Here is a 144,179-nt window from a genome sequence, read left to right as displayed (position 1 = left end):
ATTGAAAGGTTTAATTTCTAAACATTTGCTTTATTTTTTCCCCACTTCAACCCGTGAGAGACAGCTGTCTTGAAAACTCAAGTTGCTTTGTAAACACAGCTTTTTCCCGGGATGGGTGCTTCCAACGCATTATAAATATAGGAAGAGGGGGTGCTGTGGGAGAAGAATAATAGTCAACCCCTTTTAGATACAAATCTAGACTAATTTTCTATACTTTTTTACAATAATGATTTTTTATATCCACCTGCTGTCTCTTGTATTTTATTTTTCAATTTGTTTCTAATTCAGGAGGGAAAGGAGTGCTATATATATTGACACCCTTAATCCCTAAGATAGGTTTGACATTCTGAGAACCTCTCAGTTGAATATAATTAAATGCTAAATATGGTACCAACTTTCAAATACCTTACAACTTATCTGAAAAGGGGACATCAAATCAGAGCAAATTTATATGTTATCATATTATTTTATATAATTATTAATGTCTTCTAAAATTACCTATAACAAGAAGACAGTCATAAAATAATAATACACTCTACTGAGGATATGACAGATTGTTCCTTGATGGAGATTCTTAAATGTTTGGGCCTTCAATTAGGCCTCTGTAACGTTAACATAACATTGGATCTTTCCTAATAAGTTTTAGTTTCTGGATCATGAAATGTACCAGTTATATATAAGTGGAGGCTATGTAAATAGAAGAGTTCATTTTGTCAATATATAATGCCTTGAGGCTTTCTATATATGAAGTTCAGTTTATTAAAATGTGTCAGTGAAAGCATAGATAACAATATTATTTAAGATCATATCAACTGGTCATAAGTCAGGATGATACTTTCAACACAATTAAAAGCACTATTTTAAATAACTCAGTCAAACTTCTATAAAGTTTTTCACTTCAAACTGATATGATATAGAGATTATTGTATAATCACCTTGAGAGAAAAATATGTAGTTTCCATTAATCTTATAATCTTCATTTAAAAACAACATCAGTTATCTTGAATTTGAGGTAAAAATTAAAACAGGAAAAATAATTTGGCCATATGAATCTATTAACATATGAAGGCACAAAACCCAGGAGAATCAGCTTAACAATAAAGCAAAAAAAATTTTTTTAAAGTCTAAATGTAGGCTATTGTTCAAGGACAGAAAGCAGACTTCTTCCATAAAAATGCAAAAGATTAATGGATTTGTGGATAGGAATGATTTCTTAGAGAGTCATCTCCTAATCTCTCTGACATATGGACACAGACTTGTATGATTTTTAAAGGCATAACATGATTTAGAGTAGAATATTATATATGGCACATTGTGACTTGAAAATGATGTTTCCAGTATGAATGTCATACTAGCACATAGAAAGTACTTCCCAGAGAAGGAAAAAATTATGCAGTAAGTTCCATCTTATCTAGATGGCAAAAGAGGTCATGTCAGTCATGAAGAACAATTCCAAACTATTGCAGCTGAGCAAAATTCCACTATAAATCATCTCAATATAACATCTCAATATACATAGATTCAATTTTACCAAGTCATCAAATCATGACTTCATTTTGATAGGGATATATAACATAACTGTAGATCTGGTTTCATTACTAACTAGTTGTGCAACTGAAAATCGACACTTCCCTTTTTTGAGGATTATTCTCTCCATCTATAAAATATGAGGATTAGAATAGATGATCTCTAAAGGCCCCTAGAGAGTGAATATTCTATGTCTGTTTCCCTAAAAACACAGAGAATGTAACAAGAATACTATTCTTGCTACTAAGTGTCAGGACTCTTTAATGAGATTGTTACATTTTAAATGATGAATAAAATAATTTCAGGTTCAGCTAAGCTAGATGCATCAAGTCCCTAGAAATGTGTGAATACTTCACTTGCTCAAGGAAGAGAAGTGTCACCCATCCTTGCTTTACTTATTATAAAGACAATGTTTCTTGATATTTGGGAGCCTTCTAATTCAGTTCTATATGAATGACTTGTTCTCATCACACACACACATTACATACTAAAAATATAGATATATAGTAAAGAGCCACTAACATTCCCAATAGTAATAATTCAACAACAGATAGTCTCAAAATATTAAATGTTTTAAATTAGAAAAGTAAGCTTTATGTTCATGAAATAGTCTACTGCAGGGTTTTCTAGCCTCAGCACTATTTATATTTTGGACTGGATAATTATTTGGCATGAGGGCTGTTCCATGCAATGTAGGATATTTAGCAACATACTGGGTTCTAGATGCTAGTATCAACTTATCCCAACAAACTGCAAGAACCAACTGTGTCTCCTGGGAGAAAAGTGGTCCCTGATTGAGAACCACTGTTCTCAATATGGAGAGGTATACTATCAATATACCAATATATGGAGGTATACTATCTGGAAAGATCTAGTAGTTTTTGAAAAAGTTCTGATCTCAATGCTCCAGGATAAATTGTTTCATTTAGGTTTGAACATGTATTACTACATTTAGTGTGGGCTTCTAGAAGTGTAAAAGTTAAGAAACAAAGACTATTTAGCCTAGTTTTTCCTAAAATAAAATTATAGTGAAGCTACATAAAAATACAAATAAGGTTCACAACAGCCAAGATACTGACAATCTAAACATACTCTGAGCGATGAATGGATAGAGAAAATGTGGTATATCTACGCAAAGGAATATTATTCAGCTGCAAAATAGGAAAATCCTGAGACAACAGAAGAACTACAATCCTGCAGCCTGTGGAACAAAATCCACATTCACAGAAAAATAGACAAAATGAAAACACAGAGGACTATGTACCAGATGAAGGAACAAGATAAAAACCCCAGAAAAACAACTAAATGAAGTGTAGACAGGCAACCTTCCAGAAAAAGAATTCAGAATAATGCTAGTGAATATGATACAGGACCTTGGGGAGGCAAAAATCGAGGAGATGCAAGAAATGTTTAACAAAGACCTAAAAGAATTAAAGAACAATACAATAATTGAAATGAAAAATACATTAGAAGGAATCAATAGCAGAATAACTGAGGCAGAAGAACGAATAAGTGACCTGGAAGACAGAATGGTGGAATTCACTGCTGCAGAACAGAATAAAGAAAAAACAATGAAAAGAAATGAAAACAGCCTAAGAGACCTCTGGGACAACATTAACCACAACAACATTCACAGAATAAGGGTCCCAGAAGGAGAGGAGAGAGAGAAGGGACTCGAGAAAATATCTGAAGAGATTATAGTCGAAAACTTCCCTAACATGAGAAAGGAGATATCCACCCAAGTCCAGGAAGCACAGAAAGTCCCAGGCAGGATAAACCCAAGAAGAAACACACCAAGATACATAGTAATCAAATTGACAAAAATTAAAGACAAAGAAAAATTATCAAAAGCAACAGGGAAAAATGACAAGTAACATACAAGGGAAATCCCATAAGGTTAACAGCTGATTTCTCAACAGAAACTCAACAAGTCAGAAGGGAGTGGCAGGATATACACAAAGTGGTGAAAGAGAAAAACCTACAACCAAGATTTCTCTACCCAGCAAGGTTCTCATTCAGATTTGACAGAGAAATCTAAAGCTTTAGAGGCAAACAAAAGCTAAGAGAATTCAGCACCACCGAACAAGCTCTACAACAAAAGCTAAAGGAACTTCTCTAGGCAGGAAACACAAGAGAAGAAAAGGATTACAAAAAGAAACCCAAAACAATTAAGAAGATAGTAATAGGAACATACATATTGATAATTAACTTAAATGTGAATGGGTTAACTGCTCCAACCACAAGACACAAGCTCACTGAATGGGTACAAAAATAAGAGCCATATATAGGCTATCTACAAGAGACCCACTTGAGACCTAGGGACACATACAGACTCAAAGTAAGGGGATAGAAAAAGATATTCCATGCAAGAGGAAATTAAAAAAAACCTGGAGTAGCAATATTCATATCAGATAAAACAGATTTTAAAATAAAGAATGTTACAAGAGACAAGGACACTACATAACAATCAAGGGATCGATCCAAGAAGAAGATATAACAATTATAAATATATATGCACCCAACATAGGAGCACCACAGTACATAAGGCAAATGCTAACATCTATAAAAGAGGAAATCGACAGAAACACAATAATAATGGGGGATTTAACATCTCACTTACACCAATGGACAGATCATCCAGACAGAAAATTAATAAGGAAACACAAGCTTTAAAAGACACAATAGACAAGATAGATTTAATTGATATTCATAGGACATTCCATTTAAAAACAGCAGATTACACTTTCTTCTCAAATGCACATGGATCTTTCTCCAGGATAGATCATATCTAGGGTCACAAATCAAGCCTCCGTAAATTTAAGAAAACTGAAATAATATCAAGCATCTCTTCCGACCAAGATGTTATAAGATTAGAAATAAATTACAGGGGAAAAATTGTAAAAAAAACCACAAACACATGGAGGATAAACGATACATTACTAAATAACCAAGAGATCACTGAAGAAATCAAAAAAAAAAAAAAAACAAGAGACAAATGACAATGAAAACACGATGATTCAAAACCTATGGGATGCAGCAAAAGCAGTTCTAAGAGGGAAGTTTACAGCAATACAATTCTACCTTAAGAAACAAGAAACATCTCAAATAAACAAACTAACCTTACACCTAAAGCAATTAGAGAAAGAAGAACAAACAAAACACAAAGTTAGCAGAAGGAAAGAAATCATAAAGATCAGAGCAGAAATAAATGAAAGAGAAACAAAGAAAACAATAGCAAAGATCAATAAAACTAAAAGCTGGTTCTTTAAGAAGATAAATTGATAAACCTTTAGCCAGACTAATCAAGAAAAAGAGGGAGAGGACTCAAATCAATAAAATTAGAAATGAAAAAGGAGAAGTTACAATGGACACTGCAGCTATACAAAACATTCTAAGGGACTACTACAAGCAACTCCATGCCAATAAAATGGACAGCCTGGCAGAAATGAACAAATTCTTAAAAAGGCATAAACTTCCAAGACTGAACCATAAAGAAATAGAAAATATGAACAGACAAGTCACAAGTAATGAAATTGAAACTGTGATTAAATATCTTCTAACAAACAAAAGTCCAGGACCAGATGGCTTCACAGGTGAATTCTATCAAACATTTAGAGAAGAGTTGACACCCATCTTTCTCAAACTCTTTCAAAAAACTGCAGAGGAAGGAACACGCCCAAACTCCTTCTACAAGGCCACCATCACCCTGATACCAAAACCAGACAAGATACTGCAAAAAAAGAAAATTACAGACCAATATCACTAATGCATATAGATGCAAAAATCCTCAACAAAATATTAGCAAACAGAATCTAACAACACATTAAAAGGATCATACAACATGATCAAGTGGGATTTATCCCAGGGAGGCAAGGATTCCTCAATATATGCAAATTAATCAATGTCATACACCATATTAACAAATTGAAGGAGAAAAAACATATGATCATCTCAATACATGCAGAAACAACTTTTGATAAAATACAACACACATTTATGATAAAAACTCTCCAGAAAGTGGGCGTAGAGGGAACCAACCTCAACATAATAAAGGCCATATATGACAAACCCACAGCAAACATCATTCTCAATGGTGAAAAACTGAAAGCATTTCCTCTAAGATCAGGAACAAGATAAGGATGTCCATTCTTGCCACTATTATTCAACATAGTTTTGGAAATCCTAGCCATGGCAATCAGAGAAGAAAAAGAAATAAAAGGAATACACATTGGAAAAGAAGTAAAACTGTCACTGTTGGCAGATGACATGATACTATACACAGAGAATCCTAAATATGCCACCAGAAAACTACTAGAGCTAATCAATGAATTTGACAAAGTAAGATACAAAATTAATGCACAGAAATCTCTTGCATTCTTATACACTAACAACAAAAGTTCAGAAAGAGAAATTAAGGAAACAATCCCATTCACCACTGCAACAAAAAGAATAAAATACCAAGGTGTAAACCTACCTAAGGAGGTAAAAGACGTGTATTCCCAAAACAAAGACACTGATGAAAGAAATCAAAGATGACACAAACAGATGGAGAGATATACCATGTTCTAGGATTGGAAACATCAATATTGTGAAAATGACTATACTACACAAAGCAACTTACAGATTCAATGCAATCGCTATCAAAATATCAGTGGCATTTTTTTTCAGAACTAGAAAAAAAAATCTTAAAATTTGTATGGAGACACAGAAGACCCCAAATAGCCAAAGCAATCTTGAGGGGAAAAAACAGAGCTGGAGGAATCAGAGTCCCTGGCTTCAGACTATACTACAAAGTTACAGTAATCAAGACAATATGGTCCTGACACAAAAACAGAAATATAGATCAATGGAACAGGATAGAAAACCCAGAGATAAACCCACACACCTATGGTCAAGTAATCTATGACAAAGGAGGCAAGGATATACAATGGAGAAAAGACAGCCTACTCAATAAGTGGTGCTGGGAAAATGGGATGGCTACATATAAAAGAATGAAATTAGAACATTCCCTAACACCATACACAAAAATAAATTCAAGATGGGTTAAAGACCTAAATGTAAGGCCAGACTCTATAAAACTCTTTAGAGGAAAACATAGGAAGAACACTCTTTGACATAAATCACAGCAAGATCTTTTTTGACCCCCTTCCTAGAGTGATGGAAATAAAAACAAACATAAACAAATGGGACCTCATGAAATTTAAAAGCTTTTGCACAGCAAAGGAAACTATAAACAAGATGAAAAGACAACCCTCAGAATGGGACAAAATATTTGCAAACAAATCATTGGACAAAGGATTAATCTCCAAAATATATAAACAGCTCATGCAGGTCAATATTAAAAAAAAACAATCCAATCAAAAAATGGGCAGAAGACCTAAATAGACATTTTTCCAAAGAAGACATACAGATGGCCAAGAGGCACATGAAAATCTGCTCAACATCAATAATTACTAGAGAAATGCATATCAAAACTACAATGAGGCATCACCTCACAGCAGTCAGAATGGCCATCATCAGGAAATCTACAAACAATAAATGCTGGAGAGGGTGTGGAGGAAAGGGAATCCTCTTGCCCTGTTGGTGCAAATGTAAATTGATTCAGCCACTATGGAGAACAGTATGGAGGTTCCTTAAAAAACTAAAAGTAGAATTACCATAACACCCAGCAATCCCACTACTGGGCGTATACCCAGGGAAAACCATAATTCAAAAAGGCACATGCACGCAGTGTTCATTGCAGCACTATTTACAATAGCCAGACCATGAAAGCAACCTAAATGCCCATTGACAGACGAATGGCATGGATAAAGAAGATGTGGTACGTATATACAATGGAATATTACTCAGCCATAGAAAAGAATGAAATTGGGTCATTTGTAGGGACGTGGATGGACCTAGAGACTGTCATACAAAGTGAAGTAAGTCAGAAAGAGAAAAACAAATATTGTATATTAACACATATATGTAGAATCTAGAAAAATGGTACAGATGAACTGGTTTGCAAGGCAGAAATAAAGAGACAGATGTAGAAAACAAACATATGGACACCAAGGGGGGAAAGGGAGGGGTGGGATGAATTGGGAGATTGGGATTGACATATATACACTAATATGTATAAAATAGATAACTAATAAGAACCTGCTGTATATAAATAAATAAATAAATAAATAAAATTCAAATAGAAAAAGAAAATATCACCTCACCCCATGACTCATCAGGCCTGAGATTGTAGTGAAGATCAGAAGAATAAAAATCATATGATATCATTTACATTTGGAATCTAATAAAAAAATGATACAAATGAACTTATTTACACAACAGAAACAGACTCACAGACTTTGAAATCAAACTTATGGTTACCAAAGGAGAAACATGGGGTGAGGGAGGGGTAAATTAGGAGACTGGGATTAACACATACCCACTACCATATATAAAATAGATAGCTAATAAGGACCTAGTGTACAGCACAGGGAATTCCACTCAATATTCTGTAATAACCTATATGGGAAAAGAATCTGAAAAAGAATGGATATATGTACATGTATAACTGATTCACTTTTCTGTACACCTGAAATTAACACATTGTAAGTCAACTATACTCCAATAAAAATTTGAGAAACAAAAACAAAAAACCAAAGGCTAGAACTAAGCCCAGCACAGGTGCTGGGGAGCACAGTGGGTCCATCGAGATAAAGGTACAAACAAAAAGAAAAGGAAAATCCTGTCATTTGTGACAATATGGATGAAACTGGAGGGCATTATGGTAAGTAAAATAAGCCAAACACGGAAAGACAAATACTGTGTGGCATCACATACGTGAACAACAACAACAACAAAAAGCCAAGTAACCAAAACTGAGAATAGAATGATTACCAGGGTGTAGGGAGAGGGAAAAATGGGGAGATGCAGGTTAAATGGCACAATCCTTCAGTTATAAGAAGTATAAGTTGTGAGGATCTAGTATACAGCATGGTGACTACAGTTAATAATATGGTATTGTAGGGGCTTCCTTGGTGGCACAGTGTTTGAGAGTCCACCTGCCGATGCAGGGAACACAGGTTCGTGCCCCGGTCCGGGAAGATCCCACATGCCATGGAGAGGCTAGGCCCGTGAGCCATGGCCACTGAGCCTGCGCATCCAGAGCCTGTGCTCCGCAACGGGAGAGGCCACAACAGTGAGAGACCCGTGTACCGCAAAAAAAAAAAAAAAAAAAAAAGGTATTGTATACTTGAGAGCTACTGAGAATAAACCTTAAGTATTCTCACCACAAAAAGAGAGATTTAACTGTCTGAACTGATGGACATGTTAATTATCTTGGACTTGGTAATCACGCCATAATGTATACGTATGTCAAATCATCCCATTGTACACTTCAAATATATAAAATTACATTTGTCAATTATTCTCAATAAAGTTGGGGGAAAAACACAAAAGAGGCTTCTGCTGAGAAAACAGTTCTACAAATGTGCTTTCTTTAGCAAAGAATCTCCTCATTACTGGACAAACGCCCTTAAGTTCCTGTGTGCTCTATGACTAAGGAGCGCTGATTGAATTCTGTGTCCTGTTCCATGACCTCTATCCTCAAAACATTGTGTAATGCTAGCAAAATAAAAAATTACCCTTTTTATTAGTGGTCTTGAGCCAACAAGTTTGTTGGTTCCTAATGAAAATTCTTTATCTACCAAGAGTTTTGTTTTATTTTTCCCTCTTTGTTGATCTGTGACGATCCCATTATTTTTCATTTGCATATATTGATAATTATTTCATATATTTAATATTTTAAGAGTAAGCATGATTCAAGCCACCATGTATCTATGCTCTGGGGTGTTCTATTGAGGCAAAATCACAACTTGTATTAAAGCTAGAGAGAATTATGCATGGCCACAGAGAGAATGTTATTCACTTAGAGCATGGCCACATAGTGACTTCAATCAGGTTTACTTTTCAAGTGTTAAATGGACTGAATGACTCTAAAGGTTTTTGGACACTTTCCAAAATTGGAGTAGTGCAGTTTTTGTTGTAAATTCAAGTTCTGTGGTTAAATTTGAAGAATGTTTAATATGAAGTAAATAAGTTGGATTCCAAAAAAAAAATAAAAATGCATTCAGGAAAATGAGGTTGTAATTTATTGATATGCTAATTAGTAAAATGATGCAAATCCGAAGGTGGCCATAGAGTTTTTTCCTTCTAAGCATAAAAAGAAAATCTAATGTTACATAAGCTGCAGTCAGTTATAGTAGGGTGAGACTCAATCTCATAGACCTATTTTCCTTAACAGCAATGATCCTTCTTTCATCACTATTTACTTATTACTAGTCTACAAAAAGTCTCCAAATAATATATTTTGTTATCAAATGCATAAAACTTCTAGTGCATAAACTTACTTGCCATATTCAGTCTTATAAGAAAAATCATCAAAATGTAAAGAATATATGTGTGTGTGTGTGTATACACACACACACACACACACACATTTTTTTTTTTTGAGGAAAGATATCCCATGAGGAGAAGCAGCCATATTAGTTCACCTAATACTGACAGTGAACACTTATGTTTGCAGAGATATAAATTTTATGAGTTGAAGGTGACCTTAAAAATAATCTACTTAATTTTTAAATAGGAATGAAAAAGCCCAAGATCACGTGGTCAGTTACCAAAAGAGTGAGGACTGGAATACAGCCCTCCCTTCTCGTAGACCAATTTTTTCCTTTTCTTTTCTTTTCTCTCTTTTTTTTTTTTTTTTTTTTTTTACAGAACTATCTCTGAGCTTACAAAGCTATATTCCTTTGAGCCACTGGGATTTTCATGCAAACAGCCTGCTTCTCAGCAACACAGGCATATTTCCTTAGTGTTACAGATAGATATATGGGCCATTTAAAATCTGTGCTAGTAATAACAGTGAGATGTAAATGCTCTATGTGTTTGGCTGGTTTAATTCTCTAATATAGCATCCGTTAGCAAGTAAAAAACTTGCTAATAAAAGTGGTGAAGAGTGAAGGGTTTGTTTTTTGTTTTTGTTTTGTAGAGCTCTATCAGTATCTAATCATTCGCAAATGCGGGATTATATTTTGTGTATCCACCATGTTGATAGATTAAGTAAGTTCACACTGTGTAAAAAATGATCCTATCAGAGCAAATGCACACATGCTTTCATGATCTTACCTTTGTCTTTTTCTTGGCAACCCAGAACCAGATTCTTTATGACTTGCATCAGAGCTATTTGGGGTAAAATCATTTTTTCCTATGGATATCACCTTGTTGTTGTTTTTAGGTTTTATAGATTATTTTTACAGAATTAAATTACCACTCTCTATACTTAATGTAAAGTATACAACAGAGGGTTTTTTATTGTTGTTGTTGTTATTGTTATTTAAACCATGAGTTGACTAATTCTGGTAATTTGACTAAGGTTCTCTTTCAAGACAGTGACATAGGGAGGTCCTAAACTCACATCCTCTCATGAATACACTGAGTCTACAGTTACATATAAAACAATTTCCTCTTAAAATAACCTAAAGCCTGGCTGTGTGAGGACTACTGAGCAAACAAGAAGAAAACCATATCAAAGTGGGTAGGAGCCCTGATTTTTGTGACTGCTGCCCAGGGGACATGGCAAGATCCTCTGGACCATGAGGTTATGGTTGTAGTCCCACCTGACTATAAATACTGACATACTTTTTAAAGCTACTGCCTGAGAATATGGTTTCCAAACCTGATTCTATGTGCTGAGATGTCTTTTAGGGATACTGACAGGCTTGGCACTTCCTCAACTATTGAAAACTATTAAAAATATAACAGGCTGAGTGGACAAGCACAAAGGTTTGAAAGACAATAAGGAGCTGTAGCAGGGTTGAATGACAAGTTTCATCTTCTACACAAGGCCAATCCTTTAAGACTGGGAGAGGTGATTGTATTATCTGCTGTATAGAAACCAACACAGAGAATCAAGCAAAATGAAGAAACAGAGGAATATGTTCCAATTCGAAGAACAAGATAAAGCCGCAGGAAAAAAACCTTCATGAAATGGAGATAAGTAATTCATGTGATAAAGAGTTCAAAGTCATGGTCATAAAAATGCTCACCAAACTGGGGAGAAGAATGGATGAACACAGTGAGAGTGTCAACAAAGAGATGGAAAATGTAAGTGCCAAATAGAAGAAAAAGAAATGACAAAAAGTGAAGATAGCATAAGAGACTTAGGGGACATCAAACAAATTAACATTTGCATTATAGGGCTCCCAGAAGGAGAAGAGGGAAGAAGCAAATATCTTATTTGAATACATAATGGCTAAAGCCTTCCCTAATCTGGGACAGGAAACAGACATCCAGACCAGGAAGACCAGAGAGCCCCCAAAAAGAGTAACTCAAAGAGAGACACATCAAGACATGTTAATAATTAAAGTGTAAAAACTTAAAGACAAGAAGAGAATATTAAAATCAGCAAGAGAAAAACAAGTTGTAATGTACAAGGGAATCCCCATAAAACTATCAACAGATTTTTCAAGAAAAACTTTGCAGGTCAAAAGGGAGTGGCATGATATGTTCAACGTGGAGGGGGGGAACTCCAGCCAAGAACACTCTACTGGCAAATTTATCATTCTGAATTAAAGGAGACATAAAATTTTCTCCAGATAAGCAAAAGCTAAAGGAGTTCATCACAGCTAAACCAGACTTACAAAAAAATGTTGAAGGAACTTCTTTAAACTGAAAAGAAAGGATTCTAATTAGTAAGGAGAAAATATATGAAAGAGTAAGTCTCACTGGAAAGTTAAATATATAGTAAAAGGAATGGAATATTTCTTATAAGGTTAAAGGCAAAGGTAATAAAAATAACTGATTACAATAATTAGTAAAGGGATACACACAATAAGATGTGAAATGTGACATCAAAAACATAAAATATGGAGGGTAGAGTAAAAATGTTGAACCTTAGGCTGGGATCAAACTTAAGTTGTTATCAGTTTAAAATAGACTGATAGAGATGTAAGTTTCTATTTATAAGCCTCCTAGTAACCACAAAGCAAAAACCTATGTTAAATATACACAAGATCAGAGAAAGGAATCTAAGCATATCACTAAAGAAAGTCATCAAACCACAAAAAGGAAAAGAAAAAAGAGGACAGGAACAACATAAACAATAACAAAACAATTGACTAAATGACAAGTACATACCTATTAATAATTACTTTAAATGTAACTAAGTTCCCCAAAAGACACAGAGTGGCTGAAAGGATTTAAAGAAAAAACAAAACAAACAAACAAAAAAACACATCTATATGCTGTCTAAAATAGACTCACTTCAGACTTTAGATATACATACGGACTAAAAGTGAAAAGATGGAAGAAAAGATACTCTATGAAAATGGAAACCAGGAGAAAACAGGAGTAGCTATACTTAGACAAAATCGACTTTAAAACAAAGACTATAATAAGAGACAAATATGGGTGTTACATAATGATAAAGAAGTCAATCCAACAAGAAAATATAACAATTGAAAATGTATTTGCACCCAACATAGGAGCATCTAAATATATAAAGCAAATATTAACAAACTGAATTTAACAATACATTTGATGAATTTATTCCAGGGATGCAAGAATGATTCAATATCTGTAAATCAGTCAATGTGATACACATTAAGAAAATAAAGGATAAAAATTATATGATTATCTCAATAGGTGCATAAAAAGCATTTGACAAAATTCAACATCCATTTATGAAAAAAACTCTCAACAACATTTTTATAGAAGGAACATACCTCAACATAAAAAAGGCCATATATAACAAGCCCACAGCTAATAACAACTCAATAGTGAACAGCTGGAGGCCTTTAAGAAAAGAAACAGGGATGATCACTTGTGCCAATTTTGTTAAACATCATTTTGGAAGTCCTGGCCAGAACAATTAGGCAAGAAAAAGAAATAAAAGGTATCCAAATTGGAAAAGAAGTAAAACTGCCACTATTTGTAGATGATGTGATATTTATATAAAAACCCCAAAGACTTCATTTAAAAAACTGCTAGAATAAGCAAATTCAGTAAAGTTACAGGATATAAAATCCATACACAAAATTTTAGCATTTCTATAACCAATAACTTATCAGAAAGAAAAATAAGACAATCTCACTTATAATTACATGAAAAAGAATAAAACACCTAGAAATAAATTTAACCAAGTAGGCAAAAAACCTATACATTGAAAACTATAAGACATTGATGAAAGAAATTGAAGACAACATAAATAAATGGAGACATATGATATTCTCATGTATTGGAAGAATCAATATTGTAAAAATATTCATACTACCAAAAGCAATCTACAGATTTAATGTAATCCCTGTTAAAATTCCAATGGCATTTTTTCAAAGAAATAGAATAATCCTAAAATTTGTATGAAACCACAGAAAAAAAAACTGAATAGCCAAACCAATACTGAGAAAGAAAAAGTTGGAGGCATCACATCTCCTGATTTCACAGTATTCTATAAAGCTATAGTAATTAAAACAGTATGGTATTGGCATAAAAACAGACACATAGATCAATGAGACAGAATAGAGAACCAGAAATAAAACCACTCATATATTGTCAATTAGTTTATGACAAAGGTGTGAAAAGCATACAATGGGAAAAAACAGTTTCTAATAAATGGTGTCAGGAAAACTGGACAACCACATGCAAAAGAATGAAACTTGACCACTCCTTATATCATACACCAAAATTAACTCAAAATGTAAAGAGTATTAAAGAATATAATTGCCATACATCTAAATTAAGCTTATAAAAAGTAAACTGTAATGTCACTCTGTAGATTTAACTTTTATTCTTCTCAATGTCCAACCACATAATGAGCTGAAATCAGAATTGGCAATTTATCTCAACCACCATTTACATAAAATACCAAGAGTATTTTACAACTTATTTTCCATTAGCATTTCAGATACACATTTAAAAATTATTCTAAAAATAAGGCAAAATAAATGTTTTAATTTTTTTGGTTTTAGTACTGAAAAAATTAGTTTGAAGATCACTTCTATGTCCACATAATTTAAGGTATGTAAAACAGATGTTTACTCAATTATTTAGAACCATATTGAAAAACATAGAAAATATATGTTTAAATGTTGAAGTTGTCTAGTATATGGAGAATAATTCACTTTTTCTCATTCAATACTTTTAGTAGAGGGTAACAGTATTATAAAGGGATACTGGCTCTAAAGTCTACTATTTACTTTTATCTTCTCACATCTATTTTATGGTTCTTGATAATGGTCAACTTAAGTTCTCTGTGCTTCAGTTTCTCTGTCTTTCTCTATATCTCTATACATAGGAGTATAATTTAAGTTCAATTACACACTACATATAAAGCATTTTGAATAGGTAATCTAGGCATTCAATAAGCATTAACCTTTATTATTATGTACTTCCCACTTGATGCAAATTATAAAACTATTAATACATCTTCAAACATGGATAGTGAAATGATAAAATGTGTTACATAAGGAAGGATCATGCATAGTGTTGTGAATTTCATGTGTAAAATATTTATATTTTGTATATTTCAATAAAACTCTGATAGTAGTAGTTTTCCCCTACAAAAAGTAAAAATACTAAAAATAAAAATCAATGATTCTAGTTTGGCTTTTAAGTTGTTTATAAAATACAAAAATAAATCTTAAGATCACTTCCATAAATAGGTATGATATCTCCACCCACTTCTAATTAATATACACTAATAATTGTTGGCATCTCTTGCACTGTTTCTGCTTACTTGACATTTTGTACATACTTTCTAATTTAATCCTCATAATGACCTTGTGATTTAGGTTTTACTACTATAATTTATCATGTGAAACAACAGAATCCACAGGTTCTAGGAGATCTGTGATTCCAAATCAAGTCCTGTGACTCCTAACATATTACTGCCTGAGTAAAATAAAAGACCTGAGCTTCTAGAAATTCTCTCATTTGAATGCAAATGTTTGCTTGAAGACTTGATTTTTGGAAAGAAGACAGAAAATGATAAATCCTAATAAAAAAAAATGATAATTATCCAAAATCTTTCTGCCACATACAAGCAAAGTAAAATTAGCCCGGGGTGAATTACTGACTTTTTTTTCACCTATTTTTAACTCACTACTCCATTTCTAAGTCTCAAAATTATTCTAATATCAAAGGAAAATGTGTGTGTGTGGGGGGGTTAGTACAATGAAATCTTCGGAAGTAGCTGAGGCATGTGACAGGCACAGTGTTAGGGATGATATTATAACCAAGTATTACGAAACGAAAACCTTGGGGGTGGGAGGGGGAATGGGGGGATGGAGGTGGGGACTTAAAAAAATGAGGAAATTTGCCCAAAGGCATTTCAAGTTGAGTCGTCTAACTCCAAAACACGTACTTGGAAGTAAGAATTTGTTCCTTTCATTAAACTAATTCAAGGATTTTCCTTTCTACAGAATATTTTTTGCCTAGTCCAATTTTGCTTAATTTAGTGTTAGCTACTTAGATGGTAAGCTTCAAGAAGGCATAGGATTTTTAAAAATTAACTTTCTGGCCCTGTATATATACATCCTTATTTTAAAACAAAAATGACCAATGAGACAAATTGTGGTTATTCTTTGTAATTCACAGTCACATCCCTTCATTAAACATTAGCAGAGTAGACACGTTAACTTCTGAGTTAAACTCTGGTATCCTCAATGAACACAAATATGTATTAACTATTTTTTACACTATCTGCCTAGTTACTGTATTTTATGTCATGAAATTTAACTTCAAAATATTAATACATCGGGATAGTAAATATATTCAACCATGATAGTTTATAAGTTTTAATGAAAAAATAAATTATAAATTATTGCTTTTCTCAGTGCAATCCTTCAAAAATATCAAAGATACCTCAAAAGATGAAGGGTTACTTTTAAAGAAGCTAAAATATTATCAATGAAACAGATTCTTAGTAAGAACAGCTTACAAAAAGAAACTGAGGATTAAAATTGTCCTTATTATAAAGGATTTGCAGTAGGAAGTTGGGTTATTTCTAAACTCAGTACAATACAGATACAGTGAGACATGACCTATAGGCAATAGCAAAAATGACTATGGATAAGGGTTAACTTTGTTGCAGTAATTTACAACTACAAGATCAATATTTCAAGGATGGCATTGAATTCTATTTAACCTACTTCTTGCTTCTGAAAAGATCTAAATATATGAGAGTTTAAAAATAGAGGATATCATTATATATGGGTTTACAACTATTTCCCCCATTATACTTTTTAAAAATAATACTTTAAGAAAAAATTATCATTTCCTTTTCTCCCCCTTAACTTAAAGTGAGTCTCCATTATATTTTTGGTTCATTTATTGAGCAGGTGTCAAGAAAAATCAAAAAAGGGTTAGATTAATAACCTGCATTACTAGCTTAATATATATTTGCAGAATAAATGAATGAGTGAACAAACTGGTACTAAAGCTTTAAGATAATAATTTTAAATGGAGGTGTTATTATTTTCAAGGTTAAATCTGAGCTGCAAATTTGTGAATAATTTCAATATTGAAAATATTTATTCCTATAACATCAATATAACTTACTTTCCCACTTTCCCACATCTTTTTTTTTTTTAAGAGAAGAAAAACTCAAGTTAGAGTTAATAAGCCAGAAATAGCGAAGCACCCTCTGTATGCTCCTGGAAAGAGGAACCATCTCTCTTTTTATTTTGTAACGTTTTTTCCTTTACCTGGCTGTCTACGTAAGATGACTTAGCATCTACTTAAACTTGGGAGAAAGTTCAGCAATTTTTAGTTTAGAAAAGTAAGAGGGAGAAAAAAATTCTTACATAAAATCATCTTTGTTCTCCCCAAAATGATTTTTATTGTTTTACATAAATGAACTTTTAAATGCCACACAGATTTTCTTTTACCTAGAATCAGTAGGCCTCATCCTTCTTGAAGAGAAATCCTCTTCATTTGGAAAGTTTGTGGTAATATTAAGGTTTTAATAGTACTGACTAAAACTTATTGCCTTTAAAAATCCTTCAAATGGAGTCCCAGAACTAATCAGAGATAAAGTCATAGAAATAGGATCCATATGTGTGAAATAATATAAATTATAATAAAATTGCAAGAGACTATTGATAAAAAGTAGCATATAAAAAGAACATAAAAGAAGCACTAATAATGACATGATAGACCAATAGATTAACTGCAGACTTATCAACCACAATGGAAGCCAGAAGACTGAATGAAAAGAAAAAAATGGCCATCAACCTAAATTTGCTTGTACAGGCAAACCATATATTAATAATGAGTAAAATAGTTATATTTTCTAACAAACTAGAGTTAATTTTTTCCACAAATAATTCCTCCCCAGAGAAATATCTAAGAGATATATTTCAGGAAGGAAAAAGAAATATCCCAGAAGGATGGTCTAAGATGCAAGAAAGAATAGTGGGGAAAAAGAAAAAAAAAAAAAAGTGGTTTGGGGAAGATGGTGTAAAAATACAGAAAAATGCCAGGTGAACATGAAGACACCATCTGCAAGACAAGGAGAGGGGCCTAGAACATATCTTTCCTTGATAGCTCTCAAAAGAATCCAACTCTAATGACACTTTGATTTTTGTGTTTCTTGCTTCCAAAACTGTGAGACAACAAATTTTTGTTGTTTAAGCCCCGAAAATGCTGTAAACTTATTAAAATCTAATTAAAATTTAAATCCCACATGCTTCAACTAAAGACCCCACATGCCACAATTAAAGATTCCACATGCCACAACTAAAAAGATCCCACGTTCCACAACAAAGATCCAGCGTGCTTCAATGAACACCCAGCACAGCCAAATAAATAAATAAATATTTTTTGAAAAAGTTATCTTTGTAATATCAAATATGTTTGGCTACAAAGAAGAAAGTAAAGTCATGAACAGAATGATCTAAAAAACAGATTAGAGTTGAAAAAGTGAGAGTCCTTAGGTGTTTGAATCATTCAGAGGCCAAACATCAATATTAAAGGATTCATGGAAAGTGACAGCCAAAAGCCAAAACCTCCCAATTTTACAAGGTAAAAGTCAATGAAAAATAGGGGAAAAAATAAATATTTACAATTGTTATGAAGAAGAAAGGAGGAAAAAGGATCTTAAAAAGTGGGACAACCGTAAAACACTAAGTAAGATGAATAAGTCAAAATATATCAGTCATCAAAAGGGCTAAACTTTTCAGTTAAACAAAAGCAGAGAAAGTCCAAATGGAAAATCAAATAACATCCCACAATATGCTATTTACAAGAAACATACACAAAACATAAACAGCCCAAAAGTTTCCTATATATATAAATAGGAAAGTGAGGGTCACTAAAAAATGATCAATGTTCAAGTAAACAAAATTATATAGCAATTGTATATTTGTTTATAATAAAATTGTATCCTGAGATTAGTTAGAGCTACATGTGTTACACAATTTAAAAGAGCAATGGTTGAAGTAGTTTTTTTTTTTCCCTTTTATACATTTAAACTTCCAGTGCTGGTATTAGAAATTTGCCTTCAAACTCCTCAAGGACCAGGCTTCATCTACCTCATCTCTCAGTCACACTTAGATATAGTCCTCATGATCCTGGTCCAAGAAGGTGATATTTGTGTCCTATGCTATAGGCTAGAAAAGGGCAAAAGTTCTCTGCCAACTATAGGGAAAAATTGACAACCACTATTATAGTGAGAGATTTCAACATTCCTCTCTCAAAATCTATGAAGACCAAAAAAAGTATTTTTATCTCTGTAAATAAATATATATTTATAAATTTGAGCAAAAGACTTACCAAGTTAGATTAAAAGACATATATATCACCCTGAAACCAACAATTGAGGAATGTTCATTCTTAAGAACATAGAGTGCACCTACAGAAAATTGGTCACATACTAGGATATAAATAAGATACCCAAAAATTTTTTTAAAGTCAGTGTCAATTGTATCATAAATAAAATGCAAATAAACTATAGTGATACATTTCTTAAATAATATATGCATATGCTTATAAATTAATCTCTTTTAGCTATCTAATGTAACAAATAAGAATCATTATAGAAATTGATATGCTAAGAAATGATTGTGTGTGTATACGTAGATATAGTTATATCTCAGACTGATGAAAAATTGAAAGCAGTTTATCTGCTTTTGGAAAAAAAAGGACACTTTCTTAGAAAATCTATGTTACCAGATCTGAATTAGAAAAAAATTAAGCTCAAACATTCCTTAAACAAATAAATAAACTAATTGAATCTGTTTTTTAAAAATGTTCAAATCAAAAAACACCTAGAAACAAATGACCATGGAAACACGATGACCCAAAACCTATGTGATGCAGCAAAACCAGTTCTAAGAGGGAAGTTTACAGCAATACAATCCTACCTCAAGAAACCAGAAAAATCTCAAATAAACAACCTAAACTTGCAACTAAAGCAATTAGAGAAAGAACAACAACAACAAAAAAAAAACCCAAATTTAGCAGAAGGAAAGAAATCAGATCAGAAACAAATGAAAAAAAAAATGAAAGAAATGATAGCAAAGATCAATAAAACTAAAGGGTGGTTCTTTGAGAAGATAAACAAAATTGATAAACCATTAGCCAGACTCATCAAGAAAATAAGGGACAGGACTCAAATCAATAGAATTAGAAATAAAAAAGGAAAAGTAACAACTGACACTGCAGAAATAAAAAAATCATGAGAGATTACTACAAGCAACTCTATGCCAATAAAATGGACCACAGGGAAGAAATGGACAAATTCATAGAAATGCACAACCTGCCAAGACTGAATCAGGAGGAAATAGAAAATATGAAGAGACAAATCAGTAGTACTGAAATTGAAACTGTGATTAAAAATCTTCCAACAATCAAAAAAGCCCAGTACCAGATGGCTTCACAGGTGAATTCTATCAAATATTAAGAGAAGAGCCAACACCTATGCTTCTCAAACTCTTCCAAAATATAGCAGAAAGAGAAACACTCCCAAATTCTTTCTACAAGGTCACCATCACCTTGATTCCAAAACCAGACAGGGATGTCACAAAGAAAGGAAACTACAGGCCAATATCACTAATGAACATAGATGCAAAAATTCTCAACAAAATACTAGCAAACAGAATCCAACAGCATATTAAAACGATCATACACCATGATCAAGTGGGGTTTATTCCAGGAATGCAAGGATTCTTCAATATACACAAATCAATCAACGTGATACACCATATTAACAAATTGAAGGAGAAAAACCATATGATCATCTCAATAGATGCAGAGAAAGCTTTAGACAAAATTCAACACCCACTTATGATAAAAACACTGCAGAAAGTAGGCATAGAGGGAACTTTCCTCAACATAAAAAAGGCCATATATGACAAACACACAGCCAAAATCATCCTCAATGGTGAAAAACTGAAAGCATTTCCATTAAGATCAGGAACAAGACAAGGTTGCCCACTCTCACCACTCTTATTCAACATAGTTTTGGAAGTTTTAGCCACAGCAATCAGAGAAGAAAAGGAAATAAAAGGAATCCAAATCGGAAAAGAAGAAGTAAAGCTGTCATTGTTTGCAGATGATATGATACTATACATAGAGAATCCTAAAGATGCTACCAGAAAACTACTGGAGCTACTCAATGAATTTGGTAAAGAAGCAGGATACAAAATTAATGCACAGAAATCTCTGGCATTCCTATACACTAATGATGAAAAATCTGAAAGTGAAATCAAGAAAACACTCCCATTTACCACTGCAACAAAATGAATAAAATATCTAGGAATAAACCTACCTAAGGAGACAAAAGACCTGTATGCAGAAAATTATAAGACACTGATGAAAGAAATTAAAGATGATACAAATAGATGAAGAGTTATACCATGTTCTTGGATTGGAAGAATCAACATTGTGAAAATGACTCTATTACCTAAAGCAATCTAGAGATTCATTGCAATCCCTATCTTACTACCACTGGCATTTTTCACAGAACTAGAACAAGAAAATTCACAATTTGTAAGGAAACACAAAAGACCCCGAATAGCCAAAACAATCTTGAGAAAGAAAAACGGAACTGGAGGAATCAGGCTCCCTGACTTCAGACTATACTACAAAGATACAGTAATCAAGACAGTATGGTACTGGCACAGAAACAGAAAGATAGATCAATGGAACAGGATAGAAAGCCCAGAGATAAACCCACGCACATATGGCCAACTTATCTTTGATAAAGGAGGCAGGAATGTACAGTGGAGAAAGGACAGCCTCTTCAATAAGTGGTGCTGGGAAAACTGGACAGGCACATGTAAAAGTATGAGATTAGATCACTCCCTAATACCATACACAAAAATAAGATCAAAATGGATTAACAACTTAAATGAAAGGGCAGAAACTATCAAACTCTTAGAGGAAAACATAGGCAGAACACTCTATGACATAAATCACAGCAAGATCCTTTTGGACCCACCTCCTAGAGGAATGGAAATAAAAACAAAAGTAAGCAAATGGGACCTAATGAAACTTCAAAGCTTTTGTACAGCAAAGGAAACCATAAACAAGACCAAAAGACAACCCTCATAATGGGAGAATATAATTGCAAATAAAGGAACTGACAAAGGATTAATCTCCAAAATTCATAAGCAGCTCATGCAGCTCAATAGCAAAAAAACAAACAACCCGACTCAAAAATGGGCAGAAAACCTAAACAGACATTTCTCGAAAGAAGATATACATACTGCCAACAAACACATGAAAGAATGCTCAACATCATTAATCATTAGAGAAATGCAAATCAAAACTACAATGAGATATCATCTCACACCAGTCAGAATGGCCATCATCAAAAAAATCTAGAAACAATAAATGTTTGAAAGGGTGTGGAGAAAAGGGAACACTCTTGCACTATTGGTGGGAATGTGAATTGGTACAGCCACTATGGAGAACAGTATGGAGGTTCCTTAAAAATCTACAAATAGAACTCCCATATGACCCAGCAATCCCACTACTGGGCATATAACCTGAGAAAACCATAATTCAAAAAGAGACATGTACCAAAATGTTCATTGCAGCTCTATTTACAATAGCCAGGAGATGGAAACAACTTAAGTGTCCTTCATCGGATGAATGGATAAAGAAGATGTGGCACCTATATACAATGGAATATTACTCAGCCATAAAAAGAAACGAAATTGAGCTATTTGTAATGAGGTGGATAGACCTAGAGTCTGTCATACAGAGTGAAGTAAGTCAGAAAGAGAAAGACAAATACCGTATGCTAACACATATATATGGAATTTAAGGAAAAAGAAGTCATGAAGAACCTAGGGGTAAAACAGGAATAAAGACACAGACCTACTTGAGAATGTACTTGAGGATATGGGGAGGGGGAATGGTAAGCTGTGACAAAGCGAGAGAGAGGCATGGCCATATATACACTACCAAACGTGAGGTAAATAGCTAGTGGGAAACAGCCGCATACCACAGGGAGTTCAGCTCGGTGCTTTGTGACCACCTAGATGGGTGGGATAGGGAGGGTGGGATGGAGGGAGATGTAAGAGGGAAGAGATATGGGAACATATGTTTATGTATAACTGATTCACTTTGTTATAAAGCAGAAACTAACACACCATTGTAAAGCAATTATAAAAAAATCCATTAATTGAAGAACATGAAATATATGACAGAAAAGTCATGGAAGTTATTAATAAGTAATTGAGGAAAGAAGAGGTTGTTTAATTAGTGTTACTTGGAGAATTAGTTATTCATATAGAAAAAAGAAAATGAAATTAGTTACTGAGATCCATGGTAGTCAACTCCAAATAGATTAAAGACTTAAGGAAAACAAAAAGTACAAAACCTTTAAAAGAAAAAATGAAAGAATCTCTTATTGGCCTTGGCATAGAAATACTATTCAAACATAAGAAGAGTTTACTTAGAACATTAACCAAACTAGAAAAGCAAATGAAGGATGCTCTCTCATTACTAATTATGAATATGCAAAATTAGACTCTAATGAGAAACTTTTATATTCATGAGACTAGCAATGTCTGACAATACCAAAAGTGGTGGGAATATAGAACATAGGGAACTATGTATACTGCTAGCAGAAAAAAATGGTGTAATTATATTGGAAACAAATTTGGCATTATCTTATAAAATTTGGCATTATTTTATATAAAATTATATGTGCAAATACTAAAAACCAGCAACTCCACTTCTAGACTAGGCAAACTCCTGCAAATGTGCCCTAGAAAACAAGAATATTCAAAACAACATTGTATTAACAAGAAATGGATACTACCCCCAAAGTATAGGAAAATATACAAATAAATCATAATGTGTTTATGTAGCATAATATTATAAAATAATGGCAACAAATGAAAAGAACTTCATAGGAATAACATGGATAAAATTTAGAAACGTAATGTTGAATGATAAATAAAAATATCAAAAAATTCTTAAAGTATTAAAACTTTTAAAAGCTCAAAGTAAATAAAATTAATAATGCATTATGTAAGAATGCATACATATAGTAATTACATACATATAGCACGTGAACAAAATTCCGAATTTTATAAAATTCAAAAGATTAATTTTTCACTACAATGAGTCATGACAATGGAATGGGGAAGAGTAATAAGGTAGCAGTAGTGGTTGTGGTTTCATTGATATCTGTTTTTATTATGCTTTATAACTTACAAATTTGTTACATACATTTATATGCATCAAATAATACATGATTGTTCCAAGATTTCCAAAAGCAAAAAAAAAAACCCACTGGTATCAATTACAGCTGTTTTTTGTTTTTTTTTTAAATCACAGAGCTCTATTACTGAGGTATATTCAGAAAACAATGGCTAGGAAAATTATATTGTGCCATCAGTAATAGGTGATAGTTCATTTATTTTGTAGGGATTAAAGTTTTTATTAGTTAAGATTAATAAAATGCGCACATACATGGAGAGAAAGAGAGACAGCCAGACAGGCTGAGAGTGCTTTGTGATTAAATTTCTGCTTCAAATTATAATCCTCACATTAATATCCTATGTCACTTGGTCAAAGTCACTGGTTCTGGCTATTGAGTTAGAAGCAAGAAAAATACTCCTTTCCAAACAAAAATTTCCTAAGTGTCAGCAAAATGTCCAAATCATCTATTTCACATTATTGTGCCTTTAAAAAAAATTTCCCTTCAAATCAAGGGCACTTCTTTTTCCAGATTTAAGGAGCAGATGAAATATATTCTAATAGATTCATATCATAAATCTCTAGTGTCTAAGTAGATCTGAAGAAACATCTATCTGTCCTGACCAGTAACTCCAGAGGCTATTATATTCCCATTCAAAAAAAAAAAAAAATGTCATCTCTGTAGAACCCATCTCAGTCTTTAGCTTGTCAGTTCAAGAGCATTAGAATGCCTCTTTAGTTTTGCTCATTAAGATGTATATCTCTTATGCCCCATGATAACCATTAATATTAAAAAAGTACAGGGAAAATCATAAGGCAAGTACTTAAACTAAAGAATACAGCTATGCCATACATTTGGAGCTTCCTAATGACTACTGGACCCTATATCTGTGTGGCAACTGAGGGTTATATCACAACATAATGCCATTTTGAGGATCAAGTAAGCAGCGTCAATCTAACTGCTAGTTGCAGGATGACTTTGTAGTCTTAGAGGATTGCAAGATGTAGATGATTGCTTCTTAGAGGAATAACTGTTGACAGGACTGGTGAAACAACTCACAAACGAACTGAGAAAGTGCCCAGCTGTTCATGCAGACCTGTAAATGCTCCACACCACGACCTTAAGAAGGATTACAGCAATTTCCCCATGTCCTATTATTTGCCTCTGACCAAAAATGACAGAGATGCACAGCATCACTAAGCATAGTCTAGATGTACATTTCACACATCCTGATCCTTTAACATCATTGAGTTAAGAAATGTCATCCTACAGAGTTAAATCTTGAAGTTCTCTATATATACCTTGAACACATATCAATTTCCTTTGTTACAAAATTAGTGACTAAAAACAACTCTAATAATGTTTAAAAATGAAAGAAGAACTTGCCAAGAGTTCAGCATTGTACTTCTGTTTAGCCTTCTATTCCCAAGGCTAATAGCATGCACAAGGACGTTGATTAGGACTCACAAAATAACAATTAAAAAAAAATCAGTCTGGCCATATGTATGAATTTATGTAAATATAAGCATATAATAGGCATGCCTTGAGTTGCTTTAATCATGGAAAAAACATTTACATAGTAATCTAAAAATAATATACTGTTTAAAAAGAACATAATTTGTTCTTCTGCAGGTAGTACTCTCCCTGGTAACAATAGTGATAGCATTTACAAAAGGGAAAATATGATGCAATTGAGAAAAAGAATACATACACAAGAATGGGTCATTTACTATTTAACAGAGAAATCCCTTTCTATTATGTCTTTGATAAATCTACCACTATAAACTGTTCATCATATTTGCTCAAATACCACACCATATACTTTAGTAGTTGAAAACTTGGCAGTTAAATAACACAATCAGTATATGAGCAAACTTTTAATTTCCTCCTTCTCCTATGTATTGTGCCATCTGTCTCACTTATTTTTAATTTGCTGTTGATCTCTTTGTTAGCCATTAATGGGTTACTTTATTCATCCATGTGTATCATTCATCGTCTTCTACTTTTATTATTATTATCATTATCATTGTTGTTGTTAAGAGCACTTAACATGATATCTATTCTCTTAACACATTAAGTGCACAGTACAGTGTGTTAACTATGGACACAATGTTGTACAGCAGATCTCTAGAACACATTCATCTTGTATATTAAAACTTTAATACCTATCAAACAACAACTCTCTATTTCTCTTCTACTTCCCACTTTGCCTTCACTGTTTCCCAAATCACTCAGGTGTCCCTGTGTTTTACCACTTTCTTTGTTCTTTTCTCCATTTTATCTACCTGACCTCTTAGAAAACGCATTGAATTTTTTCTTCCTTTTATTCTCAAATTCCAGATAAAGGAATTTAAATTCTACATGTAAATAATGTGTGAATAGTTAACTCTCACACTTTAAGAAGAAAATCATTATCTACTAAATAGATTTTATTTTATGCACATTAGATAAACACATCACAGTATCAATATTTTAGGAGGACCTCTCTGCTAAGGAGGAAAGATTATGCTATCTAATACATTTCTTGTCATCCAGCCTGTTAAATTAAGGTTTTTTATCTAAATTAAGTCTCTGGTTGTGGTCCTTGCTGATTTTTAACATCTGAGTCCCTCCCATTAATTCACTCTTTTAAACAAAATGAAACAACGATTTTTAATAACCAGTAAGACCCACAGGCCAATATCACTGATGAACATAGATGCGAAAATCCTCAACAAAATACCAGCAAACAGAATCCAAGAGCATATTAAAAGGAACATACACCATGATCAAGTGGGGTTTATTCCAGGAATGCAAGGATTCTTCAATATATGCAAATCAATCAACATAATACACCATATTAACAAATTGAAGAAGAAAAACCATATGGTCATCTCAATAGATGCAGAGAAATCTATCCACAAAATTCAACACCCATTTATGATAAAAACCCTCCAGAAAGTAGGCATTGAGGGAACTTTCCTCAACATAATAAAGATCATATATGACAAACCCACAGCCAACATCATCCACAATGGTGAAAAACTGAAAGCATTTCCACTAAGATCACGAACAAGACAAGGTTGCCCACTCTCACTACTCTTATTCAACATAGTTTTGGAAGTTTTAGCCACAGAAATCACAGAAGAAAAGGAAATAAAAGCAATCCAAATAGGAAAAGAAGAAGTAAAGATATCACTGTTTGCAGATGACATGATACTATACATAGAGAATCCTAAAGGTGCTACCAGAAAACTACTAGAGCTAATCAATGAATTTGGTAAAGTAGAAGGATACAAAATTAATGCACAGAAATCTCTGGCATTCCTATACACTAATGATGAAAAATCTGAAAATGAAATCAAGAAAACACTCCCATTTACCACTGAAACAAAATGAATAAAATATCTAGGAATAAACCTACCTAAGGAGACAAAAGACCTGTATGCAGAAAATTACAAGAAACTGATGAAAGAAATTAAAGATGATACAAATAGATGAAGAGGTATACCATGTTCTTGGATTGGAAGAATCAACATTGTGAAAATGACTCTACTACCCAAAGAAATCTACAGATTCAATGCAATCCCTATCAAACTACCACTGGCATTTTTCACAGAACTAGAACAAAATATTCACAATTTGTATGGAAACACAAAAGAAAAATGGAGCTAGAAGAATCAGGATCCCTGACTTCAGACTATAATAAAAAGCTACAGTAAACAAGACAGTATGGTACTGGCACAAAAACAGAAATATAGATCAATGGAACAGGATAGAAAGCCCAGAGATAAACCCACGCACATATGGTCACCTTATCTTTGATAAAGGAGGCAGGAATGTACAGTGGAGAAAGGACAGCCTCTTCAATAAGTGATGCTGGGAAAACTGGACAGGTACATGTAAAAGTATGAGATTAAATTACTCCCTAACACCATACACAAAAATAGGTTCAAAATCGATTAAAACCCTAAATGTAAGGCCAGAAACTATCAAACTCTTAGAGGAAAACATAGGCAGAACATTCTATGACATAAATCACAGAAAGATCCTTTTGGGCCCACCTCCTAGAGAAATGGAAATAAAAACAAAAATAAACAAATGGGACCTAATGAAAAGTCAAAGCTTTTGCACAGCAAAGGAAACCATAAACAAGACCAAAAGGCAACCCTCAGAATGGGAGAAGATATTTACAAATGAAGCAACTGACAAAGGATTAATCTCCAAAATTTATAAGCAGCTCGTGCAGCTCAATAATGAAAAAACAAAGAACCCAATCCAAAAATGGTCAGAAGACCTAAATACACATTTCCCCAAAGGAGATATACAGACTGCCAACAAACACAGGAAAGAATGCTCAACATCATTAATCATTAGAGAAATGCAAATCAAAACTACAATGAGATATCATCTCACACCAGTCAGAATGGACATCATCAAAAAAATCTAGAAACAATAAATGCTTGAGACGGTGTGGAGTAAAGGGATCACTCTTGCACTGCTGTTGGGAACGTCAATTGGTACAGCCACTATGGAGAGCAGTATGGAGGTTCCTTAAAAAAATACAAATAGAACTACCATATGACCCAGCAATCCCACTACTGGGCATATACCCTGAGAAAACCATAATTCAAAAACAGTCATGTACCAAAATGTTCATTGCAGCTCTATTTACAATAGCCTGTAGATGGAAACAACCTAAGTGTCCATCATACGGTGAATGGATAAAGAAGATGTGGCACACATACACAATAGAATATTGCTCAGCCATAAAAAGAAACGAAATTGAGCTATTTGTAATGAGGTAGGTAGACTTAGAGTCTGTCATGTAGAGTGATGTAAGTCAGAAAGAGAAAGACAAATACCATATGCTAACACATACATATGGAACTTAAGGGTAAAAAAAATGTCATGAAGAACATAGGGGTAAGACAGGAATAAAGACACAGACCTACTAGAGAATGGACTTGAGGATATGGGGAGGGGGAAGAGTAAGCTGTGACAAAGCGAGAGAGTGTCATGGACATATATGCACTACCAAACGTAAAATAGATAGGTAGTGGGAATCAGCCGCATAGAACAGGGAGATCAGCTCATGCTTCGTGACCACCTAGAGGGGTGGGATAGGGAGGGTGGGAGGGAGGGAGACGCAAGAGGGAAGAGATATGGCAACATATGTATATGTATAACTGATTCACTTTGTTATAAAGCAGAAACTAACACACCATTGTAAAGCAATTATACTCCAATAAAGATTAAAATTAAATAAATAAATAAATAAATAAATAACCAGTGAGACCCTAATAAAAGTTAGCATTTGGATGAAGAAGACCTCGTTCCCAGCAGAATGAGGTAATTGAACAAGATTTGCCACACCTGCTTCTCATCAGGAGGAATTTAAATGCTCTGCTTTTATTTTGTCTTCATTCATTTTTTTTCAAATATGATTATTTTTTTATTTTTATTTTATTTTCTGCACCATACGGCATGCAGGATCTTAGTTCCCGACCAGGGATACACATGCCCCCTGCAGTGGAAGCCTGGAGCCCTAACCACTGGATAGCTAGGGGAGACCTTTTAGTCTTGATTTTTAACCAGAGTTTAAAATGACAGTGGAGCCCAGTTCTGCCTTATTGGTTTGTGGATGACGGTTTTGGTAAATATAATTAAAACTCATCCTAAATTTGTTTTAAAATTCACTTTTTCAGTAGGTTTTATGTGAGAATACATATTCAGTTATATTTATGTAAGTCCATTTGAAAAAATTTTAAAAAGCATATAGCTTAAAATTATGGAACATTAGAGAACTTAATATAGAAATTATTTTTACTTATTTTCAAAAAGACCTATAATCCTTATTACTACATAATCCTTTGGGTAAAAAATTAACATGTACCACAAATACCCTTCTGCTCCACTTGCCATTTTGAGAAAAAGATTGAATCACACACCTTTGAAAATAAAAGGCCTTAGTAAAGATAGAAAACATTATTTCCTTAAAAATATTTCTTAAGAGGTAACCTAAAATATTACATTTAGGAAGTTTCCTCTTTTCAATATCTTATTTTGATATGATTTTCTAAGAAAATAGGGTATTAAGACGAAGTAACTTATTTGGAACATGATTTATAACGAAAATATATTGGTCCCCATGTACTTATATATATGGATTATGTTCTAACATCACTTAGAAATCCATGTTCATCAACATTTATTAAATATTTCTCAATGGATTTTAACTTTATGATATATTTATTTATTAATAGTGACAAGACAGACTTTGCTTAATCATTCTCAAGTATTCAATTGGTAAATTGAATATACTACACATTTACAAAAACAACGCATTTACCAGAAATGCTTTCCTCTATAACTTTGTATGTTTGGGGTTACTGTATATGCTTCTAGCAAACATAAAGGGACAAATTATAGTAACTTATCTTGCAGTATTCTTATGTCTGTTATAATAACAATCATCTTTAAAATATACAACTAAATACATTTAAGTATGTATATGTTATAATTTAACATGCGATAAATTTTCTATAATTACTAGGTACATATAATGGAAATAAGACTATCATAAACAAACTGTGATCATCTTTCTTCTTGTGAAAACTTAGTTGTTCATGATAGCACTAATTTATTATGCAAAATTAAAATTAAGTAGACAAAACACTTTTATTATTGAATGTAGGAAAATACATCCCCTTAGGTTGTCAAATTATACTCAGACTGAATTTTGTGGCCAGAGACGCAGCCTTTTAAATCTTGTACCTGCTACTTACATGTAATGTAATTTTAAGTTAAAGTGAGAATTTCAACATCTTTGAAATCATTCAAAGTATGTAGTATAGATTATTATGAAAATTATGTGAAAAAAAATCTACATAAAGGACCCAGAAAGTATCCGGCCAACAATGATATTGCCACAAATATTAGTGAAATTTCTTCCCTTCTTTATCATAACTGCAAGTAATCAATGGTGTAGATAGATATTTTCCCCTATACTTAAAAAATGTGGTAAATATGCATAACATAAAATTTACCAATTTAACAATTTTTCAGTGTACAATTCAGTAGCATTAAGTACATTCACATTTTCGTGCAACCATCATCACTATAAATCTGCATAAGTTTTCATCATCCCTATCTGAAACTGTATCCATTAAACAATAACTTCCTATTCTTCTGCCTCCTGTCACTTGTTACCACCACTATTCTATGGCTCTGTGGATTATTCTATTTATCTTATATAAGTAGAATCATACAACAGTTATTCTTTTATGTCTGGCCTATTTCAGTCAGCATAATGTTTTGAAGGTTCATCCATACTATAGCATATAACAGAATTTCATTCTTCACAAAGGCTGAATTATATTCCATTGTATGTATATGCCACATTTTGTTTATCCATTCAACCTTCAATGGACATTTGGGTTATTTTCACCTTTTGAGTATTGTGGAAAATGCTGCTATGAACATGGTGTTCAAAGATTTGTTTGACAACTTGCACTCAACTTTTTCGAACTCTTGGGGGTATATACCTAGACGTGGAATTGCTTGGTCATATGGTCATTCTGTTTAATTTTTTTTGAAGAAATATCATACCATTTTCCTCAGAAACTTCATCACTTTAAATTTCCACCAGCAATGCACAAGTGTTCCTATTTCTCCATATCCTTTCAAACAGTATTGTTTTCTGGGGTTTGTTTTAATAGTAGCCATTATAATGAATATGAAGTGGTATCTCATTTTGGTTGAGATTTAGCATTCTGATAATGCTGATAATGATTAGTGATGTTCATCTTTTCTTGTGCATATTGGTTATTTGTAAATCTTCCTTGGAGAAATGTCTGTTCAAGTCCTTTGCCCATTTTTTAAATTTAGATTATTTCTGTTTGTTGAGTTTTAGAAGTTTTTTAAAAAATATTTTCTGGATATTAATCCTTCATCAGACACACTATTTGCAAATATTTCCTCCCATTTTTTGGGTTGCCTTTTCACTCTGTTGATGCCCTTTGATGCAAAAGTTTTTCATTTTGATGAAGTTCATTGAATCCCTTTTTTTCTTTTGTTGCCATTGCTTTTAATGTCACATCCAATAAATCACTACCATATTTAATGAATCTTTTGCCCTGTGTTTTCTTTATATGTTTAGGTCTTTGACCTGTTTTGAGTTAATTTTTATATATGGCGTGAGGTGAGAGTCCAACACTATTCTTTTACATAGGTATATCCAGTTTTCCCAGCATCATTTGTTGAAAGACTTCCCTTTCCCCATTGAATGGTCTTGGCTAATCTGTTGGAGATCATTTGATCATATTCATAAGTTTATTTCTCAGCTCTCCATTCTATCCCATCCTCTATATGTTTACCTTTATCACAGTACCACATTCTTCTGAGTATTGCAGAGTCTAAGTAAGTTTTAAAATCTGATCATATGAGACCTCCAACTTTGTTCTTCTTTTTCAAAATTACCTTCATATATATCTAATAAATAATTCTATAAAGAAACGATTATTCATTCAAATATAAAGAGTATGATTTTAAATTTTTAGCTGATTTTTACCCTTCAATATATTTTTTCATAGACATGAAAACACATGCATTTTTTAAGGTTGCATGTTCCTTGAATAGCTAAATATGTAAATTAAGACAAAACACATTTATAGCCAAATATGTAAATTAATACATATTAAACACATATTTAATAGCTAAATATGTAAATTAATACATATTAAATACATATTTAAAAGCTAAATATGTAAATTAATACATATTTTCCTTTATAAGAGAAAATGAAAAATTAAACATTTAAAATATTTCCATAAAGTTCACTTAGAAATACTCAACTATATGAATTCAGTGAAATTTCTTTCATCATTACATTCATGTCTTAATTTGTTTCTAACTCAGGATAAATCCAGAATGCTGAAGAATATGTTAATTTTAGCTATATGGTCTTTTAATACACTTTGCAATTGCGTTTAAACTCAAATCTTAGAACAGAGGACAGTTTATGAGAGCACTTTCTTCTTCAGAGCAAAAGGGAGCAAAATTGTATTTAAAGAGCATACAGAACATAATCAGGTTATGAAACTATCTGAGAGGCTAAATGAAAATAAACCACATCATTATAAGGAAAGGATACGTTTACTAAATATAAAGTATGGATATTAACTTGAAGAAAATGTCAGAAATAGAGGTTACATTAAAAGGCTCAAATAGATTTTTTTTTTGTTCATTTTATTTTATTTATTTTTTTGGACTGCACTGTGCAGAATGTGGGATCTCAATTCCCCAATCAGGGATAGAACACGTGCCCCCGGAAGTGGAAGAACAGAGTCTTAACCACTGGACTGCCAGGGAAGTCCCATAATAGTTTTTTAGATAAATTTAATATTTTTAAATGCTGGTGACAAGAATAAAGGTGTTACAAGGGACATTTGAAATGTTATTCAAGACAGTGAATAGAATCTACTGTCACAACAAATGCTGAAATTATGTAGAGCAGTACTTTAGCTGCTATTTTTATTTTCTTTCTGTGTTCTTGACATATTCCCATAAACTTGTTCTCAAAATAGGGGATATTCAGGTACTTCCTGGTCATCACTACAAAGGCGACCCAGCTATGAGATTAATTATATTTTCAGATCATGCAAGAATCCATTCTTGTGAAGAGTATCAAGCTCCATCATTTAAATATTATCTTCAAAAGTGAAATTCATTGCTATTGGAGGTGCTTTTAGAATAAGGGAGAGGGTAAACTTAAAGTCTTGAGTAGCAGAATATCAGCCTTGTTGTATATTTGTTAGTTGCTTATTATAAACATATATATATATATATCTGATATAAATGGTTATGATATCTTCTATAAAATGTTTTATTTCTATAATATATATCATAAAATAATTTATTTCAGGTCTGCAAGACTAAGATTATTAAATAACAAGGTTACACACATTTTCTTATAATGTAACTCTGAAGTTAGCCACCCTACACCCAATGTCCTTACAAACATTTGCAAATTCCAAGGATCATATATATTTCTTCTATTCACCTATGGTCTGATTCCCACCTTTGGCTAGACTTTCATTTTTCACTTTCTCTTTTGTAGCTGCTTTAGTCTTTTCCCTATCTTTGCACGACACATTTTAGATGTCTGTGAAACATTTCATACTCTATTCATTAGACATGTATCTATTTAGGTTCAAAAAGATATTTGATTCATATATTACACAAGTAGTATTCTATTTAGATCTCTCTATATAGAGGGAGAGAGAGACTAAAACAAAGGCTAAAATAATGCTTTTTCTCCATTTTTCTTCCTCTTAAAAAGCTCCCAGAATATGGTAAACCTATAATAAGAAAAATAAGATATTTATCCTAAATAAATGTAATAGTATGAGGTGCCAGATTCCTCTATTTTAGAATTTACCAATCTAGTTAATAAAACCTTGACCATGCCTTCTAATTTATTAAATATTTTAATACTTTAGTAAATATTTATTGAATATTAAAAAATAAATAGTAAAAATATGTTTCTCTATGGGCTGTACAATCAGATTTCCTTAGCATTAATTTATTTTTTCCAGGACCTTACAAAATCCTAATGGTATTGGTTCATCTTGGTGGCTACTATGACTATTCTCAGAGGGAGTATATCCAAAACTTAATTCTCATAAATGTGTCATGATTTATATGCATAATTGTCTACATACATGCTGTTGCCCTCACTGGAATGTACTACCTCACTGTCCTTTCTTAGTTTCCATTTGTCCTTTGGATTTTACCTGAAATGTCTCCCCTGATATTACCCTAGCTGTAATTGTCTTTTGTCATCATTAGATGGTGATCACAGGTTGTAGAGATTGTGTCTTTTATTTCTTTACCCCGATACTTAGTTTAGTACCTGGTAAACAGTAGACACTCAATAAAGTTGGAGAATAAAGTAATTTTTCAAATCTTATACATTTCCCTTTTTCTTGTCTTTGATTTATTTACATAGTAATTAATTTACTGAGCTCAATGCTGAAGCTGATTCAAAATTTTACCTAAATATAGTTCTTGCTACTTATAAACTGCAAATAGATATTAAAAGGAAAAGAAAAATCAGGTGGAAGATTTGGCTAGGAGGAAGATGATGGCTTTCCTTAGTATTTGGCATGGTCAATGTTATGTGCTGATCTTCAGCACAGAGATAGAAAACTTGCTTCTTGAGTTTCCTACAAAGTCAGATTTTTGAGGCAGTACTATATTATTTCTTTCTCTTTTTTAAAAAAACTGAACCTCATTCATGGAATTTAGCTTTCAATGTTTCAGCTGTAAGTATTTTAAATTGAACATTTGAGGGTTTTCAAGAAATAAATGTATACATCTACAGTTTGTCCCCATACTTTTCATGTATTTGGTTTGGCTATGACCATAGCCACATCCTCAGAATAATCTTTCTCGACATTCTGAAAACCCTATGTAGCTAAGATAAACTATACATTTCAACACCTCTATCACATAATGCCTATGAAAACACATGCATTTAATAAATAATGTTACAATTAATAAGACTAGATTCCATGCCCCACAGCTCTATGTGAACAAATAAGGCATTAATTTCCCTAGGAGAAAGCTAAACTCCCAAGACATATTTCAAAGCCTCTTTCAATTATCATAGTTTGTGGGATTCCTTTAGTTATGAGTGAATAATAATGTCTTTCCATGTTCAATGCCATCTTTGGATGTTTTTAGTTCCACCATACCACCTTTCAAAAATGTTTGGGGAATATCTAATCAATGAAATGTGTAAAATTTAAAAACTCTAAACTTTACTATAAACTTTATGTTTCATTTATGAAAGATTAGTCTTCATACATATTTACGGGTTTTTTTGCATGAGACTCATATATTTTGAAATATTTCTTTACTGAGCAAATATCTACTGATCATTAATTACCATCTGTGATTTAAAAATGCTTCCTGTTCTTAGTGATACTACTTGTAATATCTAGAGGTATCATAAATCCTAATGCATCTCTATTATGCCAGGCTCATAGAACACACAATATTCAGCTCCTTTACTGCACGAATTATGATCTATTTACCTTAAAATAAAAGTCTCCTTGTCATAAGACCTGTTGAATTTCAGCTTGCATTGGGTGGTATCTGCAAACCCAGTTGGGGCTTGAATTATTATCCTGATATGCCAGGCTATGAAATAAACCTCATTACTCAATTTTTCTTCTATAGAGATCTTTAAAAAAAATTCAAATGTACTTCAAATGATCATTCTCTTCTCATTTATTCCTCTGTGTGAAGTGTTTAGAGCTCTTGGAATCATAGGTTCTCAAACTATAGTGTGCATTAAAATCTCTGTAGGTTCCATACCTAGAGATTCCAAATCAGTAGGCCAATAATGAGACCCCAGATATGACACTGTCAGCAAATTCACTGGATGATTCTGGTGCTGCTAACCTTGGATCACACTCTGAGACTCTCTATTTTAGAGTATGAAACTCTAGGTTCAGAATTCATGGAAAACAGAGAAATTTCTGAGAGACAATACTTTCACCCCCCACCCCCCCCACTGTGTTTCAGTGTTTCGTAACATTTTGTATGAAGACAATCCATGATAAATTGATTGTGATCCTTAATTTGAATTAGTAAAAATGGTGATATTCCAGATAAGTGTTATGTGAAAGGATAACTGGCAAAACTAAGTGGGTTACACATTTTAATAATGAAAATGCTTCTAAGTGATGAAGAAGGAAGAGGAAGAGGATTATTAGATGCAAATGTAGCTGTAGAAATTACCATTAGGGACAATTACATCAAATAGATCTTAAAATTAAGCAAAAGAAAAAAGGGGAAATAAAATGTCAGTATAACTAAAAAAACTTTTTGAGTCAATAGTGAATATGGGTATATGAATATTAACTCAAATACTCTGCAAATTGTGATTAAAAATTAATTTTATAATGAAAAAATAGAAAATTATTTTAAACCCTGAATCCTACCAGGAGCTTATCTTGAGCAAGACTATAAAAGCTATTTGTTGTGATCAATTGTATTGTTTTCAAATCTAAACTGAGCAAATGCATTCATTGAAAAGGTAGATGCTGGTAAATTGTCTTTTGACAAGATGATGATATATTCTTAATGGCTACAGTTTAGATGATCAGACCAGAGCAATACACAGTGGCAGTCCTATGACAGGGATGAAAGACATCATGGCATCCTGATCAATCACTTTTGTTCTCACAGAGTCAAGTACAATGTGGACACGGACCACAATGATAATTAATACATCTGTGTTCCTCTTGGTATTTTGATATGCTTTAATGCCACATTATTTCTGCTAATGTACTTGATTCCTGCTGTAGATTATAACATTCCAATAGGAAAAGATCTTGGTTGTTTAAATTTTGAAATGTTCCTGCTATATTCTACCATCTTGAGCTATTTTATATTACTGCTTTAATCCATCCCTGAGGTGAGGTTGGTAGACTGCTACCCAGATAGGTGCTAGATAATTTAATTTGAAATGTGGATTCCATGAACACGTGAGCTGACTTCAAAACTGGGTATCACCAACAGATATACATGCTCTGTCCTTAGCAAATTGTGATGTGATATTTGGATAGTAGCACCTAGATCATTTTTTTTTCCATAGCAAAATCTTCTCACTTGCTTCTTTTATTTTTTAATTTTTAAAGCATTTTATTTTTTAGAGCAGTTTTAAGTTTACAATAAATGAGAAGATGGTACAGAGATTACCCTTATACCCCCAGTCCCATATATACATAGCCTCTCATTATCAACATCAGTCACCAGAATGGTACATTTTTAACGAGGGATGAACCTACATTGTTACATCATAATCACCAAAAGTCCATAGTTTACCTTAGGATTTACTCCTTGTGTTGTACCTTTTATAGTTTGGACAAATGTATAATGACACATATCCAACATTATAAAGTCATACAAAGTATTTTCACTGCCCTGAAAATCTTCTGTGCTTCTTTTGACTATTCTCAGCTCTCAATATGATATGGGGACACACACTTGATGACTAATACTTGAAAATGGCCAATATAAGGCCAATTTAATTTTATATCTAATTTATAAAATTTTCTAGTTCCTTTTTGTGTTTATCCTCCAAATCTTGCCACTTTTTGGTTACCAAATAATATACAATAGATCACATATAGGAAAACAGAGAGAGCTACAAGTTTTCAGTATTATCGTGTTTGTTTGTTTGTTTTTTTATCTTGTTCTTTGATTCAAACAATTCTAAAACTCATGTTTATATAGGTGGGCAATATTTGTCATATTTATTGTATAATTATGCTCAAACTTTCATTCAATAATTTCAACAAATATTTATTGAGTGCATACTGGATGCCAGGCATAGTTTCTGGATTCTGAATAAATAGCAACATACAAGACCAGTCATAACACTGATGTATGAGGCTTGTATTTTAATGAAGGAAGAGAGATAACAAATATACAAATGTGTAGTTTGTCAGGGGGAGAAAAATGACAAGGCAAAAGAATAACACATCGTGGATGGTAGAGAATGAGGTGATGTGACTCCTCATTGTTGTATAGAGCAGGCAGGAGAATCCCCTCTGAGAAGGTGGTTTCTGAGCAGATGCACATCTTACTCTACTAAGTATGGGTCAGTGTTCTCATTGTACCCTGAGGGGTACTCTTTCCTAGGATAGTCCCTTCACACTGTGTACCAGTGCTCTTTTGGTTTAAAACAAAGAAAAAATAAAAATAGAAATAAAGCTTAAAAAAACACTAAAAACTCCTTCCACATGGATGAGTTATGAAGCCTTCCTATCTGACCAAAAGAATCTCAGCCCAGCTGAACAGGTATTGTGAAATTGGGACTCACTTTATCAAATGGCCATCACTAGGGTCCAATTTTTCTCATAGGTACAATTTAACCAGCAGTTGGAAGTTTCAGTGAATATGCATTGCTTTCCAAGCTACTGGCTTTATTAAGTTAAACCAGATACAGCTCTGCCATACCAGGGCTTAAAATTACAACTCTGAATCTCTCAAGTACATTAACACCCCAGGCTCTCAGGTCTGTACTGGCCCTAGTACCTCAGTAAGTCATATACCTTCTCAACTTCCACTTTACTGCCACAGCTAAGAAGTCCCTTTAAGTACCTGAAGATTTCTCTTTTTCTCTCTCTTTTCATCTATGTCTTTTCATTGACAATAATATATCTTTACTGTTATGTATTTGAAGCTTAAGGTATGAAGCTTGGTAGAGGTGGGAGTATGTCCAGAATTTACTCAGTCCCCTAACAGAAGTCCTCTCAATTAGAAGTTGAAGAGTCTATAGTGTTTTCTGTGTGTTAAACTTCAATCTTAAAACCATTCATAAGAAGAACTACACGTATTTTATTTGATGTATTTTAACAACTTATTCTACCCATTTAATTTATGGTGACAAACACTACTTTATTATTTGGAAATTACCTGACTACCCATTAAGTAAGACAGTAGCCAAGTTTGTACTGTTGCAGAGAATGAGAAAAGTAAGCCTGAAGGATCAAAGTTTGGACAAGTTAGTGTTCATCTTTAGGCTTCTGCTTTCCCGGTTAACTCTAGGAGACTTGACTGGAGTGATATAAAACACTTTTATTGTCCATCAAGGTCACAATGGACCACTGAAAAAATGCACTTCAAATGGCTGAGAAAAACAAAGTCACAGTGTTTGGCTTCAGACAAAGACCTCAAAAGATTTAAGTTATGCTTCAAGTTATGCAACCCCCAACTACAAACAGTTATACATGATGGTTATAGAATCCTCTTCCACTAAAGATCTTATGAAACCTGCGGAAATGCTTTCTCAAGAGATAGACACACATCGATTTATAAGACGTTCTTTCTTTCACTGATTAGGTAGCAAGAAAAGTTGTCTTCTATAGGAAATAAACAGACTTTTACTTCTAAGGATAAATGCTACATTTAAAATCCCATATCAAATTGGGTATGTATCCAGAAAAGATAAAAACTCTAATTTGAAAAGATACATGCACACCAATGTTAATAGCAGCATTCTTTACCATAGCCAAGACATGGAAGCAACCTAAATGTCCATCAACAAGTGAATGGATAAAGAAGTGTGATACATATAGAAAAGGGGAGGGAGAGGGATAAATTAGGAGTATGGGATTACAGATACATGCTACTATATATAAAATAGATAAACAACAAGGATTTACTGTATAGCACAGGGAACTATATTCAATATCTTTTAATAACTTATAATGGAAGAGAATCTGAAGCTGTACACCTAAAACTAACACAATATTGTAAATCAACTATAGTTAAAATAAAATAAATTCTATATCAAATTGTCAATTAGTATGAACCAAGAATGTGGACTACGTTCAAACTGAGTTATTAAATCCATAAAAATTTCACACTACATATTTGTTTCACATTTTCCAAATGAAATAGAAATCCGTTCAATGTCATATCATCAATTTTATTGATATTTCATTAAAATGTGTTACAATTCTATAAAGCCTTGAAATAGATCTTATTGTACTGTGCTAATTTTTTAACCATATATCACAGTGAGTATGCATTTGTTTTGTGTTTTTGTAATTTTTTTTTAAAACCTACGAGAAAAATTTCAGTAGAGTAGTTTATCTTATTTTTCCTCCCTAAAATTACTGTCTGGTTTGCAAAGGAAATCTCTCATTAGGAAACTTAGTACAACTATGAATAATATAAAAGAAGTTATCAGGAAGGAAGTTATCACTCCATGGAAGTGAATGAAGCATAAGTGGGTGAGATGGTGAAATCTCATCCTCACTCTCCGAGTTAGAATTCCAGTTAATGATTCCTACGTGTTTAAGTTTCAGGTCAGAAAAAACCTCAAAAATATATGTGGCCTGATTCATATTCTGAGAGATCCAAGCTACTTACCAATTTCAGATGCTCAATCGCCTAATCATCTTGGATATGGATATTGAGTTTAAAACAGCAAGCTCCAGAACTGTATACGAAAGATTAAAAAAAAAGAAAAAGATGTAAGCTGAAAGAATTACAATTTATATTGTATTATTTTGAGAAAATAATTTTAACCTACCAGAAATTATAGTTCTATAAAGTAAGTATAAACCAAGGTATTTGATTTATCTGAAATAGTCAGATAAGCAAAAACAGAGTATAAATAAGTTATTACTGTATTGGACCTCATTTTGCCCACCAGAGTATGGGGCGGACATGAAACGGATCCCTTCAGAATGAGCTCAGACAATAAGGATGTTCGCGTTCCTTGTAAAAGCCCATCAGAAAATCCCCTCTATATTAGAGGCTCTTAGCAATCAAGTAGGTACAATGATCTACTCTGTGAATGAAAAATCAGTACCCTTGCTATCCAGCCCAGTGCATGGATGATCTTCAGACATTTTATGGACTCATAAAAATGCCCAAGGTGGCAGAAATAGAGGCTGTCACTGGATTTCTACTCACAAAGACTGACTTGACTACTCTGATCTAGATTGTATGATTCCAGCAATGAAAATAAACAAACTAACTCCAAATAAATCAAACTTTTGGTTCCCATTTGACATGATGTATTCAAGAAACCAACCTGGAAGCAAGTTATTATACAGAGCCCCTTTTATATTAAAAGTTACAGTTGGTTTTCTTCCCTTGAATAAACTTTTTTGTGGAAATGGATGTGCCTCCCCTCCATTCAAATAACTGCCAGCACTTCTACAAATAGATTTGTCACATGCATCAAATACTATCCATCATACACAATCTTACATAGTACTGACTCACTCATAGAGATTATTTAACAGCAAAAGTAGGGCAACAGGCTGATGCCTTTGGGATTCTCTAACACTATCTACTTTACCACCCAGAAACTGTTTTACTGAATAATGCAATGACGTACTGATTTGTATGATGTGATTAGAATCAGATGCCAATTAATGTTGCAGTTTCTCCTATAGGTAAAACGCATGAGTCCTAGAACCAATGGTTGGAGTTGTCAGTGACTTCATGTTTCTACCCAAGTATATACCTTCACAATATTTTTAATTTTTTCACCAACAGGTCAGGTTCTATGGACATCCCGATTTTTTCACCCAAGCGATACTTTCTACTAGGGGACCCAACAATAGTTCCACTAGTTTGGAATCTAAGAGTTGGTGACTGAGGGTTGTTCATGCCACTAAACATAAGAAAAAAGAATGTTTCAGTATTTGATAGACTATTTCATGGTAATAAAACAGTAATAAAGGACAATAATAAAACCATTATAAAATAGGAGCCCAGAAAAGTACAGTTGGAGTTCAGGTGATTGAGACACTTTCTTTTCTGAACTATGTCCAAAATTATGATTACATTACTGCAAAACAAAACAGGAAAGATCGTCAAGGCTTTAAACCACTCAGGAAAGGAAGTTTGGTTCACTCCACCAGTGAAAGATTAGCAACAATACTATAGATCTGATCCAGAGAGCTGCTTTCTCTGCAACAATTAGTAAGGCAGGAAATCAAGAAACAGCATTTGGGATGGTTATCTTTGGAGACATAGGTGCCTTCACTTCAGTTTAGAATATCAGAAACCCCTACCATCTCTGCAACTGTAATTCCTCTAGCCATGTCTGTTGCTTAATGTGCGTGGGTAATTAATCAATGAATACACAAGCCTCAGCCTTGCAGGCTGACACCTTAAAATACAGTATCTCCATTGACTGGGGTAGGCACCATATACAGAAGAAGCAGAAGAAAGTCATTCTGCACCTCAACTAAAATTCCAAATCTTACACTTGGCAATTCACACAAATGTAGGAATTGGTGAAAATTAAAACAGGTCCAAAAACTTGGTCATAAGATTATCTGGGAAATGAAGTTTGTTGGTCGCTTGCTTGCTTCATCCAGCCTCTGGAGGAGTCTTACCCCAGAGGGTGGTTGAATGGATGTGTTGACCCATGATCTGTACTATATGAAGAAAATCAACTACAACTTGGGTTTTATTTGCATACCAGAAAAGAATCTACTCTCACTTCATATCCCAAATACATGTTTAATCATATATCTTGATAGTCTTAACTTTCCACTGATCTTTCTCCTACTAATACATATAAAGTGTGTTAGAGGTAGATAAAATTACCTTTATGTTCATAGTTTATAGACTATCACATCATATTATGATATTTCACAGGAGAGAGGGGGCATCACTCAAGGCCATGTACTTTTCATTGGTATTCAGGCTATCACCCTGTAGAAATAGGGTAAAGCATGTGTGTGTGTGCACACGCACATGCATGCACACACAACGTACAATTATGTAAACTGGGGACGTTTTAAAATTGTATCTATGAAAAAAAGTATTTCTGTGTGTGACTGTCTCTTTATATTTTAAACACACAAGGGATGAATATAATAGATACTTTCCAGCCATTGTCTCTCATCCCTTTTCTTTAAAAATCAGTATCCCTCTTTTCCTTTGTGGAACAATTCTCACATTCCCTGTGTTCTTCATGGAAATGTCTATCAAAGATCTATCACTCTGTATGCTCCTCCCCTAATCCCTTGCAGAGTGTACCTGACCAGGTAGACCACTCACACTCTCCCTTCCAGAAATTAGAATCCCAGAATAACAAGTGAACAAAAGGCAGATGAAACACTGAAAAGAGGCTGTTTTAAAACTCCTGGAAAACATCAGGGAGATTCACGGATCCCATGATGCCTAAGCTTGTTTTCTCAGATTTTTCTTTATTTCTGTGAGATTCCCAATATTATTCCAATATATCTGTCTTAGTCTGTTGGGGTTGTTATAATAGAATTCCATGGGCAGGGTGGCTTAAATGACAGAAACTTATTTCTCACAGATATTGGTGTGTCCTCGGATGGTAGAGAGAGAGATCATCTCTTTGTGTCTCTTCTAATAAGATGCTAATCCCATTCATAAGTGCTCCACCCTCATTCCCTAATTACCTCCTAAAAAGCCCCACCTCCAAATGCAATCATATTTGGGATTAGGGTTTCAACATACGAATTTGGGGGGACACAGATATTCAGTCCATAGCACTATTCATTTTCTTCAGTTATCTTATTGATTCATACACTAATGAAATCTTATTGATCAATTAATATTGGTTATAAACAGACATATGTCTTGAGCAATAGGTTAATAGTTTCACATGCTTTCTCATATTTAATGTTTACTATAATGAGTGAAGTAAATGCCATTATAACTTTAAAGATTAGGAAATGAAGATTTTAGAGAATCAAAGTAACTTGAGTAAAGTATCAGACAAGAAACTAGCAGACACAGGACCCAAGGCTACAGTTCTCTGACTTTAAAGTTATGCTCTTAAATAAAAACATTGCTGTATGGAGAGAGGAGAAGAGAAGAGAGGAAAGAGGAATTTATTATTGTTAGTTAAAAAACTATTAACAATTCTGTAGAACAAATGTTGCACCTTTATGCCTGATATTTTTCTACCCAGAATCTAGGAGAATATAAAATACTGGACCAGAACTAGTATTGAGTCTTTAGTAATATAGATAAAAAAAGACAATGTAAAAAGAAAATTTATCCTTCTAGTTTGAATATCTGCAGTTTTTGGCTGATAGGAAAAGATGAGACTGACATGTTAAATGATTTTCTTAGTAGACACACTGGTATTCAGAAAAAGTAAACACACACACACACACACACACACATATACACCCATGTAAAATATATCTTATGACACACTAAGGTTTTCTATTGAGGTTTTGACTCCTTAGCAGCAACTTGTGCTCTGAGTAAAAGCTGCAGGAACAGGAATGTATTGATTCCCAAGTGATGATATGAGAATTCCATTCCATGTATAACATGTCCTAAGGATGTTACCGACCCTCATCTGGATACAACTCTTCTAAACAAATATCTATTCCATCTATTCCATTGAGCAACATTAACACGCTGTGACCTATAGTGACCAGATAAGGCAAGTTTTGAGTATTAAACAGTCATTCCCCAAGCCATCTACACATCACTATCAGAGATGAGTTTGTCATTCCCCAGACCTACTGAAATAGAATGCAGGATACGGGTGGCCTGACATTTGTATTTTGAAAAATGACATGAGCTTCTGATGGGCAATTGTTCTTGATATGTAATACATAATATGGCCAAGTGAAGAGTCAGATTTGCTATTGATCCTGGCCGTGCTCCGAGAAAACTATGTGGCCCCAAGAAAATTATTAAAATTATGTAGGCTTTTACTTCTACATCGGTGAATTTAGATATTCACATTTTAAAGAGTATATTTTAAAAGGTACATTTTACATTTATAAAAATTATTGAATTATAATAAGCCTGCTATGGCACTAGTATATAAAAAGTGATTTGTTTAAGTTGCCATAGAGATAACATAATCTAGGTTTACTCTGAATGCAAGATTTCTTGATTTTTGTTTTTTAATGTACCTAAATATTTCCTTCATAATTCATAGGAGTAAATTTCTCTGTCTTCATAAATGTGATAAAAATAATTGATTCTAAAATGTACCGTCTACATGTCATCATCGAGTTTAAGGGAGAAACTATGAGTTAGGTGCCAAAATATTAATGTAGACATGTTATGGCCTTATGTTTGTCATTTAGAAGTTACAGATATCATAGAATTGGACCTTATCTGAACCTTAGTTTTGTTTCTTTTCTTTACTATGGCAAAGCACAAATGCCAAAATCATCATTTGGGAAACACAGCAGTTGTCAGGAAAAGTAGATGGTTGCACTGTCTTCCTTTTCTCATACTGACAAACTTATTTTTGAAATGCTGATGGAAAATTCAAATTGAAGTTTGCCAAAAAGAATTCAAACTGTATTTTCACAAAAGTCTCTGTTCCTCACAGGAGAAAATAATTTTTGTTATGAAAGTCATAATTAGGGATAAATTCTTTAATTGAATATATGGTCAATTTTGTAGTTAAACTTTTATGTGAAAACGAAAATGGCATTTTTTATAGTATTCTAGATGTAGGAAGTTAGAGGCTTATACACAATAACATTAAATATTAAATATATATATTATGTATTTAAAAAGAGAATATGTTCTCATGTGGTTTTATTTGAATTTATTTTGATACGCCTATGATGTTTACCTAGACAGAATGTCAACTTATTTGCAGAAACTTAAAATCTATGTGGAAAATATAATATCTGTTAATTATTTTTCTATTGAAGACAAATAATAAGTGAGTAGATTTCTAATAATTAAATTAAGAAGCTCGCTGGAAGGTTAGATAATTGTTTATCTATGCCCATATTTCACAACTAAAAATGCAAATTACTCACAGCGACTGTAAGTAAAATGCCATCTTCAAATATTCACATGGAATTGGAAAAATTGAAGGATGTTAAGAGAGTTTGTAAAACCTGCTTATTTTACAAGTAAGTAACTTCTTCAAAGGGACACATTTACATCATATTAAAACTGAGTTCGGAGTCTTATTTCCAGGTTTATTTCAATTTAGTGTCAGTTCCTGGATGATTTCCATTACTCGGTCTATTATTAAAAAATAAAAAAGAGGAAACAAATGTTGGGAAACAAAGACCAATAAATTCAACCAAAGAAAAGAATTCAGATGAAAATATACATCCAAGGCTGAATTTGCTTCCACCATATGGAGCTTAACTAAAATGGCCAGACTTTCTCCTGAAGGAGGGATGCAGAACATTTATAGGAATCATGCCAATAACCTTGTCACCAACAACACATTAATCTCTGCTTTGCTCAATTTTTCTTTACATGTAAAATTTTCGTCCAAACTTTTCCATTCTCTCTTCAATTCACTTCAGTCTGGCTTTAACCCCCATTTCACAGAAATTTCTTTCATTAACAATGATTATGACTTTAAAGTGAATGGTCAATTTCTTCTCACTTTATCTGACTTCCTAACTTTGAATATACCTTGCTGTTACTTGCTTCTTGAAATATTATTTCCCCTAGCTTCTATTTATGATTTTCCTCTAATGTTTCCAGCCTCTCTTCAGTCTCCTTTGTTGACTACTATCCCTCCTCCAGAACTATAATAATAGAGTGCATCAAATTTTGGCCCTAATCTATTTTTGCATTCCCAACACTCTTTAGGACATCTCACCCATTCCATGACCTAAGTTCCATTCCCTACACAAAACACACAAACATTTATTGTTATTTCAAACCACTTTTCTGTGTATGAGAAACAATAGCTGACCATTATTTGTTGTATATGTGAAGATGTCTCGAAGGCCCTTTGAATCTCACATGCCCTAAAGTAAACTTATGATCTTCCTCAGAAATGAATTGCAAAATGATGTTCAAGTTGGCATTTCTTTAGTATTACTTAAAAGAAATTGCACCCAACACAAAGAGAATTCCTATAAGCCCCATAGAGGATGTATTTCAGACAATACCTCTCTCTATAAAGTTCCCTTTAACATATCTCTATGACAGGCCACCACCAATCTTATAGTGGCCTCTCAAACTGCCTCGTCCTCTGCAAAAAAGAAATCATGCTCTGAGTTGTAAGTATAATATCACCAAAGCCAATATTCTTACAGTTCATTCATTCATTCACTCATTATTTATGCATTTAGCAAATCCTGAACTTATAGCAATGAAATAGAGAAGACAAGGTCCCTATAAGTTCATGGAACTGACAGCCTAATAGGAGGAAAACAAGTAATAAATATGTAAATAAATAAGATGATTTCAGATAGCAATTAAATATTAGAAAATTAAACAGGAAAATGTGTACAGGTTATCTTGGAGTTGGGTACTACTTTAGCTTGAATAAAAAGACAGCTCTTTAAGGAGACAATGATTTTGGTGAGACTAGAAAGATGGAAAGATCCAGGAGAACAAAGAGAAAAGAGCAAAACAATCTAGGCAAGGATGTAGAAGTTCTGATCGCCAGGGGGGCAGAAGAGGTCTGAGTGAGTGTGCATGTCTGAGGACAGAAGGACAAGGGTGGACAGAAGAAAATAATCAAGGGAGAGTTTGTGGGGTGGGGGAAACAATAAAAAAGATGAAGTGGTGGGTAAGAGAAGCAATGCCCCTTTCATGTAAGGTCCCTGCCTGTGGAAAAAATATATATATATATTTAATTTTAAATATAACGGGAAACTGGGAGTGAGGGGTTTAAGAGGATCAATAATATGATTTGGTTTACATACCCAAATGCTTTTTCTCACTAGTCAGAGAGAGAGAGAGTCAGTTCTTCTCTGATGGCAAAAGCTCTGAGACATAAAACTTAAAAGTAGTTAGAGACCATGTCCCCACCTTGTAGAGAGAGTCATCATAATACAAATCAAGCTAACAATCAGAGAGAAGTAAAAATAGAATACAGAAAAAGTTCTGCATTATTTATCTATTGATACATGACAATAGATAAGTTACCTGAAGTAGTAGAAACTTAGAACAGCACACACATTTTGTTATCTCTTAGTGGTTGTGGGTCTTGAATCTTATACAACTTATCCTGGACCTCTACTTCAGGGTCTCTCACAGGCTATAACAAGATGCCCACTGAACTTTCGTCATGTCAAATCTCAACTGGGTAAAGATTTGCTTCCAAGATCATGTGACTGATGGCAGGATTCCATTCCTCGAAGGTTGTGAAGAAACTGACAGGCTCAGTTACTCACTAACTATTGGCCATAGGCTGCCTTCAGTTCCTTGCCACATGGGCTTCCCCAGCAAGGCAGCTTGCTTCATAAAAACACACATGCTGAGAAGTCAACAGAGAGTCTACTAGAAGGACAGAAGTCATCGTCTTTGAAAACCTGTTCATGGAAGTGGCATTCCATAATTTTTGCCTTATTCTATCTTTTAGAAACAAACTATTAGATCCAGCCCATACTCAAAGAGAGATTACACAGGGCAGGAATACTAAGATGCAGGAATCATTGGAAGTGATATTAAATGATTCTCTAGCATAGTCTATCCTCTGGCCTCCAACGATTTATGTCCCTCTAAAATACTCTCTCAAGGTCGTCGGAAGTCTCATCCCATTATATCATCAGCTCAGAATCTTCATCACTAAAATCAGTTCTAGTGATGATTGTTCAGGACTTCTCTGTTACCTGTGACTCTCCAGGTTAACCCTGTGCCACCTATTGATGCCACGTGGAGCAAAAGAATCACCTAACCAAGACTTTCCAGATTCCTTAACCACTTATTTGCAGGATTTAATAAAATGGTTATTATTGTAAACAACTGGATTTTTGCTATATAGCAATTGAGAACCAGAAAAATTTACTGGGAATCCCAGTCCTTAGAACAACATAGTGCAGGACCACAAAATATACCCTGCAATAGGAGCATGTCAAACGTCTTGAAGCAAAGCATCCTTATATTTCATGATCAGATGTTCAGAACACATTCCTTTGGGAGAATAGATGCTGAAGGCCAAACAGCTACAGTACAGCACATTAGGTAGGTGTTAGCACCAACCTTGATGCTTACAGAAGGCTTTCTATATTCCTCTATGGGGCACACAGCCATTCAGAGGCTGCAGATAAGGGGGTTACTCTGACAACTACTAAAGAGTAGCAGGACATGCCACCCCAAAATATGCTGCTTTGGTATATTGATTTCTTTGAGCTGTAGGCACCTGATAAACAACAAATGCAGAGAGAAGCTTTCTCTAAATTCCCCTTATCTGCCAAAAGATATATCCTCCAAAAGGAACTCAGTTGTCATAAATCCCCTCTCTGGGAATTTCATTGACCAGGGAAGATATACTCTTATGACAAGAGAGAAAACTTTACTACACCCAGACAAACTTTGTCACAAACTGTCGTATCTTCCAGCTTTTCTTCTACAGCCCCATTCATCTTTCCTAAAAATCATTGATTCTACCTTTAAAAAGTATTTTCCTATTAATATGGCATTTAGTCTAAATTCTAAACCACCTCGAAGAGTTACTCATTTTTCCCTGGTATCTTTCATGTATACATGTGGTATACATGTTAAACTTCTGTTTATTTCTCTTTTACTAATCTTTTTTTAATAGGGGTCTCAGCCATGAACTCAGAAGGGTAGCAGGAACATTACTTTCCTTCCCCTACACCACACATATGATATGCATTATTTCTGCATACATCAAGATGTGATGGAAGACACAGTGTTTCTCAGGTCCCCATTCCTCCCCAACCTTATCAGGAAGAGCTGGGAACAAGAAAGTAACATCAAGCAGTTCCTATCCCACTTCACTGTGTAGAAGAGATATCAACTGTCTGGAGGTTGGTGAATTTGTTCAACATGGGTCTCAGTAGGCACATGGCTGGACTCCCAAGTCTTTAAACCAATGAACAGTTAACTTCTGCTTATGAGGCTTTACCTTAGCAAAAGCTGGCTGATTTTTAAAGAAAGCTTTGAACAGCCTGTTGAATAGAATTGTATTCAGTTAAGAAAAAGAAGACCCATCTTTGATGGTCAGGGGATAGGAGGAATAGGACCATCAGCCTGGCACTAGGGGAATGTAGAAATCAGTCTTCATGGTTGTGGCAGAGACTTTCATGGCAGGGTTTTGACACACAGTGTAAAGTATTTACCACAAGCTTTCTGTATGCTAGAAGGCTTATCCTGGAACTGCCCGCATTATCTATACTAACTTCTGTTGTTATACAGGCTCATGACTTTAAATATCTTCCTACTGATGGCACTCAAATGTCACTCTGGTCTCTACCTATCACCCAGATACCACGTTCGTATTTCTACCTGCTCACATCTCCTCCTGGATATCTAATTAACATCTCAAACTTGACATATTGGAAATCAACCATTTGTTTTCTTTCCCTCAACCTACGTCTCCTCCGATCGTCTAAAATCCCACATACGATTCTTCCATTCACCCATTGCTCAGATTAAAAGAAAAACTTGGAGTCACCTTTGCCCCCTCTCTTTCCCTCATATCACACTGTGATCCATCAGCTAAGTATACCTTTAAATTTACCCTAAATCTATGCATTTGACTCCATCTCCATGGCAACCCTTCTGACTCATGACACCACACTCTTTCAAGTGGATATTGCAGTAACCTCCTGACTGGTCGTCCTGATTCTATTTTTACACTCCTAAGCTCTAAAGCTATTGTGATCCTGTAAATGTAAGTAGGATTACGTTAAATTTGTGAATTCCAAAAAGGGTCTTTCTATTCCTAATAAACCAGCTTAAGGACTTGTCACCTGGAGATGTCATCTTTGCCCTCCCTTCCTACTTGAGCCCCATTTCTGGTATCCACTAGCAGCCAAACCACTTCAGTAAGTCTTATCATCACCACAATGACAGCAAGTGTCGTTTGAAAGCAGGTGTGTTACCAAAGAAGCCTTCTAGCCATTCCTAGCATTATCAATAGTTGAAGGGCTGGAGTATCTCTGAAAATGGCCTCCTTCTCAACCCTGTGATAATATGTCTGTTACCTCCAGAAGTAGATTTGTTTCTGCCTATACTGATTACTTCTCTTATCTCCAAAGAGAAAAGTGAAGACTTCCTTAAATACCAGTAGAAATAAACAATCACAGGAATGGTACAATATGTTGTACTGAGTAATTGGACCCCAATATGTCCTATTAGATTTATTATTTGCTCATGGAGGCAGTATTAACTTATGAATGAGATAAACCATGTCCTTGGTCATAGCTTTCATTTGGTTCCTACATATTTCCCTTTATTGTAATTCCCACCCCCCCAAACCCATGGGCATGTTGCACCTGGGCTTGAGGTTTCTTAAAAAAGGCTTTTAGTAATAAAAGAAGGTGAGTGTAGTTCAATAAATTGTTATGGGAATTGGTGTTATATTTTATTAACAATATACTTGGACTGGGAATGTTCGCCCACTTTGAAGAGATATATGAAAGGTAATGTGATGAAGTGACTTCCTATCGTTGAGTTTACAAAGCTCCTTTTGTTTGTAACTTATTGTTACTTTCAGTCTTTATGTTTCAAAGGTTTTAGATTGCTCCTTAGAGTTTGAAATTTATCTGTCCAGAACATCACAATGTCATAAAAAAGGGGAAAATATCCCCAAGTTCAAACTTCTGTTTTCTATAATAAAGGTATAAAAATCCCACAGAACTCATTCTTCATGGTAGAATTGTGTGACCCATACGCTGAGACTCAGGACAAAGAACTGCGTACATCTCCTCTCCTTCAGTTCCCAGCAGTTTTCATTTTCAAGCAACCACTACAAAGTTCTTTTTCTAGTTACTAAGATGAATACAAAAAGATTTAATGCTCCAGGGCATTTCTGTGTAAAAAAAAGAAAAAAAAATCCTATCACCTGAATAACTAATGCAAGCCCTAATGTGATATTCAACTTTATGATTCCAGTTTAGACAGAGAGAAAACAGATGAATTACACTTGAATACATACCAAAATATATTTGACGCTTCAACTTATAATGTAATCTTTCAAATGAAAACAAAAAAGGTAGACCTTTCATATGCCAGAGGTACCAAGCTTTTGACAATATCTGCATTTATCAGTGACAAAATGACACTAACAGAAAATAGACCACAAAATGCAAAGATATCAACTGCTCTCACATGAGAAAGCTACAGCTCCTGAGTTTTGACCTGCATTTTTTATATAATTATGTTAGTTGTAATCACAAAAAAAATTATAAACTTGTGGAGTTTGGGAATCTAAAGTATTTGAAAACATCTGAATCACATATTCCATGTGGGAATTTGACTAATGCAAAGGTGCTTTACAGAATCATGATTATCAGAAAACTCCCTTTGGGGAAGAATACCCCTTTTTTTTTTTTTTGGATCTGAAGTGTATTTATTGGGCTTCCCATTAAACCTTTATTTAATTTATTTATTTATTTACATCTTTATTGGAGTACAATTGTTTTACAATGGTGTGTTAGTTTCTGCTTTATAACAAAGTGAATCAGTTATACATATACATATGGAGAATACCCATATTTTGAAAGAATTAGCATATGCAGTCCTTTGAAAACAAAATAATTGAAACTCTCTTTAACAGATTATATTTAAAAAACAAGCAGTAATTACTTTTATTATTCTTATATACTTCCAAGATGTTAAAATCCAATAATCCTTAAAGATGAGGAAAAAATCTGAATCCATGTATGTAAAAAAGCCAATATATATAGTCATTTTATTTTAAGCTTTTCATCACAAAATTAGATCATGCTTTTTCAATTGCAAAAGGTAAAATTATCCATAGATACATGTTTTCACTTCCCTGTCTTTGTCAATGACAACAGCAGTGTAATGGAAAGACTACTAATTGGAAAAACTGGATTCAAATTCTGCTTTGCAACTCTCTGCTCCAATTATGGTAGGCAATCCAGTTAGCTTGCTTGGGTCCTAGTTGCAGTGCAAAAAATTTCTTTCTGTCCCCATGGAAGGGTAATTAAACTTGTTTCTTTGGATCTCAGTAGTTATAATAGGACTAACAAGTACAAGCATCAAATTCAAGTTAAAATTTCTACAAGTTAGAGGTACACAAAGATGGTACAGGACGCAGGAGGGATACATATTCAAACTTAAACTTATACTGGTTAATCACATGGCAAGAATCTGGGAGAGGAGACCCAAGCCTTGAAAGGGACACAGGACTAGAATTTCTACTAACCCTGAGATTTTATAATTTTCTGGCTTCCATATTTCTAATCTTCCTCAAATACTGCTTTCATCAGGGCACTTCCTTTTGAAAAGCCTCATTAGTTTAAACCATATTGTATCCAGTTCCTCTGAATAACTGTCATGGTCTATGATCTCTATTTAAATATATTTATCCCTCAAAATATCTTCTACTCTAGCCAGAATAGTCTTCACCTTGTGCCACAAATACACCATGGCCATGCCTACCTCCATTTATTTTTTTAACTCAGAATGCCATCTTAATTTTCCTTTTCTGTTTAGGTTAATGTCTTCACTATCATAGGCTAATTCCTCAATATCTGGTCTAATGTTTTAAACACCACCTATCACCCCATTAATGCAGGACTTTTCTTGTCCTAAGGTTGTGGGAATGGCTGAGCACACAACAACCAACTCTGGACAAATGAGATCAAGGGCAGTTTATTAGTCACAAATACTCACAGCCTGGAGGGGAGGAGGACCCTACATGCCATTCAGGGTCCCACAGGGGTTGCACTTAGGAACAGAGTAAACAACAAGAGTTTTGTAGTATCAAGAGAGTGAGTGCCACCAGTATCAAAGGAAGGATACGATTGGCTTGTTTGAATAATTCCATGGGCTAGCAGGGAACTGAAACCTGCTACTCAGGTAGAAGCAAGAAATTTATCTGGTCCCTTTAATGAGAAGGGTTGTTTGGTTAGAGAACCATATTTGTGCAGGAGTATCCTGGGGAGGGGAACTTGCAGAAAGGCCATTTGAGGCCCTCCAGATTTCAAAGCAGCACATGATACTGGACTTTTAATTTTAGGTCTTACACCACAATTATATCTTATCTTCCCCATAAAACCTTCTGATCAAATTAGATAAAGTACACAGATAGGATTTTCAAATGATTACACTCATCTGTTATTTTCTCCTCTCTACTATAGCTTTTATTTATGTCCAACTGAATAGCTAGAATGTAAAATATTAACTGATATATGCATTCTTATTACTAATTTGCTATTTTTGTCTCAGTGTCTAGATTTCACACCCCCTAAGGGTACTGAATTTATAAAAACCAAACTTTTACTTCACTTGCTCTACTGAACAACACTGAATACATAGTAATCATTTGACCGATTTAATCATTCTGTAATGGGGCAGGAGGAAGTGAACACATAATTTGTAAAATACCCACTGAATTCTAATAACTTTGTTCATTCACCTTCACTTAACAGAATAGATGCATTTCAGGAAAACTAATTATGATATGTATTCCCTTTCCTATATAATTTCCATTATAAAATTGGAGATTTCTTTCTGTGTAAAACTAGGCCTTAATAGACTGTGTTAAACATCTCTAATGTGGAAGTGATTAAACTAATAGTCACATGAAATGCTGGGAAAGGGAAGAATTATTAAACAAGAAGTTTATGGACATTTAAAAAATAAAATTAAAACAATTGGAAATCAGAAAGGATTTATTAAGAAAGAATTACACAAAAATTGACTTAGGTTTTAACAGTCTTACTGATATCATTGATTTGGAAATTACCACATAGTATATTTTAATTTTGTTGATATATTTGACATGACTTAATATTCTTGAGGATTAGAAATAAATTTTAACTGGTGGAGGAGTACATAGAGCATATCGATTAATGTCAACATGACTAGAATTTTCTTCTAGTTTGATGAAAGATTCTGTCTTTGGTGTTGTACTGTACAAAAAATTTAATGACTAGGATAGGACACAGGAAGTAGGCTTATCAAATTTTGAATGGCATACAGTTGAGAGTGATGATAAATGAAAGAATCAGATGTAAAAATTATCTCAACAAGCTAGAATGTTCAGTCCAAAAAACAAGATTAAGTTTAATAGGAATATTGAAAATCAAGTCTTACATTTAGTTTAAAAATTGGTTGGGAAAGTTACAGGACAGGTGTATCTGGAAATACAGTTGGCCACGTGGTTAATAATGAACTGGCAGTGCTATAAAGTTAAAGTGATCAATGGCTGGTGAAGCACAGGGTCTAGATCGATGGGGTGCACCACTGCACACCACTGCTCTGCCCACACCCAGTGCCCTCATCTGTTGTGAATGTACAGAGAAGAACATGCCAGATACATGAGATGACCAAGTAAAAGATCCAATGGCTATAAGGTGAGGGAAGATAGAAGAGAGAATAGGCACAGTATAATTTTTAAGTAAAATACTAGGCTGTGATTTGCAAATAAAAGTTTAAGGTTTCTGTGCTTTGATTTTATACTTAATTCTATATTGAAGAATGAAGACATCATTACAAGAGATTGTAGTGGAATAATATACTTATATACTTGGATATACATCTAAAGTGACTCTGACAAAAATGACTACCAACCCAAAGTTGATCCATATTCACTAACCAATTTTCAAGCCCACGTCTCAGATCACCAGACTAAGAAAACGAAAGTATATACCTGAAGTCAAAATCCACTCAGAGGTCACCCACAAACACAGCTTCCCGTAGATATCTAACAAAAGGGTAACAAAAAGAAGCTGCAGGAAAAGATGAGAGATAGGATAACAATAGCACATTTCAAAGCTGTGTACTTCAAAGGGAGAAAAGTTGAAAGGGAGAAAAGAAAGCAAAGAAAGAGGTTGATAGGGATAGGAGGGGATCAGAAGCAAAAAGAACTTATTACAATGACTTTAAATTCACTACTTCTCTTTTTTCTTTTCTTTAAAGCTCACCCTAATTTATAATGCAACTTTGGCAAAGGAGATTTTCCAATTTGCATATTTACTTTAAGATATTCCAGTGTCAGGCAAATTGGATTTTTATTTATATTTAGCAAACTAATCATTTGCCTTGAGAAACAGAATGTTCTGAGACTTCTTTTTAAACAATTAAAGAGGCTGATATTCTCTCAGAATTTCCTGAGCTATTGGAAAACTGAAAATTGACAGAAAAATGAGTTTGTTATGCAAAAGAGCCTGACAGGTGGGCAAAGTATTTAAGGGGAATTGCAGTGACTTTCAATTATCTATCCTTAGACACTTATCTGTTCCTCATGGTGTCCTACCTAATGAATAACTCTTCTGCAGACAGTGAGAAAACCAGGATTATTAATTGCCACCAGGCTAAAATTAACAACAATCATGAGCAGTGTTAGGGGAAGAACCTGGTATAACATAGTTCATCTATCAAAAAAAGGAAGCTGAATATTCACCTTGATGATATGTACTGTACAATAGATGGTAAGGATCATTTTAGCATTATGCAACCTCATCAAATTCTATTGCTACTAAGAGCAAGTATTAATAAAAGTAAAGTAACTGTAAAACTATTTTCACTGGATTAATGTTTCTTGAACATGCTTTGATATTTATATTACCCAATCCTCAAAACTACCTTGAAAGCAAATATAATTCTGTTTACCCATACCTCAACATTAACCTCTGCAATGTGTTCAAGAAACTTAAGTTGATGTCACAAATCAAACTGATATTTAATGTTTAAACTGTATACACCTTCTTCTCCCAAGATCATAGTTCATAGTCTAGCAAGTGCTACCATTGTTTCTCATATGAGCTTGCAATTATGAAGCAAACATATGCAAATAAATGTCAACATATGGTGACAGAGTATATGGTGATAGAGTATATAGTATGACGTTTATCCATATTTAATATCACTTATTTTATTGTAAGTCATTCTATGCAAGTAATTTAATAATTAGGGTAGTAATAGAAAATTGCAAGGAAAGGACAAAAAAAGTGAAAAGTAGTAATTGAGTAAACAGAGACATTTTAACATAATTAATTTTCAAATAATTGTATAGGTTTCTGTGTTTCAGCTGCTGGATTCCTGCAACCAAACACTGACTAGTTCAAAGTCTTGCATACTGCCTCTTTCTAATCTCATTTCTTAATCACAACTTAAAAATAAGGAAATGGGAAAAAAAACAAGGCAGCAATTGCCCAAATAGCCTTTTAATTATAGTTTTCTGCTTAACTTTTGTTTTAGGGCTCCAACTTCCAAATAATCTAATGGTTCGGGGAACTGGGAAGTGACAATGAAAGTTCTCCATTCCAAATCTCTTCTTTCATTTCAAGGTCTATAAGATTAAAAGCTTGGCTGCAGATTACTGTTGTATGTAGAGACTTGAGTCTATGCCAAGGCAACTTAGAATGTAGTACATGCTGGAATGTTTGAAATGATTTAAAGTGCACCCTAAAGCATCACTGAGCAGTAAGCAGGGCAAACATACCTAGATATGTCCTGCTAGACCACTTCCATCTTAGAGTTTTCTAGAAGGAATTTTTCTTTAAGCGATTTCTAGGCCAACCATTGAACAATATCACAAAATTGGTCCAGAGTCAAGTGGTTCATACATAAGGAAGGAACTCATGATTTGCATCATATTCTCTTTAGTGTTGGAATTATCAAATATTAAATTGTTTTCTCTTCTATCAAAAGATCTCAGAGGAGAAATATTCTATCAGCTAAACCCATTCCTAAGAACAAGTAGATTGATAAATGTAGGGACTTGTGATTATATTTTGTTTTTGTTTTTTACTGTGTTTATCTTTTGAAAGACTAACTTTTCTAGTTCTTCAGGTTGAATTTGAAGCTAGGTAAATATTGCAATATTGAAAACCTTTATATAATGAAAATCAAAAATGTAAAAGACTGATTTTTTTTTTCATCCTGCAACCATGTTTCTTGATCATGTCTCTTCGTATTACCTATTGAATAACTTTGGAAAGCTGTTATGGTAAAAAAAAAAAAAATACAAAGAGTGAAATTAAATGGCTCTTTTCCAAGCCTTCTTTGGCCTTGTAGGGCAAATAAACAAGCTATTAAGTGCCATGACAGCCTCCAACTTAAGCCTTCTCTATGAGCTGCAGAGTTAAGAACTACATGAAAAGGATAAGAAATTAGAAGTCCTTAGATTATTAGCCTCCAAGATGAAGTTATCATACTTCCTTAAACCATGCAGTATTTATATCATTGTATATTGATATTGACTATCTCCTAAGATAGGGGAGATGTTTATTTCCTTATGGGAGGAATATAGGAGTTTTCATTGTTGTTTATTTTTGGTTTTGTTTCTCATATTGTCCAGGGGATTTAAATAAAGCTACTTTGGAAATTATAAAGAGTTGGCTAAGTGGCATGATGCTTTAACAAAAATCTGTGTGGCTTTTTAAAATTTAATTATCTCTTCAAGCATCTAGATACTATTCAGTTGCTGCCCTGGGTGTCATCCATATCCATACTTGCTAGAAGTTGAAAGAGACAGTACCTGTGATGCTCTTCTGCATTTTAGTGTTCCAGATTTTACTCATTATTGATTCTTGCAAGTACCAATATGCCCAAATCAAAAACTTTACCCCAAAACACAAATAAAATTTCCCAGAGCTTGTGTTTTTGTTTTGCACATTCCACTATCTAAGATAACTTGTCTATTCCATCACAATGGAGAAATGTTTTCCTTCCTACTTGGCATTAGATATGTACATTTTACTTTGTAATATATTTATCATCAATCCATTTTTAGGAGCTGAGTCTATTACTAACATAAAACAGTGGAATGTTATCTCAATGATAGAAAACAGAGAATGTCAGAGCCACGAAGACAGTAACTTGGGTAGACAGAAAGGCTAACACTTAAATGCAATTTCTGATTTTTTGGAAAGGAATTATTGGACCTTCTTTAGTCCTCTTCACTTATTCTGTTGCCCCACAGGTCTTTCCTTTTCCGCCTTTAATATTGGATTTCGGGAGATTCAATTGACTGCCATGCCCTACTGCCTAATCAGTCAGTAAAAAAGCACCAAAGTCAAGAAAAATATTTTAAGAGATGTCAGTTCTATAAAAGTCAACAGAGATAAAGAGATTTATTGCTTCTATCCTCATTGCTGATCTGATTCTGTTGGAGTCGGAAATCAAGAAAATCGGATTGTTTGCGTGTGGGTATGAAAGCAAGCAAGTAAGCATGAGAAATAGATTTAGTTTGCAGAGGGAAAGGGATGATATTTATAAGTTGTAGAAATCCCCAAAAGTTGATATTTTACTGTGCTACCTCAATTTATGGAACTTTTTTTTTCTTCTGTTGCTAGAAGAGAAGAAAACAAGATAAATTAAGGTTTAATATTCTCTCACTAGGCTTATTTGTTAATTCATGTACTCATTTGATCAATATTTATTATGCTCCTATTGTATGCTGAAAATTGTTATCTCATATAACTCACCAGAGTTATGAGTGAACCACCCTAATTTGCCTCTAATTTTATATTATATAGCCTAAGGGAAAATACATTAATCTGTCATTTCACATAAAGAAAGATGAAAGGGATTGGAATAGAGCAAGAATGAGAGAAGAAACTACTCAAGATGTAGACCAATCAACTCCAGCAATTTCTGTAATTATAAAGTACCTTTCAGGCCAGAGCTAAGTTAGAAGAGACTGTGGGTCCAAACTGAATCCCTGCGTGGTCAGAGGGCATCTAAGACATTGATATCTAGACTTTCTGGGACAGAAAGAATTTAGAGGTAATTTTAGCATCCTTCCTTTTACAGATGACAAAAAATATGCAGCTCAGAGGGGTTGATTTGTTCACATGGCTCATTATGATAGTGTGAAAACTGAAAATGCAGTTTCTTGTGCTCTATTTTATGGCAAATTCTGCCAAAATGTTTTAATGGCCCCTTATCTAAACAGCTTCTTTCAAAAGCCATTCTTGTTGTAAGGGTAACAGGAGTAGGTGCTATAGACTGTATAAGTTATAATTTAGTTCATATACGAGACACATATGAAACATATAATAATAACAAACATTTTAGGCCTATTTACTGCCATACCCACAATCACATTCAATAATTTAAATATTCCAATAATTAATTGATTAATTCAACAAGGAGGAAGTACTCATGCACTTCAAGCTAGGAATTCTGTAATGTGAACACCCTGTTATATCATCTAAGCTCTCAAAATGTACTAGGTCAACACAATCCACAATCTCTTAACATTATAATCATGTCCCTCCATTTATCATTATCTGGGAGAGGAGATAAAAAAGAAGGAGTTTAAAAATTAGAGAGATTTATTTTCATCAGAAACATACATGATCAAGCATTATGGGCTTGGTTAAAAGACATTAACTCCAGTATGCCCTAAAAATTTGTCCTCATCACTTACTCTGTGTCCAATTAGCTGTTTTTTTTTTAAATAGATACACTTAAGTCATTTTGTAAATTCTTTATAGATGTAAGAAGATATAGTGAAAAAACAGCTTTATTAGAAATTTTAATAAGATTTTAAACATAACACACCATAATTTTCATCATTTTTTTCTGAAAATACATAGCTAAAATGGACAACATTTTTTGAATGGATTTAACTGCTCAGCAACTATTATGCATGGACCTGAAACATACCCATCTTGTAAATACTGATTCCAAATTTTAGTTGCATTTCTTATGGGTTCCAGTTTATCATTGTCCTTGTTTTTCTTCTTACATTTATATCACCAAAACATAATACCTTTGAATATTTTGACTGCCCTAATTTTTTAAAAAAGAGGATGTCCATAATCTATGCTCCATAACTGTAAAGCATTTTACTTTTAGATTTATGAACACCAATTAGAGTAAAGAAGCCAATGAATTATTTTTCATTTAAATTTCATAAATATCCTTTCAATAATCTTTGCATGCATACTAGCCTTCAGCTTTTGTCCACTTGTGAAATATATCAAGTACATTTTGGTTAAAAACATAATAAAAAATACAAAATACTTTCACATGTTTCTTAAAGAAAAAAGCATGCCTCATGCCCTTATCATAAAACATGCATGATGAAATGCCTTCTATTGTATGAAGTACTGCACAAGAAACTCATAGCTCCTTTTTTGTCTTTAGAAATGATGGTTCGCTTGTTCAATATTGCTCACTAATTCTTGAGGAAAATTTATGTAATTTATGGTCATCTGAGATTTCTATTCAACTTCACCATCATCATTAGAATACTGAGCAGTGCCATTTGACTCTGCATTTATTTCCTCATTTGCCTAATAATTTTGAAAAGTCTTTTTTTCCCAATGTTTTACTCATTGCCATTACAGAAGAAAAAGTTTTTTTTTTTTAATTTAGTTCTTAATTGTTTAATGAAAACTTGAAACAAACAAGCAAACAAAAAGGCTACAAAGAAGGTGGCACCACACTTCTCTTAAAAACTTTTTGAAGAATGATACAGTATTTTAAGCGATGTAATAAGAAAAATTGACAAATGATTAAAAGTTGATTATTCTTTTCACTATTGTATCACCCTACCAGGTGATTCCACCATCCTTCCATTTCCTTATTATTATAATCTTTATTAGAATAACTTGGCAATGTCCCATCCAAGACGGCAACATAGGAGGTTCCTGAACTCACCCTCTCCCATGGACATACTAATTCTAAGCTACATATGGAACAACGCCCTCTGAAACAAATCCAGAGACTAGCTGAGTGACTCCTACATGCCCGGTGAAGGAGAAAAGTCATATCAAAATTGGTAGGAGAGACAGAGACACAATGTCACCATAAACCCTACCCTCATTGTGGCAACATTCAACTGCAAGGAACTCAACTCCCAACTTCTCCTTGAGGAGTGAAGGGTTTGGACTTAACAGTTTGTAAGATTTCCACCTAAGAGATAGGCTCCCAAAACACCTAGCTCTACTAGCCCTAAATGCCGAAGAGCGTGTGTCCACAGGACTATAAGGAACAAAGGAATAGTTTTTAAAGGGCTCTAGAGCAGCGGTCCCCAACCTTTTTGACACCAGGGACCAGTTTCATGTAAGACAATTTTTCCACAGACGGGGGGTAGGGGGATGGTTTTGGGATGATTCAAGCACATTACATGTATTGTGCACTTTATTTCTATTATTATTACATTGTAATATATAGTGAAATAATTATACAACTCACCATAATGCAGAATCAGTGGGAGCCCTGAGCTTGTTTTCACTTGCCACTCACTGATAGTGTTTTGTTATGAGTCCACAAAGAATTGCTTTATTATGGTCTCTGTGCAGTCAAACCTCTCTGCTAATGATAATCTGTATTTGCAGCCACTCCCCAGCGCTAGCATCACTGCCTCGGCCCCACTTCAGATCATCAGGCATTAGATTCTTATAAGGAGCGTGCAACCTAGATCGCTCACATGCGCAGTTCACAGTAGGGTTTGAGCTCCTATGAGAATCTAATGCCGACCCTGATCTGACAGGGGGCGGAGCTCAGGCTGTAATGTGAGCGATGGGGAGCAGCTGTAAATACAGATGAAGCTTCGCTCCCTTGCCAGCTGCTCACCTCCTGCAGTGCAGCCCACTCCGTGGCCCAGAGGTTGGGGACCCCTGCTCTAAAGGGCTCACCTTGCTATCTTCTCAAGGGTTAGAGCAGAGGCAGCAGACTGAAATTCCCATCCAAAGGTCTCTCCCAGAAAGGAGGCTTGTTTGCCTAGCTTAAAAGCTGCAGCCTGAAGTTCAGGCTCCTAATTTAACACAAATCTAGGAGCCAACTTCAACCCTCTCCAGAGACCAGGGTGACTCGTGGGCACCATCTTTGTGCACTCCCTCTGTCCCTTTCCAGGTCACACATATATCCCTGAAAGGAACTTGTGCATAGAATATATGGGGAAAGTAGATCAGCGAGTTTCCATAATAAATCTTATATTTATAGAAGACCCCAATGAACCCTTAAGGAATAGCAAGATAAAATGAGTTTTATTCTATTAAAAATGTAAATTTTCTCTTTATAGAGGAATCTTTTTAAAAGAATAAAAGTCATGTAACATCAATTCTCACAATAGATAGAACTTCTTGAAAACAAACCCCAAAAGTTTGAGTTCAAAGGACCCTGATAGTATTCCCAGGGTTAAATTTAAATACTTTATATTGATAAAAGTTGAATATCTTCCTTACAGGTACTCTTAAGGGCGGTAATAGGCACACTTATCAAAAATTGTCTCATCCAAATCTGCATCCTTATACTCATGAAAGATATCTGAGATTTGAACCTAATGCCCAGATTTTTAATTACTGGATTCCTAGTTAGTAAAATGTGCTTCCTTAGGCTTTTCAGATTAAAAAGGTTTACTGAAACATTTGTGTTAATATATTTTCCTAAAACCTCATGGTTTTAAAAATATATTTAGAATAAATTTTCAAACATTAAAGATTAATATAATTCAGTTTGCTAATTTTCTTCTATGATTTCAGATTAAGATCATAGGAAAAACCTTGATTTTAATTAAATTTTTTTGGCATTATATAACCTGCAAAGGTAAAGTTTTGAGTGCCTGACCAAAGATCCAACATTTGGCTCTAGAATTCTGCTGGGCTTCACACTATTCAGGGAGAAAGTTCTGCTCATCCAAGGACATCAAACCTTGGCAAATAAACATCAGCTCTGCATGAGAAAGCAAGGCCGTGACATAACTGTGGCTGAAGATAACTAAAATTTATTGATAGGGACTAGGAAGCCTGCACTGAAGTGGTTATGTCAGAGGCAGAGACCATTCAGGCAGCAGAAGACAGGTATTACATGAATAATCTCCAGAGCATAAGCCATAGTTTACCAAAAATATCTAATAGTGGTCCGTGTTCTTGCTTTTGATATGCCATGATTAATATAATCACAAGTGAGAAAGTCATGTTTGCTTCAGGGTATTTCTCTCTACAGCAAAGATTTCTCAGGTATTTGGATAAAGAATACAGTTACAGGCTTCCCTGGTGGCACAGTGGTTGAGAATCTGCTTGCTAAACGCAGGGGACACGGGTTCGAGCCCTGGTCTGGGAAGATCCCACGTGCCGCGGAGCAACTAGGCCCGTGAGCCACAACTACTGAGGCTGCGCATCTGGAGCCTGTGCTCCGCAACAACAGGGGCCGCGACAGTGAGAGGCCCGCACACCACGATGAAGAGTGGCCCCCGCTTGACACAACTAGAGAAAGCCCTTGCACAGAAACGGAGACCCAACACAGCAAAAATAAATAAATTAATTAATAAAAAAACTCCTACCCCCAACATCTTCTTTAAAAAAAAAAAAAAAAAAGAATACAGTTACTAAAATTGCAAAATAAAGAGGTCTTCCTGCTATGTGTATGTTTACATACGAGTGACCTAATAACATCCTAACAGATGGGGACATTAGAGTAGGTGAATTAACAACAGATTAACACTACATTGCATATGTAAAGGATCTTTGTCTTACACTGCCCACTTGGCAAGCCTTTGCTTTTATAAGTTCTGGATATTTATCATTTCACTTACTCCATTACCCACTGATTTTAGATTGAACAATATCAGCACGGTGGTTAAGTACAGTGATCTGTATGAGGTTGTCAAAAATACTTAGCCAAGTGGCTCAAAAACATATTGCCTACAAGTCAGGTCCACATATATCCCAGTTTACCTAGGGCAATCCTGGCTTATGACTAGTTTTTAAAAGTTTTTATTATTGTCTGCCTTCACTCTCAAGGAGTTCTTGTTTCTGAGAGAAATTATGTGGTCACTCTACGTATAAGGATCTAAAAGGACTCATCCCTCATCCCTTAGTTTTCAATAGTTAATTCTGATTGTAATAAAAATGACTCAGGATAGAGGTGAGGAAAACCCAGACCTTGCCACCATGCTACCACCAAGAAAACTTTCTATTAGTAGAGGGTACTGGGTTGAAGGATCCAGCAAATAGAGACTTGTGATTCATTCAAAGGCCAGAGTTAAGTCTGATTTCTTTGTTGATTCTTCTACTGTATCTAGTTCAGTGTTGGGTAGGTAGAAACAATAAGCACTAGCAGATAGATTAGATAAATTCCTCATTCAACAAATAGACTATTCAATATTAGAACAATATATATTTGTGGCGATTTTAGAGAAGGCCTCTCTGAAACAAACACCCACACACAAATAGGTCACTGAAACTTCATTTTGAATAAACTTTTCTTTTTAATGAATGCAGCAAAGAATGAATAAACTTGTCTCTAATGTTCTTTGAAGCCAGGTATGCCCTATAGTCATCAATGACTGATTTGGAAAAAAAAAAGTGTAAAAATGTATTTATACTGAAAACAATTTCTTGTTCTTACAACCAGATTGACTGTAGAACATGTCCTGAAAATGAAGCTTCAGATCCTAGTTAACACTATTTTTCATCAGTAAATTTTGTATTTCTCTAATTACAATGGCTTTAATATTGAACAGACTTTTGCAACCCATGCCAAGCATTTATTTGTAATTTCCATACCTGAATAAAAAAATTATGATGTAGTACTGCCAAAAAGTATTATTAAATCAGTGAATTCTAAACTAGGAGACTGTGATATCCTGGTGTGATGGAAGCAGCAACCACAGTGCTATGGAAGCACAGGGGATTTGGCAAGATCTGCTTCACTATCAATACCTCACCCTGAAAAGGAAATAGGACAAATCCCAGCAGAAACAGGGTGTTTAAGACAGAGCAGCAATAAACAAACACAAGATATTTTAAAAGGACATTTAAAATAAAATCTGAATTGTCATAGAAATCAGAACAGTTGACAACGATTAGTTATTAAAAGGTAAGAAATGTGCCTGCCGACGCAGGGGACACAGGTTTGTGCCCCAGTCCGGGAAGATCCCACATGCCACAGAGCAGCTGGGCCCGTGAGCCATGGCTACTGAGCCTGCACGTCCGGAGCCTGTGCTCCGCAATGGGAGAGGCCACAACAGTGAGAGACCCACGCATGCATGCATGCATGCATGCATGCATAAATAAATAAATAAATAAAATAAAAGGTAAGAAATGGTCAGTCACCTTGCTTGGTAGTCAGCTCCTTCCTTAATCCTGCCCTTCTTTATCTAGTCCCTATTTCAGTAAATAACTCCATCATCCATCTGACAGCCTAAACCAATCCCTGGATTCAATTTTATCTCTTTCACTAGCCTCCTACTCATATCCCCACAGCCTTACCCAAGATCAGTGAAAGTGTCACACTCATGCCACCTTCCTCTTAATATATGTTAATACTAGAATGGGGTTGGCCATTTTTCTGGACAACCTATTTGGGATGTTTGAGAGTTACCAGTTAATAATATGTCCCTTCTTTGGGCTAGAATCTACTTTTTTTCCCTCAATGAGTCCCAGACCCTAAGAGATAGAAGCTATCAATTGCAATGCCTAGACAATATCACCTATTACTGCATGCTTCTCTAAACGTGAACATATTCAATCATATGAACAGTACTAGGCTCCTGAAGATGGATGGCAGAATGGTCTTGCTCTCACCTTATAACCCAAACTCAGTAGAGGTTGAACTTCTAGGAAAGCATGTTCTGAGAATTGAGATTTCTCTCAAGACAGATTGTTGGCCATGGTAAAATCCAAGTAAAACTTCTTTTTTTATATATATATATACAAAGGTAGTTACTTCTTAAATTTTTAAGAAGCCAGGCTTATCAAAAAATAAGTAAGAAAGATTCCTAAAAGGGTTGCTTATTGCAGGTGATACTGAAAAATCATTTACATATTCCAGGCACTGAACTAAATTTAGTGAATATGACAACAAGCAAAACAAAAGTCCCTCTCCTCAAGAAAACCTACATGTTTTTTTCTTTAGTTTAAACGCTTAACTCATTGTTACAGAAAAGAGCATAGTTACCATGGCCCACCTAAGAACAAATTCATCTTGTTTTCTGTCTGTGAAAAATAAAAGTTTTTATGTGACAGAATGCCAGAGACCTCAATCTCCATTTGTAGACTGATGACAATGAAACTTACCACTCTTACTTCAAATGACTATGCTATGTCCCTACAGAGAGGACATTTATTATGTTTATTTTCCAACATCCACTTCCTCTTCTCTCTGTAACCATTCCAGTATTGTACCGGGAACAACATTTTCCCTACTGGATACAGTCTGATGATATGGCCAATCAAGATTGGAAAAAGACTGGAAAAGCTGCTCACAGATTCATTCCCACAATGGTGACCTAAAGAAACTACCCATTATGTCTTGTGACCTGGAATCCAGGTTTTGCCCTAGTTCCTGCCCTGCTTTCTCAGCATCCAGTTATCCCTGTGAGCTCCATAAATCACCACATGAAATTTTCCTTTGCTTAGTTAGCTTCGGTTTCTCTTGTTTGCAGTCCAAGATTCCTAACAGATACACCATGGATTATTCCAGAGGCATTGACTACATTCCCTGGGATCAGAGCATGCCTTATAGTGCCTGGCAACAAGCACTGAGACAAGTATATTTTACTTAAAATGAAAATGAAAATAGCACAAAACGATGGTGTTGACTCATCCTCTATTCTTATAAATTATTCCTTGTGATTAATGTAGCTAGTAGCTAAAATTGTTGCTTGGACACAACACAAAAATGCCAGAAAGTTATTTTCCTGGATAGTAAAAAGCTACTGACTTTTATACCAGATTATTATTACAGCAATTACACAGCTGACATGCAGAAGCCTCAAAGATATGTGGCCCTTGGGATAGCAAATAAGAAGTCTGAAATAAATGAAACTCAAATACTGGAGTCGTGTGGATGGTCAGCACTGCTCCTCTTGGCAAGAAAGCAGTTTCTTCTCTTCCAAGAAAGAATTTTCATGACAGTTGCCGTAGATATTACTTTTCCTCCTGGTCACACATTAATTGACTACCCAGGTGTTCAGAGTAAGGAGAATAACACCAAGTGCTTATTTAGAAAAAAACCTTTCAAGAAAGCACAATGTAATCACAAACATGGTTGTCTTGATAATAATTAATACCTTGGGTTAGCTTCTAGCCTAAATCAATAATGGTTATTTCGCCCATCTATAAAATTCCAGACGTGATCCTTTCTCCACACCCCTTGCCATAAGAACTAACAGCAAAGCCTGTGTCAAATTCTTGATTCCATATCTATCGCAGCACAATGCAAGAAATAAAACCTAATGAGTTTCTACCAACACAACCAATTTGCTAGCATTAACTGGACACTTCAGTGAAAGAACCAGTCAATTTAAGCAAATTGGCCAAACTGGCCTTAAGCTGAAGTGACAAATGGATGCAGTCAAAATAATCAAACTATGTAAATAGACTGGGTGTGTTCACCTCAATATCCTTATTATGGTTCTGAATCTTAATATTTTTGCTAATAAGCACTAGTCTCTGCTGGGTGGGAAAATGTTAATACTGGGGAATCACAAAGCGAGATGCCTGCTTACGCCACTGGTCATAACCAATCATCTGAATGAGCAAAACCTGTAGGCAAATGGAATACCTTCCCCCAACCTCTTGACTGAGGGCATGCCCAGGAGTCCTACACCAGTTTTTCTAATCATTGGTATGTGAAGAATCCAGAAGAGACATTGCCCCTAGCCACAGTATAATTGGTTACATACATACAGTATAAACATACATTTACTGGACAGTGGACACAGGAATACTGAATTAGAAAACATACCCAAGTGACTCTACCAGGAATCTAAGAAGAATAGACAGCAGAGAGGGCTTTCTAAAGCCCCAAACAATCATGGTAATTCACTTCCAACTGTTGCCCTGCTGGCACTTTTCCTAAGCAGACAGCGGAGAACTGCTGCATCTCTCAGATAACAAGGTAATTAATGTTAAAAAGGAAGACCATATTGAGGAGGGTCAGCTGTAGCTTCAGAATTATAAAAAGGTAGAATTAAAGAGCTTATTTCCATTTGACTTTTTTTTTATAAGGCTTATTTTAAAAAGACTTCAAAAGGCAGGGGTAGAGATGTGAATAAACAAAAACTATTATAGGAAGATGAAATTCCTTTCCTCTTGGCCTCTTTCTATTACAGAACTTTTCTGAAACCCCAATGGCATTTCATAACCCAACCTTCCAAAATTCATTTACTTAAAAAAATCATATCACAGAATTTGCTCAAAAACACCTTTAGGGGTGATGCCAGACTTTCAATGTACCCCAACTTTCCATCCTGATTCTCTGTAAATACATGATCACTGTTAATTACTTAAACTACAATTATTGTCACATAACGTCTGGAGAAATTTTACGATCAGAAGATAGTGATGGGCTTACAGAAAACTATATGGAGGATTACATAAGATTTAGATGTCCTACTTTAAGAGACTAAGAGAGAAATTGAATATTACTTTCAAATCCATGACATTGATTTCATAATAAATAACAACAGTAAAGTTTGTCTTTAAATATCAAACAGAAGAAAATATTCAGCCTTATGCAGCAGCTAAAAGAAATAAATGAGACTTTGAGAAATAGTATTAGGCTTACTTAGAGAAGCTGTAATCGTAAACATGATAATAGTTAACATGTACTAAACACTTACTCTCTGCTAAATACTAGACTTGGTGTTCTAATATGTTAAAATATTTAACACATTTAAATTGCATAACAACCCTAAGGGGCAGTTATGACTTTTATCCTCATTGTTTTAAAGCGTTAAGAAAACTGAGGCACAGAGTAGTTGGGCAACTTGACAAAGGTAGCACAGCTAATAAGTGGATGAACGAGGATTTGCACCCTGAAAATAGAGCTCCGAGATCCATACCCTTAATCTATACATACAGAAGCCCTTAAAATAAAACATCTGGATATCTGTGTAAATGAAATATTATATATAATTTAGTTTTGAGTATAATGTTTGATATGCAGGACAACCTCTCTAGGAATGCTAATGTTAATGGTAGAAGAAAATAATTATGGTAAATAGTATATAACTTCTATACTGCATTCTAAAAAATATTAGGACACATTATATTTTTGATACTATTTACTTATGTATATGTATATATCACACTCACACACTTAATTACTTAGTGGTGAAATCTATGTCCAGAAACAACACCCATTACAGAAAGTTTTTAAAAGAGTTTTAATTTATTCTATTTACCTATAGTGTTTGTTGTTTGACTGAGTATTCATGCATTAATTTTTGATCATTAATATAATTGATCAGTTTGGATTTGGGGCAAACTGTCTTGAATAAAATTACTTTATAAGTCTTAACAAGCTTCTAGAGACTGTGTATATAACAACTATTATCCTACGTCCACAGACATGAGAGGACAGGTTTAATGGTTTCATTAAAAGCCTGGCAGATAGAGGAGAAGTCAAAATTTGGAACATTTGGATTTCAAACTCAAGTAAACAGTTGGCTAAAATCTATGATACTGGCTATTTCTTAAAATATGTCTTAACACACGTTAAATGACTATGATATGGAGCAACTATAACCTCTGGTCATCCTTCCAACCTCTTAGCTCTCCTGCCTACCCAACACACATGGCCCTCCACCAATTCCACTACAGTAAAGTGGCAAAAAGAAATAAGAGGAGGGAGTCACAAAAGATCTCTGAATATATTAGGATTTCCCAAGTCTAACTTTATCATTTTGATCAGTATCAGTAAAGAAAAACCTAAACAGCTCACAACTCCTGAAATTGAAGTATGCCATAAACACAGGAAAAGGACGGTCATGATTCCCGAGATAGAAAGTCCACACAGAGCAATTTCACCCAGGAGAAGGTCTGCCTCATTAACCTTTAGGTGATGACAACTCAGGAAGACAGCAGAAAAAAGGGGAAGGAACAGTTCAAGGAAAGATGACAACGAGTCAGAAGTAAGATGGGTTGTGACAGGGATGATCTCTAAAGGAAAGAAAAAACATGGACATCGGTGACACACATGGGAAGTGACAGGAAGAAACTGTCTGGGACTCTAAATGAGCTCAGTGGGAAAAGAAGTGGAACATGCTTTGAAGTGAAACCACTGAAATATGGGATTATGCCCCCAAAACTCTTAGCATAGCAATATTGTCTCCTAGCCCACAGAGCAGACCTAGGTTTATTACACAACCTCCTGCTTTCTCATTCTGTTCTCAGAGAAGCAACAAAGTCAATTGCGACTGGAAAATGAACCAATTCTTTTCTTTTTTGCCTCTTCTTTTCTTCTCAAATTAGTGAGAAAACATAAATGTAAATTTCCTCTCTGTGGCTGTATTCTGAGTGGTGACACTTTAGAAAATCCTGGTGAGAAAATTTAATTCCGTGTTTTCTTCTTTCCATCGGGACTGATGTCCCTTTGAAGGTGCTAATGGATCCTCTCCTGTTCAGAGTCTAGTACATTTACCTCTAACTCTTTTCTATAAAAGACCTTCTAAAATGAAGAAATCTGGGATGAAAATGTCTCAACGTATCCCCTGCCTTTGAACCTCAGGTGTTTCTCGGCTGTATTCCCCCCGTAGGCATTGTTAATAGATTGTATTTAGTAAGGAGGCCCCCAACTCTGAAATCTAGGTCACAAACTGATGGTTCCTTGCTCAGCATCCACTTTGTTTATAGGGATAGCTTCACTCCACTTGGAATGAAAGATATTTAGCAGCTCTCTAATCCTGTGAAATGTTGCAGACTTATATAATCGAGTCCAATGGGGGCACATCAGCTTACACTTCCTGAATGTTGGAAGACAAGAGCTGTGGCCACTCTACGCTCGACCCCATGCAGTCCAGCTTTCACCTGAGGACCCAAATGAAAGCTTAACATGCTGTGTGTTCAGTGCCTCTCTGCATGCTTTACTTGCTTGAGAACAGATGCTTTAAGATGAAGAACAATAGTAGTCAGGAGGTAGGTTTCTTTGAGTAAAGCTTTTGAAACACAAAATTTTTTATTTGATGCAGGTTTCTAATAGAACACACACTCACATAAATATAGACTACTTATAAATCAGAGATTGAAAGCAAACGAAACTCAGATCCTGTAAAACCTTAAAGTTTATATATAATGGCTGTTTTACAATAAACCACAGGGTGATGGGGTTATAAGAGAGCATGGCAAACGAGTCTCTTTAATTTGTTCACACTTCAAGCCCCTGAACTAGATGGAATTCTCCCTCCCTGGAAAAAATGAGACATTTGCAGGGTTTGGAGAGATATACTAATTAACTAGAAAAGTTTGGGGGAAATGATAGCATGAGAATGGGCTGGAAGTCCATCACTGCATCATCCACTGCACATTGGATGGGGTGGGGGACAGGGTGCAACAGCAGGTGTTGCCAAAATACAAGCATATACAGAAGGTTGAGCTACTTTCTCTAGGTCACTCCCAGCTCCCTCAAGAGAGAAGCATGACGATCCGAGACTCAAGGTCCACACTTCTCATATGAAGGGAAGTCTTGGCACAGAGAGAAGTAACTATTGACCTCCGTCAGGTTTCACTTCAAGGTGTCACACTATGGGATCAATTCTGCAATTTTCTTGTCTGTGAGATGCAAGAGAAAACATCAGGCAGCCTATACGAGCTTTCACAAATTGTAGGGAGAATTTTGCAGGTAAGTGAGGAGAATAACCTGAAGGAGGAGGGGCTTCATATCGTCAGGGCCAGCAGAGCAAGAAGCAGAGTGAGGGGACAGAGCAAAGGATGGAGTGTATTTCAGTGCCTCAGACAGCATAGCTGGAGGTGACGCAGAGAGCACCAGGTGACGTTCATAGTTATTACTAGTATTGTCCACAGGAGGAATTGACAATCCCAGAGCTTGGAAGTGACCACAGCAGGGACCCTGCTGCCTACAGTTGTTCAAGGAGAAATACAAAGTTTTTGAGGAAGATACAAGAATCAGAGAGGATGTTTTCAAAGAAGAAGGAATACATTTCTTTCCATTCCTTTTCCATTTAAGATCTAGGAACTGGCCTAAAAGGGGGAATCAAATGCCTTAGAAACAAAATATTGGGACTGTTGAGTATTTTTATAAAGATGCTGGCACAGTTGGCTTGGCTCCAATGTGAAGAATAGAATTTCTGATGAAAATAAGACTTTAAATCTGGAGAAAATAATTACTGAGATATATAAAGGTATTCAAATGTGTCCTCATTATATTGTTTCATTATTAGATTATTTTTAATATTGCATTTATTGTCCATTGGAGCAGGAAAATAAATATTTGTAAAACTTGGAAAATATTTAAAAATAATAGATCTTACAGCTTCAAAACGTTGACTTCTTAAAAAACACACACAAAACAGAAATAGAGATGATCTGTATTCTTATAAATGCTTTAAAGCAAGTTGTACAAAATTTTTTTTAAAATAAGCATGAGAAAAAACAAAGTATTGAAATTATATTTTGAATGTAATTTAATTAAAATTCTGAGGAAAAATGAGTCAATTTCAGCAAATTAATTATATTCATTTAAAAAAAATAAATGTAGTTTAGAATTTTAAAAAGGAATTTATTATTCTGTCATCAGGAATCAAATCATTCAACCAGTAAAAGTACCAAGATCAACAACCTCAGTTGTTATTTCACAAGAATTCATAGCAGATAATAACACTTAGTATATATACATTTTAGGGTAGATGAAAAATAGGGAAATAATGAAGAAAGTAAATTGAGAGAAACAAAATACAGGTCTACAATCCCTTATCTGAAACCTGTGGAGTCAATGGACTTTGCCTATATATTATGTAACATGTCCATCCACACTCTAACACATTGTTTCTCAATATTCACACAAAGTGGGATAAATAAGACTGTCAATGCTAATATTAGTGTAGGTCAAGTTTTGTCACCAAATGGGATTTGGTGCCAAACCTAAAGGAAAAAAAAGATTGTTTTCATAGCTTGCGGTGTTGTAGAACTGCAGAAATGGGGTTATGTACCTGTAGTTTATATGCACACACAACTCTATGAACTTCATTGATGATACATTTTTGCATCTTTTAGAGGCAATTCGATTAGCTGTAATAATTCAATGGGAATGTAAAAGGGATGGGTCTATTTTGTATTAACTTGCAGAGGACTCTGCAGCCTCTGGTGCTATGCAGAAATTCCTATGTACCAAAAGGATAATGACTGAATTTGGGATGTTAACAGAAAGAGATTTATGAACAGTGTTCAAATATTATTTCAAGTGATGTAAACGTTTGAATGGTTGTTAAATAAATAGTTTAAAAATTTTAATCACTTCTTCACTAAGTTGTTAAGAAATACATGGAGTATATCCACTGTAGGGCTTTTCATCCTTGAAATGCTATATCCTGCAGGCAAGAATCACAGGGAATGGCCCATACTTTGAAAGGGCCCCTTGCTTTCAATAGAAATCTTGGGAGGGTGGACCTGGTTACTATAAAGCAGCAGGGACTGAACAGTGATTATAATGATATGACCATCAGACATCTCTTGTAGTAGCTTATTGATTTTGATATCACTAGAACTGAACTGGACAGGCAATTGACTCAAAACCCTGCTTAAAATGTATAAGTAGGGTTTCCCTGGTGGCGCAGTGGTTGAGAGTCCGCCTGCCGATGCAGGGGACACGGGTTCGTGCCCCGGTCTGGGAAAATCCCACATGCCGTGGAGCGGCTGGGCCCGTGAGCCATGGCCGCTGGGCCTGCGCGTCCGGAGCCTGTGCTCCGCAACGGGAGAGGCCACAACAGTGAGAGGCCCGCATACCGCAAAAAAAAAAAAAAAAAAAAAAAAAAAAAAAAATGTATAAGTAAAACAAAAACAAAACAAATGAAAATCATAGCTCTGGTGAACAAAAACCTAATAAAAATCACCACAATAGTCACAGCCTTTCACCCAGTGCTCAGACCTGACTCAATCTATATACTAGGAGTCCCTTTTTAAAAGGGACTGTGTGACCTTGAGAAAACTCAGTAACAATCCTAACAAGTATGTATTTTCATATACTTTTCTTAAGAGACCTGGAGTCATTTACCATGTAACTGAATTAGAGAAAATAAATGGGTTTACTGGATACTGGGTCTGAAGTGCTGATAATCTCTGGGCACCCAGAACGCACTGTGATTTGGATGTCAGGTGATAAATGGAGTTTTGGGGCTGGATCTGTCTGTTTTCCCACTTCCAGAATGCAAAAGTTGAAATGGACATGCTTAGCAACCAATATAATTAAACAATTAGGTACATTTATTCAAATGATCATCATATTCCTAATTCTGTAACTTATCAAGTAGAACAATTTTAAGTTACTATTTAAGAAGTTAGCCTTGGTTTTTATGGAGTTAATCTTTACATATGAAGAGTTATCATATTATCATACAGTTAATCAAAAAATTTTGTAAAAGTTTGATTTATGAGGTATTACAAATTTTCTTTATCAGCAAAAACATATGTAAAGGCCTATCAAATATAATTAAATATATCCTATCAAATATAATTTTATTTAAAGAACAGCTTCCCAACGAATGTGCTGAAGAAAGAGTTATAGTTTTAATTTGATAATTATAAACCTTTAGTGTGCTTAAAAATTCTCTTCACCAATTTAGAAATTTTCTCATCTTAGAGTAGAAAATAGAATATGCATATAGATATATAATTAAGTTCATTTTTGATAAATAAACTTACAAGTGTAAGTAGTATATTTTATAAATAACATAGATGGCATATAATATAGCATAATAATTGAGAATGTGGGTTCTTTATTCAAATACCTGTGTAAGTCAACTTTTACTACCTACCACCTAAGTGACCCTGGTCCAGTTTATTAACTTCTTTTTGCCTCAGTTTCCTCCAGTTTCTCTAAGATGAACTGAAGTTTCAAAAAAAATTTTTTTCTCTTGTCCTTCATGTTATTTCAAAATGAAGAACATATTCTACTGTATTAGATTAAGAATCATAAGACCTCTGAAGTAAAATGTATGTATACTACCAGAGATGCAACAATAATAATGGTAATAAGAATAGTAAAATCCAAATAATCACATGGAATAAATGCCTTCAAAATTCTGAGATAAAAGTAACTTTTAAACTCAACCTCTATACCCTACCAAACGGTTAATAAAACAGGGAGATAAAATAAAGGCAATTTCAGAAATGTAATGTCTATAAAATTTGCATTCCATGAATCCTAAGATTAATGGAGTATTTGCACCATCAAAATCAGGAAGAAAACTGATACATTCAAGAGGAGTCTAAAGAGACATGACAACTAAAATGCCATGTGGTAACCTCAATGAGATCCTGGAACTACAAAAGGATATTAGGTAAAGATTAAGGATACTAGGTAAATACTAAGGAAATCCAAATAAAGTATCGACTTTAGTTAGCAATGACATGACAATATTGGGTTATTTATTGTAACAAGTACACTATAAGATGCATATAATAGGGAAAACAATGTGGGGTATATGGGAACTCTCTGTTCTACGGTCTTAGTTTTCCTATAAATCTAAAACTGTTCTAGAAAAAATAAAGTTCATTTGAAAAAATCAGTATGATTTAGGTCCTCTTATACTCCCCTTCTTAGAAATGAGAAAAGCGAAGCACAAAATAATTTAGTAATTTCCACCACGATCACACAGATTGTAATTCGTAGGGCCAGTATTGCTAGCCTCACAATTTCACCCCAGCATCCATGGTCTTAATTGCTCTGCTACATGTAAGTAAAGATCTGGGGCTAAGAGAAATATGTTGTCATGAGTCCTTTGCTGCCATACTGAATTGTCCTGATCAACATAATAAGGAGGAGGTGCTTTCATAACCAACTAGGAGAAATAGGATAAGGAAGAAGAATTTCACCTACAAGTGAGAGTAGCCAAGAACACTGTGTAAGCTCTACTCCTGATTGTTCTGGTTATAAGGACCCTACCTAGCGTTACCAAGATTATAATACAAAAATCCATATGCAAATGAAGTAAATAGTTGTAAGAGGTGGGGTAATCTGTGTTTTAGCTAACTCCATCTTAAGGGGAGCTCTGAGAGGGAACCTAGCACCGGACAACAGATATCTGTTCAGACTTGGACTGTAAATAGAAAGCATTGTGATGAGACTACCTGCTCACGAACTTTGGTGGCCCATACATTTTGCCCACTGATTTTTATATCTTTCATAAGCAAGGAATTATTGTGAATCCACATTTTCCCACCTATTTTATCTGTTGGTTCCATTACTTGGAAGAAGTTCTAGTGTAGACTACAAAATAGTGGATCTTTTTCTTCTTGTGACCTGGTGATACCTGGCTGAGAAACATAGCAATTGTAATGTATACTTCTAAATGTAGGACTCTTTTTTATTTAAAGGGACAAAACCAGTTTAAACTACTTTCATGTCAGTATAGTTGTAATTTTTGAGAATTCAGAAATGTCTGTATACAGGTTTCTATTTATGTCATCAGGATCCTCTCTTTCATTTATACTCTCCTCTGTGTGGTCCATTCTTAAGGACCACATGGTGCACAGATCAAAATCAGGAGCTCTAGACTTAGTATGAAGAGGAAATACCTTTTCTCCCCTTGGGTTGTGCAAATTTGTGAAAAACAAACACAGCTGAGAGTAGCTCTGTTTGTCCAACTCTTTCATCCTTGGACCTGAACCAATTATTTGATCAGAGGAAGGTGATAGAATAATTGATTTTGTAAACTTGGGTTACATTCCCATATCTGGTACTAGGGCTTGGGGACAGCCCCAGTCAGCAATGTTGAGAGGGTGAGGAGTGTTTCCTTAAAGAAACCCTGGGCTCACATACCTACAAACGCAAAATTGTGTTTCCTTTTCTTTCTCTTCAAGTATTCTCTTTTTTATTGCCTTTCCAATGTCCCCATTCTTACTACTTATTTCCAAGGTTACAGCATTTAGATATATGAATAAAAATGATAGATTTAAATAAATAATAACCCTAACTCCTTCAATTATAGGCATTAGAAAAATTAAGATTACATTTAATAAGAAACACTTTAATATTTTCCTTTTAGATAGTCTGTTTAAATAAAGTACAGCATTATAAAATTTCCAACAAAATTAACATCATTAAGTTAGCTTAAAAGACATGTTTTCTAAGGGAACTTCTGTAAAACTGCAATAGCTATGCTCTCCTAACAAAGACTCTTGCAAGACTTGAAGGGTAGTGTAGAACCTGAATTTTGCCACTGTTAACCTGTGTACATTTTTTCCTTTGAGGAGAATGATATTCACACTGGAAACATAGTCATCTTGTCCCTGTCACCTGCATTTCAGTATTTGCTTTCTATTGTACTTGCCAAGCACCCTTCATTAAAGTCATAATTATTGACATATAGATTCAAAATTCACCTCTAAAATATCTGAATAATTACTTCCAATTTCTCACACTCTAAAATTTTAGAGGAAAAAATGAGATTACATCTAAATTTAATAACTTGAGATGAATAATTTGTTTAATGTAATTTACTGTCTAAAGAGTTTCTCACCTTGTACTTCCATTTTCTAATATTAAAGTTATTTCTGGTTATAAAGTTATACATGTCATTTGATAGTTATAAAGGTATAGGAAGACAAAAAAATTCCCATATCATCTAGAAATGATATCTGATATTTTGATTTTTTCTCCCAATAACCATGCAGTTTAAATAGGTAAAACCATATTGATAAACTTTTTAATTTTGCTTTTTTGACAAACGTGATAAGCACTCCCTCATGTAAATAATAATCTTTGTTTCAACAATTTCAATTCAACATAAGAGTATATAGTATTTTTACCTTTGCTTAAATACATATATTCATGGGTCTATTTCTAGACTCTATTCTTTTCCATTGATTTTTTAGTCAATTCTTGCAGTAATACCACCCATTCTAGCTTTACAATAAGCCTTGATCTATTATAAAGTAAGTCCTGCTCATTGTGTTTTAGAATGCCTTGGCAATTACATTTCCCTATGAATTTTAGAATCAGCTGTCAACTTCCACACACACACCCACACAAATCTGTGGGGATATTCATTGGGATTTTAGTGAATCTATCAACCAACTTGAGGATAATATCTTTATCAGGTTGTCTCCCTTCCCTTTGTCTCTATCTCTCAGTATGTTCCAATCCATGATCATTATGCATTCTTCCATTTATTTAGGGCCTCTTTAGTTTCTCTTAGTATTGTTTCATTGCCTTGAATATCTTTCATTCAGTTTAGTTCTATTTGATTTAATATGTTACTGTATATAGCATTTTTTAAGTTTATGTTTAATGCTGCTGAAATAATTTTCTTATTCATTCCTGTACTATTGGGCACTTTAGTTATTTTTAGCTGAAAGTGTGTGTGTGTCTACGTGTGTTCATGTATGCGTGATTTCTCTGCACCTTTAGCACTTCATTGTTGCAGTTAAAAATATTAATTTTATAGGTGATAATCAAATTTTATTATCTTGATTCTCATTTCTTTAATTATTAGTAAGGGTGAATATTTTAAAATGTTCATTAGCCATTGTAACTGAATAATCGATGATTTTGCAAGCTACAGAGAAACTCAGAAATATTAGTTGAATTCTGCTCATACGTTTTATGCAAAAGCATGTTTGTGCATCAGCCTTTTTAAGCATTGTTTTATTCTGTATAATACTGTTTTCCTATGACTATGCTTTATAGTAGTATCTGAATTTTCAAATCATTTAGTTATGTCCTTGTTACTAATTGGATTCACTTACGCCATTATTGGGATGCTGAAAGTTTAACCATGTCAACTTCTTATTTATGACAAAAGGTTTTAATATATTGAATCCTGACTTACATACAAGATTTTATGTCATATGCTCTGAGTAAAACAAATGACTGATTCATTCCATACTTTCAAGTAGTTGACCATCTAGTAGTGTAGAAAGCCACGTGTGCAGTCAAATATAATCAAGCCTGGGAATGGAATCTGAAATTAGCCAACCATAAATTGTCAAATAGAACATAAAATTTACTTTGTAGTTTAATTTATTTTGCCATGTTGCTTTCTTAGATGTTAATGAATAATCCTACCTGGCCACCTGTGGTAAAATGAGTATGTTGATGAAAAGACTGAATTAGAAATTGTGGAAAAGTTTATTGAGAAGGATAGGTGAAAATAAAAATTCATTTGTTACCATAAGAATAGACGTGGGAATGGAATTCAGTATTAGAATGGAATTTGCATTCCCTTTATCATGTATTTTATGTTAATTTATAGACTTGTTCAATAAAACCTAGGATGTGTTCTGCCAGCCCCCACTTCCCCATAAAGCAGCAGATTCTGGATCTTCTCACCCTGCAGGTGTTACAGTTAATTAAACCAGTCTTTCTATTTTGCAAGTATTAGTATTGTGATAGCTAATGGTGGTTAGTCTAGATAATATTGTTAGGCTCTCACTTTCCAGCTTAGGGGTATTGCTTTCATTCTAAAGTGTTGATTGTTTCTTATCTAATTTTGAAAATAAGATTAGATGATTTTTAAACTGATGTCTCCTATATTGTCTAACTACAGAAATTTATATGGCAATTTACAATCTGATAAGCTATGATTGACATAAGCCTGCATAATAAAGCAATCATAAGCATTGACACATTGGGCAGAATTCAATTCAGTTTGCCTTTGCAAGGGAAAAAAATCTCCATCACATGCTGAAGAGTTAGAGGGGACATTGGAAATACTATTCATCAAACAGCATTATATTTATTTTATCCATTTTCTGCACATGTCTGGAAAAGTTTATTTTGGAATTTCAACAAGATTAATGAAGAAAATAATGGATAATATCCCTCTCATTAGCATTTTGTTCACTTTCTTCAATCAACAACTATTTTTTGAATGCTAACTTTGTAAAACAAGCCACTCTGCAGGGCACAAGAAAGGATCACATGTCCTTTTTGACATCTAATAGAAGTCAGATCATTCATAGTCTATTTTCATCATTACAATCTGGGCACAGATTTGCTACTTAGTAGCAATGTGACCATGTAAAATCGTTTAATCAAAACTGTCCTTTTGACAGAGGTAAAAAGAGAAAAATATCTATCAGAGTTGTTCTGTGTATTACATTGTATGTTATTAGCCCAATTTCTGACAGAGTAGACACCAAAAAAACAAAACAAAACAAAACAAAAAACCTTTGTTTTCCATCCTGGGCAGCTCTGACTTGGTTCATGATGATTCCAGTCTCCTGGTATTTATACCATTGTATCAACTCCTCCCATTGAGAGTGGGCTGAACCCAGTGACTTGCTTTTTAAAAACAGAATACAGTAAAAATGACAGATGTTATTTCATTGAGTAGGTTAGAAAAGACCATGATTTCTCTCTTGCCAGTACATTTTTACTGGCACTCTGGCCCTCTCCTTTGTGTCCTCGCTTGCTCCCTTTGATGAGAAAAAATGTAATGTTGGAGAGACCCATATAACAAGGAACTGAGGCCTTCAGTCCACCAGACTATGAGGGACAAAATCCTGTCAAGAGCCACTGAGTGAACTTGGAAGTGAACCATGCCCCATTTGGAACTTGAGATGTCTACGGCCCCTACAAGTACTGTAACAGTACCCTTATAAGACTGCTGGGCCAACATCTTGATTTCAGTCTTGCAAAAGACCATGAATCAGAGAACCCAGTAAAACGAGGCTCTGATTCTTGATTCAGAGAAGTTATGAGATAATAAACCTGAGGTGTTTTAAGCTGCTATGCTTAGGAGTAGTTTGTTATCCAGCAGTAGCTAACTAATACAGTTTATGTCCCATATTCTTTCTCTGAATCTGCATTTCCTGATCTGTAAGAGATAATAATGCATGACCTACTGAACTCAGAAAATCTTTATAAAGTTCAATTATGATAATGTGTATAGAATAACTTAAACTCTCAAGCACTCTAAAAATATAATTTTAAGGAATAAATAAGGTTAACACAAATGATTAGTGTCACAAGGCAAGTAATTACCACTTACTGAGCACCTAAGGATGTTCCAAGCACTTTCCAAGATATTTTAGAAATACATCTAATTGCTATTGACATCTTATAATTGAGGAAACAGATTCAGCAAAGTTTAGTTTGAATTCCAAAGTGATGGTTTTGGAATTCATCATTCAGGTGTGGGTAAAAAGCCCATGTCCTTTGCTCTATGAAATTCTGTTTTCCTGTTGTTTAATAAAACAAAATGTTAGGTTGTTCAAATATGTATTATAGTGAGTAGTGTTGGTGGCCCACCAATATCTCCTTAATTGAGCAGGTACACTAAGCTTCCAACAGTTGAGTATTGGCTTCCAAAGGCTCCAGCTGTCCCCTGATCTGAAGAAATCTCTTGCAGAAGGGGGACAGCCTGAGGCTTAGGACTGACTGACACAGGCTATCACATGAATGCTTCAAGTTAAGATGAACTCTGTTGTAATTCATTCTTCAAAGTCTCCTATAGGATGAAGCAGAAGGTAGTGTCCAGGTAAGAACACATCTTTGCCATGTTATTATTTCTCTGCCCTGTCTTGCTTCCACCACTCCATCTCTCCCGAGAGTACTTCCTCCCTGGATAAATCTCCCTCACCCACATCTTTGTCTCAGCCTCTGCCTCCAGGGAACTCAAGCTAAGACAGTCCTTTACATCCTTTATTTTCTACTTTATCCTTTACACATTTCTATCCCCCAACCCCACGTACACTTACACAACTATATATTTAGTCAAACCTTCAGGTTATACTTACACAGGTTATTGAGCTGATAACAGAAGAACTAGCTGAGGTACAAGGAGTAGCAGCCCAAAGCTTGTGCTGTACTTTGCTGACAGACTCCTGAAAAAGTTTTTTTCATGGGTCTATGATATGAAATCTAGATATACTGCATATGTGTTCACTGCACAAGAAAAATTCTATGTTGTATTAACAGATGCTTTATACGTAATTTATAAACTGTTCATTTTATTTGTAAAGTAATACAGTTGTGGTAGAAAAATTTGAAAATACAGGAAAAATTTTTGAAGAAAAATATATGCATACTCTTAATTCAACTATCAAAACTAATTTTAAAAATTAGTTTAATTCTAAAGGAACTTTTATAAAATCCTAGTCCAAACTGATATTTCACTAGTCCAGAATATTAGTTCTTGATGGAAATTCTTGTTCTTTTACCAGTCATTACCCTTTGGGTACACAAGGCACCTTATAAATGTATTTTTTACTTTTACAATGGAACTATTATTACAGTAGGAAAGTTCTAGTCTTTCTATTAGAAGTGCCTTTGGATAAGCAGTGGGTTAAATTACTATTGATACATCCTTTACTTTTATTAACTTTCTAGGACGGATTCCTCAGAACACAGATATATTGACATTCTCCACTTGTGCCTCAACATAGATACAAGCTCAGTACTCACTACCCTCACCTTAAATCCTACTCATTGAGGTAATTTATCATTCAAGTAAATTATTATATTATATTTTTTATTAATATCACTGAAAGAACATAATCATCAGTAATTATCATCATACTCATTATGATTATACCCCACAAAATTTTAGAGTTATATAATCCAGATACAATGTGACCTGAAATTAACAATGTACATGGGGCTGAAGATTGTACCCCACAAAGATCTATCCTTTTTCACCCCTGTGCAGCCTTCATTTAAACACACATTGGCAGGCAATATCCACCTCAAGAATACTGGAATGCTACACAGCACTTAACATGTGTTCAATAAATATTAAAAGGCTTAGTTCCTCGATGGATGATTCCATTGTTTAAAATCATGCAAATGGCAGAGTGCAGAGATCACATACTGTCTTCTCTGTTTGGCCTTGATCACTGATCCCTGAGATTACTCTGGAAATGTGTCTCAAGCAGATGTTAATCTTTGTCACTAGGTCTGTGATTAAAATGCTTTATTTAAACAGACAAATCTATTAAGTTATATATTTTTCTAGGAAGTATAAAATAATGAAAAAGTAACATAAAAACTTCCCCTGTGAGTACAAGTCAGTCATTATTGGGTAAGGGAAGCCTTGTTCCAGACTCTGCCAGCTGTCATAACTAGGGTGGTTACATAGCATTACCCCCATACGGTACATTTCTTTTATTCTGCAACTATTTCTTAGAGTATTTTGACTATATCTATCTAAACAAAATATATAAAAATAAATGTTTTATATAGTCTGATAAACATGTATTTGCTTGTCTTTCAACATTTTTGCTTTACATATCACAAAGTTCGAGTCCATTTGGACATCAATTTAGCAATATCATGCATGGTTGTTTGTTATAATGTAAGACACTATTTTAAGCCCTACCATGACACTCTGGCTATGGTGTTCAGGTTCTTACCAACAATATACTACTACCTCTCATTCCAAACACTTTGGAAGGTTATGAGATCAGAACCCTGGTTGAGTTTCATAATCTTTAATTGCTTATATTCTTCTCTTCATCCCAAAACATGTTGCAATTGCCCTTGGGCAACAGCAGCTCAATATTCACTTTGCTTTCCCACTTTTTAAAAAAATACTTTAAAAAGTTTTTATTTTTTTTTTTCGAAGGATGCACTTGCTTCCCAGAAAAAAATAAACTTCTCTAGCTAGGACAGAATACATAGATTGTAAACACAACATTATAGTACAAAATAGAATTTTGACGGGTTGCCCAGTAAATAAACTAGATGGAAGAATAGTATGCAATTTTCATCTACCAACAAAAATGTATACCATGAAATTATGACTGTTATATGAAAAACACAAATAGATACACACCTTGGTTTCATTTACATCCACCTTCAAATAACTTGAAAAGAATCACAGAATTGGAAAAATTCTCACTGCTTTAGAAGAGATAGTGTGTGTGAAAAATAAATCAATGACAAATTCCAAGGAGTGGTAACTTATCTACAACTACAGACGTTTCCCTAAGTACCATTTGAGTTTTAAATGCTAGAAAATTAGAAGTAAAATATCTTGCTATTTATAGTGAAAATCTTCTCCTAATTAGAACTGAGTGATATCACAGAGTCGGAAAGTCAATCTTTTCATATGAATGAAAAATCATAATCCATAGACTCTTTGAAAGATCAGATCAGAAATTTGATTTTCAAAATGGGGGAATCATGGCCCTGAAAGCTGAGTGATTTGCTTAAGTCTTTCTATAACTCAGTGGTTGAAACTGAGCATCTCACTACCAGTTAGTCTCATTCATAATGGCATGTAGTCTCTAGTTACTAAAATAGGCATGGTCTCTGGTATTTCAATCACATTTTGGTTCACATTAATTACCTCAAAATAAAGAACACAATGCTTTATGTCTTAAGTATCCCATATCAATGTCACACAATCTACGTACATGCTTAATTTAGATTTTATATACTTGCACCTGGCTCAAACAAGAATTTCTGAGTAATAAGTCTCTATTTCTTACTTTAAAATGTGCCTGTTTTGAACCAGCCATCTAATTAGGAAAGGTGGTATCTTTGTGAAGACATCTTCAATATTTCATAACCAAAACTTTAAAAAAATAAAGGCTAGCATAATACCATTTGCACATATGTGTATGTTTTGTCTTTACTGAAGTTAGCTATTTCTAGGTACTGAGGCTGCATTATGTGACTTGAAGACAAAGATCTCTGCATATGATGTAAACTCTACTATAATAGTATATAAAAAATATGTGTCCTGCAAATGCAGGACTTAACTTCATAGTAACAAATTCTGAACAAGCTATAATATCTGAAATAGCTTAATCTAAAATCAAAACTTCCCTACAGTATAATGAAAGGGTAATATAGACCGTGACATTTTGATTTTGAATTGTATACATATGTATATATATACAATTCTGATCAGTAATTTTTATGAGTGGGGGTTTTCTCCACACTACCAATAAATTCTTGGATACTAGCTGGGTGTCCTGCAAATCAACTCAATTCTGATACTCTCCACCTGGAGATAGCATCAGATCCTGCAAGTTAAGGGTTCATCTGTAAGACTGCCCCTCCATCACTTCAGGTGCCAAGTGCAAGTCTAGGTTGTCACCTGTGATTTTGACCAACCACCTAGAGAATGGAGGTTCCAAAGACACCCTTCTTGGGTTTGCTTAATTTGCTAGAACACTCACAGAACTCAGAGAAACATTTTACTTATTAGATTACCAGTTTATTATAAAAAGATATAACTCAGAACATCCAGATGGAAGAGGTGCATAGAGAAAGGCAGGGGGAAAGAGCACAGAGCTGCCATGCCCTCTCCCAGTGAACAACTCCCTCCAAATCTCCACATGATCATCAACCTAGAAGTTCTCCAAATCCCATTCTTTTATGTTTTCATGAAGGCTTCATTACATAAGCATAATTGACAAAATCATTCACCACTGTCAACTGATTTAACCTATAGGCCCTCTCCCCTCCCTGAAGGTGGGGAAGACGGGATTGTAAGTTTTAACACTCTAATTATGTAGCTGGTTCCCCTGGCAACCAACCGACAACCTTAGGTTACCTAGGCACTTTCCAAAGTCACCTCATTAACAAAAGATACCTTTATTTATAATTTAGGAAATTCCAATGGTTTTATGAGTTCTCTGCCAGATATACATTTCTTATTATAAGTTATAATATCAAAATATGCATGTATATGAATATTCATCCATAAATATTGGTAGTTACAAACATTTAAGGAACAAAATACAACAAGCACTAATATATTTACCACCCAGATTTATGGTAAAACATTACCGGTACACATAGACAGCCTCTCTGCTCACCCCCCTGTTCTTCCTCACAGACATAACCATAATACTGAGTCATTGACCATTCTGTGGTATATTACCTCCAAAACAGCCACACATTTTCCCATTCCTATATGGTGTACTCTTTTGCAATGTGACTTTTAATTCTTCTCATGGAAAGGAAGAATCTGCCCTTCGCTATATCAGGTTTTCTGGCCAATTTGACTGTGAGAGTGAACTTTCTGTGTCATCTTGGCTAAGACATGGTGCCCAGATATGTGGTCAAACATTATTCTGGATGTTTCTATGAGAGTGGTTTCGGATGAGAGTGACATTTAAATACGTGGTTTTTGAGTAAACAGATTGTCCTCCATAACGTAAGTGGACCTCATCCAATCAGTCGAATATCTGAAGAGAATGAAAGATTGACCTCCCCTGAACAAAAGAGAATTCTGTAGTAGGGAGACATCAAACCTGAACTTCAACATGAGTTTTCCCCGGGTCACCAGCCTGCTGGCCCACTCTGCAGATTCGCACTTGCTAGCCTCCATAACTGTATGAACCAATTTCAATCAATCAATCTACTGATACACACACACACCCCATTGGTGCTATTTCTCTGGAGAATCCCAATACATTGCTCTTTTAAAAACGTGAAGGAAGCAGAAGCTTGCGAAATGCTTGCATGATAAGTCTTGACTTCTCTTCATGCAGGTACTACTCCTTGGAAACTTGTGACCACCACCATATGAACAAACCAAGGCTAGCAGCTAAATGATAAGAGGCACAGTTAATTCCATCATTCATATCAATAGCAAGTCTACTTCCAGAAATGGAAATGAGAAACTCAACTACCAGTTGCCCTCAAATCCATGATCAAGCCCAGTTAACACATCTCAAAATTTAGCTTTTTAAAGCAACAAATATAATTATTATCTCATATGGTTTCTGAAGATCAGGAATCAAGAGTGGCTTAGCTGGTGTTTCTGACTCAGAGCCTCTTACTAAGTTGCAGTTGAGCTATCAGACAGAAAAGAAGCTATCTCAAAACTTGACTGTAGCTAGAAAATTTCCTTCCGGGATCACTTCTGTGGTGGATGGTAGGCCTCAGTTCTTAGCTGGCTGTTACCTAGACATTTTATTTCCTTATGTATCCATAGGGCTACTCACAAATGACTCAGCTGGCTTCATCCAGAATAGGTGATCAAAGAGGGAAGCAAGAGATCACCCAAGACAGAAGCCATGGTCTTTTATAATCTAAACTTGGAGGAAACATAATAGCATGTCTACCATATGCACTGGTCGCATAGACCTTCACTGAGAAATGAGGGATGGGATAACACATATGTTTATCAAGAGGAGGGGCTCATTGAGGTATTTTTCAGAGGCTGGTTACCACAGGATTTATGTCTTTCAGTGAAGACTTAATAATAATTATATTTTAATACAGCTTTTGTTGTATTTAGTCTTACTTTATTTTATGAGTAGTTATTTTAAATGGCATTTTTAAAATTTACATTTTAATATTTTCCTGAGGATATGTAAAAATGAATACAACTGACTTGTCTATAATGAGCTTTTATACAGAACTCTCCTAAGCTCTTTTAATTAATTTTGAAAATAAATCTGCACTTCACGTTTTTGATATAAACCTAGTCATGTAATTAACAACTAATGAGAGCTCTACTTCATACTTTCTAATTTATCTCTCTTATTTAGTGATAGTTTCAGATTAGCTAAATAATACCTGCTAAGTCTTTTAACCTTCATTATTTAAGTATGATGCTTGTTCTACATTGTGGAATTTAACAATCAGAAGTCTCCTTCTGTGAAAAAGGAGAAGTTACAACAAACACCATAGAAATACAAAGCATCCTCCTAAGAGACTACTACAAGCAACTCTATGCCAATAAAATGGACAACCTGGAATAAATGGACAAGTTCTTAAAAAGGGACAACCTGCCAAGACTGAACCAGAAAGAAATAGAAAATATGAACAAACAAATCACAAGTAATGAAATTGAAACTGTGATTAAAAATCTTCCAACAAACAAAAGTCCAGGATCAGATGGCTTCACAGGTGAATTCTATCAAATATTTAGAGAACAGCTAACACCCATCCTTCTCAAACTCTTCCAAAAAATTGCAGAGGAAGGAACACTCCCAAACTCATTCTATGAGTTTGTTACCCTAATAACAAAACCAGAAAATGATACTACAGAAAAAGAAAATTGCAGACCAATATCACTGATGAATATAGATGCAAAAATCCTCAACAAAATACTAGCAAACAGAATCCAATGACACATTAAAAGGATCAAACACCAAGATCAAGTCGGATTTACCGCAAGGATGCAAGGATTCTTCAATATATGCAAATCAATCAATGTGATATATCATATTAACAAATTGAAGAATAAAAACCATATGATCATCTCAATAAATGCAAAAAAAAAGCTTTTGACAAAATCCACCACCAATTTATGATGGAAACTCTCCAGAAAGTGGGCATAGAGGGAACATACCTCAACATAATAAAGGTCTTACATGCCAAACCCACAGCAAACATCAGTCTCAATGGTGAAAAACTGAAAACATTTCCTCTAAGATCAGGAAGAAGACAAGGATGTCCACTCTCACCACTATTATTCAACATAGTTTTGGAAGTCCTAGCCACAGGAATCAGAGAAGAAAAAGAAACAAAAGGAATACAAATTGGAAAAGAAGTAAAACTGTCATTGTTTGCAGATGACATGATACTATACATAGAGAATCCTAAAAATGCCATGAGAAAACTACTAGAGCTAATCAATGAATTTGGTAAAGTTGAAGGACACAAAATTAATGCACAGAAATCTCTTGCATTCCTTTACACTAATGATGAAAAATCTGAAAGAGAAATTTAGGAAACACTCCCATTTACCACCACAATAAAAAGAAAAAAATACCTAGGAATAAACCTACCTAGGTAGACAGAACCTACCTAGGGTAGGAATAAACCTACCTAGGTAGACAGAAAACTATAAGACACTGATGAATGAAATTAAAGATGATACAAACAAATGGAGAGATATACCATGTTCTTGGATTGGAAGAATCAATACTCTGAAAATGACTATACTATCCAAAGCAATCTACAGTTTCAATGCAATCCCCATCAAATTACCAATGGCATTTTTTATGGAACTAGAACAAAAAATCTTAAAATTTGTATAGAGACAAAAAAGACCCCAAATAGCCAAAGCAGTCTTGAGGGGAAAAAATGGACCTATAGTAATGAGACTCCCTGACTTTGTACTATACTACAAAGCTACAGTAATCAAGACAATACGGTAGTGGCACAAAAACAGAAATACAGATCAATGGAACAGGACAGAAAGCCCAGAGGTCAACCCATGCACCTATGATCAACTAATCTATGACAAAGGAGAAAAGGATATACAGTGGAGAAAAGACAGTCACTTCAATAAGTGGTGCTGGGAAAACTGGACAGCTACATGTAAAAGAATGAAATTAGAACATCCCCTAACATCATACACAAAAATAAACTCCAAATGGATTAGAGACCTAAATGTAAGACTAGACACTATAAAACACTTAGAGTAAAACATAGGAAGAACAATGTGACAAAAATCACAGAAAGACCTTTTTTGATCCACCTCCTAGAGTAATGGAAATAAAAAGAAAAATAAACAAATGGGACCTAATGAAACTAAAAAGCTTTTGCAAAACAAAGGAAACTACAAACAAGACAAAAAGACAACCCTCAGAATAGGAGAAATATTTACAAATGAATCAACAAAGGATTAATCTCCAAAATATATAAACAGCTCATGCAGTTCAATAATAGAAAAAAAAACAACCCAATCATAAAATGGTCAGAAGACCTAAATAGACATTTCTCCAAAGAAGACATACAGATGGCCAAAGAGCACATAAAAAGCTAGTCAACATCAGTAATTATTAGAGAAATGCAAATCAAAACTATAATGAGGTATCACCTCACACCAGGTAGAATGGGCATCATCAGAAAATCTACAAACAACAAATGCTGGAGAGGGTGCGGAGAAAAGGGAACCCTCTTGCACTGTTGGTGGGAATGTAAATTGATACAGCCACTATGGAGAACAGTATGGAAGTTCCTTACAAAACTAAAAATAGAATTACCATATGACCCAGAAATCCCACTACTGGGCATATACCCAGAGAAAACCATAATTCAAAAAGACACATGCACCCCCCAATGTTCACTGCAGCACTATTTACAATAGCCAGGTCATGGAAGCAACCTAAATGTCCACCGACAGCTGAATGGATAAAGAAGATGTGGTACATATATACAATGGAATATTACTGAGCCATAAAAAGAAACAAAATTAGGTCATTTGTAGAGACGTGGATGGACATAGAGACTGTCATACAGAGTGAAGTAAGTCACAAAGAGAAAAACAAATATCATATATTAACACATATATGTGGAACTTAGAAAAATGGTACAGATGAACTGGTTTGCAGGGCAGAAATAGAAACACAGATGTAGAGAACAAACCTATGGGCACCAAGTGGGGGAAGTGTTGAGGGTGGTGGTGGTGGTGTGATGAATTGGGAGATTGGGATTGACATATTACTGTATATGTGTATAAAATGGATAACTAATAAGAACCTGCTGTATAAAAAAATAAATTCAAAAATTCAGAAATGAAGTCCCCTCTATTCTGATTAAGCTATGAACTTATCAAGGATGGATGCTGAATTTTATTTAATGATTTTACTACAACCATTGAAATTATCATCACTTTTTGCTCATTTTATGTATTAATGTGGCTAATTACAATATCGATTTTCTTAAATTTAAACCAATCTGGCACTAGCAGAGAAATCCAACTTGGTCATGCTATGTTTTATTTTAATACATGCTGTATTTTACTTTGTATTATTATAAATGTTTTTGCATCTGTATTCAATAAGAGTAGGCTGTAATTTTCCTGCCTTCTATTATCTTTGTCAGTTTTGATATTAAAATTATATTGACTACATAAAATTTGGAAGAGTTCCTTTTATCCATTTTTTAAAAATTGATTGTTTGAAATTATATTTACTGGTTTTTGTTAGAAATCTGTAAAATCATCTAGGCCTGGTATTCCTTTAAAATATTTTGCAGTAAAAATATCTTTTACCTACAATTCAATAGTTTTAATGGTTGTATTTTTATAGAGATTTCCTATTTCTTTTTGAGCAAAGGTTGACTTTTTAAGGAATAATTCTATTTCATCCAAGATTCAAATTTAAAATGTAATTTTTAATAAACTACTAACTGCATAATCTCTGTTGAATACATATACATATATACATATTTATGCCAACTTCTAATATTGTTTATTTCCGAACTCTCTTTTTTTTTTAACATCTTTATTGGAGTATAATTGCTTTACAATGGTGTGTTAGATTCTGCTGTATAACAAAGTGAATCAGCTATACGTATACTTATATCCCCATATCTCCTCCCTCTTGCATCTACCTTCCACCCTTGCTATCCCACCCCTCTGGGTGGACACAAAGCACCAGCTGATCTCTCTGTGCTATGCAGCTGCTTCCCACTAGCTATCTATTTTACATTTGGTAGTGTATATATGTCCATGCCACTCTCTCACTTTGTCCCAGCTTACCCTTCCCCCTCCTTGTGTCTTCATGTCCATTCTCTACATCTGTGTCTTTATTCCTGTCCTGCCCCTAGTTTCTTCAGAACATTTTTTTTAGATTCCATATATATATATATATATATATATATATATGTGTGTGTGTGTTAGTATACGGTATTTGTTTTTCTCTTTCTGTCTTACTTCATTCTGTATGACTGTCTCTAGTTCCATCCACCTCACTGCAAATAACTCAATTTCATTTCTTTTTATGGCTGAGTAATATTCCATTGTATATATGTGCCATATCTTCTTTATCCATTCATCTGTCGATGGATGCTTAGGTTGATTCCATGTCCTAGCTACTGTAAATAGAGCTGCAATGAACATTGTGGTACATGACTCTTTTTTGAATTATGGTTTTCTCAGGGTATATGCCCAGTTGAACTCTATTTTTTATAAGATTTTCAAGGTTTTTAATTGCATGTATTTCAGAACCAACCTTTAGATTTGTGATTTTTCTTTGCTTTATATTACTTTCATATCTCATTAACTTTCAGTATTCATTCATGCTTACATTTCATAGTATTGAAGGTTACTCTACGACTCCTTTTGTACCTATATAATTCAGTGCTTAGCGTACTAATTGTCAGACTTTTTCTCATCTAAGTTTTGCTATCAGCATAAAATTATGTGATCATTTCATTATTAATTCCATAGTTATTTGGAATTTATTTTAATTCCATAGTTTAGAGAATTTTTTTGGAGAATTGGAGAATATTTTAAATTCCATATTTTCTAAGTTGTTGATTTAGTATGATTTTTAAATTTCTAAATATTTGGATTATTTAACCATTTCCAAATTTCCCCTTGAAAACTTAAAGAAAAAAAATTACAAGGCCAAAATCTTTACTTCCACATCTGTTCATAATATGTATTCTCTAATAGTTTTCTTTATATGTTCACCAGGACTATCTTATTTTGAAAAAATCTAATTCTACTTTATGGTGTGTTGCTGATTTCTCCCACTACGAATGTCTATTTATTTAGTTCTGCCAATATGTAATTTATGTATTTTGTAACTATTTCACAGATACATACATGTTTAATAGTGTACATATTTCTCAGGAAATACATTTTTTCCTTAAACTATATAGTATATTTATATAACAGTAGTTATATAAGAATTACATAAGAATTCTTTCAATATTTCTCTTCATAAAATACTGTTTGCTTTTCCTGCCCTTTCAATATTTCTGTGCCTCTAGTTTTACATATTTATTTGTAAACAGCATATAGTTTCACTGTGTGTATATGTGCATTTTCATCTAGTCTAGTCATTGTCATATTTTAACTGAAGATATTATTCATTTTACATGGATTGTGATTATTGCTATATTTGTGTTTTTCTAACATCTTATGCTTTCTATTTTACTCATGTTCTTGTTGCCTTTCCTCCCTTCTTGTGTTTTTCAAATTATTTTCCCTTCTCATTTCATTTTTTAAATCAGTTTGAAAACCTTACATTTTAAGTGGTTTCAATAAGTATTAACATGCATTCATAACAAAGTATAAAGTTAATTATCATTCCTCCTTTTCTTGATACTACAAGGAAGGAAACACATGTTACTTTGACTTTTATTTTAGGTGTCTTTTTTTTTTCTTAAATAACGCAAATTATTAGTATTCTTTAGACAACATTTCTTGAGAAAACCAAAAGGCCAAATCGCGGTAAATTGACTCTTCCCGCCTGGAAGGACCTGATACTATTGTGACCTGAATAGACATGCAATTCAGGTAGGGGTTTGCCTACTGCCTGGAAGGTATCTGTCAACATTCCCAAAGGATTAAAGGGTGCTTGTTCCAATGGTATGGGAGTCCATATAACATCAAAGACACCAGCGATCCACCTTATAGCAAAGGAGGTCCTAGAGATGGCTCATGAACACAGGTTCCACTGTTTTGCCACATACCCTACTACCCAGAAGCTGCTGCTCTGATAGAACAATAAAATGACCAGCTGACAGCACAGCTAAGGAGTCAGCATGAAGGCAGTACTCTATGAGGATGGGGTACTCTTCTCCCAGATGTTGTGTACTCATTGATTCAAAATCCTTTAAATGGCACTAGGTTCCCAACAGGAGGGCTACTCCAGTCTGGAATCAAACAGTGAAGCAGGAATTGCCTCACTTATCATTCCCAGTGTCCCCCTATGAGATTACATGTTTCATGTCCCCACAACTCTGGGCTCAGGTGTTAGAGGTCCTGGTCCCCCAGAGGCACAAGTTTTCCTGGGGACAGAGTGATTTATTTGAAATAAAACTACTACTGTTATGTAGGTAGTTTACATTTCTTCTTTTCAGAGACCAGGAAGTAGAAAGAGGGTCACCATCTTTGCAGAGTAATTGACCTTGATCTTGGTCAGGAGACAGGGCTGCTCCTACATAATGGAAGCAGCAAGAAACATGTGTGAGCACTTTGGGTACTTTTGCCTAAAACGACTCTGAATGAACAGGTAGAGCAACCTATCTTGAGAAAGTCATGGTGACTAGGGGCTTAGTCAGCTCAGGGATGAGAATTACCAAGGAAGCCACTAAAGCAGACAGAGGTGGTAGCTGTGGGTAAGGGGGAATCTGGAATGCACAATGGGGAAGGGACACAAAGAAAATCCATCTTGCTGCCAAATCCAACTGCATGGTGAGAACCATATTGTCTTAATGACCTCCCTGTTTTAAGTTTCCTTTCAGGATGAAAGATCCACTGGAATCCTGTTGGAACTGTCCCCTGAATTTGTGGAGAGTAGCACATCTGGGCAGTACATGGAGTGGGCTGTGATAGATGGAGATGTGCTGCCCAGATCCTCCTCCAATTAAGGACCTGCAGCCCACCTGTAAGAAGCATAGCCAGGAAACCACTGTGACCCATTAGGTCTTCAAAAGTCTGCCTCAGCTACAGACCTAGCCCAAGGTCACGAACTTCCCCAGGCAGCACACATTTTGTGACTGAGCAAAACCAGGGTAAGAAAGCGGGGTAACTCTGACAGAAAATACTTATTCCTAATCTCCCCACCAGTTTGACTGAGTTTTATTGTGCCTGTATACAAAAATTTGACATCTTCCCCTGGCTAATCCTTCTTCTTCTCTCTTCCTTTCCTGAGAATTGAACCCTCATAAACATCTTGCACCCCAAACTCCTTATAAACATTTGCTTTCAGAGATGGTAACACACCAGATGCTCATTTCATGTCTTCAGAAATAAAGAACAGTTTCAAAGTAGCCAGTTTTATACTTGTGTCCCATGCTGTTGGTAGGTTCATTGAGCAAATAACTAGAAGAGTCCAGTTTGGAAATAATTAAATTGCTCTACGGAATTTTTATTTTCCTTTAACATGGTACTTAAAAATAAAAGCAAAATCGCACTTATGTATTTGTGCAATATAATTCCATGGTCTCTCATTACTTGTGGTTTGAGGGGCCCTCTGAACTTATATCCCCAGCACAGACACTCCTAAGCATTTGTATTCAATAGCTTATTAACATTTGCTTTTCACCACCTAATTTAGTGCTATATTGAAAATATTCTAATTATATTAATTGAGAAGAGTATAGCTAATAAAAATTGTGCAGACAAATGTGACAAAATGAATAGTTTTAAGATGGCTTCAGGAAAAAAAAAAGCCACCATAGCGCTATCTACCCTCTACACCACAAAAACTAAAATAAAAACTAACAAAGTTATACCTGTGATTCTATTGATTCTCCTTGATGGAATTTTGATATTATGACGTAGTGCCTTGATTCCTTATATAGAAGCTGCTAATCCAGGAATTATTATGATAAGCTGATGACACACCCAGGGAATAATTTAAAAAGAACTGATAGAGACTTTTAAAGACCCACTTACTCTTGAATGTGGATTTATACATACATACATTGGCTATGAAGTAGTTTTCTCTCTAAACATCAATGATCATAATCAAATAACATAGACTGAAGTTGTTGTCTTTGTCCTTTTGTCAAAAAGAAAATTTGTCAGTTACTCCATATATCTTTGGAAGACATTTGTCAGTATTAATTAGAATTGCTCACGCAGCTTCATAAATACAACACTCATTTGGTATTCTTTTGCTTGTTCCACATGGCTCAAGCAGGGAAACTTTTGCCTGGAAATGGTCTTATTTCCTAGTATTTTTCACAAGGAAATTGTTTATGTGTCATTCATCAGTTTTATGGCCTTTTCCCCCAGATTTTAGAAAGTGGAAGCACGCTCAGTATTCAGTCACACACAGAGCAGGCTCATTACAGGATTGTCAATGGGCAATTTACCAAGCAGAAAGTCAAATTAGCTTTACTGGAAAGTTGACTATGGTGTGTTACCTTCAGTGCAAGCAGCGAGTAAAATTTTACCCACAACTGGTTACATAGGGGTAATTAAAACCATTAATCTTTTTATTGATCTTTGACTCCATTGTCTACTATATTTAGCAGATAAGATTCATGAACTACTGGAGTGTGTCCATTGTCACAGACCTCCATCGATAGATATCCCCTGAAGAGGGCCCCAGGGTAAAAAAGCATTTGTCTGATTTATGCCTATTATGTGGTTCCTTTAGACCCGAAACAAATAATTGTTATGCTTTATTAAGAAGCAATATTTGCAAACTGCAAATCCTGTGAAAAGGGTAAGTTTTCTCATGCTATGGAAAAGTACCACACAGTAAATGCCTTTTGAGTCATATCTGTTCCACTTATTTTTTACATTTGAAGGAGATATGGCTCTACTCAATAACATCCTAAAATGCTATAGGGCAATGCATAATTTTATACTTAGGTGCTCTTTAAAGAAGGTAAATGTTTGACCTTATAGTCCATAATTATGTCACTGAAGTGCTAAAAGTCCATCACAAAAGCATGGCTTGGTTCACAGATCATTGATACAGCTAGTTTCAGCAGATGCTTAGGTGCCATTATAATTTTTCCTATCCATTTGACCGTCATAAAAGCTAGAGCCATGTGTCCGACTTAGGCTATTATTTCTACAGAGCCTTTGTTCTCTTATACTATGAACAATTAGTAATTTACAAGACTGGAACATCGACCAGTGACATTCATCAATTAGGGAGTTTTTTTTAAATTAGGCATGTGGTAGCTACTCTGAATATTTATTGAGGAAATATAAGATTAGAAAATCTTTCACTGTGGGCTCCCATGGGGAGGAAAAGTCAATACAAGCCTGAGGATTTGGTATCTTGATGGCTGCAGTTTTGGAAACTTAATGGTGAGGGTCCAAGCCCAGTAAATACTGGCGACAATTTTCCATGCTCTCATGAAACTAATCCATACCAATGCAAATAAGTTACTCAGGCGTTACAATTTTACTGATCAAAAATGCAGAAATATTATAATATATGCAGTGAACAGTTCTCATTTGAAGATTGCCAGTGTCTGCACTCTTTCTATTTGCAGGGTAAGCATGCATTGTGTTGTGGCCTTGATGAGAGTCAAGAGCGCCTTTCCTTTACCTAAACAGTTAAAAGGGAAGCAAGTAAGTCTTGCAAAGAAGAACCAGCTTGAGACCAAATTTAGCAAAAGTGGACAAAACCAAGCAGAGGTATTCCTAGGGGACTGGAGGCGGAAGCTAAGCCCAGGGAGAGGCAGCAGGTGAGTGTGCAGAAGTCAGCCCACCAGCAGGGACAGCCTGCTATCCTACTTGTGACCTTGGCTAATTCTCAAGGTTTTAGGTTTATTCGGGTCTTCAGTTTCCTAAGCCAGGTTCTCTGGATTTCTAATCATTTTGGATAGCCATTCAATAACCTTGCAATCACTAAGTTTCTTCTGAAGTTAACCAGAGCTCACCTTCGTTGTTTTAATCAATAATCATGACCGATAATACCTTGTTACTAGGTACACATGCAACTATGTACGTATGTAATGACATAACTCATTTTGTTTGATGGACTCTCCCGGCTAATATTTGTTGTCATAAGATTTTATCAATTCTCTGTATGCAGATTAATATCAGTGATTTTAACCATTTCTGGACTTCAGCTTTCAAATCTCAAAACTATAAATCCAGGACGAGATATCTAAACTTATTTCTGATGAGTATTTTTAATATTTCTTGGGCTCGGTACCTCACGAAAATTATGTTCTAAGAGACAGAGGCTCAAAATGTACTCATTAACATGCTTTACACACTGTCAGGAAGGGTTTAATAAATATTCTAAAAAAATTTAGTAAATAAGTACATGAATAAACATATATTTCTATTTCTACTCTATTTATAGTAGTAACCAAGTCTTATCAAATAGTCCTTCATAGTTTTGTTCTGTTTTTGCTTCCATTACATGTAGTACTGCCTCATTTTGAAAATTCTTTAACTCCCTAAATCACCACCTACCCAGACGACTGAATTCGCTCCATCATTCAGTAACCATTTATTAAGTATCAGGTCTGTGACACGAGGCATTTGTTAATTAATGAAACATACATGGATTCTGCCTTTTGCCAGCTTACTCCTCTACGGGAAGTAGACAAAAGACTTCTCACATAACAAATGTGCGTGTGTGTGCACGTGAGAGAGAGAGAGTTATGAAGAACACACACTGAAAGCAGAGGTCTAATAACACAATAACTGACTGAAGGAATAGCAAGCAAAGACCTCTCAAATAATGCTACATATTAAAAAAGGACTCAAAAGCATGCAAAGGAATTAGACATGAATAGAATGAGGATGGGCACGTGTATGTGTGTTGAAGAGAGGAAGGAACAGAGAGGAAAAGTAAAATGTGTGATGATGTCTGTACTGTGGAGAGTGTGGAATACATTAAAAGCTGACAGGAAGTCCATACGACTGAATTGTTGGAGGCTACAGAGGAATGGCAAGAAATGACACTGGAGAAGTGGGCAGACATTTCATGTAATACTTTACTGTCCATGGTAGAGTTTAAATTTATCCTGAGGAGAGTGGGAAGCAGTAGAAGGGTTTAAGTCTAAGACGTGACAGAATTTGATGTGTTTCTATTAAGCTGCCTAATATGTGGAGAATAAATTGAAGCTGTTAAAATTGGAGTCAGGAAGAGCAGTAAGGATGCAGTTGATGATGCTGGTTAGACTAGAGTGGTGGCAGGTGAGAGGTGGAGAGAAGCTCACTGAATATATTTTTGAGATAGAAAATACAGGACTTGATTGACAGTCTGGAGTTAAAGTGAGAAAAAAATAAAGGGGGACTTCATGTCCCAAATATATAGTGATTTTAAGAACTGTGAATAAAATGCATTTAGTTCTACTCTTTGGTATTATCTCCATAAAGAAACTCCAACACCCTGTCCCTCCCTCTCTCCTTCCCCCGCCCTCATCTCTACCCTTTTCTCCCTCTCTACTTCAGAAAACTTCTGAAACTAAGGCTATCTAGATGTTCTAAAAACCTCTCAATACAAAATACAAGAAGTACTGAGTAAAATATAGTATTACAGCACAATTGGGATCGCAGTTATTTAAGGTAATCAAGGAAGAAAATCATTCTTTTTGTCTTTTTGTTCAAGATACTCCCGACTCTCTCCTGAAGGCTTTGCTTTCCCTGCAAGCCTGTCAAGCAGTGTCTGTATCTTCTCCGCGTAGCCTTGTTCCTCTGTAGCTGTCCATGATACTCCTTTAAAGACTTTTAGAACTTTCTTTCTCATCTCTAAGGACAACACATTCATCTTTGAGTCTCATGTTATCATATTATGCTACCAATTACTCCACAAATTTTTATTTTATCTATCTAACCCCTAGATTATCTCTTCTGATTTCTTCATGAGTTTAGCTCTATCATAATGATCTATCATAAGTGATTTCAAGACAAGTATAGACAAACCTTTCCTTCTCTGGTCTATCAGTTCTACTGATGACTCTCCTTCCATACTCTTGTCTTTACTTCAGCTGCTAACTCCAGTGTTGAACCAATGATCTAATAACTGCAACCTCTCCATAATCTCAATTTCATGTATCCTTCTGAGTATCAACAGCTGCACTGTATAAATGTTAATTTCCTGAATATGATGGTTATTTTGTGATTACATAAGGCAATATTCTTGCTTGTAGGAAATATAAAGTATTTGTAATTGATGGAGCTTGATTTTGACACCCTACCCTCAGATGGGGAAAATGAGGAGTTTTATTTGTGCCACAGTTCCAACATTTTTCTGAGTTTGATACCACTTCAAAAAATTTTTAAAAAGTATCCACAGATTAAGTCCCACCAATAAGGAATTCACAGCCTATAATCACCAAAGATACAATGCAATGACTCACTGTAAATGAAGTCAGGATTGCTAGAAAGGAAACACGCAATTTGCCAACAATGAGGAAACCTTTTGATTCGAGGAACCCTACAAAATAAACTTTCAACCTAAGTCTAGATTCAGCCCTCCAAACACATCCTATTGCATGAAAATTAACATTTGAATTTCCAACGCAGACTTAAAATGTATGGCCTGACAACCTCTCAATCCTTGTCTTCAATATTGCCCTTGGACCCTCCTGCAAGTGATGTACTTCACAAACATCAAGCCACAAGGTGTTTTTTTTTTCTTTTTATCTCCTTAGAACATTTTTTGAAAGTTCAGTTAACTGTCAAACAGGACTTAGAGGAGAGGACGTGCCAGAGGACGAGGTAGGACAGAGGGAAAAAATGCCTACCTCTGTTTAAAGCTGAGCATCTCCCAAGTCATCCAAGATGGCAGGGACTTCAGATAGCTTGCTACTTACTCTGAAGTGAGGCACTTTGGGAAGGCTTTTAAAGCAGCCTAGAAAAGCCACGTCAGAAAAATTAAGCATGATGAGGAAAACCTGCCCCAGTTTGGCTTTCTGGGGAATTGCACCAGGTCAGCTCCTGCTTGGGTTCAGGTGAGTCTAATCACCATCCAGGAACCCTGGGTGCAGCCCCCCGCTTCTCCCCTGCACAGCCTCAAACCATTAGCGCTCTCAATGAGGTTTGTGGACGCCAGGCCTGGACAAAGAGGCAGGAAAAGTCACCTTTGACCTCCAGGTGGGGATGCTGGTCAGGCCACGAGTATAGCTTGGAGTGTAACTTTCAAATATTTAGACATATTTAGACATATGATTTGGAACCCTCATTTGCACGGTTGCTCCAGTCCTGAAGAGTGTTGGGCTGGGCCTGTTCTTCTCTTAGCCTTCTATCACCTTCCCTGCCCAGCTACTCGGGCTGCTTGTTCCCTCCAAGCTCACTCCCACCTCAGGACTGTCACCTGTTGACCTTCTGCCCGTGAAGCTCTTCCCCACGCTTTTCTCCTGACTCAGGTGTCCGCAGCATTCAGATCTCCTCCACCCCCTTCCCAGCCTCCTCTGTAAAACAGCACACCAGTCCCTCTTGGTTCTCTCACTGTTTACTCTGCTTTATTTTGTCCATAGCAATTAAACCGAAAGAATTTTTTATCTGTTTATTTCTCTCCTCATTAGAATGTACATGCTATGAAGGCAGGAATTTCATCTTTTTCATTTTGTGACCCCACACAACATAGTTGCCCAATATATACCAGATAAATGGATGAATGAACTAGAAAAGGATGCGAATTAATGTGATTTTCACTCTTAAAGAAAAAATAAAAATTGCAGACCATTTGAATATATAAGTTTGTAATATCTAAAATAAGTTAGGTGTTATATAAGAGCTAAAAGTGTCTAAAAATACTGGAAAGATCATGATCACAATTAATTTTTTTAAAAGATGCAGGTAAAATAAACATAGCTACATAGAAAAGCTCATACACCACTTTCTAGTAAAAAAATTAAAACAATCCTGGAATTTCAAGAAAAAGAAACATGTGAGAAACTTTGCATTAATAAGACTTTTTGTTTTTAGTCTATTTGTTAAAATCATGGGGAGCTGAAGTAAAACAAATTTATCACTTTAGCAGGTTGCATAGCTAGTCACAAGGTCACTTGTAGAGGTTTTAATTGATCATTGTCAGATTTAGTCTCATTCAGTGCTGAACATTTTATTAACCTTGATGACTGAAAAAATATATTTACTTTCACTAAGTTTGAACAGTATCCAAGCCAGGGAAAGAGGTAACTATAAGCAAATAATATAATAATATTAGAAATCTTAAAAAAACTCTCCAAAGATAAGACTAACCCAATAATTCTGTGAGCAGGTGAATATTAAATTAAAAATTACATTTTTTATGTTAGTGACATGTGATCTACAACAAGAAATATTTTGGTATATAAATAAATATAAGAATTGGCTTCTAAATAGAAATCATTTGACCTTGAACAAATCATTTAACATTTTGAGGTTTAGCATGAATGCAGGTGTAATAATCAGTAAATACAGTGAAAGTTACATAAGGAATTTCTGTGACTTTCTCAAACTGGACAAAGTTCAAAGTTGATGTATGTGTTTGTCAAGTTAGTGGAGTGAACCAAAAAAGGGGCTTTATACCTGCTTGCCTAAATACAATTTTCAGGAGGTAGAATCAGGAAAATATATTATTTTCTTACAAACACCTGGGCTCAAATGGGATTTCACTGTTTATAAAGGCCATGATTTTCAAATATTGACAAGGTAAGTTTCAGGAATGATTAGTTCTTCATGGAAAAAAGACATTCATAATCAGTTTATGTTGAAGTTGTTTGTCTTTTAAGTGTATCGGCACGATGAATTAAGTGGTGCTATTTAAATTATATCTTAAATTTAGTTCTAAAAATCACCAGATAAATGATAAATGACTGTGGCAGGGAAAATTACAAAAAGGTTTCTATAAGATTCCCTGGTTATTTCAGCAAACACTAATCTTGGTACTGTACTGCTGAGAAGGCACTTTGCTGAGGGAAAGAGGTTACTAATCAACTGACTTTAAAATAGGGAGAGAAGCCTAGCCTGTTCACCTGGGCCCAATATAATCACTTGAACCTTAAAAGCAGAAATATTTCTCAGCTGGAAGCAGAGAGATGTGGCAGAAGAGACAGGCAGAGGGGAGGTGAGTCAGAAGGCGAGAAAGACTCAACTCTCCTTTACTGACTTGAAGATGGAGGAAGGGGGGACATGAACCAAGGAATGTGTGAAACCTCTAGAAGATAAGAATGACCCCTGACAGCCAATAAGGAAACTGGGGCCTCAGTCCTAAAACTGCATGCAACTGAGTTCTGCCAAAAACCTGAATGAGCTTAGATTCACCCCCATGGCCTCCAAAAGAGACACAACACTGCCAAAACCTTGATTTCAGCCCTGTGAAACCCAGTCTCACACCCAAAAGGTGAAATAATGAATTTGTGTTGTTTTAAGCCACTGATTTTGTGGTAATCTACTTTTACAGCAATAAGATACTAATTACAATGGCAGAAACCAAAATTGCATATTCAGTCATTCTGTCGATTACAAGTATGTTTAAACCATGTATTCTTAGAGGTGGGAAAATAAAGAAATGACTTTTGGTGCTTATGGAACTTGATTTCATTTTTAGACAAATTTTCTTTAAACAGCATCCACTAAACTACTACATATGCAACTAAAGGAAAGATAATTAAGTTATCTTTCCCTGTAAATGATCTGCTTGACCAGAAACGCAGTCTATCCAGTCAGCTAATCCCCTAAAACTAAGTCAACTCTGGGCTCTATACTAATTTTCTTGTTCCTTCTCACCTCAAACAAGGTTGACTGTTTGACCCTAGCCAATCAGGGTTGTTTTTTTTCTCTTTCTTTTTCTTTATTCTTTGTCCTATAAAAGCTTCCTCTCTTTTGCTCCATTCTGCAGTTCTCAGAATGAAGACTATCTACTTCCTGAAGTGTTAGAATTTGTATAACCTAAATTGTCTTCTTTAATTATTCTTTAACAATACAAACACACACACACACACACACACACACACATACATTCCTGAGCACAATCTATGTGATATTAAACTAAGTAAAGGACACATATGAGAGAGAGTAACTGATTATACAACAAAGATGGTATGTCACAAATAGCCTTGGTTTTTACTTTATACTAATGAGCATGTTTTCAAACAATGGAAATTTGTCTCCATAATTTTCAGTTTGATACCTGCCTACAAAGGTGCAACTTTTTAAAGTAGCAGCTGCTTTGTAATGCCTCCAAACATCACTGTCTGACAAAATACCACTGCACTACATTAGAGGATGTGCTTTTTATGTAAACATTAGAGTTGTCAGAGACTGGGCATTGACTGATAATTGCTCTTTTCTCATCTGATATTTTCTGCCTTGTTAGGAGACTGAGATTTTAACTTCAGTAAGGTCAAATTGGTCTTGGTGCAAAACTGAATCATCCTACTAATCATCATGTTGCTGAAATGCTTTAATAATCAGTTTTGTTTCCCTAACCTTGAACAACTGAGTTTTCATTTCATTAATGTTTTCCCCTATTACTAAAAATATTTATTCTGGCTATAATGGTAATTTAATTTACAAATTTAAATGTTTTGCATCACAGTTATTTTTACCCATATCTTAGCCTCCCTAGTAAATATAAATCCTTCTTGTGGTCATTGAGATTGTGTGTGTCATCTTTTTATAGCCCCCAGCGTAGAATATTTCACCAAGTTCACAGTGAATACAAAACAATTGTTTTGACTACATAGTGCAATATTTCCTGCAAACTTCCATGGGTTTTCCCATTAACTAGTTCGGCTGGAGTTATACACATGTTATATTCTTCTCTCCAAGAAAACTTACAACTCTCTGAAATAAATGAGCTATGTTCTCTGTTTTATTAAGAAGGTTAATTAAAACAAACAAACAAACAAAACAACATTAAGCATGTGGACTGAGAATTTCTGTAAATGTGAAACCTGAAAAACTCATAATTTCCAGATTGGCTGGTTTAACTGCAGTCCCTAAAACTCCACTAAATGTTTTCCTGCTAACTATCTATGAAACCATCACCTACTTCCATTTGAAGCAGCCAGTCTCCTAGCACTTGCTCTATCAGTTACTGTTACCAACTTCCAAAATCCATGGACCACACTATCATGAGTTTCTCAACTGACTTCTTCCAACCCACAGGCCAGAGACAACAAACATTTCCTGATTAAGTGAAGGAGACTTGAATGGGTTTCAGTGGAAGGGGGAGTGGTGTCCCCTCTCCCTCTTCCCTGCCATGGCCTCTCTCCCCTTTAAAGTCACTTTCACTGAGGGGAGTTGCTATAGCTGATACCTGCATTGCAGAACAATTGAGATCACAGACTCTAAAAACCAGACAAGAGTTCTAATCCCAGCTCCACTGTCTGACAAGCCCAAGCTGTATAATCTCATACCCCTTGCTTAACCGTCCTAAGGTGAGATTGCTATTTGGCTGATTTTGTTAAAGAAGCACATGAACTGGAACGAGTTAAGTTGATCAATGACTTAAATATAATAGAGGCAATTTTTCATCACATTCAGCCACAAACATTAATAAAACTTGGAAAGAAAAAAAAAAGCTTTTAGAAAGGAGAAATGTATTGGAGGCTCTGGAGCCTGCTGAGGCAGGAGCCACAGACAATGCCATCTGTTGCTGTGTGTGGTTGGCTGCTGCCACCACGGTGGGGTGGTTCTCCTACAGTGGAAGCTCGTGGGAGCTCCATGGTATTGAGTTCTATTCAGGGCAGTCACGTAGAAAAAGATAAGTGTAAAAAGCCCTTTTCACAATGCATATATTTCTAGTTCTTCTATAATATCAGATTGTATTTTAGTTGTCATAAGTAATGATAGTTTCCTATCAGAACTACTCTTTCTGGTGGTGGAATGCGTGTTCATTCATTCATTCACTTATCCGACCATGAAAACCTTGGTGTGCATAGCTTGATTCACTTCTCTTCCTGGCACTGTATGCTATGTATAGTGTATCAAACATACATAAGTCAGCACTTAGGGGAGAAGATGTATTATCAAACTTCCAACTAAAAATGTCACTTGCCATCCAGCTCTAGAAGGACTGAGTCATTAGCCTCTTCAGTGGCTGACCTTCAAACACCCTGAAAGGAGTTCAGGGCAGAGATCAGGAATGAGGCATTCTGTGCTCTGAGAAAACCGATAAATAGAACTTTGGACAGACATTTGCAGGAGAAAATTTTATGAACCCAATTTCTTGCATCTTCCCATACTTAGAAAAGCACTAAAATCATTAACTAAGGTATCTGTCCCTTTTGACTTGTAGTAACCTTCTACCAAGATGTGTTTGATTGCCAGTACCTCTTCTCCAACATCAGGTATATGTTGACATCTCCCCTTGCCTCTTCGGAGCTGTTCCTCAGAGCTATCTGGAAGGCTGTCTTCTGGGCTATAGTTCTCAGTAAGTCCCCAAATAAAACTGAAACAGCTCTCATGTTGGCCATTTTTATTTCAGTGGACGAAATCACCAATGTACAATATGCAAGAGGATTTCCTATTGCAATATGTTAAAAAGCACATAAAGGTGTTGGCTGAAATGAGGGGAAAATGTCCCTCTAAAAGGGTTAAGGGCCTCACTGAGGAGAGCACAAGAGAAATGTCTCTGACATTAACCCTACCTCTAATAATGACATTTTTGATATTCAGATATATCTACTTTTTAAAAATAAGGTATCCTAATATTTTACACCAAAAATAGTCAATAATCTCTTAGTGAAAACTCTAATATGGACTCTGTAATAGAAGCTTTAACACTGAAATTCACAACCCCTTGTCCCTTTATGCACAGGAAGATTATTAAAGTAGTTATATATTGATCAACTTTTGAAATGCCAAGTTTATACCTACAATATATGAATGTGTCTCTGGATAGTAAGCCTCCATGGAAGTTGATCTATGTATGATTACCTTATTTGAAAAATAATTTTTAGAAATTCTATTGAGGTGTTTTTTTTTTTTCATATCCTCTATGTATATAGATAATTTACTGAAACTTTGGATATTACTTAAAACTAGAGGCTATCCAAATCCAAAAAAAATCCAGACTCACACTTTTTATTTACTCATATGGTATTTCTAAAGCCCATCATCCCTGTTGTTTTGATCTTTTTTGCTTCTGTAATGTCTCACTAATATTAGGTATCATATTCTCCAATCTTATAACTACCTGCAGGCTGATTTTATTTAAGCCCCACATAAAATCCTCAGGTCTCACACTGATGAGAATTTATTATGTTAATTTTATTTCTGTGGTCTTCTTTTCCTAGCTAGAGTATTAACTATATTACAAGAGGGTTACTAATATTATCAAAAGCTCCCTCTAATACAACTTTGGTAATTACTTCCATTGACTAGAAGGAAAGCATGTGGTTCATTCTTTTTTTTTTCTTTTTTTTTTTGACATCTCTATTGGAGTATAATTGTTCTACAATGGTGTGTTAGTTTCTGCTGTAGCACATACATACAATGGAATATTACTCAGCCATAAAAAAAACAAAATTGAGTTATTTGTCATGAGGCAGATGGACTTAGAGACTGTCATACAGAGTGAAGTAAGTCAGAAAGAGAAAAACAAATACCATATGCTAACACATATATGTGGTTCACTCTTGATTCATTATTGTTTTAACCTGAATTCAACCTCATTTAATATGAAAACTCAAAAATTCAAAATAACCAAAGTCAAATTCTGATGATCTCTTCAAAATAACAGAGCAATGCACTATAAGAGAAATTTCTGCAGAGCACCTAAGCTTAAAATAAACTGTTTCAGGGCTTCCCTGGTGGTGCAGTGGTTGAGAGTCCGCCTGCTGATGCAGGGGACACGGGTTCATGCCCCGGTCCGGGAAGATCCCACATGCCGCGGAGCGGTTAGGCCCATGAGCCATGGCCTCTGAGCTTGCGTGTCCAGAGCCTGTGCTCCGTAATGGGAGAGGCCATGACAGTGAGAGGCCCGCGTACCAAAAAAAAAAAAAAAAAAAAAAAAAAAAAAGCTGTTTGTATTGTGTAAAGCATGTTGGAGGTAGTGCTACCCAAGCAATGATAACCCAATTCCTATAGGGGAGTAAGAAGTTATTAATTCACTGGTTAAGAATTAAATAGAGAATCCATCTTCTCAGTCTTGCTTATTTCTGTTGGAGAAACACATTGTCTGATAAAGTGTTGCCCTTTCCCTGAGAGCTGCAACCACTCACTGCTCACTTATCAGCCAACACTGACCACTCCACACTATGGTGTTTCAGCAGGCTTTTTATATTCCAGGATTCAGCAGAGTTTAAGGGACCAGGAAAGGACACTTAGCAGTGAAGTTACTCAGATTGTTTGCATATGGATGGACTAAATACAAGACTTGACAGCTATGGAATGAGGTGGGCAAGTGTGGAGGGGAACAGGGTGGGGGAAAGTTGGGGGGGGGATTGGGGCGGGCACATCTTCTGCCATATTCATGGAGAAGCAGGGAAAATTGGGCTAACAAACTGAAACAGGCACTCAGAGGCAGGACACCATATGAATCTGGAAAGTGGGAAATTGAGAGCTGCATCACTCCCTGATCCCATCTAGTTCCTCCTTTTACTAGACCCTCAAAAGCCAGGCTCTCACTTACTGACCTGGGAGGCTATGGAGATGGCATTTCTAAATAAGGTCTACAGTTTTGTTTACACTTCTTTGAAGTTGACTTCTAGTATGCGAAACCTCAAAATCTTAAAGTACTCATGCACTCTATCCCACCAAAATACATTTAGCATTTTATAATTTATTACATTTGTAGCACTTTCCTTCTCAAATTTAGAATGCTAATTTATGATGCATCCTCTGACCCTCTTTAAAATATTAGGAAATAGTAAATAAAGCTTGCTATATAACTTTTTGAATATGTGCCACTACTTAAGGTAATCTGGTGGGAAATTGAGAGTTCAAATCCTCATTAAGTTTGGCAAATTTATTACCTTCAAGTATATATATAGATATATATAGATTTTTTTTGAGAACCACATGATTCCAATTTAAAGAGGCTTTAAAGTTCCCATCCATTTTAGATCAGGAATTTATAAGCTATAGTCTGAGAAATCTAATATTATAAAGAGTATTTTTTTAATATTCTATATTTTTTGGTATGATTTCACTTTCATAAAAATATTTTTAAAACACTCAAATGTGAAAAATGTCACAATTTAGCAGATTGTACACCACTAATACATTGTCTCATCCTGTCTGGTTTATCCTTTGAAGGGTCTTTATCAGGATAAACTTTTTCTTACTATCTATGGAATTAAATTTGAAATTTTGTAAATGTGTCATTTTTTTCTTTGTATTAATATATCTGTATATATCCTCATAAAATTTGGCCACTAGGCACATACCATAGAGCACATGTTCCACATGCAACTAAATGTGTAGGTGAAAGCAGAGCTCAACCATTACCTACCCATTATGTGCGATAGTCAAGGGTGCATGAATATGTGAATATATAGCAGATAGCATAATGATATCATGTGCAATTCTTAAGCATGTTTTGTGTTATCCTTATAGTGTTTTTCTATTTTTGGAATAGAATTTAAGAAATTGTTATGTATCATTTGTAATTCATTTTGTAACAGTTTCTCTACTACTTTCATTTAACTTGCAATGAAAGGAATTTTTGTTAAATGTTCTTAAAAGGATAATATACATGTTTAAAAATGTACTGCTTGGGCTTCCCTGGTGGCGCAGTGGTTGAGAGTCCACCTGCCAATGCAGGGGACGCGGGTTCTTGACCCGGTCCGGGAGGATCCCACATGCCGCGGAGCGGCTGGGCCTGTGAGCCATGGCCGCTGAGCCTGTGCGTCCGGAGCCTGTGCTCCACAACGGGAGAGGCCACAACAGTGAGAGGCCTGCGTACCGCAAAAAAAAAAAAAAAAAAAAGTACTGCTTCTGGGACTTCCCTGGTGGTGCAGTAGTTAAGAATCCTCCTGCCAATGCAGTGGACATGGGTTCAATCCCTGGTCTGGGAAGATCCCACATGCTGCAGAGCAACTAAGACTGTGCACCACAACTACTGAGCCCACACGTCACAACTACTAAAGCCTGTGCTCCTAGAGCCTATGCTCCACAACAAGAGAAGCCACTGCAAATGAGAAGGATGCACACCGCAACGAAGAGTAACCCCAGGTCACCACAACTAGAGAAACCCCGCATGCAGCAACGAAGACCCAACACAGCAAAAGAAAAAAAAAAAAAAACTATTTTAATTAAAAATAAATAAAATATACTGATTTAAAAAAAATGTACTGCTTCCAGCAACTTAAATATGTGAGTCAGAATTTCAAGAAACTGTAAAATTTTTTTAAAATTTGATACTCAGGGGGCTTCCCTGGTGGCGCAGTGGTTGGGAGTCCGCCTGCCGATGCGGGGGGCATGGGTTCGTGCCCCGGTCCGGGAGGATCCCACGTGCCATGGAGCGGCTGGGCCCGTGAGCCATGGTCGCTGGGCCTGCGCGTCCGGAGCCTGTGCTCCGCGGTGGGAGAGGCCACAGCAGTGAGAGGCCCGCGTACCGCAAAAAAAAAAAAAAAAAAAAAAATTGATACTCATACTGATATGTGATTTTAACTTGTCAGATATAACCAGTAATTTCAGATTGTTTTATTCATCAAAACAACTTCTGTTCTCACTGATTTACTCGATATTTACCAATTTACAGAAAACAATAGCAGATCTATTAATTTCCTATCTTGAGATCTAAACAAAATGATAAAAACAAATTAAATAATACAATAATAATGATGAGAATAAGGAAGGAAATATTAGAAAATCACGAGAGAAGGTGACATTTCAATAAAAGTCGAACTGTGCAAGAGTAGAAATTAATAGGATGGGCAGAAAAAGCTGCAGCGTAATGTACTTCCAGAGGCGGGTGTCAAGAAGGAGCTCTTTGGCCCAGTGCAACTCAGAGTTAGGACTTAGCAATGTTGGGAATGGCAGATTGCAGAAGAATCATGACTGGGGTTTGGCAACGAGGAATTATTTACAAGTCTTACAAGGAAGATTTTCCACACTCTGCATGCATTATAATATATTTCTACCAGGCAAAGGATCAGAAGATTCTAGAGTCAATTAACTTAACAGTAATGCCAAAATCTCCACATTGGTCAAAATCTCCGCTCAGTTCTTTGCATGATCTCCCTAAAGCAAAACCCACAAGTTGACTAAATCCTCCCACCTACACCAAGTACCAAACCAGCCATTACGTTTCTTTCTGAAATATGGACGGATGATCAAGGCTAACTTTTGTAAAATGTACCAGCATGAAAGAAAAATATCTGTATTGAAGAGTAAGATGATGCAGAAACCTATGTCATTAACACTCTAAACCACAAATGTATATGGGACAGAGTCATCAGCATTCTTTGGAAAACTTCCAGAAATTAAAATTATGATGGAAGAAATTAAAAATTTAGTAAAAGAGAGAGAAGATAAAGTCAATGAAATATCTCAGAATGTGTGACTAATGGGCACATTTGGGGGAGAGAAAATACAAAGAATGAATTCAAGAGCTCCATCATCTGAAAAGCTGAAATTCCAGAAAGAACAAAAAGAAAATTAGAGAAGATAATACTTGAGAACAGAAAGACAGTAGCATTTACATTTAAAGACACACAGATGAGGGCTTCCCTGGTGGTGCAGTGGTTGAGAGTCTGCCTGCCAATGCAGGGGACACAGGTTCGAGCCCTGGTCTGGGAGGATCCCACATGCCGCGGAGCAAATGGACCCATGAGCCAAAACTACTGAGCCTGCGCGTCTGGAGCCTGTGCTCCACAGCAAGAGAGGCTGCGATAGTGAGAGGCCTGCGCACCGCAATGAAGAGTGGCCCCTGCTTGCCGCAACTAGAGAAAGCCCTTGCACAGAAACGAAGACCCAACACAGCTAAAAATAAATAAATTAATTAATTTAAAAATAAATAAATAAATAAAAAATAAAGACACACAGATGAAAAAGCTTAGGCATTTCTATGTATGGTAAACTGGTAAGGGATATAGGGAATTATGTATTATCTTTTCAATTTAAAAAGTTTCCAAACTACAAAGCTTATTTAAGATAATATTTTTCTATCATTTCCCTATATGGTTTCAGATCCATCCCCTACTCTTCCTTTGCAATTGACCATACAAATAAAAATGAATCTTGGTTCTTACATCGCATCATATTCAATAATTAGCTCTAAGTTTATCACAATCTCAAATGTAAGATATAAATTTATTACACTTCCAGAAGAAAGCACAGGAGAAAAAACAATTTTACCTTGGGTTAGGCAAATAATTCTTAGAAAGGATAACAATAAGTATGAAACATAAAAGAAAAACCTTATAACTTGTACTTCAACAAAATTAAAAACTTGCGTTTCAAAAGACAAATGAAAATGCAAGCCCAAACTGAGAATCATATTTGGGAAAATATTTTAATAAAGAAGCTGTATCCATAATATGTTAAGGATTCTTTCAACTCAATAAAAAAAATACCACAATGAAAAATGGGCAAAAAAGGGACGTGTGGCCAAGATGGCAGAGTAGGAAGACCCTGAGCTCGCCTAGTCCATAGGCACATGAAAATAGCTATTTACAGAGCAACCCTCTATGAGAATGATCTGAAAACTAAGCAGAAAATATTTTTCACAACTAAAAATATAAATAAGAAACCACAATGAACATGTAGGTAGGGCAGAGATGCAATATAGTCAAGACCAACACCCACAGGGGAGGTGACCCATAAATGGTAGGATAATCACAATTGCAGAGGTTCAACCAAGAAGTGAGGGGTCTGAGCCCCATGTTAAGTTCCCTAGCCCAGGAGTCCTATGCCAGGAACATGAGCCCCCAGAACATTTGGCTTTAAAGACCAGCAGGACTTGCATACAGGAGAGCCAGAGGGCTGTAGGAAAGAGAGGTTCTGCTCCTAAGGGGCACTGTGAAAATCTCACATGCTCTGAGTCCCAGCTCAGAGGCAGTTGTTTGAAATGAGCCTGAGTCAGACCTACTTGCTGACACTGGAGAGCTTCCGGGAGAGGCAAGAGGCCTCTGGAACTCCCCTTGGGGACAAAGACACTAGTGGCAGCCATTTTTGAGAGCTCCTTCCACTGTGAGGACACTGGCACTAGCACAAACCATTTTAAAATTCTCCTTCTAGCCTATTAGATCAGGGTCTTACATGCCCATGAGCGGGCTAGCACCAGCCCCTAGACCCCCCGAGCCATACAACCAGCCACATTGGGTCCCAGTCCCACCCACCAGCAAGTTGGCAGCCACTGCACAAGGCAGGACCAGGCAGCCAACCAGGCTGAGGGCCAACCCTGTCTATCAGTGTGCCCATAGTAGTAGGCACACCCCAAGAGAAGGACCTATGCAACCCAGAAAGAGGGCACCCTAGAGCATATGGCTCTGGTGACCAGAAGGGAGTGTGCTGCTGGGCCCCACAGGACATCTACTACATAAAGCTACTTCTCAAAGACCGGAAAATGTAACTGAGCTTCCTAATACATAGAGGTAAACACAGAGAATTAGGCAAACTGAGGAGACAGAGAAATATGTTCCAAACAAAGTAACAAGAAAAAAACTCAGAAAAAGAACTAAACAAAGTGGAGATAAGCAACCTTAACCAATAAAGAGTTCGAGGTAATGATCATAAAGATGCTCAGAGAACTCAGGAGAACAATGGATGAACACAGTAAGAAGTTAGACGTTTCTAACAAAGAGAAAAATATAAAGAAAAAAGTCCATATATAACAAACCTATAGCTGACATCATATTCAATGGTGGAAAGCTGAAAGCATTTCTTTTTTTTGTTTGTTTGTTTTGTTTTTTGTTTTTTTTGTTTTGTTTTTTGCGGTACGCGGGCCTCTCACTGTTGTGGCCTCTCCCGTTGCGGAGCACAGGCTCTGGACGCGCAGGCTCAGCGGCCATGGCTCACGGGCCCAGCCGCTCCACAGCATGTGGGATCTTCCTGGACCTGGGCACGAACCCGTGTACCCTGCATTGGCAGGAGGACTCTCAACCACTGCGCCACCAGGGAAGCCCTGAAAGCATTTCCTTTAAGATCAGGATCAAGACAAGGAAGCCCAGTCTTGCCACATTTATTTAACATATTATTGAAAGTTGTAACCATAGCAATCAAACAAGAAAAAACATAAAAGGAATTCATATTAGAAAGGAAAAAGTAAAACTGTCACTGTTTGCAGATGACATACTATATATAGAAAATCCTAAAGACACCACCAAAATACTATTAAAACAACTAAATTCAGCAAAGTTGCAAAATTAATATACAGAAATATTTTGTTCATGCACATTAACAATGAAATATCAGATAAAGAAATTAAGAAAACAAACCCCTTTTGATTGAAACAAAATGATAAAATACCTAGGAATAAATCTAGCTGAGGAGGTGACAGACTTGTACTCGGAAAACTGTAAGAGAGTAACGAAAGACATTGAAGATGACACAAACAAATGAAAAGATATACCATGCTCACAGATTAGAGGAGTTAATACTGTTAACATGGCCATACTACCCAAGGCAACTTGTAGATCCAATGCAACCTTTATCAAAATACCAATGGCAATTTTTATAGAACAAGAACAAATAAATCTAAAATTTGTATGGAAATGCAAAAGATCCTAAATAGCGAAAGCAAACTTGAGAGAGAAGAACAAAGCTGGAGAGATCATGATTTCTGATTTCAAACTGTACTACAAAGCTACAGTAATCCAAACAGTATGGCACTGCCACAAAAAAAAAAAAAAAAAAAAAAAAAACAGAAGCATAGATCAATGGAACAGAATAGAGAGCCCAGAAATAAACCCACACTTATATGGTCAAGTAATCTATGACAAAAAAGGCAAGAATATACAATCAGAAAAAACATCCTTTTAAATATACAGTGTTGGGAAAACTAGACAGCTACATGCAAAAGAATCAAATTGGACTATTTTCTCACACTATATATAAAAATGAATTCAAAATGGATCAAAACCTTAAATGTAAGACCTGAAACCATAAAACTCCTAGAAGAAAACATAGACAGTATGCTCACTGACATCAGTCTTAGCAGTATTTTTTTGCATTTGTATCCTCAGGTAAGAGAAACAAAAGCAAAAATAAGCAAATAGGACTACACCAAACTAATAAAGTTTTGAAAAGCAAAGGAAACTATCAATAAAATAAAGTCACCTTACTAAAGGGGAGAAGATATTTGCAAATGATATATCCAATAAGGGGTTAATATTCAAAATATAGAAAGCACTTGTACAACTCAACATCAAAAAAAAAGCCTACTTAAAAATGGACAGATAATCTGAATAGACATTTTTCCAAAGAAGACAGACAGATGGACAACATACACATGAAAAGATTCTCAACATCATTAATCAGCAAGGAAATGCAAATCAAAACCACAATGAGATATCACCTTACACCTGTCAGAATGGATATCATCACAAAGACAAAAAATAACAAGTGTTGGCAAAGACGTGGAGAAAAAGGAACCCTCATGGACTGTTGATGGGAATGTAAATTGGTGCAGCCACTATGGAAAACAGTATGGAGATTCCTCAAAATTTTCAAATAGAACTGCCATATGATCCAGCAATTTCACTTCTGGGTATTTACCCAAAGAAAACAAAAACAGCAATTCAAAAAGATATAGGCACCCACTGTAATGTTCTTTGCAGCATTATTTATAATCGCTAATATATGGAACCTAAGTTTCTACTGATAGATGAATGGATAAACAAGGTATGGTGTGTGTATATATATAAATATATAAAATAGAATATTACTCAACCATAAAAAAAATAAGATCTTGCCATTTAAGATAGCATGGATGGATCTAGTTTATATTATGCTAAGTGAAAGAAGTCAGAGAAAAACAAATACCATATGATCTCACACATGGAATCTAAAAAATAAAACAAACCAAACAAAATAAAAACAGATTCAAAGATACAGAGAACAAACAGATGGTTGCCAGAGGAAGGGGCTGGGGGCAGGTGAAATAGCTGTAGGGGATTAAGAGGTACAAACCTCTGGGGCTTCCCTGGTGGTGCAGTGTTTGAGACTCCGCCTGCCGATGCAGGGGAGACGGGTTCATACCCTGGTCCAAGAGGATCCCATGTGCCACAGAGCGGCTGGGCCCATGAGCCATGGCCGCTGAGCCTGCACGTCCAGAGCCTGTGCTCCTCAATGGGAGAGGCCACAGTGGTGAGAGGCCCACATACCGCAAAAAAAAAAGAGGTACAAACCTCCAGTTATATGATAAATAAGTCAGGGGATATAATATACAGCATAAGGAACATGGTCAATAATATTGTAATAACTTTATGGCAACAGATGTTTACTAGACTTACTGTGGTGATCATTTTATAATGTATGCAAATATAAAATCATTATGTATACCAGCTACTAATATAATATTGGAAGCCAACTATATTTCATTAAAAAGGGCAAAAAAATGGAAAAAATGATATATCAATTGCAAATAGGCACACATCAGTCATTACTGGAATATAAAAAGCACAAATGACATTCCATTGCATACAATTTGGAATGGCTAAAAACAAATAAACAATACTAACAACTGTTGGAAAGATAGAGATCAATTGAATCACACATTGCTGAAAATGCAAAATAGCACAAACATATTGGAGAATAGTTTAATGGCTCCTTAATGAAGTTAAACGTACTCTTACCATATTACAGACATCCTATGAACACCTATGTTTTTAACCAAGAGAAAGAAAACACATTTCAAAACAGTACTAATAATCAAATATCCATAGCAGTTTTATTCATAATAGTCAAAACCTAGAAAAACCTAAAATACCACCATCTGGCTAGTGAATAAACAAACTGTTATATACTCATGCAATGATAAGTATTTCACAATAAAAAGATAAAAACATCTGTTAACCTCAACTATATGGATGAATCTCAAAAACATCATGCCAAGTAAAAGAAGCTAGAAACAAAAGACTGCTGGATGCTGTATGATCCCATTTATATGACTTTCACAAAAGGAAAAACTATAGTGATAAAAAAGCAGATCAGTAATTTCCAGGGCCAAGGGTTCAGGCAAGACATGAAATCAAAAGAAGAGCATGTGGTAAAGCTCAATAATGCCCCTCACCCCATGTGGTAAGAGGGACTTTGCGGATGTGATTAAGTTAAGGACCTTGAGATGGGAGCATTATAATCCTGGATTATCCAGGTGGGTCTTTTGTAATCACAATGAGCAGATGCAGAAGTCACAAGGACGGTCACAGGAGGAGTTACAGGAAGAGGAGAACCAATGTAACCATGAAAGATTGGGGTGATGTGGCCACAAGCCAAGGAATATGGACAGCTTCTAGAAACTTCAAGAGGCAAGAAAGGCAATGGATTGCTCTGGGAGCCTTCACAAGGAGCTAGCTCTGTCAATACCTTATTTCCATAAGACTCATTTTGAACTTCTAATATCTAGAAGTGTAAAAGAATACATTTGTGTTGATTTAAGCCACTACTTCTGTGGTGGTTTGTTTCAGTGGCAATAGGATACTAATACAGAACATGAGAGAATTTACCCACAAGTGATAGAAATGTGGCTGTGGTTATAAGACTACATAAATGTATCAAACTTCGTAGAACTATAGACTTTTATGAATTATATGTGAATTATATAAAGCTAGCAAAAAAGAAAACTATGCTATGTACATTCCATCCTCATTCTTTCAAGTAAATTTACCTGTAATACCCTAAATTTCTCATCCTCATCTTCTCTTATTAATATCTTAGTATCCTTCCAAATGCAACTGAATTCATAAAGCCTTCCAAGATGACTTTAGCTTTCTCTATGTTTCAGTAGCTCTCAAATTTTATCTCTCACATAGCTCTTATGATTTTCTGCCTTGTGGTATAAATATTTGTAATAATTCGTCTTCCCTGGCAATTTGTAGGTTTCTTGAGATCTAACACCATGAAGATTTATGTTCTGAAAGCAGTGCAGCACAAATCCTTGCAAATAACACTCATTCCATAAAGATGTGCTGAAAAAATTCATTAATTCATTCATGCCTTTATTTAATCAGTAAACATTGCCTGGATCACTACTATGTGCCTGGTTCTATATTAGATACTAGGCATTAAAATGTCTTTTCTGGTTATCACAAAGTTATTTTTCTTTTTTTTTTTTTTTACCTCTATAGCCAGAGAGTCAGTACATTTACTGTGCTAAGAACTCCTATTTGTTCATAAAAAAGAGCAAGATAAACACAGTACAGACATCTCCTAAGGTGATTAAAATGCACTCAAACAGTCCTGTGTATCTGGGCTCCATTTACTCTCTTAGGTATAGAGATCCACACAGCCTGGATGACCTGTGATGTCAGTGTGTTACTGCCTACAGTCCTGATTCCTGCTTTGTTAAACAGCATGAGCAAGCTGTTTGATTTCTTCCTCTCAACTCCTAAAGCACTACATTGTGCTTCCAATTATGTAATATATTCTGCTGTGGTGGTGACTGCTGTCACATTTTTACCATGTATAGCCAGGCTTTGTATCATGCAATCACATTAAATAACAACCTAACAATTCTGCAAAAGACAGGCAAATAATCTAGTCTGGATGACAAAACATTATACTTTATGCTAAATTTTAAACTATGGGCTAATAAAGTTTCTGGGAAAATGAGGGTGGTCCCAGTATACACTGACTGGATTGCATTTTTATGCTGGCATGTACAATTTTCACCTCACAGGATTCCTATGAACCAATTTTATTTTTAAGAGCTTTGAACTAAACCATTGTGTTCACTGGTCTCATAGAAGTTTGATATCTGATTCATCTATTACTCTTATTTTTACAGGAATCGTACTGAAAAATGGAAAGTAGTGTTTCATGTTTTTATTGTATTACAGAAAAAACCTCTAAAGTGTCACCTATATAGAGCTGTAAATGATACTAATTTCTCTCCTCACAGTTTAGGAGAGATATAACTTTTGTCAAAAACATTTTCTCAGATCCTGGAGGATTTTAGCTATACCCCTTCAGCAAGAATTGACTTTTATCTTTTTAGATTTCTATCAATGTTTCCAAAGTTTCTTAACTCTGGAAAAATAGTAGTCATTTATATTGGGACACTATTAGACAATGTATGTTTCAAACCTATTACCTATCTCCTACTTTAAGTGTTTACCCTAACATTTTACTATATTTTTTCAAAATTAAAGCAAATTTGAGAGATTTTTACAGTGAATACTTGTTTCACTAAACTTACTTTTTCACATGCTTATCAATTCCTCTCTCTATCCATCTTATTTTGGACATGTTTCAAGTAAATTAACTGCAGACATCAATAAGTTTTCCTCTAGATACTTTAGAACTCACAGCATTATTAGAATTCAATATTTATTTACAGGTTTTATTTTTAATAAAACTTATATATGATAAAATGCAGAAATAAATGTCCATTCATTGATGTAGCCTACAGTTTTTTTTTTGTTGTTGTTTTGTTTTTTGATGTAGGCTACAGTTGTGTAACCAAAACCTCTGTCAAGGTATATATGAACTTCACTCTCAGGCATCTTTCTCAGTCCTTGTTTCCAGCCAATATCCCCTACTCCATGCTCAGGGTCCATCTCAACTCTGTTTTTTTTCCAATTTATATTTTAGTAGCTATTTATCTATATTCTTGAGCCAAGAAATTTAGTGAACTTTGAAACAGAAATTACAAAAACCGAAGAACGGTCCAAAATGACAAAGTAAAGGCCTCTGAAAATCTGCTTCTCCACAAACAGAAAAAGAACACTAGCAAAAACTATCAAAATCAACTTTTTCAGAACTCTGGAAATTACTAAAGACTTAACTATCTCAGAGACATTGATTTAAAAATAGAAAGAAATCAAACAGCTGAATCTCAGTAAAAAAAAAAAGTGCACTTTCTGTCATTTTAACTTGTCCTAATCCCACTCCTCTCTCTCCAACTCTTCAGTTGGTTTGAAAACCAATAGCCTTGCAACTATGGTAGCTGTGAAAACCAGTGTGCTAAAAGTTATTAGAGAGGAAGAACAGATTTGGAGCTCTGTAAAAACATTATTCCTAAGAATTGTTACTATTTTACCTGTTTGGCAGCTTGCTGAAAACTCCATTATCAGGGTCTGTCTCAAACTGACTCTATAAGCATCCACTGTGGGAGCAGTCCCATCCCCAAGGCATTTGTAGCAAACTATCAGAGCTAATTGTTTAACACTGAAGCTGCCTGAGGTGGAACTAACAAGAGTCTGACAAAAAGTCTTAATCCTGGGAATCTAGAAGGCCATGCATATAAGAAGTGCTCTGTGTATGCCCAGGGAAGACATAAGAAGACTCTAATTTCTCTCTTCTGACTGACCTTAAGGCTCTGCTCAAGCAAGCAAAGGCTTGCTTTGTTGTAAACAAAGAGTTGTAAACTACCGTCAGACCATTAAACACATACCTCAATACACACATGGAACTCCTTGGCAAAGGCTGGGAGAATTAATGTTTCAAGACATCTAAGGAAATCTCTGTCCAATCATTAGTTGTCTGACAACTGAAATAACCAGAGACGTCAATGGCCTCATGTGAAATAGAATAAAGACTTCAGAGAATCAGTCCAGGAAAGTCACTAAACAAATAGAAGCAACATCAAATAGTGAAAAAAACATATCCTGGAGGGAGGTGGTATTTTGATTTCCAGAGTTTCCACAATATACTATTTTTAAAAATCAAGTTGTTACTTTTTAAAATAAAATGTCAATTGTAATCCACAGGAGAGGCATTAACATAATAACTAGAATATATACACCAAAAGAAGCAACAAGAGAATTAAATTGGTGTACAAGAAAGTATCTTTTAAATACAAAAGAAGACAGAAACGAAAAAATAGAGGAACAAAAATTAAATAAGACACATACAAAGAAAATAATAAAATGGAAGACATAAACCATACTTTATTAATTACATTAAATGTAAATGGGCTAAACACACCAACTCAAAGGCAGAAATTAACAGAGTGAATTTTAAAAATGATTAACCATATACTATCATATGAGACAAACTTAAAATGAAAGACACAAATAGGTTGAAAGTATAAAGATGTAAGAAGTTAAACAATGCAAACAGTACCAAAAACAGAGCTGTAGTGTCTATATCATACATAAAATAGACTTCAAAACAAAAAATCTGGTAGACACAAAGAAGGATATTTTAAAGTAAAAATGGGTCAGTCCATTAGGAAGATGTGAAAATCATAAACATATATGTACATAAAAACAGCCCCAAAATACATAAAGCAAAAAGTGATAGAACTGAAGTTAGAAATAGACAATTCAACAATAATACCTAGAGAATTTAATACCTGATTTTCAGTAATGCATGAAACAACAAGACGTAGATTAAGAAAAAATAGAAGACTTTAATAACACTAGAAACCAACTAGACCTAACAGATAACTATCAATCGTTCTACCCAACAATAGCAGATAACACATTTTTCTCAAGTGCACATGGAAAATTCTCCAATATAGACCATTTTTTTATACTGTAAAACAAGTTTAAATAAATTCAAAAGGATTGAAATTTTACAAAGTATTTTCTCTAGCCATGTGGAATAAAATTAAGAATCAATAGAGAAGAAAATTTGGGAAATTCAGAAACATGTGGAAATTAACTCAATTTTAGAAAATGAATGTTTCAAAAAGAAATAACAACATAAATTATAAAATACATTATGATGAAGAAGTGAAAATGAAACATCCCAAAACATAATGAGTGCAGCCAAAGCAGCACTTAAAGGGAAGTTTATATCTGCAAACACCTATATTAAAAAAGAAAATAATTTCAAATTAATAGCCTAAACTTCCATCTTAAGAATCTAGAAAAATTGGAGGGAAACTTTCTCAACTTGACAGACTATCTACAAAATATCTGCAATTAACATCATACTTAATGATGAGGAATTCAAAGCTTTCTCAATACGATCAGGTGTAAGGCAAGGATGTCATCTCTCATCACTCCTTTTCAACATTGTACTGGAAGTCCTTGCTCATGTAATAAAGCAAGAAAAGGACATCAAAGTTACACAGACTGGGAAGGAAGACATAAAACTATCTTTGTTCACAGATTATATGATCATCTTTGTAGAAAATCTAAAAGAATCAACAAAAAACTGCTGGAGTGAATAAGAAATTTATAGTAAGGTTATAGGATACAAAGTTAACATACAAAAGTCAACAGTTTTCTTAAAAATCAACAATGAACAACTGGAATTGTAAAATAAAAACACAATATCACTTACATTAGCACCTCCAAAAATAAAGTATTTAGGTATAAATCTAACAAAATATGTATGATATCTATATGAGAAAAACTACAATATTTTGATAAACATAATAAAAAAAACTAAATAGATGAGGAGAATTCTGTGTTTATGAGTAGGAAGACTTAATATTTTCAAGATGGCAGTTCTTTCCAACTTGATCTATAGATTCAGAGCATTATCAATCAAAATCTCAGCAAGTCATTTTATGGATGTCAACAAACTTATTCTAAAGTTTATATGGAGAGACAAAAGACCCAGAATAGCCAACTCAATGTTGAAGAACAAAGTTGGAGGACTGACACTACTTGACTTCAAGTCTTACTACAAAACTACAGTAACCAAGGCAGTGTGGTATTGGTGAAAAAATAAACAAATAGGTCAATGGAATAGAATAAAAAGCTCAGAAATAGACTCATAAAATTATACTCAATGAACCAATGATAAAGGAGCAAAAGCAATACATACATTGGAGCAAATGTAGTCTCTTGAACAAATGATGCTGGAACAACTAAACATCCACATGCAAAAAAACAAAAACAAAAAAAATCTAGACACAGACTTTACATTTGTCACAAAAATTAACTCAGAATGTGTCATAGACCTAAGTGTAAAACACAAAACTATTAAACTCTTAAAAGATAACATAAGAGAAAACCTAAATGACTTTGGGTATGAGGATGATTTTTTAGATGCAAAACCAAACACATAATCATGAAAGAAATAAGCTGGACCTCATTAAAATTAAAAATTGCTGTTCTGTGAAAGATAATATCAAGAGAATTAGAAAATAAGCCACACAGTGGAAGAAAACATTTGCAAAAAATACATTTGATAAAGGACTGTTGTCCAAAATACACAAAGAACACTTAAAACTTGACAATAAGAAAATAAACAGCCTGATTAAAAAATGGGTAAAGACCTTAACAGAAACCTCTCCAAAAAAGATATACAGATGGAAAATAGGCATATGAAAAGATGCTCCACATCATATGTCATCAGGGAAATGAAAATTAAAACAACAGTGAGATACCACTACACACCTATTAGAATGGCCAAAATCCAGAACACTGACAACACCAAATACTGGTATGAATGTGAAGGAATAGGAGCTCCCATACATTGCAGGTGATAATGCAAAATGGTACAGCCACTCTAGAAGAGAGTTTGGCCGTTTCTTACAAAATGAACCATACTCTTATACAGTCCAGCAATCATGCTCTTCAGTATTTACCCAAAGGTGTTGAAAACTTATCTCCACACAAAACCTTGCACAAAGATATTTATATCCACTTTATTCATAATTGCCAAAACTTGTGAGCAACCAAAATGTGAGTGGAGAAACTAAAGCACATCTAGAGAATGGAATATTATTCAGCACTAAAAAAAAGAAGGACAAAAAAAAGAGCCACCAAGCCATGAAAAGACCTTGATGATCCTTAAGTGCATAGGACTAAGTGAAAGAAGCCAATCTGTCTATACTCTATGATTCCAAATATATGATATTTTGGAAAAGGCAAAATAAGGAGTCAATAAAAATCAGTGGCTGCCAGAGGTGAAGAGAGAGAGAAATGAACAGGCAGAACTCAGGATTCTTAGAGCAGTTAAATACTCTGTACAATATTATAAGTATGGTTATATGTCATTATATGTTTGTCCAAACTCATAGACTATACAACTCCAAGAGTGAAGCCTAAGGTAAACTATAGACTTTGGGTGATATTGATATGTCAATGTAAGCTCATCCTTGGTTTAAAAAAATTGTATAATTTTAGTAAATTATATTGATTATGGGGAGGCTATGCATGTTGTATGGATGGGGAGATATATGAAAAATCTCTGTACCTTCCTCTCAGTTTTGTCATGAACCCCAAAAACTGCTCTAAAAAGATAAAAGACATCTAAAAAATTAAAACATAATTTTAAAAATAATCTAAACTAAATCAAGCAGAAGAAAATCAGTTATAAAAACTAGAGTGGAAAAAAATAAAATAACGAAGAGATAAGCAATAGGGAAAAATCAATGAAACCAAAAGTTGGTTATTTGAAAAGAGCAACAAAACTGGCATGTCTTTAGCTATACTGATTATGAATAAACAAAAAGAATCACATGTTTAAAATAAAAATTATAGTTGGGACATAATTACTACTCTTACAAAAATGAAAAGGATTATAAAATTATACAGTAACAAATTAGATAACTAGATGGCATAAACAAGTTTCTAAAGACACAAATTATTGACAATGACCCAAGAAGAATTAGAAAATCTAAGTGGACTTATAATAACTACATGGGTTGAATTAATATTTGAGCAAACTTCCTATGAAGAAAAATTCAATCCATATGACTTCACTGATCAATTCCAAATACCAAATGTTTATAGAGGGGTTAGCAACAGTCCTCCACAAACATTTAAACAACAGAAGAGGAAGGAACATTTCTCAATTCATCCTATGAGACCAGTAGTTTTTTGATACAAAAAACAGAAAAATACATCCCAAAGGGGGGAACAACTAGAGGTCAATAACCCTTATGAAATAGACTCCAAAAAATCCTCAAAAAAAAAAAAATACTGGCAATCCAAATCCAGTAACACTTAAAAGAATAATAACACTATGACCAAATGGGATTTAGTTCAAGAATGCAAGTTTGGTTTAAAATAAGAAAACTAATAATTGTGATACACCATATTAATAGAATAAATAACAAAACAAAACCCACATGATCATCTCAGTAAACACAGAAAGAGCACTTGGCAAAATCCAAGTCGCTTTCATCGTAAAAACATTCACAAAGTGTTCTCACTGTGATAAAGGGCATCAAAACACACAACTCTCATCAATAGTGAAAGTCTGAATGTTTTCCCCTTAAGGTAAGGAACAAAAAAGATATCCAACACTTGTATACAACACTGTACTGAAAAATTTTGCCAGAGCTATTAAGCAAGTAAAATAAATAAAAACATTCAGATTGTAAAGAGAGACACAAAACTATCTCTATTCACAGGTAACATAACCTTGTATTAGAAAATCACAGAAATCCAGAAATTCCATTAGAATTAAGAAAGTTCAACAAGGTTTCAGGATAAAAAAATCAATGTTCAAACATCATTTGTATTTTTATATATTAGCAATGAAGAATCCAAAAACAAAATTTAGAAAAAAATTTTACAATAAGATTGCCAAAAAAGATTTAAATATTAGGAATAAATTAACAAAAGAAGTGCAAGACTTATACATTAAAGTTTTTAAAAAATATCACTGTTGGGCTTCCCTGGTGGCACAGTGGTTGAGAGTCTGTCTGCTGATGCAGGGGACACGGGTTTGTGCCCCAGTCCAGGAAGATCCCACATGCTGTGGAGTGGCTGGGCCCGTGAGCCATGGCTGCTGAGCCTGCTCATCCGGAGCCTGTGCTCTGCAATGGGAGAGGCCACAACAGTGAGATGCCCGCGTACTGCAAAAAATAATAATGATAAAAAAAAATAAAAAATAAAAAATATCACTAAAAAGTAAAGAAGGCCTCAATAAAAGGCAAGACAGAAAAATTAACTGATAGTCTTATGGGGGTTCCTTTATATATGTCACTTCATTCTTCTCTTGCTGCCTTTAAAATATTCTCTGTCTTTAACTGTTCCATTTTAATTATTATATGTCTTGGTGTGGGTCTGTTTGGGTTCATCTGGTTTGGGATCCTCTTTGCTTCCCTTTGCAACCAGAAGGGAGTGACATGATGTATTCTCTTTCAGAAGGGCTGAAAGAGAAAACCTGCAACCTCAGATACTCTACCCAGCAAGGTTATCTTTTATAATTGAAGGAGAGATAAGGAACTTCTTAGATGAGCAAAAACTAGAAGAGTGCATCAGTACTAAATCTACCATAAAATAAATATTACAGGGTCTTCTCTAAGAGGAAAAGAAAAGGCTATAACAAGAAGTATCAGTTTAAAACAAGTAGATATAGTTATAGATCAACAATATGAACCCCATGGTAACAACAATTCAAAGACCAATGACAGATTCACAAATACAAGAGAGAAAAGAGCACAAGCATACCACTAAAGAAAATCACCAAACCACAAGGGAAAAAACTAAAAGAAGAAAAAGTCAACCAGAAAACAAGTAACAAAATGGCAATAAGTACATACCTATCAATAATCATTTTAAATGTCAATGGACTAAATATTCCAATTAAAAGACATAGGGTGGATGACTGGATAGGAAAAAAAAAAAAAAAAAGACCCAACTATATGCTGCTTACAAGAGACTCACTTCAGACCTAAAGGTACACACAGACTGAGTGAGAGGATGGAAAAGGGTATTTCACACAAATGGAAAAGACAAGAGAGTGGGGGTGGCAATACTCATATCAGACAAAATAGACTTTAAAACAAAATCAATAACAAAATACAAAGAAGGGAATTATATATATAATTATAAAGGGATCAACACATGAAGTGAATGTTATACTAGTTAACATATATTCACCCAATACAAGAGCACTAAAATATATAAAGCAAATATTAACAGACATAAAGGAAGAAATTGATAATAATATTGTATAATAATAGTAGGTACTTTAATACCCTATGTATTGTCTGTCCCTAGGGACAGAAAATCAATTAGGAAAGAGTGGTCCTAAATGACACAGTAGACCATTTGGACTTAATAGTAATCTACAGGACATTCCATCCAATCACAGCAGAATATATATTCTTTTCAAGTGCACATGGAATTTTCTCCAGGAAAGATCACATGCTAGGCCACAAAACAAATCTTAACAAGTTTAAGATGACAGAAATTATATCAAAAGTTTTTCTAGCCACAACAGTATGAAACTGCAAACCAATTACAGGAAGAAAAATAATAATAAAAAAAAAAACCTCAAACACATGGAGACTAAATAACATGCTAGTAAAAAACCCAATTGGTCAATGAAGAAATCAAAAAGGAAATCAGAAAATACCTTGAGATAAATGAAAATAGAAACACAGCTTTCTAAAATCTACATGAGGCAGCAAATGCAGTTCTAAGAGGGAAGTTTATAGTGATACAGGCCTACTTTCAGAAACAAGAAAATTCTCAAATAAACAACCTAACCTTCCATCTAAAGGAATTAGGAATAGAAGAACAAATAAAGCCCAAAGTGAGCAGAAGGAAGGGAATAATGAAGATCAGAGAGGAAATAAATAAAATAGACACCAAAAACACAATAGAAAAGATCAACGAAACCAACAGCTGGTTTTCTGAAAAGATAAACCAAACTGATAAACATTTAGCCAGGTACATCAAGAAGAAAATAAAAAGAACACAAATAGAAAAAATAAGATATTGAATAGGAGAAATAACAACCAACACCATAGAGATGCAAAAAAATCACAAGAGAATACTACAAACAGTTCTGTGCCAACATATGGAACAACAGAGAAGAAATGGACAGATCTCTAGAAACAATAAAACCTCCAAAATTGAATCATGAAGAAATATACAATCTGAACAGACTGATCACTAGAAGTAAAATTGAATTTGTAATTAAAAACCTCCCAGCAAACAAAAGTTCAGGAACAGGTGGCTTCACAGGGGAATTCTATCAAACATATAAAGAAGAGCTAATACCTATTCTTCTCAAAATATTCCAAAAACTTGAAGACAATGGAACACTCCCAAATTCATTCTACGAGGTTACCATTACCCTGATACCAACATCACACTAAAACACTACAAGAAAAAGAAAATTACAGCTCAATATCTCTGATGAATATAGACATAAAAATACTCAACAAAATATTAGCAAACCAAATTAAACAATATGTAAAATGTATCATACACCACAATCAAGTGGGATTTATTCCAGGGATGCAAGGATGGTTCACTAGTTGCAAATCAATCAATGTGATATACCACATTAACAAAAGGAAAGATTAAAAACCACATGATTATCTCAATAGGTGCAGAAAAGGTATTTGATAAAATTCAACATCCATTTATGATTAAAAAAACTCATCAAATTTGGTATAGAGGGACCATGTCTCAACATAATAGAGGTCATTTATGACAAACCCACAGCTAACATCATACTTCAGTGAAAAACTGAAAGGCTTTTCCTTTAAAATTAGAAACAAGACAATGATGTCCACTCTCACCACTTCCATTTTACATAGTATTGGAAGTTCCAGCCACAGCAATCAGATAAGAATAAGTAATAAAAAGACATCCAAATTGGAAGGGAAGAAGTATAATTGTTACTATCTGTAGATGACATGATACTATATATAGAAAACTCTATAAAGTCTCCACTAAAAAACTAATATAACTAAAAAATGAATTCAGTAAAGTTGCAGGACACAAGATTAATATACAGAAATCTGTTACTTTTCTATATTCTAATAATGAACTATCAGAAAGAGAAATTAGGAAGACAATCTCATTTATGATTTCATCAAAAATTAAAATACATAGGATACTTAACCTTGGAGGTTAAAGACCTACACTCTGAAATCTATAAAATATTGATGAAGGAATCTGAAAATGATACAAAGAAATAGAAAGCTATCCCATGTTCTTGGATTGGAAAAATTAATATTGTTAAAATATTCATACTACCCAATGCAAACTACAGATTTAATGCAATCCCTTTCAAAATACCTATGACAGTTTTCACAGAACTAGAACAAATGATGCTAAAATTTATATGTAACCACAGAAGACTCCGAATTTCCAAAGCAATCTTGAAATAAAATAATGAAGCTGGATGTATCATGCTCCCTGACTTCGGACCCTACTACAAAGCTACAGTAATCAAAACAGCATGACAATGGCACAAAAACCGACACATAGATAAATGGAATAGCATAAAGAACCCAGAAATAAATCTACATACCTATAGTCAATTAATCTATGGCAAAGGAGGCAAGAATATAAAATGGACAAAAGACAGTCTTCAATAAGTGGTGCTGGGAAAACTGGACAGACACATATAAAATAATGAGATTAGAACATTTTCTCACACCATGTACAAAAATAAACTCAAAATGGAATAAAGACCTAATCATGTATCATAAAACTCCTGGGAGACAACATAGCAGAACACTCTTTGACACAATCGTAGCGATATTTTCTTGAATCAGTCAGTCTCCCAAGGCAAAAGAAATAAAAGCAAAAATAAACAAACTGGATCTATTTAAATTTCAAAGCTTTCGCAGAGCAAAGGAAACCACTGACAAAATGAAAAGATAATCTACTGAATGGGAGAAAATATTTACAAGTGATATGACCAATAAGGGATTAATATCCAAAATAAATAGAGAGCTCATACAATTCAATATCTAAAAAAAAAAAGAACATGATTAAAAATGGGTAGAAGACATGAATAGACATTTTTCCAAAGAAGATATACAGATGGCTTACTGCCACATGAAAAAATGCTCAATATTGTTAATTATCAGAGAAGTGCAAATCAAAACCACAATGAGGTACCACCTCATGCCTGTCAAAGTGGCTATCATCAAAAAGTTGACAAATATAAAAGGGAAAAGGGAACTCTAGTACACTCTTGGTGGGATTGTAAATTGGTACAGCCACTATGGAAAACAGTATGGGATTTCCTCAAAAAACTAAAAAATAGAATTACCATATGATCCAGTCATTCCACTGCTGGGTATACACCTGAAGAAAATGAAAGCACTAATTCAAAAAGATACATGCACCATAATGTTCATAGCAGCATTATTTAGAATAGCCAAGGTATGGAAGCAACCCAAGTGTTCATCAACAAACGAATGGGTAAAGATATTGAATACATATACAGTGGAATATTACTCAGTCATAAAAGGAATTATGCCTTTGCAACAATATGGATGATCCTAGAGATTATGCTTAGTGAAATAAGTCAGAGAAATACAAATACTCTATGTCATCACTCGTATGTGGAATCTAAAAATTAAAAAAAATATATATATAAAACTAGAAACTGACTCACAGATATAGAGAACACATGAGTGGTTACTAGTGGGCAAAGGGAAGGGAGGAGGGATAAGATAGTAGAATGGTATTAAGAGATTCAAACTATGTATTAAATAAATAAGCAACAAAGATATATTGTACAGCAAGGTAAATGTAACCATTATTCTGTAATAAATTTAAACAGAGCATAGTCTGTAAAAATAATCACTATGTTGTATATCTGAAACTAATATTGTAAATCAAGGAAAAGAATTTATGAAAGGATACTAGGGAGTTCATAGGGTTTCCAACAAGGCTAGTCTCTGAATAACAATATCTAATCACGTGGTAAGTGCTTCTCTAAGGACTACAAAGCCAGGGGGGAAATAATAACCACAAATGGGATCTGCTGGCCAAACAATCTGGTCCCTAACTATAATCCAGGAAATCCAGGAAAGACACAGCATGGCCTGGCCTTTGGAAGATCACTCTAACCTACAGGTGAGTCAAGAAGAGGCAACTGAACCAATCAAGCTTCACCTACCTCTTGACCCTACACTAAAACTCCAGGCCCTCAGAGCAAACAGATTACAATCACTTTTCTAGAGCTTTCAGATATTACTAAACTTTCCCAAGCTGTCCTAACTGATAAGTAGCTAAACAAGGACTCCATCTCAGGGTCTAGGTCCTTGATGCTCAAAGTGTGGTTTGTGGACAATCAGTGTCAGCATCACCAAAGCTTGTTACTACTTCACATTCTTAGCCCAAATTTCTTGACAGGTGAGAGGAGAATAACACCTGTTTTGTTTACTTTATAGGCTGGTTGTGAAAGTCTTTGACGAAGTTTTTACTGCCCTGCAGAAGAATGAGAAAATTCAGGATAGTATAGTGAATTTTCCAAAAAGTGCATTTTAGGCTTTATTAAGGGACTTTTTACATAACATTACCTCCTTGCTCTTTTGCTATGGTCATGTCCTTTCATGAGTAATGGTGATGTTATATGATAACATTTTTCTCTCTCAAATATCCTTATTTGACAAAATACAAAGTTAGACACTCCATTAATAGTTTTTTTTTTCTTCTTTTTGTAAGTTTACTAGTTTTTGAAACACCCAAATCTGTGATCCACCATGTGAAAATGCTTGGAAAGCTACACAAGTGTAATAAAACATGAAGTGTTACTATCTTATTTAAGAACAGAATACTTGCTGAGAAAAAATCCTGTTTAAAAGGAAGAAGATTATGCTCAGTGTCCAGAAATGTAAATATCTTTAACTGTCTCCTGGATTCCTTGGCTCATGGGAAGGAAAAGAAAGACCCAACTAGGTGATTTTCTCCTTGCTCCCCTGGAATACCACTAGGTATTAAGACCCTTTTCAAGTCCCATGCCTTAGTTCCCTGAGTTTCCCATTCGTAAAGTGAACCCTGAAGGTGAAATTTACCTTTTTGCCATACTTTTATTTTTATTTCACTGGGCATGTGCCTTAGTCTACAAGGTGAAGGAGAAAGATTTGTTGCTCAGTTGATTGCTATCAGTGACTTTATTGTAGGAACAGAATACCTGTTGTAAGTGAAAATAAATGTTACCCTTTCTTATACAAATATTTGGAAAGGAAATAAATCCTTTTAAGCATTGTTAAAAAAAAAAAGTCAAGACAGCCTGTTAATGGATTAGAAGGCAATATTATTAAGATAGCAATACTCCCCAAGCTGATCTACAGATTCAGTGCATTCCCTTTCAAAATACTAGCTAACACTTTTTGCATACATTAACAAGGTAATCCTAAAAGCACTACAAAAATGCAAGAAAACCGAAATAACCAAAACAATCTTTAAAAAGAAGAATAAATTTGGAAGACACACACTTCCCATTTTTTGCATCATCAAGCAAAAACAACACATAATTCCAAAATCTAAAATTCCTGCTCTTTTTCATCCCTAATCCATCACACTTTCTATTTTAATGCAAATGTATATACATATTTTCCAGGCATACATTAACATACGTTTTTAGAATTACATAAAATTTATTTTATAAAATATTTATTTTATGTTAAAATTTCAAATGGAAAAGGAACTGGCCACTTATCTCTCACTCTTTCTTCCACGTTAGCTAACCACAATTACTAAAAATTGCAACCCAAATTTAATATGAGACCCTGGAAGAGAGATACATATTATTTAATGCTATAAATCTTTAAAATATTCCTCTGAATTTTTAAAGGTAATAATGCCTTATAATCAAACAGGATTTTAGCATTTGCAAATAACATTATGTCGGCTCATGTAAAAATGTGTTTAATGAAATGATGACCTATTAACATATATTAAGTCAACATATAATTGTTCTATATTTTATAGACTGTATACTTGTTTTCTTTAAAGAATAAACTTTGTTGGTCATATAATAATTTGAAATTCAGCAGTCTAAGTAAGGAAATTCAAAGACTGACATTTCTGTATTAAGTCTTACATACTGAAAGACAATTAAAATTCTGGAGCTACCAGAGATATTGATATCATCTTTCCAAAGCTCTCATTTCTAGTGACATAGGTCACTCAGACATTTTCAACTCAGTGTTCTTTTCTCTGTGAAATGAAGACACACACAATTAATGATTAACATTGTAGGACTAAAGGACAAATGAAGTACACCTTTTCACAAAGCTTCCCTTCCATCTCTCTTACTTCTTTTCTCCCAATTTCAGTTTTATATAATTTTTCTCATCTTATTTTTTAATAGTGATTCTAAACTTTAAGCACAGTTAATGTTCAAAAATATCATGCATTATTTAAGGAAAGAAGTGTGTTAAATCCATTCCTGTAGATATTAGCTCCCAAGGAGACCTCATTGAAAATACAGTTTAATGGTTAAGTCTAGACAATATATTCTTAGATACAACTGTATATCTTTACCTACCTCATATATAGTTAACTGCTAGTACAGAGTTTGTGTTCTCCTGCCACTGACTGAAAATTGAAATAGAACTAAGCTTTACATCTCACAACTTTTTAAGCATTTCAATGAAATTAGACATTGTGACTGACAGACTAACTTGGTGGATTTTCTCCCTTAATGAAATTAATCATTGTCTCTAGGAGTTAAATCAAACTTGCTCTGAATTCAATTTGACCATGCAGATTTTACACCTCACTTGAACTATTTCGCTGCTGGCAAAGAATTTCTCCATCAGCCACTGCTGTAAACTTTGCATTTAGCATCTTTTGAACCATGAAGACAAACATAATAATAAAAGGATATGACTAAAAAGCTAACAGGTTTTGCATCTGTGTTTCTCACATCAGTGGCAGTTCAGCAGATTCTGTGTAATTTTTATTTGGGTGTAGAGCTAAGTTAAGAATATGTCTTTTGAAGTTAAAGATAAAAGGTCATCATTTCCTGGACAGGTATAGATGAAAGGAAAAATTATGAGATACCACTAAAGCTGAGAATGGCATAGCACCTCCAGGCATTTTGTTGGAAAAAAGTTGGACAAACATAATAACTGGTACAAACGTCATTTTTTTTCACATTCTTCTACTGTCCCCCACATGCCGAGGAAAATAGCTCTGATTTAGCTATGAAACCATTTTATTTTGATTCAGTTATTTAATAGATATGACCCTGTGGTAGAAGGTTAGGGGAATTAGATGAAAGACACAATAGGAGATTGGGTTAAAAATGGGATGTATTAGGCTAGGTTCTCCAGAGAAACAGAACCAATAGTGTATATGTGTGTGTGTGTATGTGTACATATGTGTGTGTATACACATATTTATTATAAAGAATTGTCTCATGTGCTATGGAGCCTAGGAAGGCCCAAGATCTGCAGTCGGCAAAATGGACATGCAGGAGAGCCGATGGTGTATGTTCTAGGCCAAAAGCCAACAGGGTCAAGACCCAAGAAGAACCAGTGTTGCACTCCGAATCCAAAGGCTGGAAGAGACCAATGTCCCAGCTTATTCCGTCAGGCAAGAGGAGTTCCTTCTACTTAGCCTTTTTGTTTTATTCAGATCTTCAACTGATAGGATGAGAATACCCCTACATCAGGGTGAAAATCTGTTTTACTCAGTCAATTCAAATGTTAGTCTCATCCAGAGACTCCCCCACAGACACATCCAGAATGATGTTTTGCCAAATATCTGGGCAGCCTCTAGCCCAGTCAAATTGCCACATAAAATTAACTACCACATAGGCAAAACAGGAGTCAATCATTGAAAGGAGAATAATCAACCATCAATTGCAATATTTTCATTTGAATTCAAGCAAATGAATTCCAGTTGTACTCAATGGAGGACTATCCTTTACTTATCTTGTGCCTACTCTATCATGAATATGGCATGCTACTGCAGCTCCTATGTATATGATTATACCATCCGCTGCTTTGTAAGTCCCTTAAAGCACAGCCTGTTTGTATCATCCTTGAGTATCCAACACAAAGCCTAGAATTTCTTATACAATCAATATATATTTGTTGAATGAATTAGTAAATGACCAATACCATCTCAGTTTACTTTAATAATAACTGACATTACTTATATCATTTTAGAGTTGTCACAGCACTTTTACATGCTTTATATCATCTAAGCATTATGATTCCAATTCCACAAATAAAAAATAAAGTTCAGAAATAGTATTGACACACAGCCAGAAGTCATCAGAATAATATTTGAAACCAGAGCTCCTGAACCCAATCTGTACAGCACAACAAGTGTAAGGAAATGATTAGAAAATGATGGAAGAAAAAAAAATTAATATAAACTGACCTTCTTTAGAAGTTAATATAATTATAGATACTATTTAAGAACATAAGAGAAAAATTTTGGGTGTTTAACATACATTACCTTGTTTAATAGGTTCAATAACCATATGAGATAAAGATTATTATCACTATTTCACACTGTGGAAACTGAAGTGTTCAGAAGTTGTATAACCTACACAAGATTATATAGATGGTAGCTATTAGAACCAGGTTTTCTACTGAGGTCTGACTAATCCTCAAAGCTTGTGCTACTAACCAATGTAAAATAGCATCAGTTATTCTTTAACATACCCACAAAGTATGTATAATTACAACATTTTATGGGTAAAGAAATGTAATCTCAGAAAGTTTAAATTACTTAACTAGGCTACAAAGACAATTAGCAGAGCACAGCTTTTTAAGTCAAGTCCAAAACATGCTCTCTTTTTCCACTGACCACAGACTCCATGGCATTTTAGGCCCTTTGATGTGTAAGACAGGCACTGTACATGCACTTAAAAGCATATACTTTAAAAAATAGAGAAAGGTACAGAAATACAGTTACTGGACTCCAAATTTACTTCTAATTTGGAGCCATTAAAGAAACCAAAATTTCTCTATGGATTGCATGTCAACCCAAAAAAAGATATGATAAGTCCACCTATATCAACATAGATGATGTAAAGGTAGCATTTAGCAAGATGAGTGAACATGGAAACAACAGTACAACAATTAAAGGACCTGTACCACAAATAGTGTATAGAGATTACATCTATAATTTTTGGCAAATGCTTCCACCAACTCCTCAAAAAGGATACTATAATAATATTGGCATATTCCAGTAGTTTTAAATAGATGTAGAGATAGGTAGTTTGAGAGAGACAGATAAATAGCCATAGAAATTCAGGTACATGTAATTCACATGCACTTGAGGCAGCTATTTGGCATTCACTATGTAGTTCATTCTGTAGAGTGATTTTAGTTCAACTAACCCTTTCTTATGTTATTATCATAAGCCAAATGTTCAGAACCTCATCAGATATTCCTAAGAACCACTTTGGTAGGACAGAACTAAATTGGCATTTGACTGCTATGATTTGGGTAATCATGGAAGCTATATGGTAATTGTTTTCTATCCTGCCTTCACATTATAAGGTGCTAAAAAGATTAAATTGATTAACAACTGTAAGGAATTTATAATTACTGAGAAATAAAACATGACATTTTGCCTAAAATCCAAAGGAGAAGAAAAAAACCTAGTTTGGGAAGGAATGCTCTGAGTTCAGTTTGAACCCATTGACCTTGAGGGTGTCCAGGATGGGATGCTCATCAAACTGTTTAAGATAAAAGAGATATCAGGAGATAAATGTAGGGTTTCCCTGGTGGCACAGTGGTTAAGAATCCACCTGACAATTCAGGAGACACGGGTTTGAGCCCTGCTCTGGCAAGATTCCCACATGTCATGGAGCAGCTAAGCCCACATGCCACAACTACTGAGCCTGTGCTGTAGAGCCTGTGAGCCACAACTACTAAAGCCCATGCACCTAGAGCCTGTGCTCCCCAACAAGAGAAGCCACCGCAATGAGAAGCCCGTGCACTGCCAACGAAGAGTAGCCCCCTCTCTCTGCAATGAGAGAAAGCCTGTGGGCAACAGCAAAGACCCAGCACAGCCAAAAATAAATTAATTAATTAATTTAAAAGAAAAAAAGAGAGAAAAGAATAAAAAAAATTCTTTTTAAAAAGAGATAAATGTAGGGCAGAAATAAAAATTTGGAAGTCAGCCCCTTCAAAGTAATTATTCAATTTTTAAGAATGAATGTAATTTTATCAAGGAATAGAACAAAAATGATGACAAATCCAGAATATTGGAGTGTTCCTACCATTGGCATTGGAAAGAAGAGAATGAGGAGATGCAGACAAAGAAGCATAGTTTCAAGAGAAGGTAGAGAAATCCCACAAGTACTATAAAAGACTCAGGAAAGAAAACTTTAGAAAGAAATGTTGGCCAACATTGAAGTACATTGAAAAAAGGCTGAAAAAAGAGGTGACCTGTGGAAAAGCTGTTTGGTTATTAGGGAATTTTTGGCTACCTTCCTCAAAGCAACCTCAATATTGGGTGAGATATAAATCAAACAAGAAGTTATAAAAAGAAAATAGCTGATGGTGATTAGATACTGGTAATGCTTTTTGAACTTTAATGTGCATATGATCATGACTCTAAAATGCAAATTAGAAGAAAGGAAATACAGATTAGAGTACCATTCTTATTCAACATAGTATTAGAAATCCTATCCAGAGGAATTAGGCAAGAAAAAAAAATAAAAGATACCCAAATTGGAAAGGAAAAAGTACAACTGTCACTACTTGCAGATGGCATGACATTACATAGAGAGAACCTTAAAGACTCCACTAAAAAAATAAATAAATAAAAAACATTAGAATAAGTGAATTCTGTAAAGTTATAGAATATAAAATCAATATACAAAAATACATTGAGTTTCTATACACCAATAACACAATATCAGAAAGAGAAACAAAGAAAACAATCCCATTTAAAATTACATCCAAAAAAAAAAAAAACCTAGTAATAAATTTAACCAGGAGGTAAAAGACCTGTATATTGAAAACTATAAGACATTAATTAAAGAAACTGAAGAAGACACAAATTAATTGGAAGATATTTCATGCTCATGGATTGGATGAATTAACATTGTTAAAATGTCCATACTACCCAAAGTAAACTACAGATTCAGTGTAATCTCCATCAGATTTGTATGGACCCACCAAAACCCTGAAAAGTCAATGCAATCTTGAGAAAAAACAAAAGCTGGAAGGATCACATGCCCTGATTTCAAACTATATTACAACACTATAGTAATTAAAACAGTATGGCACTGGCATAAAAACAGACACACAGATCAATAGGACAGAATACACAGTCCAGAAATAAACCCATGCATGTGTTCAGTTAAATTCATGTGACTCACTTTATTGCAATATTTGCTTTATTGTGGTGGCCTGGAAATGAACCTGCAATATCTCTGAAGTAGGCCTGTATATTCTGGATATTAGTCCCTTATCAGACATATGATTTGCAAATATTTTCTCCCATTTAGTAGGTTGCTACTTCATTCGATGTTTTCCTTTCCTGATGCATATAAAAGTTATGTTTGTACTATACTGTAGTCTATTAAGTGTGCAATAGCATTATGTATAAAAAAACAATGCAAATATCTTAATTAAAAAATACTTTATTGGTAAAAAATTCTAAACATCACCTGACAATGCTAGGTTGCCACAAACCTTCAATTTGTAAAAAATACAATATCTGCAAAGCACAGTAAAGCAATATGCAATAAACAAGGTTTGTCTGTAAAAGGAACTCTTACAACTCAATAGCAAAAAAACAAACAATTCAATTAAAAAATGGACATAATATCTGAATAGACGTTTTTCCAAAGAAGACAAACAGATCGTCAATAAGTTATGAAAAGTTGCTCAACATCATTAATCATCAGGGAAATGCAAATCAAAACTACAATATCAATTCACACCAGTTAAAATATCTACTATCAAAAAGTCAAGAAGTATGTATTGGCAAGGATGTGGAGAAAAGGAAACCCTGGTGCACTGTTGGTGGGCATATAAATTGGTGCAGCCACTATGAAAAAAGTATGGAGGTTCCTCAAACAACTAAAATTAGAACTATTATACCATATGATTCAGCAATTCCACTCCTGGGTATTTATCTAAGGAAAACAAAAACACTAACTCAAAAAGCTATATGCTTCCCTGTGTTCATTGTAGCATTATTTACAATAGCTAAGATATGAAAACAACCTAAGTGTCCATCAATGGATGAATGGATAAATAAATTGTGGTGTATATATATAGACAATGTAGTATTATTCAGCCATAAAAAAAATCAAATCCTACTATTTGTGACAACATGGATGGACCTCATGGGCATTTTACTAAGTGAAATAAGTCAGATAAAGACAAATACCATATAATTTCTTTTACATGTGGAATCTTAAAAAAACAAAACAAGCTCATAGATACAGAGAACAGACTGGTAGACTCCAGAGACAGAGGGTGGGGATGGGAGAAAAAAAATAATAATTCAATGCCAGGGGTACTTTCTTGACACCTACCAGTATATGCTCCAATGCAAGCAGCTCTTCTGGTGGAGCGTCTTTCCTCCATAATCAGGCCCAGCACGTCCCCATTCAGGTTATGCTGGGATTTAACCCTCGCTGTTGCACTGGCACCCAGGGCAGATGGTGGGTTTTAAAAGGGAAAAAAAAAGGATACCCATGGCAGTACTGCATAAATGCAACAATGTGTGTTTTTAAAAAACGAGACAGAAGGAACAATATAAAGCAGGAAAATACAAAGGGCCATTAAACATTTGAAAAATTATTCAAGTTTATATGTAATCTAAAATGCAATTTAATACTCAATTGGCAAATGTTTATAAATAAAAAATAGTCAAGGAAAAACAATAACAAGATACCACCACACACTTCTTAGGATGGCCCAAAATAAATAAATATATGTGTATTTTGACTCAGTTAAGTCTGATATGTAGACTTAAATTCTGCATGTTTAGGCGGTCCAGTGGTTAAGACTTCACCTTCCAATGCAGGGGGTGTGGGTTCGATCCCTGGTTGGGGAGATAAGATCCAACATGCCTTGTGGCCAAAAAACCAGAACATAAAATAGAAGCAATATTGTGACAAATTCAATAAAGACTTTAAAAATGGTCCACATCAAAAAAATCTTTAGAAAAAGAAAAACTCCTAGGTAATACCACTGCAATTGGTCCATAGACCAAATTATATGCAGCAATACTGTAAAGGGTTGCAATTGATTTAGTAACAAACAACCAAAAGAGGAGCATTTGCTTATAATTCAAGGGATTTGGAAGATGGAGGGAGGATGGGATTCTTTGAGCTCACAAAGGTCAAGCTAACAGGAACTAAAAGTAATACCAGACTATATTTTAATAAACCTTCCTTTTTAGTGTTTTTTACAGGCCCAGGTTGGAATAAAAAATAACCAAAAACATTGGGTAACAGTTTTGTACAGGTAGACCATAGGTTTTGCTTGTTCCGTCCTGATATAGATGGATTATGATAAAGCATTAGCTTTGACAAACACTTGATTTGAAAAGAAGGACTCTGAGACCTATTTATGCTTCTAGAGATGCAAAGGAAATCTGTTTCTATATAACTATTTCTCTAAAGCTTAGATTTTATATTTTTCTTACATTTTAAGGTTTTTCCCTTTTATATAAAGCATATCTAGTTGCTAAAACAGTAGAAGATATAAACAGATGTAAGTAGATGTAATTTATATTTCTTATATAATAATTGTGATATTTTAATAAGGTTTTAGTACATTTGCCTCCCACTCATCACACAAATACAGAGTAACAGATCTTAATTGACAATCTGTTAGAAACCACGTGTGTTTCATAGTATACTGTTCCCTCAGTTGGAGGTAGTTTTGGATGGAGAACTAAATCTCTAATAAGGCAACATTCTTTCCTAGTTCTGTTAAAGAAAAAAAAAGTAATAAAATATTTACATTCAATAGTGTTCAGTTAAACAGAGGACATATAAGTGGGTTCAAACATGACATGAAATTAAACAATTAAACATGCTTTTGCAAATTTTGTCTATTTTAAACATCTGGAAGCTAGCCAAAAACATCTGAAGAATTCATGCTAAATTAATTGTTTCCCTGGGAAGGAGAAGACATAAATAAGTTGACAAAAACAATACTTATAAACATTGATTGTCTGAACACCTTTCCTGGATTAACTTTGGGTAAGCTATGAACATGAATATAAGTTCGTCATGAACCAGTCCTGGAAGAGAGACACCTGCATCTGAAGTGTAAACTCGGAAATAATAACATACACCTGCTAGGAATGTGGATTAATTTCCATTAGATACAGTACAGATGGGACCAGATAGAAAGAAGACAGCCAGGCCACATTCATAGTTGCCCTCGTGGAGAAAGCAGAATTATAGGAAGGAAGCAGGGATTGCACCCTGTGAAAAGGGGGGAAAAGGTCAGACTAGGCTCAGATGTAGAGATGACAGCCATTATTTGAGAATCAGTGGTTTTCCAAAGCAGCCTTTCTGGGAGGCACCAGGCAAGAATAGTCACAGCAAACTGAAAGCTGACAGGTAGCAGGCCAATCTCCTGGATGTCAATTTGCATTTAACAGTCCTTCACTAAAAAAAAAAAAAAAAAAAAAAGAGAGGGAGAGAGAAGAGGATTATGACACATACCTTAATAAAAAGTGCAAAGAACATGAAGATGCTCTTTACCTACAAATATATATCACTAATACATATACATTAGTATATATTTACATTAGGTACAAATTATGAATCATATACCATGTACAAGCAACCTTATATGCAATATATCAATGAGACTCTAAAAATACAGCAAGGCACTGTAATTTTCCTATTTTCACTGATGGAGAAACTGAGTCTCAGTAACGTTAACTTGCATATAGGCACATTGCCAGAAATTGGCAAGTGTGGGATTTGAATGTAAAAGATTCTGGTTCTCAACTCCTATGCCTTAACACACATTCTATATGGTCTCACAATTAACATATGAGCAAAACTGAGTAATGATTCAACTTAAACACTAATGCTGATATTGGTTGTTGGCAGAGGTATAAACAGAAACTCTCAGTGTTAAGGTAAACAAAAGTTACTATAACTTTTATGAATAATATTTTAAAAATAATTATCAACAGTCAAATAATCCCTTTGAGACAATTCTACTTCTAAGAATTTATTCAAAAGAAATAAGAATTAATGGACTTAAGATTTCATTACAAGGTTCTTTTTCTTTAAAACAACAAATAAATAAAGACTGAAGGTCTCAAAACAGGGTCTTGGTAAAATAAATTATAGTACATCCAGGAGAACGTTATATGACCTTGAATGATACACTGAACATTGTAAGTGGGTTGGAAGGAGGGCTTTCAAGGTAACACAGGGCAAAGATCTTCGTATCATTACACCAGAATGCCTGTATACATACATGCAGTTTAAAAAAGAATTACTGTAGGTACTTCACTTATTCCAAATTGGAGAGGAATAGTACATTCATATTGGTGGGGGACTTTAAGTTTATTTCCCTTTCAAAGACTCCAAGAGGGTAAGAGAAGGTCAAATTGAAATTTTAGACTCTCTTTCTAAAGAACTGGACTTCGACCTCAGATTTGAACCCGGACAGTCTTAAAGACTGAACTCTTAAGCATCATCCTGTATTTTTAGTTAAAGGCTACTTTTCCAGGGGATAAACTGAGCCAAGCACTGATCTAAGTACTCTGCAAATACTGACTCATTTTAGTCTAATGCTGCTATGACCATATGTGGTCGAAACCTTGTGACACAACTTCATGCAGATGTGAAGCAGCAGCATGGGGGTCAAACTGCCGTCACACAGCTGATAGGAAGCAGAGCCAAGGCTTTCAGCATGAAAAAGTCTGACCCCAGAACTATGCTTAACCACTGTGTTAAGATGCCTCCATATTCTCTGTGTCCCCTACACCTCCTCCACAGCCTCTAGGGACTCATTCCATTATCCCTAAAACTTCTGGATTGCTTTGGTTTGTATTAATATTTACATATTACCACTGTGTTTCACAATCTTCTCCTTCCACCTTGTCACCTTAATTTCCAGAGTTGTGTAGCTAACTTGGCTTTTACAAAGATTTTTAAATTCACTAATTTTATCAAGTGCCGCACTCATCTCCTTGCTAAAGCTTGTGTATAAATTGGCTTATTAGCATCATGCTTCCTGAATTTACAAATTTCTCTGTTGCCTTCATGCTTGATTAAGATTGTACTTGATCTAAAATTCTTGAATTACACTTCACTTTCCTGATGATTTGGAAACAATGCTACTTCCTTTTCTGATTGTTATGTTGTTACAACCGGGTCCTGAAGCCAGCCTTATTTATTCCAGCTTATAGACAAATTGAATTTTCCCCCTGAATGCCTTAGGATTATTTATTGTTTTCTTGAAGTACACTTGTGTTAACTGACCTGGTTTTGGCTTGTGGCATCAAGTTTTCAGTTATTTTATGCAAGTTTTCTTAAATTGTCTCTTTGCAAAACTTTTCCATTAGTTTCTGCTTTTGTGTATCGTATTCCACTTGTTTGGCTTTCTTTATAAGGATCAGCAATAACGTGTACATTAGACCATTTTTTCTAACATGCAGTTATTATTTTCTTTCAAAACATTTTTACACATTTTTACATTTCACTTGGCTTAATTTTCTTAATTCTCTCCTCTGTCTCCCTGTTTTAAGAGGATATATTTTTATTTGCTTCCAATGTAACTTTTATTTCTGT

This window comes from Mesoplodon bidens, assembly GCF_964165515.1.
Source record: "Mesoplodon bidens genome assembly, chromosome: 5".
Lineage (NCBI taxonomy): Eukaryota > Metazoa > Chordata > Mammalia > Artiodactyla > Ziphiidae > Mesoplodon > Mesoplodon bidens.
The sequence above is the reverse complement of the archived record's forward strand: the minus strand, read 5'-3'. Positions refer to the sequence as shown.